General features: G+C 41.6%; 1 protein-coding gene across 4 annotated transcripts; it reads left to right on the top strand.

The window, feature by feature from the left end:
* The first annotated feature begins 51,619 nt into the window (after positions 1–51,619).
* On the top strand, positions 51,620–133,418 carry KLHL14 (kelch like family member 14). Of its 4 annotated transcripts, none has more exons than XR_005593398.1 (9): positions 51,620–51,800; positions 52,729–53,700; positions 69,008–69,129; positions 107,049–107,138; positions 111,247–111,325; positions 119,407–119,597; positions 119,708–119,866; positions 120,597–120,667; positions 129,758–129,865. XR_005593398.1 is itself a non-coding variant. In XM_039521923.1 (9 exons), exons 2-9 carry the CDS (start codon positions 52,772–52,774, stop codon positions 132,098–132,100), a joined length of 1,869 nt encoding a protein of 622 aa, XP_039377857.1. In that variant the 5' UTR covers positions 51,620–51,800; positions 52,729–52,771; the 3' UTR covers positions 132,101–133,418. The 4 variants fall into 4 exon arrangements, 3 of the variants coding, with proteins under 3 accessions (XP_039377857.1, XP_039377860.1, XP_039377859.1); XM_039521923.1 differs by lacking the exon at positions 120,597–120,667 and adding an exon at positions 131,960–133,418 and having other exon boundaries at positions 129,758–129,915; XM_039521926.1 differs by lacking the exon at positions 129,758–129,865 and having other exon boundaries at positions 120,597–121,252.
* Positions 133,419–144,179: the final 10,761 nt, after the last annotated feature.

Here is a 144,179-nt window from a genome sequence, read left to right as displayed (position 1 = left end):
TTTAAACCTCTGTACCTAGGGTATCTGCAACTTTTCCCTTTCCTCTCAGCCCTAGTAAAATATCCTTTGTCTTAGCCATGCATTTGAGTGATTATTGGGACCCACCATGGATACTGGGGCCTTCAAGGTCTAGCTGCTGAAGCATCTGGAGTGCTTGCCTCCAAGTCATGGTGCACCTGGCACACCACTGACAACTTAGTGTTAGGACTGCTCTGGCCCAGCGCAACTAGAATAATTACAATATAGTGACAAAGTTGTTTCATCCACATCTCAAGGGCAATGTTAAAGATCATCAGCTGGAGATGCTGCCTCTTCTGCCACTGCCTCATGCTTCCTTGTGTACAGATCCCAGAAAGCCAAGTACATCATCTGATGCAAAGTGCACATTTTGTTTATAAATTCCTGGATCCTGCTATCACCACAAGCAGAGTAAGAGAAGTGTGTTTGTACCAGTGCTGAGAGTGAGAGAACATGTGACCAGCTTGGGCCTTTTGTCACTTAGCAGCTCGGAATGGGGCAGCATTCTGAAGAACAGTCACTCGGCATCTCTTCTCCTACCAAGCAAACTGTCATCAAGGAAGCTAGGAAACTGTCTATGTCAAGATCTGGCAGAAATTGCTGTTACCCTCCTAATGTGATGCTCCTGGTGGCAGTATGACAGAAAGAAGATCTTTGCTTAGCGGACCCTGTGCTGATCGCCTGGCTTTCCTGGCAATTAATCTGGAACTTTTCCTATGTTATACATCTGCACATCTAATTAACACGTTGCAAGATAAAGCTAAGAGGAGATTGAATGAATACTGGATCACTCTTTCTCTCCCGCTCTTGCCTTCTCTTGCTCCTAAAACAGCTATGGGAGTTTCCTCTCCTGTGCCCCAAAAATGTTTTGCTGCTGGCAGGCAAATACGTCTGTACCAAATATACATATCTGTCCTCATTGTTCATTCACCTGTAGAATGTGCCACCTAATCTTTGCTTTTCCTGTCATAGCATGCACAGCAGCAAGTACTCTAGTTAAAGTGCCATACGGATTTCACTCACAGCCTTCTCCAGTGTTCCCTTGGGTTGCAATTCCTCCGCTTTAGCCTCAGTCCAAATGGAATTATCTTGGAATGTTTCAACAAAAGCCATTTACTCTTTTTTAAGACATAAAGGGGAAAATACCCTCTGGTATTCCATAGGGGATGGCAGAATGCACATTCTCCCTGCCTGGCTTGCCCTGCCCTGCCCAAGGGGCCCAGCAGAGGAGATTGCCACAAGCTGGGACAGTTTCCAGGAGTAAGATTTTGAATGCTTCATTGAGACGTACAGCAAAATCCTTTAGCCCCGTGAGAGAGACTTTGAACTCTGAATGAAAATTCATTCCAGTTGATGGAGTTTTCCCCTGGCCAGTCAGTGTGACCAGGTACCTCATAAAGGGTGATGGTACCACTCAAGAGCCTTCCCTCTGTCTTTGCCTCCTAAGTGAGGCTATAGTAGCACTATAGCCCCATAGCCGCTGGCTGCCCATCTTCATTCAACTCCCTGCTAAAGACCCACTCCTTCTGTGAGGCCCATTGACTCTGACTCTAGGCAGTCAAATGCTTTCTCCGCCTTAACTTCCTGTAAAAAAGTGCGAGGGGCAGGCAGACAGCACTAGATAAAACACAACTATTTCTAGGCCAGCACGTCCTTTGTGTGGCCAGTGCCTTGCTTTATCCCTGTCTAGCTTTTCCATGGCAAGCTCCGCCCAGGCAGGGGCTGCTGACTGCACTGTGAACATGGAACCAAAGTGAACTGTGATGATAATGCCCAGTGTAGCAGTTCCTCCTGGAACTGCCCACTAATGAGATGTTCAGCAGGGAGCAGACATGGCCATGACTCCCAGCTGATAAGTGATCAGGAAAGGCCAAGGCTCCTGCAGACTCACCTTGGAAAGGGGAGAAGGCTGAGGAGAGTGTGTCAGGGCAATGATGGCCCTGACATGTTAAGAGTTGGTGCAAAAGGAGGACAGGAGGTCTGGGTGAAGGACAGAGGAGGGGCAGATGTAACAGGTGGCCAGATCAGCAAATGCCAGCGGGGCGCCAGCTAATGTAAATGGGGTTGGGTGTGGTGGTCGCACTCAAAGAGCACTACAACCCTTTCATTAAATCAAGGCCTAGCTGAACAACTCTCCAGTTGCTTTGAGTGAGGCCTCGCCTCCTTTCCACCTTACTGGCCTACTCGGTTATTTTATTGGCCAGCCCCACACTCTCCACCCTCCCACTTCTCAGACAGCATTCTGCCCCCACCTCATGCTCTCCAGTCTGCTTCCACCCCACTGCTTTTGGTTTCCAGATATAGGCGTCTTCTACTTCCCACATTCCAGGGTAGCCTCCCTAAGCAACATGCCCTATTATTGTCCACCCTCACAAGTCACTCTAATTTTTAAACTGCCTGTGAGGCGCAGGCAGGGAGTCAAACGAGAGAAGAGGGGATTAAATGAGGGTAGAGTGTTGAGGTTTCCTTTAAAAAAAATCCAAGGGATTTAAATACAAAAACTGTTTTAATGCAACATTAATGTTATGAATATAAACACAAGAGCCAGATAATACAGAAGTTAAGATCTCATGGAAACGTTACATCAAGTTAATTGCATCTATATAATATATTTGGTTACTACTTAGGCTATTAGATCTGCTGGCTCTCCTATGTGACTTGTATTTCTGGACTTTTTAAATTAAAATGTGTAACTTTAATGTTAGCAGAATTACTGAGTCAGGAAAAATATCTATTAGAACTTTCACCACGTGGCTAAGGAACTTTTCTTCTTCTTCCCCTGGTTACCTGCTTTTTTACTCAATGATAGTGGCCCTGAATGGTGGTGATACAATACAAGGTTCAACTACAGGCAGTCTATCATATTTGGATACTTGAATTGGTTAATGAACACCCAAGGTTTTCAGATAATTGGCAGAATATTATGTGCCTGCCCCTAGGCATATACAGTAAGAGGGTATTTTGACATCAGTCCAGCTTTGGTTAAAATGATATTTAATTAAAAGAACAAAGTGTTAGTAATACAGTAGATACCATATTAATTTCAAACAGTGTAATTACTAAACATGTTCTAATTAAAATAATTATAAATTATACTCATAATTATGGCTTAAGAAATTGCTTTGGCCTTAAAATAGTAATTACATAGCAGCTATATATTTTGTTTTATTACAAACATAGTATATGTATGCTACAGTGGTGTCATCATTCACCAACAGTGATCCCATTATGGTGTGTGAGACACAGTATTTCCCTTTACAGTGGTTGCCATTTAACTCTTTACAAGAATTAATGTTGCCAAGATACTCAGTGTTCCTTATACTGTGTGTCAGTCTGTAGGTCCGAAACACTGTAGGTCCGAAACACCCCAGTTTTTCCCAGAAATACTAAGTGTAGGGAGTACTGTGAACAGAAACATTGTCTACTGGCAAAGGCAAAATTGTGAAGGTGTTAATGGAACCCACTGAACTCTGAAGAATAAGAAACAACAATGGTATCAAAGATAATGTGGGGTAATAATGATGCCCTTATGGAAAAATCCTATAAGGTTTAAAGGAGAATTATATCTTTTCCGTAGAATTTTTACACCATCCTATGGAATTTTATAGGTGTGCAATATAAATCTCTATTCAGTTCAATGGATTGGTTTTAAAATTATATAATTTCTTATTGAATTCCATAAATTGCATAAAATAATTTCTATAGAACCCTGTTGGTTTCGCCCTTATTATGTTTTGTAAGTTCCACGGTTTATAATGAGTCAACATGATCTAGAAGACTGAGTGCTGAGAGCCAGAAACTTTAAATACATTTCCAGTAGACCTATTCAGAACCAGGGTGTCCTGTCCAAATGCTGAGTTAGATAATTACATTGTGCTTACTTAAATTTCCCCTGCAGTTCCAGTTAGATACAGTATTCTTCTTTATTTGTTGCCATGACCTGTTCTGTATTGTTGCTATGCACTGTTAAATAGTTCCCCCACACACACATACACACGCACGTGGCTGCATTTCAGTGGCAAGTGAAGTGATCTCTGCTTATGTTTGCAAAGTGCTTCGGAATCCTTCTACATAAAAGGTGCTGTATAAATGTAATTTATATTTTATTATGAGCATCATCACTAGCAGGGGAAGCTAAATATATTTCACTCTCATTATGGTCTATCAAATGAATGTAATGATAAATATTTAAGATTTTTATAAACGGGTACAGAGATGCTAATATTTTTTTCAAAATCACATTCAATGGAACTAAGCCCCTGCGCAGAGAGACCACACAAGACCCCCGCCTATGTACCACTCAAGTCCTGCATCAGGTCTCTGCAGAGAGATCTATCTGGCTGAGCAACATGCAAAGTGCCCGTATATGCTCTTCAACCCAGTGCAGTCTAGAGTGGAGGCTGGCATGGGTGGTGGTGAGAGAAGATGAGATCTGGTGACCCTAACATCCAGTGTAAGTGTCACAGAGGACCTGCAGTTGCTATTCTAGCCCAAGGGTTGGAGTAGCAGATGTGAGGGTCTGTGATGCAGCCCCACCCACAGCCTGACTTCAGGTTGAAGAGGCCTGTCTACTCTATTCATCTTCTGAGCACTTCTGTCAATGGAAGGGAGGGAGTCTGGTCCAGCAGACAGAGAGTTGAGAGATCTAAGATCTGTCCCCAGATCTGCCACTGGCTTCCTGTGTGACCTCGGACAAGTCACTGAACCTCTCTGTGTGTCAGTAGCCCTTTCTGTAACAGGTCAGTAGTGTTTACCCTCTCCTTTGTCAGGCACTTTGAGATCTGCTGATGAGGGCAATTCAAAACAGGACTCACAATGCTAATCCACATCACAGAGGTATTGTGCTTATTGCTCAGTGTGCATGAATTCAGGGTTGAGTTTGGAGTTGGAATTGTTAATGGAGCTGTAGCTTGTGATTTCCTTTGTTTGGTGCTGTGCTGTGTAATGTAGGACTTCCTTTGAATTGCACTTAATTCAATTTACAATTAATTTACAATTATCCAAGTTTTTCTGTGGGGGATTTCCTACTTTTTAATGAAAGTATAAAGAGACAGGCCCTGATTCTAGGCTCTTCTCTACTTACATACAGCAGCCATATAGCTGTCTGAACCAGGCACCGAGGAATTCCCCTGACACAAAGAGACTCCTCAAGTGGTGAAGAGACAACAGAACAATTCCCCACACACACACACACACACACACACACACACACAACCTCCAGCATAGGGGCATGTTAGATGTGTGGCCAGAGTGTTTCTGTGCTCCAACTTTTCCTGCATTCCACAACAGCCCCTTGGGAGCCACTGAAGACATAAACAATTTGGAGCAGCTCTCAGACTGTTCTAGCTTAAGCCAGAGCACAGATCAATCTGTGACTGGCCTCAGAATCAGGGGATATGCAAAGCTGGTATACTGCCACCTTGTTCCCTTCCCCGTGCTCTGTAGCAAGTTCAGCTTGGTAAGGTTCAGAAGGGGGGCCCACAATCTTTAAATGTTTACAAATGGACTTGGTGCAAGAGAAGGGATGGATGGATGGAAAGCATTGAGCTGTTGGGCAGGAGACCAGAAGGCTCACAGAATGAGTGTGGCCAAGGGGACACGGAGAGGGACAAGGGAGAGCATGAGGAGTTGACATGGTCTAAATTTATATGCACAATATATTATGCAGTGGGGTAGAGGGAGGGTTTTGGAGATAGGCGGAGACACCGAGAGACTCAGAATAGTGGTTAGCCTCATCGGGGTATCGGGGCTCAAAGAGGACAAGGGGTGTTGTTGGCAAGACAGATTAGAGAAAAGATAAACTTCTGGCAAGGTCTGAGGAAGAGGTGGTTGGTTGCCTTACAGTATGCTGCCACCTCTGGCTCAGCCCAGCAGCCGCAGTGCAGTCTGGTGCCAGCTGTAGGTCACTTAGATGTTACTTATATTTAAAATGTTTTGTATGCACATGACAGCAATGTACTTTCCTCCACCCTTCCTCACATCCCCCACTAAAGGACACTTCTCCTTGACAAGGGCAATAAAATAAATCTGGAACACATAGGCCAGGCCTCTGCGGCAATAGAAGGTGCCACATTAGAAAATGTTTTTTAAAAGCAAAGGACGGAGCCATTTAGGAACAGTACATCCTTAAAACTCCTTTTCCAAAGTTCCTAGAAAAATTCTACCCTGGGATGGGATGGGTCATGTTAGATTTCTGGGGGATTCGTTTATCTGAGAGGCAGGAGGCCATTTAGAACGTCAGGGTCATAGCAAGAATCTAACTGGAGCCTTAGGTATGAGGAGACTAGCACTGTCTACAGTATCCAGGCAATGGGATAACATGGCACACTAACAACTTCAAAGATGGCTGTGACCCAACACCTCCCTTTTAATCCAATCACTTTCCAATCCACAGCTGGAATTTACACGTTTTATTGACTATGGAATCAGAAGGCATCAATTTGCTTCAGCCTCATAAAAATAAAATAAAAGAGTGCTACATAAGAGAAACTGCTGTGTCAGACACACTTCAGCTATTCCCAGCTATCCTCTACCCCTACCTCTTCCCTCTCATCATAAACATCACCATTCCGTCTGTCTTTCACCTCCCTCAACATTTAGAATGGGAAACAAAAACACAGCCAAGAAGCTGTTAATACAATAGCTTGGAACATGTAAAATAATTTGTGCCTGTTCTGAAATGAAAGATTCACTGGAAATAACTAGCAGAAAAAAAAATTCCAGCATTCAAAACAGGTGTGTGAGTTTAAGACAGGGCTGTATATTTAAAATGTAGCAGGAGTATTGTGTCAGACTGTGATTGCTGTGGTAATTACCCATTTTAACGCATATTAGTGTAAACAGCTGTGCAAAATCCATATAAATGGTAGAACATAAGTGATATGCTTTAATTAAAAAATATTACAAGGTTGTTTCTTGAAGGTGGCTAAATTTATTTTGCTTGTTTTAAGTGAATCTGTCCCTTATGAATTGTGCATCTTCTCCTGAGGACTAGAAGGGTTGCAGAGCTAACCCTTTGCATATCAATTACATTATGTACGTATTACAACTATTTTGTTTTGTTGCACTCAGTGGTTTGCTGTTGGACAGTACATTGTGTGTGTTCCTTTGGGCCCTGAGAATCACAGACCTTCTGCAATACATATGCTGTTTACTGTATTTTATGCGTGACCACCTGTCAAAGACAAAACACCTATCAAAATGAGACGCAATTGGGTTTGTGATCATTATATTGCTTCTTTTATTACCTTAAGAAACACCTGTTGTAAAATAGATTAGTAATGGGAGCTACAATATTCAGGTCAAAATTCTGGCCTTGGAACAGTATGTGAAGCTCCCATTGACTTTTATTTTTAAAGGGACAAAAACTGGAAAAGCATTTAGTCAGAAACAAAAAATTGAATCCTGCAGCTCTTGCGCATAACTCTCATTGTAATCAATAGGATCTTGTGCATGCTACTACTACTGACAGTACTTGCCCAAAGTTTGGAACTACGATTAATATCCTCACCCAAATTTGGGGGGTTGCAAGCTTTCACAGGACCTGCCAGGTCATCTAGTCCAGACATCCATGAGGGGAGAATAGTCCCCTTAAGTATATGCCCCGATACATCAAGCTACATGCCAACTTTATGATGTGATAAAGTTTGTCTCTGAGATATCTTACTCATTGTCCTTTAGATTGAAGAAAATAAATAAAGTTACTAATTAAATAGTCACTGTCATATGCGTATCTTATCTAACCTGGAAATTCAGAAATGTCCCCATTTCCCCACCCCCACCTGTTCACAGGCTGCATTTCAAGAACTCTGTCCAAGAATATCACTGTATGGAAAAAAAGAACATCATTTCAAAATTATTAAAATCTCAGTGGGAATTCATGATTAATTTTAAGGCCTGGCAGATTAAAATACATTATTATGTACACTCTAGTGCATCCTTTCAGATATTTTCAGAATCTGATTTTGCTCTCTTGATACACACCAATGATTCTACATGTATCTAGTAGATTGCAAGGAATAGATTAGCATTAAAGAGGCAGTATTGTGTTGTTAGGCTGTTATGTGTAACTTGTGCTCATACATCAAGAAAAATGTACCTGGCATTCCTTTAGACATGACCAGACCCCTTAAAAAAGAGAGAATTGTTAATAGTTGGTTGTAATGCATTTGTAGCAGCAGTTTTGAAATTCTGACCTTTAGTACATTAACTGGCTGTTGTTATCCAGTTCCCAGGCAGAGTAAAATCCACGATAGCCTGTTTAAGGAAATGAAAATAATGGGTTTATTAATAGGACTGGTTAAACTTTCAATTCTGAAAAGAATGTCCAATTTGCTTTTACCAACTGACCTGGTATTGCAATGTAAACTGTAAAACTCCAGATAAAAACTGCAAAATCCACTCTTTTCAGTACCAGGAAGAAAAATGAACCAGTTTTATTTGGGACAGATTGACCAAATCCATCCTTAGTTTTAAGCAGTTAAGAATCCTGGGTTCTGTTCCCAGTTGTGCTATTGACTCACTGGGCCATACACTCCACTGACTTATAGCTTACAGGTTTATGATATTACCAATTCAGAGTGGTAGTCCTCTTACACACACACCCCTTCTGCCATTTTGCACAACAGGTGTAAGTGACAACACAAGGTGCATGGCATTAGAACATAAGAACAGCCATACTGGGTCAGACTAAAGGTCCATCTGGCCCGGTATCCTGTCTTCCAACAGCGGCCAGTGCCAGATGCCCCAGAGGGAATGAAAGAACAAGTAATCATCAAGTGATCCATCCCCTGTTGCCCATTTCCAGCTTCTGGCAAACAGAGGCTAGGGACACCATCCCTGCCCCTAATAGCCATTGATGGACCTATCCTTCATGAACGTATCTAGTTCTTTTTTTAATCCAGTTATAGTCTTGGCCTTCACAAAATCCTCTGGCAAAGAGTTCCATAGGTTGACTGTGCGTTCTGTGAAAAAATACTTCCTTTTGTTTGTTTTAAACCTGCTGCCTATTAAGGCAATGGAGGAGCAGGGCCACTGAGTGATCTTGGGTAAATCAAATGCAGTTAAACTTTCAAAAGTGGCTTCATTTTTCAGAGGTGTTAAACCCTCACAACTGCAACTAAGGATAACAGGAGCAGCAGGTGCTTAGCATCTCTGAAATTCATGCTCTAGATGTCAGTTTAGGAACTCAAAAATAGTGTCTGTTTTTGAAAACTTGGCTGCTAGCCTCCCTGTGCATCAGTTTATCTACCTATAAGGTTGGGATAACAATAAAAGAGACTAATATTTGGTGGTGGGAGATTTACATAATTTTAAGCACTTTGAGATCCTCAGGAGATGAGTGCTATGTGAATGCTTTCACTGGGCCTGCTTCCACAAGCTGCCTAGGGCCTTCTGCAAAGTGTGCAGCATCTTCAGTTCTCATTGAGGTCAGTCACAGCATTCACTGTGCAGAAACTGGCCCATTACTACTAGTGAAACTCTTTTTGCTTTCAGATACTTTAGGGCTACATTATGCCCTGGTCTGACCTGGCCATGCAGGAGAAGAATGCTTCCTCTGCCATCCTTCTATTTGGCCTACCTGGATTTTGGATTCACATGTGGTGCACAGGACAGCCTCTGTTTTTCTAGATCGTCCCCATGGCAAGCAAGTACATGGGGATGGGACAGAGTGCAGTCAGAACCTTGTATCTTCTCATCCTACTGGGTGACCAGAGTGGCTGGCCAGGGACAAGGGGGAATAAACTGCACCCTTGCAGGAGCTTTTGTAACTAAAAAGCTAGCGGCAATCTTATAAATCACTAAAGGAAATTATTTCTTTAGCAAACACCACCCCAAAAAGGATTAGTCTCTTGTTCTGACAGAAGGGTAAAAGGAACAAGTGGACATTGCGGTGATCCCTTTTATGGCAACTTGTAATCCTGTCTATGGCACAGGACAGCATTCCCCATCTTCTAAGGTCTGAACTACATTTACCTCATTATCATCAGTTATAGACTCATGAGCAAGAGAGAACTAGCAATCACGTGGTCTTGTCATGCAGCTCAAGATTTTAAAGCACATTAACTGTAATTTTTAGATAGTCAGAATTTAGTGAACTATTAAAAGTGACCCAGGTCACTGATCCAAATTGAACTGAACACCCTCACTATGCTTGAGTGACTCTCTGAACAATACAAAGTCTTCTTTCAAAATCCCCTCCACTGAGCTTCTTATCTCATCCATCCAGCATCTGGTGGGTGCTCTGGTTATTCTTCTGTTCATCTTTGCTATATTGTGTGACAAGATAGAGGGCAATCTCCCCTACCAGGATTTTCTTTCTTTCTTTCTTTCTTTCTTTCTTTCTTTCTTTCTTTCTTTCAGTATTGTTGCTTTGTTTCTGATTTTGACTCTTAGTATGTTTATTTTTTAATAGAAGTTGGGCCCCCATATTCCATCTCCTTCAATCCTATGGCTGTTTTCCATCATTATTATGACTTCCTTATCCTAGATCCTCACAAGAAAATCTTCACTCCAGGAAATATTTTCTGAGCCTCCCATCTTCATGCCCCCTCTCTCAGTAAGGACACATACATGGCACCACTAACTTTGGGTGAGACAGCTTCTAGAGCATTTACCTCTCTTTCTCTAAACACAACAATCAATATGGTGACTAATCTTTCCAATAATTGATACTGCAACCTCTCTAAGTATCCCTACCATTAGAGTATAGAGAACTAAGACAAAGGTTTAAAAAAAATACACCTGGTCCATTATTATTCCCTTCCTTTTTTCTGCAGAAGTGCCTGAGATAACATCTAAATAATCATCAGAAGCAAATTGGATCCCAACATAATGCACCAGCATTTAGATGGTAAACAGAAGGACTAATTCAGAAAATGTTCTCTATTGCCCACTATGCATCCTGTGTAATTATTTATACTTGTGCAAAGAGGGTATAAATAGCTATCAAATCAAATGCAAGGCAGTGGAGAATTATGCCTTAGAAGCTTACAGAAGAAGCTATAGAAAAGGTTAAAAGAGTGATATGATAAGAGTAAAACCTGAGGAAACTGACAAATACCTAATGGGGCCTTCAACTAGAAAAAAATTGAAGCTCTTGTCCTTCTGCATTAATTTGCCTCATACAGCACTAGAAAAATAGTGATAGCCTTAAGGCTAACTTCTAGGACCTTATGCAATGGCAGTTTCTAGCCATGAAATAAAAACCAAACATCCTCATCATCTTTCTCTGGACTTGAGTGCTACAGCCTCAAATAAATACAAACTCTGCTGCCAAAGTCATCTTTCTCAATTGTTGACTTAACTGTGTCATCCGGAGGCCATCTAGGGGAACTTGCTCAGCACTGACTTGCTCCTGTGTTCGACTAGGCCTTTTGACTCATCATGCCCACCATGCTATCTTGAGGTATAGGACTGCTCCTAAAGCTTTCTCTGCTAGCAGATTGTTATGGTGCTGATGTGAGAGAAGAGGTAAGATGGTGATGGGGAAAGCAGTGATAAACATGGTGTGGAGCTCTTTGTCAGGAAGAAGATGTCATCACTTCCCATGGGACGAGAGTGCTGCAAAATGATGGATGGAAGGCTTTCGGTAGGCTATCAATTGCTAAATGCATTGCTGAAAATGATAGACGGAGGCATCCTCTTAGAGAGTGTGCAGCTGTGTTATTGCAGCCTCTGCTAATAACAGCCCATATAGTGCTCTGGTGCTCATGGACTGAAGATCAGAAGTGACTATAGGTCAGGCTGGCTATAGGCTAGTTGCTGGGAGGCAAGTGAGCAGTGGAAGACTGTGGGGCTCCAATTCTTCCCACAAGCATCCTATAATATGAAGCTTACAAAATTCACAAGCTTTAAATATCATGATCCACTTCAAGTTCACTGTGAGATACCATACTACAGCATATGACTGACCTAGGTGAAATGGGTTGGCGGTCTTCATCCATTTCTGTTCATAAGATATCCACAGCACAAAGCTAAACACTAGAATTAGCACTAACTGATATTTTTCCTAGCAGAGAGACCAAGGAGTAAATGGGTATGGAAGGGGAAATACACTTTCTCCTCCAGATAAGACACACCAAAAGGGCCATATGGGGAAGATTAGATTGTTGCTGCCTTTGCTCTAACTCTTCTCTAGATAGAAGGTTGTCACCCAAACACTGTTCACCAGCACCAAATTCCCTATCACTAATTTTTGAAAGAAGTGCACCTGCTGGCTGACTCATAGAATAAACACTGTATAAGAGCTTGATTTATGGATAAATCTGCCCTTATTTTGGATTGGCCAACACTTCTGCTGTTGTATTTCTTGGCTGAACTAGAAGATGATATTAAATGCCATGACCTTACTGACCAACAACACAGTGACTCATTGGAGAGGAATTTTCCACTGGTACTTATCAAAGCTGACTATGAAATGCTGAAGGGTATCTCTAAAGGCAGGCAAGGAAACATTATTTATTTACGCTATTAGTAGACCTCTGCTCTTATACAGTACCTCCTGTCTGAAGATCTCAAGGATTAACAAGCAATAAGTAAGCTTCAAAACACCATTGTGGCAGATAAATATTATATCTATTGACCACCACAACCAGAACTGATTCGGTACCATACCCAGGCTTGAAATTAGACTGCCTGGCAATAAATTCTGCGGACACCAGATGCTGATGAAGTTGTCTTAACATAAACTTCTTGACCACATTTTTGTCCCATTTGAAATGGGATATTAGAAACTGGTTAGTAATTGGCTAAACTAGATGCTTTGAGCAATGATTTTTTTGAAGAGACCTAAGAAGTGTATCCTTGAAGGAAGCTGGCACCTTGCGCTCTCAAAGAGAGGCATCATCAACTCTCCAAGAGTAGACCCAACCCAGCATATTACTCACTGGCCTTCACCAACAATTCCAACTCACTGGTTGTAGCCTGGCATTTCCCTAGAAACTCCATGTCCTCCCCTGGCTGAAACTCAAACAGAGAAGGGATTGTATGTGGCCCCTCCGGAGGTTGCTTTGCTAATAGGGAGGCAGATAGCTCAGAGCCAGATGGAGCTATATTATCACCAAAGCAACGTGGCGGTCCTTCCAAGTGAGGGAAACCCAACTTTGTCTCTGAGTAGAGTCATCCTGGTTTAATCAAATGATCCACTACTCAGAACACTTCCACTGCTGGAGACTCTGCAGATGCTGTTCTAGAGGCAAATAATCCTTACTTTGCTTCCAGCCACATCAGGATACATTTAACTGATAAAGAGACAGAAAAAGCAAGCAGCTCATGTGATCCAGAGAAAAGCTGGACAGGGAAAAACTATCCCCAGTACATTAATGCCTGTCATAAGCTTAGTAGATGTTCTAAATGGATGGCATTAGTTAGTACTGGAAAAGACTGTCACATCTTATATGAAGCCTTCTTGTAAAAGGTATGAGCAAAATGCTCTTTTTTAAAAATGCAATGTATATTCTTCTTTTACTAGTAGGGATTTTTAATCAGATGAATGAACTTGTATGTACTAGTTAACTTTGCTGGAGTTTAGTAGTTGTATTTAAAGCAGATTTTATCCTAGAATGATATTAATTTGATAGGATCCCTGATCTGTAAACCATTGGTTATCTTGGTCTCTCCTGATAAGAAAAAAAAAGTGCTGAGAGTTTCCAGTTGATGAGCACATTTGGGCAGAATCTTTCACACGTCACAAATTGCAGATGGGAGGCAGTGATCTCGAACATGCAGTCACATTGCGTGACCATCTGACACCTTCCATTTAGAAAAATAATACTTTCCTCACAGCATACGCTCCCTGCTGCAACCAGCACCAAAAATTATGCCTGGGAGAGCTGTTCCTCCTAGACTAGGGTCTTAAATATTTCTTAGGCTGCTTTTAAAAGATTCATACTGCAGCAGCACCTAGATCACATCCTGCTAACCCAGGGAAAATACTGAAATCTACCCAAGACAGTGTTAATCACAGAATAGCTGAAAAGAACAAAAAGGGTGGGAAAAGACAGCAGGAAAATTGTACATTCATACTTGTGAGATGAACAATGTAAGATTCTTGTTCTATGTGTAATTCAAACATATTCATGTTAAATTCAGTGGAGTCGTTTCATTTTGCTACCAGTTTCACAATTTCATCTTGCAATTCCAGAAACATTCAGTTACAAGCCCCTGGTTTGTATATCATCCCCTATGACAATATTATGTACTAATACACATTCACTTAAGGTAATTATGACCATTTCAGTATGTCTTTTGCTGTATATTTAACTGTTGCTATTAATAAAAAAATATCTAATGCTTACGGACAAAACCATGTGAATTGATAACCAGTGTCTTATACCAGCCTATCATATCCCATTTGTTACTATCTCCCAGTGAATGCCAAGCCAAATTTCTACTACCAAATGCATTGTAGATTCATAGATTCCTAAAGGCAGAAGGGATCATTGTGATCATCTAGTCTGACTTCCTATATAACAGGCCATAGAAATTGCCCATAATAATTCTTAGAGCATATTTTTTAGAAAAATGTCCAGTCTTGATTTAAAGATTGTCAGCGATGGAGAATCCACTATGACCTTTGGTAAATTGTGCCACTGTTTAATTACTCTCACCATTAAAAATTTAGGCCTTATTTCCAGTCTGAATTTGTCTAGCTTCAACTTCCAGCCACTGGATCATGTCATACCTTTCTCTGCTAGACTGAAGAACCCATTATTAAATATTTGTTCCCATGGAGATACTTATAAACTGGAGTCAAGTCACCCCTTAACCTTCTCTTTGCTGAGCTAAATAGACTGAGCTGTTTGAGTCTATCATTGTAAGGCACGTTTTCTAATCCCTTTAATCATTCTTGTGGCTCTTCTCTGAACCCTCTCCGATTTATCAGCATCCTTCTTGAATTGTGGGTGCCAGAACTGGATACAGCATTCCAGCAGCAGTCACATCAGTGTCCAATACAGAGGTAAAATAACTTCTCTACGCCTACATGAGATTCCCCTGTTTACGCATCCCAGGATTGCATTAGTTCTTTTGGCCACTGGGAGCTCTTGTTCAGCTGATTATCCACCATGACCCCAAATCTTTTTCAGAGTTCTGTAAGTACAGCCTATGTTCTTTGTTCCTAGATGCATACATTTACATTTAGCTATAATCATACACATATTATTTACTTGTGCCCACTTTACCAAGCGATCCAAATTGCTCTGAATCAGTGACCTGTCCTCTTCATTATTTACCACTCCCCCAGTTTTTGCGTCATCTGCAAACTTTATCAGTATGTTTTTATGCTTTATGTTTCCTTCCAGGTCACAGATAAAAATGTTAACTAGCATACGGACAAGAACCAATCCCTGTGGGACCCCACTGGAAACAGACTTGCTCAATGACTTATGTCATGTTTATGAGACAGTGGCTTTGAACCCATCTTAAAAACAAGGTACATTGTTATTAATAGGGCAGTTTGGACTGAAACAGGAGACAGCTTCTGCTGCCCTGTGTGACCTTACCAAGGGTGGCTACCTGAAAGGCTGGGATATGTTTTTACAGTCATCTGATGTGACCCAGCAGCCAGTTCAGCCAACCACTTCATTTCAATAGAGGGCTTTTCGTGCAGTGTCATGAAGACACTATTTCATGGGTGCAATTGTCTGGGGGCTTTACCAAAAATGGCAGGTGCAATATACCAGGGCTGAAAACACAGCTTCCATTTGAAGCTGAATATGTTCTGCTGTTTAAATTCAGAGGAAAGTGGTACAGGTTTGATAGAGCTTTTAGTTAGTGCTTTTAGTTTATTAAGCATCTATGGGCTATTGCTTGGCGTCAGTTCCTCCAGGCCTTAGGATTAGCTGACTTTTTATTTTTGGTGAATGTCATGATGGTGAAATGTGCCAAGCTGACATTCCTGTGGGGAAAGCCTTTTATCCACCGAACAGGTACATGCCACAGCCTGTGCTATGCGGTACTGCATGAGTAATGGCAATGCAAGCTTCTCCACATTGCCTTGCAAGTGTCTCAGACCCTGAAAAGAGTGAGAACAGGTTAGGTTCCCATGACCATCCTCCTAGTCTCACGGAGGAGATGTTGCATCAGCTTGCTAGTTTTATTGCATTCTGGACATTCGTCTACCTGGATCTGTACCAGGACCACCACCAGTTCATGTTATATGTGCTCGACAAGCAGTAGTCACTTTTAGTTACTGTCCTGCCCCAATCTTGGTCTGGATTTGAATCTGGGGTGAAAGGTTTTTATTTTCTTTCTCTGTATTAGCCTCTCAGTCTGCAAAGACTGGCTGTCTTGATTTATTTGTGAGTGGAACTTAGCTCTGCAGTCAGGGAGTTCTCCATCTCACATTTTCCAACCCTTGACTTCCTTGCAAGCCTCATTTACACCTCATCCCAGAAGGTGTCATAGTGAGGTCTTACATGCTTTATGTATGTCATGCTGGGGAATGAGTGATACCAAACCTAGAAGTCTTCATGCTCTTTCACAACCTGTAGACAGTACTACAGAGCCCACGAGTGAATTTGCCTTGCTCAGGACTTACATGCATTACTTACTTGTTCTGTAGCTTATAGACGTTACACTTTTCTAAACAGGGGTTCAGCCTCAACGCTAGTATGGCCTGGAGCACATTAATTTGGCATTAATTTGGTTTAGTCCATTCTGTTTCATAGCATAGTGTAATTTGTTGAAAATGTCCCTGGACTGAATGTCATTTTACAGTAATCACACAGAAAGAGTTACCAGCAACAGCAGCTGTGAATCACAGATTATATTGTATTGTTTTAGCTACTAGTGTTTGCTTTAAATTTATGTTGACTATAATCTGCTTTAAATTCTGGTCATTAAAGTTATTGATCCAGATTTTGCCCTCATTTACAGCCCTTCTCTCCATCAGGTCAGCCTCTGAAGGAGCTACACTACAATTGTCTGAGTTTCTCTGCATTTGCTCCATAGAAGGCACAGAGAGGACCCGGGGGGGAGATAAAACAGCTTGGACCTGTATGACCTCGGGCCAATATTTCCACCTTGAAATCGGGGTGTAGACCTGGGTTAGTGCTGTAGAGAGCTGCAACTCTCCTGGTCCACCCAGCCCCTCGGTCAGACTCCATCAAGTCTCTTCCATACAGAAAAAATAAGGTGGGGTGTCCGTATGGGTCTGGGTGGAGTGATGCAAGGAGGAATGGTGATGAAGAATCAGAACACTCCTCCTTTGCCTTGGCAATAGGGTGGTCTGTGCTTATATCTCCAGGAGATGTTCCAGGTCAAAGTTAGGAAATCCATTGTCCCAGGGTATAATAATGAATTCATTTTCTTTTTTTAAGAATGTCTGGAGACCTTTATGTGTAAGCTCTTAATCTTTGAAAACAGGATTTGTAACAGAAAAAGCTGGTACAATCTAATGCATAGAGGGACCAAAGACACTTCTTCAGTGCTGCTTAAACATACAGTTATTTGTCCACCATTCTCTTTATAACAGCACTTAACGTATTTGAAAACCCTGTTATCAGGTCTCCCCTCAGTCTTCTTTTCTCAAGACTAAACATTTCCAGAGTTTTTTTTAACCTTTCCTCATATGTCAGGTTTTCTAAACCATTTATCATTTTTGTTGTTCTCCTCTGGACACTTTCCAATTTGTCCACATCTTTCTTCAGGTGTGGTTCCCAAAACTGGACACAGTATTCTTACTGAGGTCTCACCAATGCCGAGTAGAGTGGGACAATTACCTCTTTACATATGACACTCCGGTTAATACAACCCAGAATGATATAAGCCTTTTTTCAGCTGAATCACCTTGCTGACTGTTATTCAATTTGTGATCCACTATAATCCCAGAGCCCTTTCTGCAATACTACTTCCTAGCGAGTTAGTCCCCATTTTGTTGTGATGGATTTCATTTTTTCTTCTTAAGTACATTTGTCAAGTACTTTGTACATGTGTTGTTGTAGCCCTATCGGTCCCCGGATATTTGAGAGACACAAGGTGGGTGAGGTAATATCTTTTATTGGACCAACTTCTGTTGGTGAGAGAGACAAGCTTTTAAGCTTACACAGAGCTCTTCTTCAAGTCTGGGAAATGTTCTTTCTGGGAAACATTTTAGTTTTAGCGAAGACACTACTATCTCGATGGAGGAGCTTCTCCCCCCAGCGCAATTAATCCACCTTCCCTAGAGGTGGTAGCTATATTGACAGAAGAAGCTCTTCCACTGACATAGTGCTGGTTACATGGAGGGTGAGGTCAGTATACCTATGTCATTCATGGGTGTTGATTTTTCACACCCCTGAGTGATATAGTAATACTGATATACGTCTGTGGTGTAGACCTGACGAGAGTGTTTCCTTTGAGGATGAGGTGGCTCAGTCAGATATAGAGTGATCGCTTTGTGAAAAGTGTTCACTCACAGGTGATAGGGTGTTTTGTCTTTTATCATTTTCTTGTGAAAGTTTTCCAGAAATCATCAGTGGAAGTTGCATCAAGAGTCACAGTTTTGTCACTCAGTCAAATTCTTAACACTATCTGTGTGACTGCAAAAGCTCACAGTAACCATAGAAAGATTTTGGCAGGATGAGAGGTCTCATTGACATCAGAGGAAAATGCTAAATACACCTGTAGCGGGGCGGTCACTGGCTCTGGCTCGGAAAAGGTTAAAAGTGGCCCTTGGAGAGGGCTGGGGCTGAAAGCAGCCAAGGGAGGCTGATTGGGTAGGCAGCCGCAGGTGTGGCCCAGGGCCGCCGGGGGGGGGGGAAGAGGGGCAATTTGCCCCAGGCCCCGGGCCCCAGAGGGGCCCCCACGAGAGTTTGTCGGGGCCCCTGGAGCGGGGTCTTTCACTCGCTCCGGGGGGGGCGGCGGAAAAATCTTGCAGGGCCGGGCCCAGGAGCTTCTTCCGCTCCCGGTCTTTGCTGGCGGGGGGTCCTTCCGCTCCGGGGCGGAAGGACCCCTGCCGGCGAATTGCCGCCGAAGTTCAGCTCAGTCTTCGGCGGTAATTCGGTGGCGGGGGGCCCTTCCATTCTGGGACCCGCCACCAAAGTGCCCTGAAGACCCGTGGTGGGGGCCCCCTGCCGCCAAATTACCGCGGAAGACCGGGCTGCACTTCGGCAGCGGGTCCCGCTTCGGCGGTAATTCGGCGGCGGGGGGGCCCCTGCCGCGGGTCTTTGGGGCACTTCGGCAGCGGGTCCCAGAACGGAAGGGCCCCCCGCTGCCGAAGACCCCAGGCCCCCGGAATCCTCTGGGCGGCCCTGGTGTGGCCACACCCAATCATGGTCCAGCTGGCCCTGATAAAAGGGCTAGGAACTAAGCAGGGAGAGTCTCACTCCAGTGGTGGAGTGGGAAGGACCTGACTGCTGGCTAGAGAAGGGTATCTCAAACAGAGCAGTGCTGGGGAAGGACAGGCAGAACTGGAGAGCTCTGGCCAGGCGAGTCCCCAGGCTGAGGCAGGGCTAAAAGAGCCTGTGGTGGAACTGAAGCTGCAGCGGTGCAGCCAGGCCAGGAAAAGGCAGCAGGTCCAACCCCCTTGCCCATGATGAGTGGCCACTTCAAACTGCAGTTTGCCCCTGAGGGACGGGGCTAGATGAAGACTGGCAGTCGGTCACTGAGACAAGCTGGGCTTTGGGGAACTGGAGCAATGTATTTATAATACAGATGTAGCACACAGTAGAGCTGAGTGGGAAATGGTTTTCCCATCCTGTAAAAACTTTTGATATATTGAAATATGTTCCCATCCCCAACTGAGATTAAAAAATCAATCTCAAACATTTTCATGAATTAAAAATCTGAAAAATAAATCAATTTGGATAAATCAAAATGTTTTGTTTTGATCATATCATTTCAATTTTGACCTTTTTTTAAAAAAAACAAAACACTTTTCTTTTGTGAACATTTTCTAAAATTTCAAAACAAAAAATCATTTCAACTCAAATCCCACTCCCAAATATTTTGGTTTTAAAAATGATAAGAGCTATCATGGGAGTGACTTCTCCAGCTGGAACTCACGCCCCCAGCTCAAAGAGTAAACAAACACTAAAAGGAAAAAGAACAAGAGATGAGCACAGATGTGATATCAGCAGCATCATTTTGCTTTCTCACCTTTGTCACTCTTTGGGGAATCCATCTTTGTTAGCCTAGTCTGAGTAGACTGCACTAACTCCTGCTGTGAACAGTGTTACAAAGACAATGGAGGTGATCGAAAGGAGCAGTAGTCTGGTCAAAGTGAATTGGACTGCGGCCAAAATGGAAGCCTGGGGCCTAGCCACAAATTTCAGCTCCAGACTTCGAATGCTTGATGTACTAGGCTTGCTTTCCAAAAACAAACTACTTTATACTCAGGAAACTAGATCACAACATTATGTCATGGCCTATCAAAAATATTCAACAAACCCAACCAGCTAGTAGTTCACTATGTTGCATGAATGTCAAGGGCAAAAATAGAAACAGATGTTTTGTTTCCATAAGGAAAGTCCCTTTTACAAGTAATTTGCTTGTATGTCTCCCACTGCACAATTCATTCTTTAATTAGATTTGTCTTTTTCTATGATTCTATCTGTAAGAGCCTACTTAAAAACACGAAATGCTAATCAGAGCTGCTGTTAATTCCCATAACAACAAAAGTAAGGGTCAAATGAAGAGGAAAATATTGCAGTCCTGTTTTTAGTTGCTGTTACTTACTTCAAGGCAGGCCTAAAAGGTTCAGTGTTCTTGTGGGTTGAGTACACGAATAACAGTCAGTCACTATGAACTACATACACTTATCCTGATGAAATCACATTCTGAGGACTATGAGGGCCAGTATTTGCTTAAAGAGAATCTGTTCAGAATCTGCCATACAATCCCAGGAATCCTGAACCTCAGTCTTGAATGATGCAGGATACCAGACACCCTGACTGTAACTTACCTTTCATAGAATTCTTCAGAATTCCATGGGGTTTGTACTGAAATAACAATGATACTATTCCTCAGGTTTCATAGCCTCAGTACAGTGATATTTCATAAGACTAAATTGAGCAAAGGTCAGAGAGTGTCTCTGCCCGTGCTCTTCTGCAGCATTAGGTGAACTTGTATTCCTCATTTGAGCTGGTGCAGGGAGGAATTTTTTAGCATCCGCAGAGCTCAGATGGGGTGACAGACAGTAATGGAATGGCTATTATGGTCAGCTTCTTGCTTACACTCCTGTCTTTGCCCAAGAAACCAAGGACAATTAAATTACCACAATGCAATGCAATGACATTGGAAGAGTCCCCATCTTTACAGTAGTGGCCAAACTTTCCATCATTTACTTAATAAAAGTCAAGGGGAGAAAACAACACCGTTACTATGCTTTTTAAAAAAAAAAATCTTGCACCTTTAATCTAAAAGGATCCTACAGTACTTTATAAGCTGTACATGAGACTCGCCTCATCCGCCACAACAATGCATCTATTTCTGGTATAGAGCACTGTAGCTATGTAACAACACATGCTATACCACATAGAAGTTTAGGAGAGGAAATGTTGAGCATCTTATCCAATACCCCAAGCCTAGTAAATATCTGCTATGCAAACCCTTTTTGTTTCATAGTAGCCAAAAGGAGGCTTGGGAGTGTATGTTTCTGGGGCAGGCTGATATTTAAAAAGAGTGTTTAAAGTTTCCTGCCTATGCCTCTGTGTGTACAGTACTTTTATACAGAGGAATCAAAAATATTTTTGAAAACATTTATACTGTTATTTAGGTCATCATAGCATTAGTGAAACATTAAAAGGGATCCAGCTCACTGGACTGAATCAGTTTGAAAGGGTGGAATTCAACCCTGTGTATGCTTGAACAACCTGTACAATGCCACGCTTTCTTTGAGCTGCCTATGTCTCTAGGTTAAAAGAAAACTGTAGCCATATTTGTGAGACAAGGAGCAAAAAAATACAGGGCAAGAAGAACTTGTCACCATGATTCAACAGTGAAATGTATTTTTTTTAAAGTTGCCAATTCCATTTGGCTTTGCTGAACCTAGTGCTGGAAACAGCTATATTGCTAGAAAATGATATAATTCGTGACACTGGCAGTGCTAGTAGTCAATAGAATACAAACCTGCCTCTAGCCTGCTTTAATAATGATTTAACAACCATGAAAATAATCAATATTTAGGGCTAAAGTTTTAGCTGGGCCTCTCGCCCCAGCTTGTGTATACATGAAACTGTGCACACTTGTACATGCCCCTGCAAATACCTGTGCGTGCACTTTAAATATTCTAACTGCTTGTCCACGTCTGTTAGACATTACATCCATAACAGCTATTTGTCCCCAGGGGAATTTGTGTTTGACCCTGAAAATAAGAGGCCTGATAGTCCCTTACCAATTCCCTGATTATCCAGTCACCATGTCCTGGTATTTATATCTGATGAATCACAATATAGATTGGATTATATCTTTTTGCTTTTGCATATATTTGTATAAACACCTAATTTTTAGAGGTGATGTTATAGAAAAACAAACAAACCCATAAGATCTTACAATTGGATTTCAGGTCTTTGTCACTGGTGGGATTATGACACTAAAATGACTTAGCAAATCAGTGTACAACTGATTTTTTTAATTGTATAATCCAGTCTTATTGGTTAAGAATGTCACAAGCTCAGTTTTCTTCCAGCTTTAAAACCGACTCATTTCATGGCTATGACAGCAAAATACCAGCCTTTCAAAAGTATCATTTCTGGAGATTGATATTGGCACTTTAGCTATGTAGCAGTATTAATCATAGAATCATAGGACTCGAGAGGTCATCTAGTCCAGTCCTCTGCACTCATGGCAGGACTAAGTATTACCTAGACCATCCCTGACAGGTGTTTGTCTAACCTGCCCTTAAAAATCTCTAATGATGGAGTTTTTCCTGATGTCCAACCTAAACTTCCCTTGCTGCAATTTCAGCCCATTGCTTCTTGTCCTATCCTCAGCCATTAAGAACAATTTTTCTCACTCCTCCTTGTAACAACCTTTTAGGTACCCAGTCTTCTATATTAGGCTGTCTAACCATATTGAGGGGTTCTGGAAACATCATACACAAGTGTGGAAATTAAGTAATTTCTCCTCAAAATCCTAGGCCAAGATTTTCAAAATTAACTAGTGATTTTGAGTACCTCAAATTTTTTGATGCCCATCTTCAGACACCTTAAAGGGGCCTGATTTCCAGAGGCTGAATGCTCAGCACTTTCAATAATTGAGGCACTCAGAATCACGAGTAACTTATGAAAATCTTGGTCCTGATGTGGAATTATATCCACATATTACATTACTTAATAGTCTTTAAGGGTTTGTGATAGGGAGAATGATTCTGTTTTACTCTCCAAAATACTCTCATTAATATTGATAAGGCACATCAATACTAACATGTTTATATGAAATCATTCTAGTTTATGTTGTTTTTATGGGCATTCCACACAGGCTATACTGTATTATATACCAATATATCCTAAGGGCTAAATCCTTGCTCGGTTTTCACTTAGGCTTTTTTAGCTTGCAGGGCTTGTGTGTGTAGACGTGTCAGCTGAGAGAAGATTCAGCGATGAGAGTGATTGTGAGCTGTGGGGATGTTAGGGAGGAGGAGGGATTCTCCACCTGGAGCCTAGGTCTGAGGTGAGGATGTGTTTCTTAGCAAGTGGAGGTTGTTGGCTAGAGGAAACTGAGAGGGCTTGGGGAGATTCCAAGCTAGGAGGTGAGGATGGGTTGCATTGGATCGAGTACAGGGGGAAATGGAGTCAGACTGTGAAGGAGATTGTGGGTGAATTGATTAGATGTGTCTGAGGGTGATGCTATGGTAAAAACTAGATTAGATGGAGAGAGTCTGAGACTAGGAGAGAATGGCAGGAGGGTCAGGGAAGGATAAACACTGTTTTTCCCACTTTGTCATTTACTGTAAAGTGTCCTGGATTTCTATTTTGAGAAGGGAGTGAGAGTGCCTTTTTTTCTTCCCTCTTCTTCATCAATTTCATTACTCATCAGAGAAGCACCCTGTCCATTAGCCTATTGTACAGACCCTTCAAAAGTACAAATCTCCACCCTAATCTCAGTACTCTGTTCTCAGAGTTGGATAAGAAGGTTTCTTATCCAACCAACCCATGTTGGTTTGTTTCCTCAAAGCACAGGAGAAACTGCAGCAAGTGAAAAATCTTCAGGTGCCCAATCCAGGACATCAGTCTGTTACTACAGGCCTTCCGGTCTATATTTGTGTATTTCTTGACCTCTAAGGTAACTTCCTAGTGGTTATTGCATCAGCTTAGGGCTTTCAAGCTGGGAGTTTAGTGAATAAAGCTCCAGTATTGTGTATTTATCGAGGATGAAGTGACAACGTTAAAAGAATTCATGACCAAGTATTTAGCTTTTCACAGATCCCAAAATATTGCCCAAAGCCCAAGCACCAGAAAGAAAAAAAAAGATCACACCAAAGACTTAAGGCAGGGCAATCAAAATACACTTGCAAAGAATGGAACAGGTTAGAAAATGGAAAGCTCTCCTTGTGAACTAGTGCATGTGGGGTCAGCAAGCCTATACAGTAATCATCTTGACCTGAATATGTAACTATATCAATGAAGAATACAAAGCAAAGGACTGCTTTGACTGAAGTGATGAGGGCAGTTCTCTAAATCAGCTGTGATTCTGCAGTCAGAAAAAGTACACACTTTGGCAGCAGAGGTATGTAAGTTGGCTACTCAGTCTAACATACTTTATGAAGCAGTAGAAGCTTGATCTTCAGATGTCCACTGGTGTGGATTTTGGCAAATGTGGCCTCCCTATCTGTGATACTTCTGTAGCTCACACTAACTATTGTTTTAGATTTTTTTTACTTCAAAATCTCTATTACTCCTTTCTTTCCACCCTCTTTATTTTTCGTACAGCAGATCTGTTCCCAATGATAAGGGAGCAGAGGACATGCCCAGTAGAGGGAGAAAAAAATGTTGACTTAGTCATTTTTTCTTGTCTGAGAATAAGCATATTTGCTCACACAAACTTCCTGGTTCTGCTAGAATAGGGGTCTGGCATCAATATCAACGTTTGTTTGTTTGTTTGTTTGTTTGTTTGTTTGTTTAAGTTGCAGAATCCAATTGTGTAAGAGCTACGTCTAAGTATCAGAAATATATTAACCCAGCTGAATGTCAATCCAGGGTTAACTCACCACTCATAAACTGTTCTGATAATATTCCATGTTTGCAGGCGGTTTAATCATCAGTATTTTTGGAAGAATGTTAGAGAATAGATGGATTGGGGTCCCGCCCTCCACAGCTCACCTAGATCCACAACTCTAGCTGCCTCTATGCAATCAGCAGTGGGGACCTGACCCACTTGTAAAGAACAAGCAGCCATGCCCCTTCTTTGAGAAGAGCAATTGAATGAGAAGGTAAGATTTGTCTCTTTGCTTCTTCCCTGTATAAACTATTTGGCTCCATGTTTCAAATTAATGATTTTGGAGGGTGATGCTCAGCTTTAGTCACAAACAAAAGGGTCTTTTGGACCCATTCTTGTCTGCTTTTGTCCATGTTTGCATAGAACTGGAATAACAGGAGTCTGTGAATCAACAGAGGTACACTGGCAAAAAAGCTAGTACAAAGTCATTGTTTGCGATATGCATTGCTAATAAGTCCCGGCTAGCATAATTCTTCAGTTTCATAAGCATCAAATTCACATCAGATTTAAGGGTGAAAAAAGTAAGCAGCGCCTCATTTTGTTTTGTGTGTGTGTGTGTGTGTGTGTGTGTGTGTGTGTGTGTGTGTGTGTAGGGTGGGAGATAATGGGCCAGATCATCAGCTGGTGTATATCAGCATGGCTCCACTGACTTTAATGGAAGCATGCCATTTTACCCCAGCTCACAATCTGACATGTTTTGCAAGTTCTGGTATTTCAGTTAAAATTTAACTATAAAAGTTCAAATTCTGATCTGTTACACTGGTGTAAATTGGGAGTAATTTTACTGAAGTCTGTGGAGTCATGCTGGATTTATGTTAGTCTAAGAGCAGAATTTAGCTGAAAGACAATAATATTTTAGCCAGCATTACATTTATGTTTTTTCTTTTATTTTTATCTTAAATATCAAGTACTCTTAGAAATTCTTGACTAAATATTTTTCCTCCATTCTCATTGCCACGTTCTGTGTAACTAGTTCCTTTGATATAACACCCCCCGACAAAAGGTTGCCTCCATTCTGCTCTATCTATCATGACTGGTAGCAAAAAGAGAGAGCAAAAAATCACACAGCTGGTAGTACAGTGAACCCAAAAACATACAAAGATGTACCAGAGGGAATAGTCATCAACATAAAGTGAACAAGCACCCAGACTATTGATTACATGCTGCTCACAGAACACTAGGCATTTCTGCCAACTTCTTTCCACTCATACCCTGAGCTGCAGACAGCATGTTGTACTTTGCATCATCAGTTTTGATGAATAATGCACTGATAAACACTGCAGCCAATATTCTAGAGGAGCTGAGAAGCCAGATGTCATCTGGACCTCCAATAGTTTAAACCCTGGGTCTCTCACAGACACTGAAATAAACACTAGACATGCACTGCAGAACGGGCGATGTCTAAACTGCAAGGTTACGTACAATATTATATTTTACTGGAAAACATATGGAAAATGAATGGGTGTCGTAATTCTTTCACAAATAACTTCAAGTGATGCTGAGGCATTAAGAAAATACAGTGGCATTAGCTATTTACTGGAAATATCTGCCAGGTACATTTTACTTCATGGAGTACTAGGAAAAATTCTGAAACAAAAGAAACATTTCACCAGCTGTAAGGGCTCAGTCTTGTAGTAATGGGCATCCTCATTTCCAGTTAAGTGAATGGAAGATAGATGTTCAGCACCTCATAGAATCAAAAGGCTACTCCATTTGGAAGACTAAACAAGTTCTTCCTGTATCAACATTTTTATTGGTTGTTATCATGGCAAATCTGCCTGTTATCTTGGCCATACAAAAGGTCATTTTTGTTCACTACCACGGTGCATGCTAGTGTTTCTACATGGCCTTGAACATAGTTTTTGGATTTACAATATATAAATCCTAACACTAAGGCTAAAAGGCCCGATCTGCAAGCTACTTGTGTGTGTGCTTCCCAGGCCCATCTGTTGAAGCAGTCTGAGCTCAAGGGATCTCAAGGACTGTGACCGTACAGGTTTCGAAATGAGTATGGGAGGCATACATCTTATATGCCCAGTTCTGCCTTCTTATCCATATATACAGCTCCATCTGAAGTCTCTCAAGAGTGCAAAATAGCATCAGCACCAGAAGGTGTGGAGACTAAATCTCTATGGGATTGAGTAGTCGCAGAATTCAGAGCTTCAACACACATTTACTGTGACATTCCAACCACTCATCGCCCAATAAGCCAAGCACTCAATATGCATCACAAATTAGTGAATAGTACTTTGAATCCAGACAAGGAGTGCAGTGCTAATTCATTTATTAACTGAAATTAAGGGCCCATGTTTGCCCTCCAATACATGGGTTAAACTGTCTCTGAATGTAATGAGAGTTGCCTCTCTGTGTATGAGTTTGGAATTTGCACTTGTTACTCGCTATTTGGTTTAAATGCCTTGGTTGAAATTCCATGTGTCTAAATCTTTTAGGCTGCTTTGAAAATCTACCTTGGATAGTACAGTAACTGATGCCTTGGCAACTGCTTGTACAGAGTGCTGTACCCTTCCTAACATGTGATTCATAAGAACCTTTTGGACTTTTTCAGTGGGAAACGGGTGGTTAAGCTGCCACAAACCACTTGTATGGATACTTTCAGTTCTGTAACTTCTGTCCCCGAAAGAAGTAATCACCACAGCTGCTGATGCTGATGCACATTTTTAAGACAAGGGGCAAAGATATGTTTTGGATCTTCAAATAAAGGCCAAATAATCTGTCCAACTGTCTCAACCCTTGCTCTAAAGAAGGGCTTCTTAACTGGCACACAAGAACAGGTGTCAGGAGCTTGTGACCATTCTGTCTTTCCCAAATTGCTCAAGAAGAGGCAAGTCCCAGTTGGGTCCTAGTATGGTAAAAGGTGAGAGTCGCTGCTCTCGAACACTAAAATCTTGACAGGACGTTTTTTAAAATGAATGCAAAAAAACCCTACAACCATACCCAGAGTTACAATACAAGGAGGAGAATCTAACTCAAAGTTTTATTTAAGGAAAAACTGCTTAGGTTAAAAATGACACACTGGCTTCTTAAAGCCTGTTTATGCCTAATAAATTGGAGAAATTGTTCAAGATCAGTTATGCTATGTGAAAATATGACTCTGTAATGCTCCCAGAGTCAGTAAGACTCCTGGTGCCTTCCTCAGCAAATGCAGGTTGTGTGATTTAAAGCAACCCAAGTTGCAACTTTAATCTACCCACCTAATTTTCTAAGAAAACTGTGTAGAAAAGAGACCACATATGACTTGTATATTTGGAACAGCTTCCCTCCCTTTGCCCCCCCTCCTTTTTTTTCTCCATTTTCTTTTAGACATGAGCAACCACTCATTGTATACTTGGCAAGTGTCCTAAGATGAGCACTTACTCTAATCCTAACTGCGGGGAAAACATCAGATAATATGAGCCTCATAATGCTATTTTTTCATTTAACTTACCAAAAATCTGAGAGAGGAAGAGCATAAATAAGGACATTTTAACATGGTATAAAACAATCACAGAGAAACTGAGCTGGACCCAGAATGTAGTAAAAACAAAATAGTTGATTAGGAAATGCTTATATAGATAAGGAGTAAGCTGTAAACAGACAGAGGCAGTGACTATAGTGGAATTTCAATTACCCTGACACTGATGGGTATAGCAGTAGTGAAGTCATTAAGGATGGATGCATATTTCTAAGTGTGGTGTACAGAACTGCATCTTCAGTTTGAGGAGTAAACAACAAGACCAGGGGCTATTCTGGACTTAGTCCAAGGAAATGAAACTAGGTGAAATGAATAACATGGAAGCTAATAAGCCCTTAGGGCTAAGTTATCATAATATTACCAGATTGGAAACACTTCTGGGAATATTTGTGAATGGTTATAGATGCACACCAATATTGTGCGTGGAATGAATTGAAGAAAGTTGATTGGTATCAACTGTTTGTGGACAATAATGACAAAGTATGAGGTATTTAAGAAATGGAGAGTCTGACGTTATTCATTTTGCCTTAATCAAAGTCAAAATGATAACAGCAACAAGCCAATGAGGTCCAAAAAAGATACAATAAAAGTATCAGAAGGCTTCCCTTATTTAAAAGGCCAGGCATCCTTGAAAAATGGGAAGGTTTGGCAGATTTAAAATGAATGAAAACAACATCATGAGAATATCAACAACGAATAATATTCATTAAATATTTCAATCAAGACTGAAGCCAAGTTTCTGAAGTATATGCATGCAATGTAAATGGTGAAAGGAAAAAAAGAAAGGAAGATGATAATGAATCAGAGAACACTCTTTCCTGTCTGTGTCTACAAATGAAGGGACCAATCCTTGAACCATTGTTACTTTCACATGAGTAGGGTTACAGGACTGGGCACTTAATGAGACAAGCATCTGCCAGTATCCAGGGCAACAACACCTTTGCTGTTGGAAGCTAACCACCAACTCGTGGAGGAAGTATTTAGCATGTTTAGAAATGGCCGGATAAGAGCGTATGAGACTCAGTGGTAGACTGTGGCCATTTCTGTTCATTGTAGCAATCTGGAAGTCCCCTAGGTGAGAAGCATGTCTTGCTGCATATAAACTATTCAGACTTTTAATTGCAAGTGTCATTTCTGGGCTGACTGTTGGTGCAAGCCATCTTTCTCCAAAATAACACAATTTGTGATACCAGAAAGACACTTGGGAGCCCAATTTCCATTCTGCTTTACTACTGGTTTGACAGCCAGAAGAACTGTAGGGCTAAATCCTACCCTGGTCAGTGAAAGGAAGGAGACCAAAGTACTGCCAAATGAATCGTTTGCAAAGGATGAGACTTCTGTCAGCAAAGGCAAGACATCTTATGGTGGGCAAGGAAAATGTGCTGAGGAGAGTATTTTGCTGCTTTTTTGAGAAGCAGTGTGCCCTTGGTTAGAGCTTGCTGCTGACTGCAGCACACGCTCTAGCCAAATGGGGGAAGGGCTAAGCACGCCTGACTAACTAGCAGCTCCTGCCCCCTTAGGAACGTGCTGTCTTGTTGGCAGTCTCTGCTAATGCCCCAAACTATATGAGAAAGATTCTGTCTTGCTGCTTGTGTGGGGGAAAGAGGTTCCCCACCCCTCCTTACCTACCCCCAAACCTACCTCCTTCAGCGTTACCCTGGGGCAGCATGTGGCAGCATTTAGCCTTGGGCAATGAAGCTTGGGTCCAAACTTCCCCGAAGTTCAGAGGTGTTTACATTTGGGGGTCCAGTTCAGTCCATTATAGAAATGGGCCAGAGTTGCAAATTTCAGATTCAGACTGCCCCACAGTCCTGAGGAGTTTGTATCCCAAATTTCAGTTTGAGCCTACTGCTACCATTTATGTAAAATTCTTCTCCTGATTTTCAACCAGTATTAAAGCTGGAGAGAAACTGGGCTTGATTTTCGTACACTGGATTCCTGTACTAGTGGTTCACAGACAGCATAACAGAAGACTTGAAATTATCCATTATAATTAAAAACCTTTCTTTACAACTACAGTTACCAGTTTATAAATGTTGATTCTTACCATGCACTTTCAGAATGCCACCAAGCTGATGAAAATGGCTAGCGTGATTTTTGAAAATGTAGCAGTCTCTGTAACTAAAGAACACATGCCTGAAATGCTGAAACGATGTGGAGATGGACACCGAAGGTTAGTTTACATTTTCACAATTTAATGGGCTTTGGGAGAGATCTCTAATGGGTGAGTAATATTTTAAATGCAAAGGAACAGATTCAAAATGCCGGATTCTGATCTCACTTGCACTGGTGTGAATTGGGAATAACACTGAAGTCAGCTGAATTGCACCCACGTAAACCTGGTAAAGGTGAGAGAAGACTCAGACCGCTAACCTATCGATCCTCAGAAGCATAATTAGCTAGGGTGTATGGTTCTGAGGAGAAAGGTGAAAAGCTGTTGTTCTTCAAACTGTGTGCTGTGAAAATGAATCTGGGCAAAAATTATGTTTACTACTGTCCTCAGAAGGAGACCTGAGAACCTTTTCAGTGGGGAGGGATAGCTCAGTGGTTTGAGCATAGACCTGCTAAACCCAGGGTTGTGAATTCAATCCTTGAGGGGCCCATTTAGGGATCTGGGACAAAAATATGTCTGGGGATTGGTCCTGCTTTGAGCAGGGGGTTGGACTAGATGATCTACTGAGGTCCCTTCCAACCCTGATATTCTATGATTCTAGTCTGGGCTCTGGAAGGCAGCACACATCCTGAGGAGGAGTAATCTTCTTCTCATGTGGCCATGTATCAGCCACCCAGTCTCTCCTCGGGGCAGAATCCATCATTCCAGCTAGCCTGGCCACTTTACATATGGCAGTCAAGCCCCTTAAGATGACCTCAGGGGAAGCATAGAGCTCATCAAGCTGAAAATCCACCTCTGACCCTGAGGAATGGAAATGGGAGAAGACAACCTCCCGCAACCACAGCACTCCAGTAAAGGTACATGTCTGAGGGGGAAAGGATGCTATGTCTTTCCCTTGTGAGTCACCTGTCAAGCTGTAACTGCAGCCCTAGTCCTGGAGTAACCCCTGCGATCCAGGCTGGATTGTGGGGAGAGGGCTGCTTCTGGGGGAATAGGAGCAGGGGCGGCTCTACAAAGTAGGCTGCCCCAAGCAGCGCGCTGCGCTCGCGCGCCCCAGTCCAGTCCCGCGGTCCCCCTCCCCCCTCCGCCGGCATCCTGGGGGGGCGGGAGGCGGCAGGAGGCCCGCGCCGCCGCGCCATGCCTGCAGCAGGGGCGGGGCGGGGGACCGGCGGGATGTGCCCTGCGGGGGCTGCTCAGCCGGGGCGGGGGGGGGCGCGCGGCGGCGGCCGACCGCGGCCGGGCGGCCGTCCAGGCGCGCGTCCCCGGCTCCGCGGACAGCATGCAGGGCGGCCAGGCCAGGAGGCCAGGCCCCCCACCCTGCCCTCCCCCCGCCGCGCCCGCTGGTGCCCGCCTGCGCCCCCCCCTCTGAATAGGAGCATATTGCATGATTTCTCTGTCCCCTGAGCAACTCTGCACCTCCCAGCTACAGAGTGGGTACAGATTCTCTCCTCTACACCAGGCTGATTGTCCTTAGGACTGCTGCATAACTGATTTACATGGCCTGCTGAAGCTTAGAGGCACCCTACTGGCCTTTACTGTAAACTGGCCTGAGGAGATGGCTCATACTCTGTTCATAAAATCACGAACTCTGTGGAAATTTCAGCCCTGCGATAAAGATCCAAATTTCCATGAAGATTAACTCGTAAACAGCTCTTAAAAAATGGGGGGTGAGCAAGGTCACGCATACCTGTGCAGCATTATTTGTCTATTAGGCAGGGTAGCAGGAAAGAGAATGGAAAGAAGAGAGCACAAGATCTCAAACACAGCAACTGTACCTAAGCACAAACCCCTGTAGAATTTCATAACTGCAGGGGCACAAATGACTGCCGTCACGGGGGCAAGAAAAAAACTGAGGGAGAGACTGGCGGCTGAGGTATATATTTAGCGCATAGCGCGCGCGCCACAGCAGGGGCCCAGCTCGGCGGGGGTTGCTAGGGTAAAAAGTTCGGAGAAGCGCGCGCGCACACACGCAGCACTGGAAATGCATTGGAGAGCAATGAGAAAGAAGAATATCTGTTCCCAAGGACAATGCTTTGTTTTGTTTTTAAGTGAAATCTGGAGAAAATGGGATTGATGGTAAGGCAAAAAGCTCTGGCAAGCTGAAATCAGGGTGCCCACCCTCTTTTCCAGCCATCACATTATGTGAGAAACAAAGAGAAAAAGCAAAACTAAATTAAGGTACATTTTTTTTAAATCATACAGTACAGCCTGGCTTACTAGAGGAGAGAGCCACAGCCTTTGTGACTATAGAGCCCACCACATATTTGCACTGGTAACGAGCTCAGAGGAGATTTAAAAGAAGACTTTGTATTGTTCATGGAGTCTCTCAAGCATACTGAGGGTGGAATTCCATCTGTTCACTTCAGTTCGGTTCAATGAACTAGTTCACTTTTAATGGTTCACTAGGCTGTGACACTTAGTAGAAATTATGCTAAATGTTTTTTAAAACCTTTACATTATCATTTAAGAAGCTGCAGGACAAGATCACTTGAAAGCAAACCCTTTGATCTCTGTCTCCTGAGTTTTTTTCATCTGATAATGGAGAGCTACGTAGCATATGCCATTAAGGATGGAGACTGTGGTGATGTGCTGCATGTTCATTTTGCATGCTGCCTTAATTTAATTCTATATAATTTTCCAGACAGTCCCAAAAAATGCACAAAACATGCAGATCATTGTACTGAGAGTCTGCAGTCACCTCCGTCATTCCTGTGTAGCTCTTAACACAACCTGAGAGCTTTAGCTGCAAAATGTCTCTTGCACCAGCTCATATACGAAGTACCCTGTGCTACTGACCAGGTGGAATTGCTTGAATGACTCTTCAAACAATGTAAATCATTAAGTCTTTGCTGTGGTGCAGAAGGGTGATGGGGGGAAGGGAGCTCTCCATATCTGATACCTGCTCAATGGAATCTTAGAGAAAGTCTGTTTATTTTCCATAAACATTTTGGAGAAGACCAACTAGTGAGCAACAATTTGAGTTTGTTTGGAAAAATGTTAATGGTGAATCAGAGTAAATTTTGATTAAGTCATTAATTTAATTAACATTTGTGACAGATCCTGGGGTTTTTTTCTCCCTACCTTTTCTAGTATACATGTTCAGTACTGATTCCTGGGCCTCCCTTTCTTTGGGTAAACCCATCTTCACTGTGGGATGTCTACATTGCCTTGCAGGGACTGGCTTGGTTGTCTTCATTCTCACAGGGGAGACCTGTGGGGATCAGCAGAATGTCTTCACCTCCTTACATGGGGGAAAGAAAACACAGGCAAATGGGCACAGACGCTCCAATGGGTCTACAAAGCTTGCCAAAGCAGCAAAGAGTCCTGTGGCACCTTATAGACTAACAGACGTATTGGAGCATGAGCTTTCGTGCATCCGATGAAGTGGGTATTCACCCACGAAAGCTCATGCTCCAATACGTCTGTTAGTCTATAAGGTGCCACAGGACTCTTTGCTGCTTTTACAGATCCAGACTAACACAGCTACCCCTCTGATACTTGAAAGCTTGCCAATATCTTCGCTGTGTTCAAGAGGACAAAGTACAGCCTTTCCAAGGAGCCGGCTAGCATCTCCACTGCATTGCAAAGGTGAGGTACCCTGAACACAGCCAGTCTGACCAAATTAATTCAGACCTTGAGCTGTAAAATTTGGTTCTGGATCTTAACTTCTCCAGTGTTTGGATCCAGTATTTACTGTCAGCCTATTATTGTGCTAGGGGCCAGGCACATCATTCATACTCAGCTCTGATTTTCCCTATAACTGTGAGCTGTTTGGATCTAGGGTTTTGGTTCAGACCCATCTTTATATAAATGTGTCTTGTGAGAAATAAAAACCTCAAAATCACAGGTTCTGTCACTGAGATAATTGCCATGATATTGTCCTAATTATGATAGCATCACTTTCATTTGCCTAGAGAAGAAAAAATATAGGGTACAGCATGAACTGACTGATGATGTTGCAGTGCATTTTACAAGCAGCACTTTAGCCATCAGGAAAGAGAACTCTTGAATAAAGTTCAAGTAAATCACTGAAAGATGTTCTTATTACAATTTCAGATCTCCATCTGAAAGACACAATGCCCACTCTTCTCTTTGAAGCATAATACCTGCTGGTGCCCCCACGAGGTGTAGATGGGGGACTCTACATTGCCCCCTACAGGTGCCAATGCTGCAAGAGCACAATTTGGCCAAGAGTATTTATCTGCCAAAACAAAAAATAACTATTCAAAACCTAAATAAAGAAAAAATCAGCTAAATGCTGAACACTGTAAATGGGCTCCCAGTGTGCCCTGAGGCTTACCAGACTCAAATTCTTGACAGTACTATAAGAGGGGTATTTTGTGTGTGGACTTTGACTGGTATCAAACTGGCTCAGTTATTGCCAGGACATTTACTCAGAGATTTCTGTTCTGCAGTAGAGCTGCTAATTCCCCTTGAGCACTATTACTGTCGCTGCTTTTTATGCCTCTCTCCATGATACTACTCAATGCAAGTTACAATTAACTCAAAGGAAGTAGGAAGAGATGGATTCTGTCTATATGGAATGAGATGGGTGCAGAGTGAGAAAAGATGCTGATTTTCCGTAATCTGCCCTTGATTATTTCTTTTGTCCTTCAAATATTTGGACTTTGATTATTTTTACACCTTGTCTTGTTACAGAGGGCCAGTACAAGGCCTATGGGCCACTTGAACCCTACTTAAGCCCTCAAAATAGGGCTATTTTGGCTTTTTTGAGAGGTTAAGTGGGACTTAAATGGTACAGAGATTTTATGTTGGCCCTCTGCACAGGGCTGAGTTTTACCCATGGAATCACTGCAAGTTCAGTCCTTTTGTTTGTGAGAACTGTGTCAAAGAGGAAAACATTTCCCTTCTGCTGAACAATTAGAAGAATAACTTAGCTGTTTAAATATTAAAGGCCAAAATGTCAAGCCTGGGAGCAACCAGTACTCCCACGGAATCCCACATTTCTGCAAGCAAATTTTGTACATACAAATTGGCAAGTTGTTATTTGCTGATTTAGGGGTGCAAATGCAGGTGCAGGGAGTGGGGCCCATCATTTTTAAAGGTGCACTCACCAGTCCACACCTAAAAATTTGTCCCTAATCATTTTCCTTTCATTTTCTGCAGTAAAATACTGCATTACAAAACAAAATAAAAAATATCATATTGCATGTGGTTTTGGTAGAAATATTATTTTCCTGATAATAAATAGTATAGTCTAAGTGTTGATAAAGTGCTTGGTACTGTACAAGAAAAATTAGTCCCTGGACTGAGATGCTAACAAGCTAAGCACTGCAAGCGCTTATGCCTGTAAGTTACTTTACACATCTGAGTAGTCTCACTGAGTTCAACAGTACTACTCAAATATGTAAGTTACTCACATGGGCCTTAATAAATAGGAGCTCACAATCAAAACAGTTCATATTTGTGAACTATTCAATAAGTGCATTTTTGGCCCAAGAGACCATTGCAATTTAAAGACCTATTTTGATCTGCATTCTAATTTTGAAAACTCATTATTATTTACATGATAGACTTAAATGGCACGTTTGGATTTGTCATCATGTAGATCCAGATTTAAGCAATGTGAAAAAGAGGATTTTTAATTCAATAAATCATATTAGCTTAGAAGCAGCTATTTCTGTTGATCAAATCAATTTTGTTGCCGCTCAATGCACATCAAGCCCATGTGAAATAATTTGGTCATTTTTAATTTCTTTATATTTTGCCTAAAATACTCTAAGCTGTGTTGCATTCTCAAAGGAGGTGGCATTATTACTGTATGTGACACCACTTAGATCTTGGCTAGAATACAAGTGATGTGCTGCCACAATTTTAACAAGAGGATGCCACAAAATTTTCTGCCTCACTCAGTGATACACATGATGTTACCTGAACAAAATTCTCTCCTCCTTTTTCTCCACACTCTAAAAATGTATCAAATCCATACTCTTTTCCCTCAAATAAACATCAATTTCACACTCTTCCCCTAACCCACCTGTGATCCACCTCTCTGATCCATTGTGCTTTCCCATCCCCAGTAACTCACTCAGGCTCCCAGGTATCTGGCTGATGGGTCTTGTCCACATGCTCAGGGTCTAACTGATTGCCACATTTGGGGTTGGGAAGGATTTCCCCCCCGGATCAGATTGTCAAAGACCCTGGGGATGTTTTTCCTTCCTCTGCAGCATGGGGCACGGGTCACTTCCAGGTTTAACCTCGTGTAAATGATGGATTCTCTGAAGTCTTTAAATCATGATTTGAGGACTTCAGTAATTCAGCCAAAGTCAGTCAGTCTATTATAGGAGTGAGTGGGTGAGATTCTCTGGCCTTCAATGTGCAGGACATCAGAATAGATGATCATGATGGTCCCTCCTGGCTTTAAAATGTATGAGTCTGTGAACTGACTTCCCTTCTAGGCAGCTGTTCTTCAGAGCTGCCTGAGCAGAATTGGCATGCAAGTGTCTTGTGACTTTTGCAATAAGCAGTGGTGGCAGGCTAGTCATGCTGAAGACTCTGGCTGTGTGATGGTCAAGTGGAGAGTGAGAACAGGTCACCTTGGTTTCAAGAGTTTGGCAGTTTTCACTTGAGTGCTGAAGCTTTCTCCAACTGATGTCAAAAGTGAGGACTGGGTATTCTCAGGATCATGCTAGGGGATCTCTCCTGAGTGGTGCATAGGAGGACAGGCTTTTCTTTCTGCAGACTGGGGCTGAGCAGACAAATTCTGGTGGAAGTACAGATGGGCTACCATGGCTACAGGATTCCCAATGACTGCAGCAACAACTTGGCCCCATTTCTTCTCCAGCTGCTCCTTGTGTGCTGCTGGAGTGGGAAGGCTGCGGAGGAGGTGTTGAGAGGACTAGCAAGGTTCCAACGTGTCTTTACTCCACTCACCTAAGCAGTGCCTCACCGTCTGCAGTGCTGTTTGTACCCATGCTAGGGGAGTGTGCAATGTATATATGCTACACACCACCATAAGTGCAGACATAGCCTATGAGGTGTCTCTCCCACATGCATACCTGGAGATAGTAGCGGGAGAGGCAAGAAGAGAGTTCCCCATCCAGCAGCTTGCACAGTTTTATCAATAATGCACATTCAGAGAGGGGCTGAACATTTTAACAAGTAGGGTTGGCCTCAGCACTTTGGGGTGAGTTGTAAAACAGTTTTTCGCTGTCTCACTCCCAAATGTAACCAATTTCTGTCTGTCCTGATTATCACACCACTGTACACCGGGCATAAGGCTTTAAGTGAAGATTAGTGTGCTGATTTTTTAGGATAGCCCAGAAACTTAGCTGGCTCATACCTAAAATGTGCATGAGAGAGAGAGATTTAGTGCCCACAGCCTCCTGCTATAGAAGTGGAGTACAGCAGCATGTTCCTTCCGCTCTCTGCAGTCGGTTTGCATCTTAAAGGCTAAATTTGCAAAGGAAAGAGCTAGAGGCTTCCTTTATTATTAAAACTGAGACTATCCTTTACAGAGCCCTAGAGTTGGCTCTGTTAACAAGGGGCTTGTGTGAGCCTCCACAAATCCCCTCAGTGAGGACAGTTGAATTCTGGTCACACCTGTGACAACATATATGTATGTTTTATTAATCTTTCTTGGTGACTTATTCAGCAATTTTAAACAAGGAAATAAGGGAGAGAGGAATAATGTTGTGAGGATAAACACAAAACAAATGAAATTGCTGAATAAGGGTAGCCTAGATGCCCCTAACAGATATTCTGTATTCCGATAATCCCCTTATCTTTGTTTGTTTGAACCACTACACATACTTCAAGAAACCAAACAAATGCAAAATTTACAAGAAGATATTAGGAGAGAATTTCAAGGCACAGTAAGCCATCCGCATGTCTTCTGGCATTGTGATTTTTGGTCCAAGATTAGAAATCTGTTGTAGGAATTGTTCCCAGATCATATCCCATCAGCCCTGATTACCTTGATATTGGGAAAATGTCCTGGGGGACTTATATTGACTAGAATTGTTTGCAACAGCTGCCAATAACTGCAATTCTTTAGTATTACAAAAGCAATCTCCCTTCCCAGGAATATGATTTACAAAAATAAAAGAACGGACAAAGACAGGAAGAATGACATTAAACTAGGGGCACGTCTTTACTACGGAGCTAAATTGGCACTGCTCCCATCAATTTCTGTACTCCACCTCCCCGAGAAGAGTAAGGTAAGTTGGTGGGAGAGCACCTCCCATCGACACAGCGCGGTGTAAACACCGCGGTAAGTGGATCTAGCTACATCAACTTCAGGTACATTATTCATGTAGCTGAAGTAGCATAACTTAGATTGATTTACCGCAGTAGTGTAAGACTGGTCTAAGACTCATCTCCAAACTAAGGATCCAGTCTTGCAAACTTTTTCTCACGGGGTAATCCCATTGAAGTCAAATGGGAATACTTGCAGGAGCAAAAGTTGTAAGATCGTACAACTTAAATTTAAATTATATCACTGCACTGAATTTGGGCCCAGTTCAGTACTTCTTTCCCAAGAAAATCTCCCATTGAAGTCAATCGATATTTTTTGAGCAAGGAATATTGAATTGTGCCCATTACTTTTGTCATGGATATCTACCATTTTGTGCATTCCATATTACACTGAAACCTTCTCTTTCTTGCTTGTGAACAAACATTTTATGTTTTCAATTATCAGAATTACATTTAATGAAAAGTTAGGTCCTGATCTAGCAAACCTTATTCATAGGAATAATTACTACTCACATGATTTCAATTGAATTACTTTCTTGAGTAAGAATATGTTGTTTGAATGAGGGTTTGCAGGACCAGATCCTTCATAGCTTAAACATATTCTCATTGACATCCATTTCTGAAAATGATGTTGAGGAATAAACCTTACTTTAAAGCTTTAATGCAATTAATGTTTTTGTAACAACTGATATAATTCTGTTTTCAGTGATAACTTGTTGTAGTTGACTATGATGTAAAGCTCCCTGCAAGCTGCCTTCAAAAATCCTCTATTAGGCACAGTGAGAGAAGCTGTATTAACTAGCATAAAGCATCTCTCACAAATAGTGTGAAAATATGAGAAAAAAAGACACATTAGTTGCGTCTTAATTTTAAGACCTAACTAATTCGGCTACAAGATATTGTGCTCAAAAAAATTTAAAATTCCTACCTGGTATCATGAAAGAAACAAACTGATTCATTTCAATAATTTTGCATCAGAAAAAGAGTCAGATACAGTAGTCAGTCTAATAAGTGATTAATAGCTAAAGTGAGCTGCTGGCACTCTATTTCCTATCTCCTGCTCTGTCTCCTCTTTAACACTCAGGTAACTGTCAAAAATGGACCTAGCTATTATAGATGACATGGGGTAAATGCCTTCATGTTGTCCTCCAAAGGTTAAGGTTTACCAACCTCAGTTGGAAGCCACAATCTCCAATAACCATTAATCCACTAAACTCCAGTACGAGTGAACATATTTATGGCTGCAGTCACTAAAGGGTGAAATAAAGATTAGTTTTTAGTTAGGAACGCAAAGCTTTTTAGATCAATACAGACCCACTGCTGAAATCAATCTAAAGTTTGGAATTTTTAAGTAAAGATTTACTGGGCTTCCTTGTACAGTTAATTTTCCAAAGGGGGAATAGTCTCAGCAGTGCTACATAGTAATCAAATTGAGTAAACACTTGTCAGTTCGTAAACTGACCTCAGTTATGCACATAGCAAATGAGTGTACAGTAATAAAAACACCCCATAATGTGTATAGTAAATTTGCCAATAAACAGGTAAAGCCAAAATGAACATATAGACTAACATGATAAAATATTAGTAGCTACATTTGCCTATTTGAAAACATAAATAATCAATAGACATTAATAATGAAGTTGTTCATGCGTTTCTTTATTACTGTGCATATTAAGTGTTTCAATTATTTCTACTTAGTTTAATAGATAAATGTATATGCACATTTTATGCATGGCTTTGAAAAGAATGTGGGTTTGCTCTTCAAAACAAAAGCTACTGTTTAGATGAAAGAACAAGTGGACTGGAAATACACAGCTTGTTATACCCCTCTGCTGTTCATGTTTGATGCATGTATACAATTTATTATGCAATTTCTTGAGATTTGACAAAGTAATTGTCTGGCAAACCATAGCTTTAATGATTTTTTTTTCTGCTTCATACCAAAGGTCTGAAGGTATTGTACAAAAATGACTTAATAGATCAGTGTCTATAAATGCTGTTAATGCATATTATATGTGCAGTGGTGATCCAAGTTATTTTCTGAGTTACCGCACAATATGTTGTGAGATTCCATGTGGTAAATTCATTTTAGTCCACGGAGCTACTGCATGAAATCTTATGATATGTTGAACTGTAACTTCCAACTTGGGTCACTGCTGTATCTTTAGCCTATAACTGTCACTAGGAGATCTGTGAGTAGACCTAGGGCAGTATAGAGCCATAAGTGTTATAGCAGCACCACTTAAGTTGAAAACATGCCAGAATTTCCATTATTAATTCCATTTTCAAGGGTTTGTCTCTCAGCAGTTAAAATCCATTCAGGTCTGAGACCAAAGTCTGAAACCAGCTGCAATATATATATTTGCTTTTAATCATATTCACTGTAAATCCTTGTAGCTGTTCTTAAGATAAAGGAGGACAGATATTCTTATGTTTTATCATTTTAAACACTTTTACAGGTGCCTATAACTAAAATATATCTAATTTAGAAAATGAAATTCCCTAGCAAAGGGCTGTTCTTCATTCTTCTTATCTCTCCATTATACTGTCAATAAAACATGATTGGCTAGATTCATAGCTGCTGGGAGTGGGCACAATTCCATGTAAGTCAATAGGGTTGTAACCAGTACACTAACAGTGAACTTAGACATTGTCTCTCAGTTAGCCGTACGGGGCTGAAGTTACAAGTCAATTCATTTTGTCCAGTGTCAGTTCTCAGCCCTAAGGCATTTGGAAGTTTTACTTACTGTTATATGTAAATAAATACATGCCATCGGGGAAGGTCTTGTGGATCAAGAATATTGTCTCATAGGTGGAGTGGATCAGAAAACCTTCACCAAGTGCACTTGAGTGGTTCTGGCAGCCAAATAAAAAATGAGATGACACTCTGGTACTATTAGCGAGAGCCCTGACAGCATGTATGATTTTATTATACATCATCTATGTTTTTCAGCATTTACATTCTAAAATATTTACATTTTTGTTTGCTTTTGTTCTCATTTTTAGATGAATGCATTGCTTAAGAATGATGCCAGATTGCTGGCAATGCTGAAGACTAAAGTGTATCCAGCGGTATAACACAAGCAGAGCCATATAAAATATTCTCCATTCCCCACTGAATCCTGTGAGGAACCATTGGAAAGATCTGGCAGGACACCTTCTAAAGATGAGAGGGTAGGAGAATCTCCATGCCAAATCAGATCTTGGGCTCCCTATTTATACTCCAGCAGGATGTCAATTAGTGCCAAATGTGATCATGTTTTCTGTTACGTGAACTAGAAACTGGACTTAGACAACCAATTCATCTCACATAGGCCCCGGTCAGCTATCAGACTGTAATTGCTTTTAGTCTCTACTGACTTGGGCCAGATTTGAACCAGCCACCTAGCTTGAAAGGCTCTGTATCCACCATCAATCACGTAAAACATCCAGTCCCCCATGCAATTTTGTTTCTCTATCTAATTCTTTTTTTAAGACAGAACATTCTACCTAAAGTGGAATGCTCAACCAGGACAAAAAAAAGCTAATTTCCTTGTTAATCCCCCACATTTCTGAGAGCGGCACAAAAACCTTAACAAACTAGCGACTTATTTTCCTCCTCCCACTCATATTCTCCCCTCATTCAGTGCGCCACTGACTAAGACTAAGGTGCATTTTTAAGTGAAATAGCTAACTCGAGTTACCAATCTCACTGTAAAATCCTAGTGGAGACAAGGCCCAGGTAATTTTTACCTCACTATAGCTAGTCAAGGTGAACTCCAGGTGAGGTTATAGTGTTGACCTCAACAAGCATTGGCAATAAAGACATAGTCTAACAGTGCTTCAAGACTGCTGGGAAAGTAATGATATATAATCTCAGTCAACAGAGCTCCTCCCTCTGCCAATGGAAAGAGGTTGTGCTATTTAAACACAGCCCTGCATTTTCTTTATTTTGTTTTTTATGCTTATGTTTAACTTATGCCCCCATCACTGTGTTAATGAATAAATATCTTAGTGGTCAAAGTTACCGCTACATTTTATTTTATATCATGATATCCTCAAAAGTCAATCAGCAGTCAACCAATTCTCTGTGCTAGATCTCAGAGGAGGGGCCAGGCAATTCAAATGAGGCACTGAGGGAAGTGGTACAATTGTTTATGTGGTGTTCCTGCCATCTGACTCTGAAAATCATTGTGAGTTTGGGAGATAAGGAATGGAAACAGATTTGCAATCCCCTCACAAATAACTATTAGCATTCCCTTGGGGGTTGTGATCAATAGACTGAGAATAAATCTAAGAAATAAATACTATCCGAGTAGGAAGACTCACTCCAAGTACAACTACTGCAATCCAGCTGTTTTCACAACTTCTAGAGCCTACCCTTGGTCTACAAGCACCTCCTTCATCATGCATCATAAGCATTGTCCTACCATGAAGATGCATCAGGAAATGAAGCAATTGAGAAAGAACATTGTAATATTCTGGGGATCTGTCCTGGATTCCTGGCAGGACTTTGGGACAACCAATTAAGAGACTGTCTGCCACATATCACTAAAGAATCCCTTCCCCAGTTTCACAATGAGCCCAGTGCAAGTTTTAATCAGTCCTGGGTAAATGCACATACAGGCTCCAGTTCACGAAAGTAGCCTTATTCAGAAAAGCACTTAAGAATGTGCTTAAAGTTAGGCATGTACTTAAATGTTTTTCAGAATAGAAAGAGACTTAAGCACAGTCATGTTTCCCTGAAATGGGGCCATAGTGCAGACACAATTACTAAAACTTATATTATGTATCTGAGTGTATGAGCTCCCAGTCATCTGATACACAACATGTAAAGGAGCAATGGTTAGAGGGCTTTTATTTACAGCATGACTCTGTGCAAAAGGACTTGCTTAACCTACCTTGCCTTTTGACTGTAATTTCCCCAAGCTTAGCTACTTCCTTTAACAGTTCTGAGTTCTGCCCCCAAAACTATTTGTGACAACTCTTTTAGATGCAATACATCTAAATTGTTTTTCAAAAACTATTGGTTTTCTAAACACATTATTCACTTAAAACACTTTATTTGCTCCATCTTGATTGCACATCAGTGTAATCTCACATGAGTGACTAATTTTTGTCTGACTTGCTCTAAAGGTTAGTGGGGGGAAATTTGTGGTTGACCTTTGCACAATTTATTGCTTTTAGGGTCAAAACCGGTCCTTCTGGTGCACCCACAGCTCCCCTAGACTTCAATTCAAGCTTTGGAGACACAGAAATACAAGACTGAGTACTAGATGATATCATGATTCTTTGTAATATGGTATCAATAAATTTCTGCTCTGTTTATATTCAGTTATAGTAACAATACTTTTCTACTTAAATATGTATTTATAATATTCAGCACCTTTTCCTGGAGGATCTCAAAGCACTTGACAAACATTAATTAACTAAGCCTTATAATACCCCTGTAAAATGCTGTAGAGTATTATTATACCCATTTTAAACACAAGTAAACTGAGCACAAAGCTGCTAAAAATTAAATGATTCACCTTTGGTCAGGCAATGAGTCAGTGTCAAGAATAGAATCCAGATATCCTAACTGACAGTCCTCTGTTCTAACCACTTCTTCCTTCCATACATTTTTAAGATGCCGTTATTTGAAAATGGATTAACAAGGTTTGTCTGTGTATAGACATATACAAATATGTCTATACAGAGAGACAGGTGAGGAGTGTCATACCAGATATATTTTCACAGTCACAATTTAACTCACATGTAAAAATGCACAAAGTGGTATATTATATAAAGTTATCTGGACTAAGTGGTAATATTACCAAGAATATGTCTTCCATGCTGTAGTGCTAGGTGCTGTCCAAACATGAGATATGACACTATCCCTGCCCTGAAGAACTGATATATCTTGTCTGTTTATTTAAGATTGGAGAGAGTGAATTTTAGTTTCCTATAATGAGAAATCACATCTACATGGGGTTGATACTACCAACTAGTCATGTCTGTCCTGCCATTTTCAAAGCAATAGTGGCAGAGATGCAAGTTGCTGATTGTGCTCAGCAGCCCGAGTCAATCACACAAAGGCAAGTTCTGTACATTGTAGCCTATAGGATTAACCTGCTTGCTTGCATATATATATCTTTTCTTATAGTTTAAGTATCTGGTTTATTGTAATAGGTTTATAGATTTATATTAAAGTAAGTTTGGCTGTAATGCAAGAGACCTACAGGTCAAATCCTGTATGTTAAGCTAAGGCAAAGTTAGCATATCTATATTAAGACCTTTTACCCAGAAAAGTAAAGTTGACCTATCGCTTGTTACCTAAATAGATAAGTATCCACACATATGTCAAGGATCTTTTATCTAGACCAATAGACAATGAAGAATGGCATGGGGGGGGTTCAGTTTGTACCCACAGACTTAACAGACACACCATAAGGAAACTTATGTCATCAATACGCACATATATACTAGCCTGGAGTAAGCATACCCTAACATTTTGGGGGTGAGGAATGAAATTTGGGCATAGGAGGAAGGATTTCCAGCACTTGTACCCTATAAAAGAGGTGACCCACCTCGCTAGAGTATTCTTACTTATTCTCACTTACTTCCTCCACTCTCCCTATTATATCTATCTACGATGACTGCTATTATTAGTAGGCTGTATTGTTCTTCTTAAACTTTACGTTTCAAGGGAACTAGGCTAAGCTTGGGTTCCCTACGTTTTATTCTTAGTTTATTAGATTTTGATTTTAAGTTTAAGTTAGTCAAGTAAACCCTAAATTAGATGTGATAGTTCTTAGCATTAGATTCTTTAAGCACTGCATCCCTCACTCAAGAATTGAGTAACCTGAACTGCAAGGCTGGTCCTGTGTCTCTTACCACCAGGTTATCGAGGAAGGGTGTGAGTATATTAACCAAAGCTTTGTAGCATATAATACTATATTATCATATGCATCTTTTGAATGGCAGCAATGCAATTGTAACTTTGTAACTCTAGTTATTTTACCATTGTTGGGATTTTGTGGTTCCCAGTGAGTCTGATGCTGGGTAGAATCAAGGGACTTCGATTCGATGCCATTCAATTCAATTCAACAAGGCTTTATTCAATACGTGCACAAGGAGAGCCCCCAGTACAAAAATCAGGCAGAGTCCCTCCAGCAAGGAGCCCCTCCTCTTGCTATTTTATAGCACATGGCACTTACATAACAAGTTACATAACATGAACCTCTAACCAATCAGAGTTAACCTTTCCATATTTGGGTTTGTTTATCACATGCTCATAGTTCTCCATTCCACATGCTGAGCTCAACCCCCTCCCCCTGGCCTTCTCTAGAATGTTCCCAGGGTGGTGAGCCACAGCATGCTTCCCTATGCATAAGCATCCTGCAAACCACATTTTATCCAAAATGAACACAAGCATACCCTTCACCATTTACTTACTATTTCATTGATTTTAATAAAAAAAGTCTTTATGACTATATCTGTCTCAGTGTGAGCTTCCTGTCATAACCCTGAGAGTCCTTTGTAAATTCTGTGGAGCCTGATTCGGGACAAGAACTTTTATCTGCTGATCAAACAGATTGGTGAACCTAAGACCCATACTATTAATATTAATAATTAATTACTATTAGTAGTATTAATTAAATAAATAAAATAAAAATTAAATTGAGAAATTAAATTAATATTATTAACACACCTTAAATCAGGCTACAAACTCGAACAATGAAGTAAGCTAAAATTCAGTTACCACCACCAGCTTTTACAACAAAAAGATAGGTGTTTCAGATTGATACTCACCTTTGTTCTTTATTAAGATCCTGTGCAAAGAACACCTGCTGATTTTTGATCTGTATGATGGTGTCTATCGCGGCATGAGTCTACTACAGCAATAAAATATGTAAAAATTAAAGAAAACTGAGCACAAATTGAATATAGAGCTACGATTCAGTTTACACACATGCATGTTACAGGGAATTTTAAAAACCATAATCCTTTTTAAATGAATTTGTATTGAAAATATTTACCTTGGTCAGTTACTGAGTTTATTGTTAATTGGGAGTTTAAAGACAGGGCCCTATTTTGTCATGTTAATGCTCATGAAGATCATCTATCTCCTCCTTCCTATACAGCTTGTGGGAAGTGGCGGTGGTGGTGGTGGTGGCGGTGATGTGGGGTTCAGCTGCATCTGCTGCACAATGTTCCCTTTCACAAGACTGTCAGAGAACCCTCCATTGGTTTAGTAACCCACATGTGAGGAATGAGGTGAAATGGAGGAACAGAGGTTGGTGGACAACATGTATTAACCTCCCTTCAGCAGCCAGCAGCAAATCTGCTGAGAAGTTAACAGCCTGAGGCAGAGCCCTCCATTCTGTGCAACTCTCATGTGGGGCCGGGGCGCTGCCCAGTTGTTGGCAAGAAGGCTCAGGAGCTAGTGTGGAAGCTCAGAGCCAGCAAGTAGATGAGTCTGATCTTCAGTAAATTCGCTGAAATCTGTGATGTTCTCAGGAGATCTGTAAGTTCTGGATGGCCACTCCCCTGCTCATTCCAGTGGGTAAGGAGAACACCCCCTCCTCCTTTTTTGGAACAAGTCAGCAGTTTGGCTCCTTTTCCATGGGAGGAGGCAGTTTTGCCCAAAGAGACAAACAATAACTTTATATTTCATAGACATGAGGGGTAAAACTTTAAAAACTCCTGCACCATTTAGGAGCCTAAATCCCCTGGACTTTTGAAAATGTTACCCAATTTGGTTTAACTCGTTTTTTTCTCTTGCAAAGACTCTGATAGCTGAAGGTATGACACTGGCAGACCAGATGCCAGTTGATGCCATGGCTTCACTGAACACTGACAAATGCATAGCTGGAAATCAGTCTGGCTTTTCTGTGAGCTAGTATAGTTAAAAATAGATATTCATGTTCTAAGAATATGTTCAGTGTTTAGATTTTATGGAATGCTAGTAGGATGCTTCATGTATTAATTCTACTTACAATAGCTGCATTGCATGGTATAACAGCAAAGAGTCCTGTGGCACCTTATAGACTAACAGACGTATTGGAGCATTCACCCATGAAAGCTCATGCTCCAATACGTCTGTTAGTCTATAAGGTGCCACAGGACTCTTTGCTGCTTTTACAGATCCAGACTAACACGGCTATCCCTCTGATGCTTGCATGGTATAGTTATTTTGAGTATTTGCATTGTAAACTTCTTTAATTGTGTAACTCACCAAACAGGAAAAGAAGCATTAATTAAGGGAAAGTGCTTGTCCTGCATACAAGATGGTCCACTGAAGGCAAATGAGGCATTGTATAGCATCAAAAGATAGAGGCCTTGTTGACTGCATTCCTCACTCTCTCCAGGAAGAAGAGGCCTGCGCATGAACTCATCCCATCAGTTTGGATTCTGAGGTGAAGGAAATAAAAATTCTTGACACAGAGAAACTGGGGCAAAGATTCCTAAACATAAGCAAGAGATCCCCATGCTTTGTATCCTAAAGGATATATAGAGCTGCTTATTACAGATGCTTATATTACCTTTTTAAATCTAAGATGTAACTCATTTGTATGTATATGTTTCCTGTTTTAACCTTGCAAAAAACTCTCATTTTTTTCCCCTACTTAATCAATCTTTAGTTAGTTTATTACAGGAATGGCTACAGGCATTGTCTTTGGTTTGAAATCTGAGTACAAATGGCCTCAGGTAAGTGACCGGTCCTTTGGGACTGGAAGTAACCTGAATATTGTTGTTATTTTCGGTGTAAAGTGACCATCTGTCACATAGCCCATCTTGCCTGGGTAGCAAGATAGACAGGAATGCCCAAGGGGACTATCTGTGATTCCATACTGTTATAGTGGGGTTTAAGACTGTTACAGTGGTTTAAGAGTTCACATTTGTTACTGGGTTGGTGAAATCTAATTACGGAACATTCAACCAGTTTGTGAGCCACTTCAGACAGCATGAGAGAAGGTTACACATTTATAATGCGTAAGTGGCCAAAGCTCATTTATGGAAATAAGATTAAGCTTCGTTTTGATATTGGTTTGGGTAGCAAAGTGAAAAACAAAACAACAAACCATGGTGTTTTCCACTGAGCAAAGCATTTCAATGTGTTAGTGCTAGAAATCTGCAAGATGTTGGCTGGGTCAGTCAAAACCTTCAAAGACATCTTTTTGCAACATATAGCGTGTCAGAGTATGTAACACATCATTTAATGAAGAACTATACAAAAAACTACTGGGATTATTTACAGCCATTACAGCAGTAATATAGTAAAGTTTAACAGCATAAAGATGATATAAAAATTGTTCTTCTCATCTACCACAATTTAGTGACACTTCACATCCAGGGAAGGCAGCACTGTACAGAGTAGGAAAGAGATTCTTGCTCTAAAAGGAGGGAGCTTTTTGATGAGAAAAAAAAAGAAAAGATATAGCAAAGTAGATTTTTCTTTTGTATCGCCAAAAAAGCAAGTTAAAGTGAGAACTGTCCTGAGAGTTACAGTCCAGCTTCTTTCAGTATCAGCATTTCAAGATCTTGGTATCTTTTTGCAAGTTAAGGAGAAAGACAATGAGGGCTGCCTTTCAAGAAAACAACCTTAGTGTTTATTTTAATGATAAGAATCCTGTTACTAGCTGGAAAGAGTGGTGCTTATGGATTTCACACCAGCTAAAACTTTCTGTAAGTGCTCTTCAGTCTCCTTTCATGTACATTTCATTCAAGGACATACCTTGCTGCACACCCCCCTTGAATAGAGACTTGACAACAGAAGAACAGAGCTATAAATGTGAGGGTGCAGTATATCATGAGATAAAGTGTGAAGAACATGTCCTCTACCAAAATGCCCCTTGGTGTAAGAAAAAAGCCAAAATGCTAAAAGAGAACTCCCTCCAATTGGTAATTCTACAAAGGAGTCAAAAAACCATGAGCTGTGCACGTTCCTAAGGCATCAGATCTGGCAGAAAGTTGAAAGGTTATGTTTGTGAAATAGCAGCTGCTTTCCTGCCATTTGATTCAGGTTTCTGCATTGCAAAGTCTCCAAACCGAAAGACAAATCTGACAATATGCTAATCTTCCAATAAAAAAAAATGTGACTTCTGAACCCTTATCTGTTGAAGAGCTGACAGTGAAGTTCAGAGACGGTTGTCTAACCACACAAAACGATAGAGAAAATATGCCTTCAAACAAGATCATAAATCTTGAATAGTGCAGGGGAACAAATGTAAAGGGAACGATTTACCACTAATACCATTTACTAGCCTCACTTTCCTCGTCTCCTGTCTACCTCACCCCCAGCCCCATCACACATGCAAGGACAGAAGATGTAACCTGTCAAGCCAATAACATAAATGCAACGTTGGGGGAGAAAAAAAGTGACAATATATTATTGTGTATTAAGATCAGACGTTATTTCCTTCCCATCCAGGGGCAAAATACAACTATAGTGCAACCTGAATAGAACGGTATATACACAGACACACACAAAAAGTTTGCATATTGCACAAGGCGCTTGAAGATCATAAATCTATGCATGAGAAAGATGTAGTGGAAATTTTGGGGGGGATTAGAGTTTATTTTTGTCATCTCTGTGAGACAGCTACTCATTCATCCAGATCACAGCTAAGAAAAAAGCTGGTCACAGAAATTAGCAGTTTCAGCTCAGCAGCAAAGTCGCCAGCCTGTGAAGGCAGAGAGAAATTGACTAATTAGCAATGCGCACTAAAACTTGACGGTTCTTTATAGAGAGAGAGGGAGAGAGGGAGGGAGGCAGAGAGGAGGGGGGGTAGCTTTTTCCCCTTCTTTCTTCCAAAGATGTTTGAAATCGCAGTCATTTACGCTCGACAATTTTTACAATAGCCTTGAGCCATAATTTTGCGAGTCTCTCCAGCATCCATCCCCCTGTATGGTCTCTCTCCACTGGCCATGCACGACCGTTTCTCTCCCCAACCGTGGATTTCCTATTACTCTCGTTACGACTCACTGAGCCCCAGGCCCAAGGATAATGATGTGTTGTTTCTTGGTAGCATAATTTGTCACACGTACATTTTTTCTTCTTCTTCTCTTGCAGAAAGCTCTGCGCTCTCTCTTTCTCTCTCTCTCTCTCCTTCTCCCTCTCCTACATTTTCTTGCTGTTGCTAATTCATGGTGATCAAATGATGTACGACAAAATAAATTGTAAAGAGTGACTGCTCCGAGTTGGGAACCAGAAGGTTGGGGTTTTTTTGGAAGGAGCGATCAAACCTTTAAAAAGGAAGGACAATTGATTTTTTTGGGGGGGAGCTTAAGTGAACCTTTACTTTGGCCGCTGGTTGTGGAGCAGGTAAGTTTCTGGCCTTGTGTCTAGCCGTCTGTGTGTATTTTCTTGTGTCTTCTGGTTTGTTTGTTGTTGGGGAGGAGCGGGGTGTATTTGTGTGTGTGCTGGCGGGGAGGGGGGGAGTTGTGTAACAAACGCCTTTGGAGAATAAACTCCAATTGCAAGAAATGGGCAAACGAGGAAGAAAGAAGGGGAGGGAGAAGGAGGAGGTGGAGTGTGTGTGTGTGTGTGTGTGGTGGGGGGGGGGGCGGGAGAGAATTGACCGGGTCCACTTAAAGGGAGAGGCTCGTGGAGATTTCTTAAACCCCTGCTGGAAAGGCGAAGTGGGGGTGGGGGGTTCAGCCGGAGGTGGGCAGGGAAAGTGGCTCGGGGGACACCCCCCAGTAAATAAGGAAAATATAAGGAAAGCAAGTGCTAGTGAGGAGTGAGCGGCCGCGCGGCAATGGAAGGAGCCGGGCCCGGGAGGGTCCCGCCGAGGAGGGAGAAGAGCAGTGGCGGGCTCAGCTCTCTCGGAGGCGGGATGTGGCCAGCCCCGGCCCCCTTCTCTCCAGCCCGCGAAGGTGCCGTACAGGGTCCCACGCGGCGCCCTCAGCCCCGGCCCCAGGCGGCTCCTCCCGGCGCAGCGCGGGGTCTCCGGGAGTGGCGGGGGGCAGGTGCCAGCGGCGCCCCCCGGGCTCCCCCCGACTCGAACTTCCCACAGTTCGCGGAGTTAAAAAGCGGCGGCGCCTCCTGCCCAGAGGCGAAGAAACCAGAGGGCAGGACAAGCCCAACCCCCCTCCCCCTCCGCCCCCAATCCCGGGGGCTTCCTCCTCCGCCTGCCCAGCGCCAGGCTGCCAACTCCTGCCGAGCCGCGCAAGTGGCGCGGCGGGAGCGCGGGGCAGCGCGAGGCTCCCCCCCCCCCCGGGGCCACACAAACGCGCGCGGGCTGCAGCGGGGCTAAGCGGAGCCCGGCGCTGTAGAGCCGCGAGCAGCAGAAGGGAGGGAGAGCAACAGGCTGGGCGGGGGCCGCCGAGGCTGTATCACCGCGCTGGGCTGACGGGGGAGGGGGTTGTGGTTTTTCTCAGGGCATCGCTAGTTTCTCAGGGCATCGCAGAGTTTTCACATTTGGAAACAGCCCCCAACTCCTCGCTCCTCCCCTAGAAACAAGCACGATTTTCAAATGGGGGGGGGGTTCCAAGCCGCGCGCCTCCCTGCCCCTCTGCTTCCTTCTGCTCCCTCGTTACACAAGTCCTGTGCATGGAGGACAAAGCCCCCGCGCCAGGCACCGGCCCCAGGAGCGTGTGCAGCCTCCAGCCCCCAGGTGCACCCGGCGCCAGCTTGCTGCTGCTGCTGTGCATGGCTTTAAGGCCGTTGCTCTGGGGAGGGGGCGGCTGAGTGGAGAGTCTTTCGCTGCAAACATGCACATCTAGCAATGATGAGTGCTCCAGGCCTGCTGTAAAGCTCTGTGTTTATTGTTGTCCCCGTCCCTCCCCTGCCCCCTTTGCCCAGGTTGGAGGAGGGTTTAAAGGCAGGTGCGTTGAGGCTGCTCGCCATGTCCAGATCCGGGGACAGGACCTCCACCTTCGACCCCAGCCACAGCGACAACCTGCTGCATGGCCTCAACCTGCTGTGGAGGAAGCAGCTCTTCTGCGACGTGACTCTGACGGCCCAGGGCCAGCAGTTCCACTGCCACAAGGCCGTGCTGGCCTCCTGCTCCCAGTACTTCCGATCCCTCTTCTCCAGCAGCGGCGGTGGCGGGCACCCCCAACCCCTGGCGCTGGGGCCGGGCGCTCAGGACGGGCTGGGCCTGGGGGGACCCCCCAAGGAGCAGCAGCAGGAGGAGCCAGGCACCCCTTCTTCCTCCCCAGAGGACAAGCTGCTGGCCAGCCCCAGAGCCATCAACAACCTGGTGTTGCAAGGCTGCTCGTCCATCGGGCTGCGCCTGGTGCTTGAGTACCTGTACACGGCCAACGTGACCCTGTCCCTGGACACGGTGGAGGAGGTGCTGTCGGTCAGCAAGATCCTGCACATCCCGCAGGTCACCAAGCTGTGCGTGCAGTTCCTCAACGACCAGATCTCGGTGCAGAACTACAAGCAGGTGTGCAAGATCGCCGCCCTGCACGGCCTGGAGGAGACCAAGAAGCTGGCCAACAAGTACCTGGTGGAGGACGTGCTGCTGCTCAACTTCGAGGAGATGCGCGCCCTGCTCGACTCGCTGCCTCCCCCTGTGGAATCGGAGCTGGCGCTCTTCCAAATGTCCGTGCTCTGGCTGGAGCACGACCGGGAGACCCGCATGCAATACGCCCCGGACCTCATGAAGCGCCTCCGCTTCGCCCTCATTCCGGCCCCGGAGCTGGTGGAGCGGGTCCAGTCGGTGGATTTCATGCGCACCGACCCTGTCTGCCAGAAGCTGCTGCTGGACGCCATGAACTACCACCTGATGCCCTTCAGGCAGCACTGCAGGCAGAGCTTGGCCAGCAGGTAAGGGGGGAGCTGAATGGAGGACAGTGGCTGGCAAGTGGGAGGGGGTGGGGGTGATTCAGCCGCAAACTTTAGTGATTTTCAATAAATGCCTGTAGGGGTAAAAGTTGAGTTCAACCTGAAAAGATCCAACAAAGGACGAGAGCTGGGGCGAGGAGCATGCAGAGGGGAGGAGGGAGCTCCCTCTCGCACACCCACTCACTGAGCTGCGGGTGGGGTGCAGACACAGCCACAGGTATCAGATATAAAACCCACAATCGCATCAGAGAAATACCAAGTGTATTACACCCCAAAGGAGCAAAAACGTGGGTAGTGTTGTTGATCCATTAGTTATGGTCTGCGCGGTCAGTTTGATATGGAGTGATTGTGCTGTGCAGCTAACGTTTCTGGACGGTTTTGCTGTAGCCCGAGCTAGCTGTACCTCTTTGTAATATTTTAACCTACCTTCGTCTCCGGTAAAGGACTTTGGATAATGAAGTGTCATATCTCTTCAGTGTCATCTTGTTCAGTACAAATCAGACAAAGATGGAAAGGAAGGATTGCAGTGCTACCCTTTACCCCAGCCCTGCCAAACAAACTTTTCTTGTTCCCTCCCCTTTTCTCAGTGATCAGAGAAGCTGCTGATGCCGAAGCTGATGCTGATCTAATATCTGAGAGAATAACGCTTCTGTCTTTTCAAATCTCCCCATTAATTTATGAAGCTAGGACACGTTTAACGGGAAACTGACTACGGTAAAGAGAGGGAGGGGTAATTTCCCACTGCACACCACTGTCAGTGCTGGGTGGCTGGAAATACAGCAAAGTGGGAAAGATACTACGCTGTTTTCCAGACACTACAACGCCGTATAGTTTGGTATATGTGTAGCTATCCATTTACAAAACTGTTTTTAGAGGTGTGTATTGCAAACAGGATTACGATTTAGTAGCTGCCTCTTAAAATATAATGTGGGAAGAAGACTGTATGGGAAACAGGCATGGTTTACTAGCGTCAGTTTTAAATCCTATTATGAGCTCCCTGGGCTGTTTGCATTAGGAGTTAGTATCTTGTGAGCTTCCCATCTTTCTGTTGTGGTAATCATCACAACTCCATAAGATATCACACCTAATCCATAGCATTAAAGTGTAAGTGTTAGATTTGACCGTGCATGTAAAGATTCATGACTTGAGAAGTTCTTGTAATTATTATAGATCATTTCCCCCCAATTTTCTCTCTTTAAAAAAGGGGATGCATCTTCAATACAATACATTTTAAACTATAATACATATACTTAAATCCCATTAATTGATTTTTGTAAGAATTGCAGTCATACTTGTTCTGATATTATTGATGTTCAGATAAATTACATATTATGCATCAAAACTTGTGACTTCATAATGTTTATATCTATGACATCTCAGTTATTTTCGTGTTAATGAGGTAATGAATCGTGATGTAGAAGATTGACAATGTGAGGTTCGTGTCAGGAGGTGAAAGCATACCATATAGTTTAATGAGTAGTTAGTAAATGGAAACTAAATTAAAAGGATATTTGAAGGGTTTAATTTTTCTTCTCTTACAATAGGCATGTACTTCATTTTGTTCAAAAAATGAAATGATATAAAGCAAATGTGGAGACACAGTATTACAAAAATCAATGCATGTTTAGAAGATTTTGCTCTGCATTATAACTATTATTAATATTAAGTGGGCTATTATTAATACCTGGTATTAATAGGAAAGAGTGGTATAATATTAAGATTTTAAATGACATGATATTTTACTGTTAATGCAGAATATTTTTTGAAAATCTAATTTTAATATGTACCCAGATGATTTAGCTTTAGAAATACTATAAGTGCCTTCCTTTATTATCTCTGTTTTAGGGTTTTGTTTGCACCCATCACCAAAGTATCTAAATGATTCCTATTGCTAGATACTGGAATAAAAAATGAATACAAACATTTGCAGCAAAAAGTATTTCTGGTAAATATCCTTAGATTTCAACATTCAGAACAGTTGACAAAATGCAAAATCCACTACCTGTTTCAGTCCAGATTCTGCACACCACCCTGGGGCATGCTGGGGCTCATGTCCTGGTGGATTGCTGAGATACCAGGCTGTTTGGTTCAGTGAAGATACCTTCCAGCTTCACTGGTCCATATCATTTGAAGGATATGTAGTGGTGTTCTGACCACTGAATGCTTACAAGTGTCATGGATGCTGTAAGAATCTGATACTCCTGCTGCTGGAAGCAGTCTTTTCCTTTAAGCAGGAAAGTACATAAAGGATTGTACTTAATAGACTTAAATTGGCTCCTAAATGGCAGTTGTTTAATTGGCTAAGAGAGACTAAGAAAATCATATTTTAATTTCAAATAGGTCTGGGTATTGTTGAAAATATTCCAGACATCCCTTTATTAACTTTAAAAGGTGAATAACACACTGTCACCTTCTCAACTTTAACATACGTGTAGAAACAGTGTTGTAACTAGCTTCTGTTTTGTTTTGAGCATCACAAGTGGTAGGTCAAAAACATTTTAAATCTAATTTTACAAACATACATACAATCTTCCATGAAGTGTTAAATATTAAAGTACCAAAACAAACTAGGATACAGAATGCATTTTGTGTATTTTCATATTTGGGTCTGGATTGCAGAGCACAGAATTGATAATACTCATTCAAGATCCATTGTTGTGTCTTGATGATCTTAAGGTCACCTCATTGTTCCATCAGATTGTACTAATCCGCACATGCCTTTAAAAATCCAGATCCCTCTCTCTTAGCTATACTGGCTCTGAAGTTCTGACAAGAGTGAAAACTTATCTACTTTACTGACTAAATATGACTCAGAATACATACAAAGCATTGGTCTATTGAGTAAGAAGTACTGTTTTACCTAGTGAAATGAAATAAATAAATAAAGGCAAACTTATACACCTATCCAGACAAGCTTTTGCTGTCTGCTATGTATATATTTGCTAAAACTATGATCTCTGATAGGCTTAACATTCAGTAAAAATGTTATTTTTAAGAAAAAAGATATGGCAACATTTTCTGGAATTATGAATTTGAAAAATAATATCTAAAAATTACTGAACAGTAAAATAAATGGATGAAAAGAAATATTTGTAGGATTGTCAAAGTTCACTATTGGTTTCCTGGGAGCAATAAAAACCTTAATAGATTAGAACTTCAAAAAAATAATAAAAGATTGTTCAAAAAGGATTCATGGGTCTTTAAGAGATAAGCTACTCCCTGTGTACACTAAAGTTTTTAATCACTGAGAAGTAAACAGCACAGTGACATAGACATCTGCTTGGTAAGCATAGAAGAAATTGGGAAGATCACACACAAACTAAAAATTCACCTGATAACTTTCTTCCTTACTTAAAACAATACCTTTGTCTCTAATGTACTACTTGAAAATTATAGCACACAACTACTTTGGGATTTGACCTACTCACATTTCTTAAATTCTCACCAAGTAGGAAGAGTAAATATCAGAAAGCTTAACATATGGTTGTTTTGCCTTCAAAAGTAACTACATAAAAATGGTACCATCTTACTTAGTAGAGATGTCCCTTGAATGTGTTCTGAGACATATCTATTTACTTTACTGCCTAAAATAAGTTTTCACTCTTTTCAGCACTGCAGAGCCAATATAGCTATGGGAAAGGGAACTGGATTTTATTCTGGCTCATGCAGAAGGAACAGAATTATTTACTGAGTTCCAAATGCAAAATCTGTATTGTTGCTGATGCGTGAGCTAGAAAGAGTCCAGTTTGACTTTCATGTTGGATTTTCAGGAGTCTCAGTTAGTAAAAGAAAACAGATTTCCACGTATAAACCAAGCAGATTCTTTCTGGAAGCCACAGAGACAATAAAGATGGAACCCCATCATGACTTTTTTTTGTAAAGTTACCTTTCAGACTACAACTAAACTGTAATTTTTAAGAAAGTTTAAGAGTAATTTTCCCATTAAACACAGTGATATGCTAGCGGCTTGATCCTTCACGGTGCTGAATAATTGGGCTCTGATTCAGCAGAGCACTTAAGCACATACTTAACTTTATTCTGATATCCCTTTTACTAATTTTGCACTGGTCACTTCTTTGATTTCTTTGCTCCTGATATAGACCCTGGTTCAGGTAGGTACTTAACTATATGCCCAGTGGGATCACTCACATGCTTAAAGTTAGTCACATAGGAGAAATTTTGGATCCACCGAAGTCAATGGGAATTTCACCATTGGCTTTTCTTACTGAATCAGGGCCTTACTCTGGCATAAGTGAGAGCAAAATCAAGCCAACTCTTTTTTCTGGAACTATGTGTATATGTGTGTTTGTACCATATGATAAAGAGGATAGTACATAGGTTGCTGTAATAATCTCTATACAAATATCCAGAGGTCTGGTAATACAGGGCCCAGTTTTCTGCCACTGAAATCAGTGGAAAGACTCACATTGATTTTAGTGGAATTGGATCATGGCTTTCCATTGACTTCAGTAGGCTTTGGATCAGGCCTTACGTGCCTGAATTAATATCTGTAAATTGTACCTGCAACAGGACTCTCTCAACTGAGCTGCCGAATAGAGACTGACATTGGAGGCTGCAGGGAAATGAACCAAAGAACTGTAGTCAGTTTAATCCTAATTAGTTTCAGTTGCCTTATGTGCATCCATTTGTGCATCCAAAGTGTAAGCATAGGTATGTTAATATATCCAAGACAGAGAGGAAAGATTAAATATCTGACCATTGTGGAAGGGGATACTGAGACTCCAGCAGGACTGCTACTTAAACAGTAGGTCAGGACAATTCTTCAGGGGGATCGTTATTAGACAGATGAGATGATGAAATGCTTCACAACTACAGTGGGGTTAAGTGCTATCCAGTTTCTAGGCCCAACTGTACTGTGAGCAAGGAGAAACACATCATCTCCTACAGCATTCCAAGGACTGTTTTGATGGTCTCCAGTGTGTGGACCATCAACGAAGTATAGGCTATTTATTTTTAAAAAGCCCTTTTCTGAATCTCTGATCAAGTCCTCTGCTAAAGAGAGTTTTTAACCAGATCCTCTGATCCCATTATTTTAGCAGAAAAATAAAATATCTCCCTGGGAAGGCGCTAATGAGAGTGGAAATCTCTTAACAGGGTTACTTCTCAGTCATTCAGTCTGGAAGAGGCTGGATGTGCCTTTACCCTCTACCACATGAAACCTGCTGTGGGGCCCGCTCACAAACTTTGAGGATTCTTAGGAGGTCCACCTGAGTCATTCAGTGAGGCCTTCTCCCCATAGTGACCCATTCCTTGAGAACACTGCTCTAATTACAGTTGCCCCCAGAAATTCACCTAAAGGAGGAGCCCCATCAGTGAGGAGGCTTCGTGGAACAAGCAGAGGCAGGCTGTATTATCTTTTACATGTTAGTACTATGGAGCCAGAGGGAGGAGGATGTGCATGTTCCCCAGCCGTACTGGTGTTCTGAGTGGGATTGCCCACCCCCAATCCATTCTTCTGCTGCCCTTTCCCCAACATGCATCCCGATCCCCTGGAGGGCAGAGGTAAGGATGGCTGAATGAGGATAGCCTCATGCACATGTTTACTTCTGCCCATGGATCTTGAAGGCAGAGAAGTTTCTCAATGGAGGAAGGAGAACGCTGAAATTCTGAATCTGTAATTACTGGCTATTGTAAATGAAAGGTCTGCCTCAGTAGAATCATTCAATTCTGTATTCAAAAGAGTGATAACCAACCTGGATATTTCTGAGGAAAAGCTGAAGATAGAAAATAAAATCAACAGCTAATGTTTGTCCCCAAGAAAGAGATCTGAGTTCTGTTAAACACACATTGAGGGAAAATCCCAATAAAAATAAGATCACTATTTGATAGTTCAGGTAAGTCTTAGAAAATGCAGCGAAGTCCCTCTCTATCCCAAAAAGTGAATGCAGCTTCATCTCTGACAAAGGCCATGTTTATTATTGTACAACAAGATGTCTTCTCAAAAGAAGAAACATATGGGAAGTTAGTGGGGCCCCTTAGGAGAAATTTTGAGCTGGAGTCCACTGTAGAAGTGGTTGGGAATTTTTCAGCAAAATGGTTTTTTCTCTGGAAAATGCTAATTTGTTGAAACCAAAACTTTTTGCAGGAATGGGTTAGTTTCAATTAATTCCTCTACTCAGAAATCCACTCCACTCCACTTAAAATCAAAATAAAATGTTTTGATAGTCTCTAAACAAAGATTTCAAAATGATCAAAATGACTTTTTGTCCATATTCAGGGTGGGAACAATTTTGAAATCTGTCTGATAAACCATTTCCCTTCTAGCTCTACTCATCACTGGCTTTGCCATCCAGCTCCTACTTAGTGTAACAAAATAAAATATATAGAAGTTTCAAAGGACAGGAAGTTAAAATCTATCATCCAAAATACTTTTTGGCATCATTTTTCATAGCTGAGATAATCACTGGCTCCTGAAACTTCCCTTAAGGACCATGGCACCCAGTATTGTTGTTCGTAGATATCTCTTGCTGTGTCCTTGGAAGGCAGACAGCCAACTTTGAAGAACTATTATCACCTGCCAAGTTTGAAAGAAGCAGACTGTTCAGGGAGAAGCTGGGAAAAGTAGAAGCTGATGCAGCAGACAAAAAAAATATAAATAAATAAAAATGTCTTTTCTTCAGAAACCCAAGAGGAAAAGAAGATAACCAATCTTAAAGGAACAGACGGCCCCTTTAGAGCTCCTGTCGGACTCAGGGAGAAATTTTAGAAAGAATTCAGGATACAAAAGAAACATGTTTAGGAACAGAGGCAATGGAGGGGACAAATCAAGCCAAGATCACGTCTACTGAGATAACAGCAGCAATTCTCATTTTCTAAGCCCAGCTTCCTAATGAAAGGAAGCACAGATAGCAGGAAAGAATAAATTGAGGTAGAGTACGCCATACAGCCACATACTGTTACGGACCAGGCTGTAGTCAGTCTTACCTAATGATCAGGGCAGGAGGGTGGCCTAATGGGGCAGAGGTGACCAGGCCTAGTGGCAAATCAGGAGCTGAGATACCAAGTCCAGGTAGTGAACCATTGTCAAGAGCCAGGAATCAGAAGTCAAGCGTCAGAACCAGATTATTAGCTGGAGCAGAAATCTGGAACTCTGAGCCAGGGGGAGAAAACCAGGGGTGAATCTAGGAACACAGCGCAAGAGGCAGGAGCAGGGAAGGAGCTGACAGTAGGGAGCAGGACCAGAAACATAGCTGCAGGCATGGAACACTATTAAGCAGCCAGGGACTCTCCCCTGCTGCAGGGTTTAAGGATGTGTCTGAAGGCAATGCTCTGGGTCTGGGTTCAGCTGTGGGGACCCTGACACATACTTCCAACATTGAAATCAAGCAAAGGCCCATATCATCAAGAAACTTAATAACATTCATAGATCTTTCAAAGGTCTACATGCCAATAAAACTGGCATGGAAGCTTTCTATTACTCACTTATCAAGCTAAACATTGTGAGTATAAGTTCATTCAATTGAGATCACATTGAGTGCCTCAGGGATTCATTGAGTTATTAGTAGACATGGTTGCAAAGCTCAGGTCTCAGTGAATTTACAAATACCTGTGCTTGGATGACTTTCTAGTGTGGATATAATCATAGGAGTATAGGAGCAAGTATAGGAAGCAACTAACTGCAGCAACAGAAATACAGAAACATGGATTCATAATAAATTTCCACAAAAAAAAGCTTGTTTCAACGTAGTGACACAAGATGAGAGATGCCTTTGACAGAGGAAAGATTCAAGAAGATAAGTTTGGCTGGCTATTCACAATGGAAAACAGGCAAAGAAAGCACATATTAGTGTCTCACTCAAGCTACAAGGAACAGTGGTTTCATGTATTGACATAACAAGCTTGGCAGGATTCCATATGTGATAGCTGCAGAGATTCTTTATGAAGAACTGGTACCAATCTCTAGTCAACATGAATAATAAGCTAGCAATGTAAGGAGACAGTGATGAAAAGGATATTATTGGATGTTCCTCCAAGAGAAACAGTAATAATGGAGGACAACCTTCAAGGATAGCAGCCCATACTTAGTCCATATAACAACACAGGGGATCTAACCACCAAATAAGAAGGTATTCAATCTGAGTGTCCTGGAACTAAGAACAGAGAAGCCTGCTATCTTAACTTTTCAGAATAAACTCAGAAACCATCACATGTTAGTAACAACATGAAACCAAGTAAAAAAGTCTGAAAGGTACTCTGGGTCACCTCAGGAATCATTAGTCTTAATAGCGTGGGTGGAAATTCCCTTGACAATCATATAGGCAATGTACATAAAAGGAAACAAACATAAAAAAGCATAGTGGTTAGCAGGCAACCTCATCAACAGTCACCATAGTGCTTTAATCATGAAAGCTTCAATCATATTTCTCATTGATACAGTCAGCCTCAAGCTAGACATCTGCTTCCAAGGTCAATCACAAGACAGAGATTAAAAAAATGTTCTAGGAATGAGTATCTTATTTATTTATGAAGTACTTATCCAGTGCTCTGTGTGCTGGACAAAAATTACAACATTTCAATAGATCAAGAGGATCACAAACAGACATCAGTCCCCACAACAGGTCACTCCCCCAACTTGTTAACTTCCCCCAACCTCTACCTAACGTCATACACCATTTCCTGTCCCAGATCCCCAACCCCTCAAATAGTCTGCATGTTAATCCCCAATCATCCCTTCCTCTCCTTAGAAAATGAATGGGGAAAAAAGTTATTTCCTGGAGTCACCAAATGAAGGCTTAGACAGATGTAGCTATTAATTCTACTACAATATATACATTGTCTCTGGGTACTGTGCTAAGCAGACCTATACAGAGAATAAAAACAGAAAGAGTATATGCCATCTGCATGGCATCAAACTGAATGAGAAGACTCATTCAGTTCCTCATAGGTGCCGCCTCCTAAGGAAAGGAATATGTTGGGAAAAAAGTTGCTCTAACCAAATCATTTCTAGGATATTGTTATGCAGGGAACCTATAGAGCACACTCCAGGATTTGGCTAAAATTCATATATTGGCATTGAGACAAGAACTGTGACCCTAAGAAAAAAATATTCCCCATATCCCAGGCTTCCTACAGAAGGGTGTGTCCTTAGGGCATACTTTGAGTACTCTAAAAGTTTAGACCCTTGTTCTGCTAGTTGAAGAAGAGCTCTGTGTAGCTACAAAGCTTGTCTATCTTACCAACAGAAGTTAGTCCAATAAAAGATATTACGTCGCCCACCTTGTGTCTCAGTTATATTAGGGTCAGATAAAAGATCCCAGATACATATACTTCCCCAACTGGTGTCTGAATCTAATAAAGGCTATCCAGAAATTTGTGTCCAAACCAAAACTTAAATTTGGTGTTCCAAACTGTCAGTAAGCCCACATTTGCACCTCTGTATCCTGGTATCTTCTGTCTGTTAAATGAATGTTTCTAGTCATGGTTACCTGTGAAATGAGAGGGTCTTAGAAGCCCTTATATTGCACTCCCACAGCATTAAGGTAGTTCTTAAAACATCCCTGCCACTTACGTCCAACGTCAGTTTACCAGCCACAAGAGACTATCTTCCCAAATTTCAGCCCTAAACCAGAGCATGAAAAAGGAAAGCTGTGATGTAAACGTGCTGTGAAAAAAGTTCTCAAAGTGCCCATAAAGAGTAAAAAGAGATTGATGAAGCCTCAGAACTTATTTTGTCTTTCCATCTAAACTGCAGAAAACAAAAAGCATCAAAATAAACAATCTTCAGGTGGCTCATATTTTGCATTAAAATAGGCTATATAGAACTTTGCAAGGTGGTTCTTTATGGATTTATTGCAAATTCTGCAAGACCAATACCCTCAACCTGGGCCAAGAGGATGGCCACAGCAGCAGAAGAGATTTGCAGTGCAGCAATCTGATTCTCTGTTCGGCCCTTGGTTAGGCATTATGAACTGGCCACTGTTCCATTCAGATGCATCTTTTGGGGAAAAAAGTTTTCCAAGAACTGTCATGGACACTGTGGGCCAAACTAATCCCTGGGCGACTTCATTTAAACTAATGGAGTAATACCAGGGCTGAATGAGGCTGTATATTTAAATGTATTTTTAACTTTTAGGTCAAATCTAAGCCTTAAAATAATTGTTTATACTGGTTCATTCTGCCAGTATCATTTTCTTAGGACTCTTATTATTTTGAACAGTGCTAGGTTGGCCTATATAGGTCCCATTCAGCAAAGTACTTAATTTACTTCATTGGGATTTAAACATGTTCATAAAGATCATGGCTTACTGAACTGGGGTCACATTTTTATCTACTAATTTCTGTTCTTTGATTAACATAAGCACCAATCTGGATCCCCCCTAAAATGCAGTTTTCTTCATTACTTTTAATAGCATACGCAATGTGTGTAAAGAGTTAATAGATTGATATTTCTGTATTTTATTCCAATCTATTCTTTAAACATTAATTAATATGATGTTTTCTTACTCAGTTTGAAATCTTTCAGACCTGGAATAGGTGGGGTTTTCCTTCCTTCCCCAACAGAGAGAATTCTGAACTGCTATCAGTAGCTACAGAGATGAGGAAAGCCCAACAGAGGGTGGTTAATCAGAAAAAATAAATCAGCAAGGAAGATATTTTCCCTGGTATTGTTTTACTTTAACATGGAGAGGCAGGACTGAATAATTGCTTTAGATGGGGACTGGGTGTCAGGACTTCGGAGTTCTGTGCCTGTCTCTACCACTGACTCACTGCATAACCATGAGCAAGTCACTTAGACTATATTTATTTTACACATGACTGGCAGGGCAGCCTGTAGGATATGTGTAACTTCATGCCGTTGTGAAAAGCAAGACGTGTCCACAGTGCGGTGGATAGCTACACGCGTCAGTGAAATACTTAGGCATCAGGGAAAGGCTTCAGTAGCTCCCTGCTGCCAACATCTTTCATTGCAGCAAGGAAAGGGTCTGGCACGGGGGGTACTGGGGAAACCCCCCTGCCAAAGCGTTTCACTGCTGCCAGAGTCTTTACTTGCATCAGGGAAAGGCTCAATAGCAGGGAGCAGCTGCCTGAGTCTTTCTCCCTGTCTTCCTCCTGCCACAGCCTTTCCCTATTGGTGAAGTCTGTTCCTGCAGACCGAAAAGGTTCCAGCAGCAAGGAGGCAGCAGGACACTACAATGCTATTTTTAGCAGTGGAGATGAGGAAGTATGGCTTAGTTGAGCCATGCAGGGTATGTACTCATGTACATACCCACACCCATCAGGCGTGTCTTCATTGTACTCGCCTAAGCTGTGCGTCACCGGCTCCACTGCAGTTATACCTGTGCTAGGGTGGCTATACTTGTGTACAGAACACACCGCCAAAAGAAGAATGCCATGTAGGCATGCCTTTGGGCTAAAATTTTCAATCTGTGAACGTAAAGTTAGCATAGACTTCTAAATAAGTGGCCGGGTTTTCAGAGATGCTGAGCACTTGCAGCTTCCTTTGAAGTCAGTAGGAGTTGTGGGAATTCAGCATCTTTGAAAATCATGCCACGCATATAGGTGTTTAAATATATAGGTTTTTGTGCCTGACTTGAGACATCCAAGTTTTACAATTTTGGCCTTAAAAATACCTTTGCTTCACTTTACATACCCTGAAATAGGTAAAATAAATTCCACGTGGCTTGGGGTTCTCTGAGGCTTAATTAAAGTTTATTAAGTGTTTTGAGATTTTCATATCAAAGCAGCTATCATGAAAAATAATAATAATAATTAACAGGAGTATGTGGCTGCATCAGGGAGAATAGACCCCTTGGAGCTTGGGTATCAAAAACCGTTTATAGGAAAAGATACTTAGAGTAGCATAGATCAGCTTTTAATACTACACAAGTATGTCTGCTACAGTCAACAACATTTCAACCTCCCCAGGTTCGGATCTACTAGTATTAACTGAGTATCAGGGAATATAAATAGCCATATTAGTGTGAATGTGAATCATGATCCTATTAATATGTCATGTGACATACAATGCTATGAAATATAGAATATAAAAAGAAAGGGTTTCAGTTGTAATCTGAAGTGTTTCAGATGATAATTGCATATTACCAAAATAACAAATAAGTAGCAATGTAATAGGGAAAATATCTCTCCTAGGGTTCTGCTAGCAAATCACATGAGCTTTAGACTATGCTTTTATCATACTGTTTTTATTTCATTTACATTCATGTTTGAAAATAGATTACTGCCTATGAACTGTGAGATTTTTCACGTGTCATGTTTTAATATGTGCGTATAGGTTAACATTCTGCTGTAATACTATTACTGGATATAATATCAAACATGGATATAGTATGATCTAGTAAATAAAAATACGTATTTCAAAACCTAGAATAGATGCATTTACTCCAAAGATCAGAAAAGCACCTTTGAATCTAGTCTACCAACCCAATAAAACATGCTTTATAAAGAAATATAGACACTTGTATTTACCCAATACATTGGAATGTTTCTGAACATAAATCAATTAAATAGTGCATATTTTAGATAAAAAACATATAGTAATTATCTGGAAGATCCAGATGCTTTTCCTCAAAATGATCCTGGCTATTGAATTCATATGAACTTTTATAAAACTATTCTTATTTACCTCATCGACTAAAACATTTAAAAAATAAATATTTCTTTTATAGATGTGTCACTCCCTCTTCAGGATACTGTAAATATACAAATTGGGTTTCGTTTAAATAAAATTGAGGGTGGATTGCATGCTGCCAAAGTCTTGAAATTCAAAGTTAAGTCTGACATTCCATTTTGCACCTTAGCCATTAAGCCTTATTTGTTCATTGGTTTTTCACTATGCTGTGAGGAGAAACGGGTTTATTAGATGAAAGCTGAAAACTGAAATATGCTTCTTTATCAACTAGATCTTAGAAGAGCATTCAAATTAATACAAGTAGAATTGATTGTGATATAACTATAACATATAACACAAGAGGGTTGGAATAAACAATTTATTCTCTATCATTAGGGATGATCATGCGTAACTAACATGTCTCCAGTTTGCTGTGCCTCTAGTTACATATGCAGTCACAAAAAAAGAGTTTTGCATTCACTTATGTTGCATATTTTCTATCTACCATGCTTTCATTAAAAGTCTTTATTTGGAAGAACTGAACATCTCAGGGAATTGGTAACATATATGGAAGCTTTGACAGCTAAGTCATAGTTTGAATCTGGTCCCTTCTGGCAATAACTGTGAGCCAATTTCTGATCTCACTTACATGTGGAGTCTAGTAGACTGGTAACAACCATCATTTGACAATAAATAGAAGTTTTGGTGCATAGGCCAAAGACTGAATTGTCCATAAATGACTCCCTCCAAATCAGGGTTCAAGCACATTGGTATGAAAGTGGAGAATCTTGCTCTGTCACTGTCCATGCTGTATAAATTCTGTGGGTTTCCATTTCCTGTGCTGTCAATTTGACAACTTACAAAAGCCTTAAATTAATTTCAGAATAAATAAAGCTATCTGTTATAGCATCCCCTATCTGTCTTTCTGAAATGTTGTCGTATTTCCCAAATATCTAGAACTATAATTGTACTCTGTGTAGCAACATCTCACAGTACCATCCAAAAGGATTGCTTCCTAAGCTTAATGTAGATGGAATCTCCCATTGTACATTCTCCCTCTGATTAAAATCAGATGGGATAGCACATATCTAAAGGCAACCAATATTGAAAGAAAATCAAAACTTGCTAGAGTTTATTTTGCACAGTTTTTTAATGGGATACAGTATGAACATAAATGTAAATTAGTCTGTCAGACAGTCACAGTCTTGCCAAATAATAATGTAAACTGTATTTTAAAAAAACAGTCTATGGACATCAGTGATAAGGCTCCCTCTACTGGAGTGTATTACTAATAATGAAGTTTCTATGCACAGAGTTCCCCCTGTTGATGTGAGTACACAATTTAGTGATAATGGAGCTTGATTAATGGAGTTCTCTGGCTTTCCTTGCAAGAAATGTTCATTAAAAATATCTTAATTAGTGCCAATAACATCATTCTGCTCAACAAAGCAGTGGTGTATAGCACGGGTGTATTATGGCAAACATGCTGTCCCTTATGGACAATAAATAGTATGGATGTATTTTAAAATGCTGTATCACCATCATATATAGAATGAATTGTTTTATCAGGGTTCTTTATCATTTTCAGTCTTAGGGTGACTGATAGAAATTCAATTATATGTTAAGTGACTATTAAAGCATCAGGACTCATCTGGGGGTCTAGGACTTCCTTCCTCTCTTCATGTACAATTGTGCTAAATCCATTAATGTTGCAAAGAAATGTACGTTCATCAGGTATAGTGGTGGAGGCCAGGGTGCATATAACCGCTTTTACTGCATATGAGACATTGCAGTCCTATTCTTGAGAACTGCCAAGCAGATTGGGAATCACGGTCACGGTTAATAGCAGCGAATTGCCAGCTCTTGATGGGTGGGTAGTCACTCCTTTCAGTGGTTGCCCCCTGGGGGAGAAGGTAGAAAAACAGAGAGAGGGAATTAGAGTGACTTTGCACAGTCGAGCAGGTTCATGCCGCTGGATCAGTAGCAAGCATTGGCAGGGCTCCACTCTGGGGAGGCTCACAACAACATCACAGTCTCATTTTTACCAATTGGTGTTGCTATAGCCAGTGGTGCACAGGGGGAGAGCAAAGAAAATGGGGGGGGGGGTGCAGGGGAATGGAAAAGCAGGAGTCTGGGCTAATTTAAACAAACAAAAAAGTACTTGTAAGTTAGCGTTTAACCCATAACTGTTTGCCTGGTGCTACTAATTGTACTAAACTATAGTACTGGAAGTTCAGTGTGTGATTAAAGAGTTGGCTCACAAACTCTCTGCATAACCTTAATTTTTTCAAGGTTCTTTGAGTGTAGAATGGCTTATAATAACGATTTTGACTAATACGATTTTTGACATGCAACTTTAATGCTTAACCTTAGTACAACTCCAGAGCATTTCATGTGTATTCAGCTGTAAAGAGTGATGATTTAAAGGGATAATATAAGAAAAAGGTCGTTCTAGAATGAACCTCTAACAAATTGCATAAAGGAAGCTTATTATTCCATGAGTAGAGGGATATGCAGCTTTTCTGATCATTTTTCTGCTTGGTTCAAAAAATTGTTGAGACATGACTGGGGAAAGAAACACAAAAAATGAAATAGAAAACTGCAAGCAGTGAATATTCTTTTGATGGTTATGATTTTGTAGCCACTAAAAATACTCTACAATAATGTAATTATTCATCTTTTCTCTTGTTTTGGGTGAAGAATTCGCTCCAATAAGAAAATGCTGTTACTGGTCGGAGGATTGCCTCCCGGACCTGACCGGCTACCCAGCAATTTGGTTCAGTATTATGATGATGAAAAGAAGACATGGAAAATACTGACAAGTAAGTGGTTTATTTTTTGTAGAGTTGTCTTGATGAATCTAAAACCATGGTTAATTAAATTAGACATTTTATTGATTTGTTTCCCTTCAGAGATTTGTTTATGTATCACAAGAGGTTTCACAATGGAGCAATAAATTGAGATTGCAGAAGATGCTAATTTTGTAATGGAATAGGCCTAAATTAAAACTGGCTTAAAATCATTCCAGTAAGTTTTAAAAGTAAACTTGCAAAGCTTTCATACCGCAACACATATAAGCTAGTATTTTTTTAAAATAATGTGAAGTTGGAGGCAATTTCTCAGATTCAACTCTCTGGCTAACCATGCCTTTTAGAACACACTTTCTGTTGTGTTTTGCACTTTTGTTTCCTTCTTCAGCCTTTGTGTCTTGTCCATAGTCATTAAAGGTAGTTTCCCCCATTGTCCTCTACAGCCGTTGCTCACAGCATATTAGTGGTATGTATCAGTTACAGTAAATAGTGCTTAGAGGCTTTATGTATAGAATTTTTCACCCCATTCCTTTCTTAAAGGGTGATTGTGTTTTACAGCAAGTGTTTTGCCTCAAGCATTGAGATTTGGAACTTATTGTTATATTGGTTACAATTCCCACTCTAACTTGGTCATGGAATCAAATCCGTTTCTTGAAAGCAGCAGGCTGTGTGTGTATTTGCCCCCTTGTGGTTAGACTGGCTGCAGTGGTCAATAAAACTAAATTTTAACCAAGGCAGTATAGATAAAATAATAAATGAACAACTTTGAGCCATAAATCAAAGCCATACTTCTTAAACTGGACAGCTAGTAAAACTTGGATTTCCTAATGGATTTCCAGTTTTCACAGTGAAACATCTTTTACGAAATTCGATACTTTTATACAAAATCTTTTAATAGGATGAAGCCAAAAGAGTATTTTGTTCATAAGACAAAGCAAAAGTAAAGATAGATGAGATGCAGTGCTTGAAATGATGCTTCTTCAAGCTGGTTTACACAGTGAAACTAAACTGGCATAATCTACGAACTACAACAAGAAGACTCCCTAGGTACCAATACTCTGAATTAGTAGTAGATGATGTTGTGTAAGAAAAGCAATATTAAAGAGAAGATATGAACTATAGTCTAGAAAAGTCTGCATTTATCACTCCGTTCTGGTAGACATGTCAGTAATGACATTTCAGCCATCAAAACTATGATGATATTGCCTTTTATCATGACAGTTTACTTTTAAGAAAAATCTGTAGGATAATAATAGTCAGTACAAACAATGTGTTTTGTAAGACAGAAGTAATCTATTTTTCTGATGTTTTGTAAAATACAGTACTTCACAGTGAGGCACAAGTGAACTAGAGCTCTCTGTAGAGTAGGAGATTCCTGACTCAAGTTCTTGGCCTACAACTGAATGACTAATATTATTTCATTGCATACTCACTGTCTAGGACAGAGGTGGGCAAATTACTGCCCGCAGGACTGTCCTGCCTGGCCCCTGAGCTCCCAGATGGGGAGGCTAGCCCCCAGCCCCTCCCCCACTGTCCCCCTTACCCCCACAGAGCCATGCCGCCACATGGGCAGCGCTCTGGGCGGTGGAGCTGCATGCTCCTGCCGAGCAGCATGTCTGGCTCTGGCCGGCGCAGCAACCAGACATGCTGCTCTGCATGCTCTGTTCAGTGTGGTAAGTGGGCCAGGGCCGGAGGGTTGTATAAGGGGCGGGGGGGCCCCGGGGCAGTCAGGGGACAGGGAACAGGGGGCGGTTGAATGGGGTGGAGGTTCTGCGGGGGGCAGTCAGGGAACAAGGAACGGAGGGGTTGGACAGGCGGTGGGGTTCCAGGGGGCCTGTCAGGGGGCGGGGGTGTGGATGGGGTCAGGGCAGTCAGGGGACTGGAAGCAGGGGGGTTGGATAGGGGGTGAGGTTTCAGGGGGTGGTTGGGGCAGGGGGTCCCGGGAGGGGGCAGTTAGGGGACATGGAGCGGGGGGGTTGGATGGGTCAGGGGTTCTGAGGGGGTCAGTCCGGGGGCAGGAAGTGGGAGGGGGCAATAGGGGGCGGGGCCAGGCTGTTTGGGGAGGCACAGCCTTCCCTACCCGGCCCTCCATCCAGTTTTGCAACCCCAATGTGGCCCTTGAGCCAAAAAGTTTACCCACCCCTGATCTAGGACCTAGTCGGTGTCCTGAATCTACTTATATTTGCAAATACACTTTTATAGGAATGAAATCTGACAGCTGATTATTTAAATGGATACCATTAGTTTGGGGAAAAATTGAACCATGCTAATATTATATGTATGTTCCGGTAAAGAAAATTGTTCAGATTCTAAATTAATTGGCCCCAGTTCACACACAATCTAATTAAAATGACTGAATTTGAGTTATGCAAAGGATGAATTTGGACTAGTGTCCATTTTTTTAAAAAGTATCATTCTGAACTTCAAGAAGTTTTTAAAGAGTATTTTTGTGCAGCTTACCAAAATAAAGCATATTCTTTCTGTTGCCCTCTAGCAAGCAGTTATCTGAGGGCTTGTCTGCATGGGGCTGCAGTGCGCACTAATGTGATGCACAATAACTGGTCTGTGTAGACCCTGCTGGTGTGAAATGAGAGTTCCCTAGTGCACGCTAGCATAGTACTTTTTGAAACCTAGCTTGAGTGAGAGTGACCAGACTGTAAAATAAACTGGAGTTACACAGAGTGATTTGGTTAGCAGCACAGAGTGATCGGATTAGCAGAGTGATTGGATTACTATTGATGAGTTGTAACTCAGCTATTGCATCCCCACTGCATTGCTAGCTCAAGCATCAGCCCCCCACACCCGTCAGCAAGTGATCTACCTTGAGCTTTAAAGCACCACTTAACTTGAGGTAGAGATTTGTGTGTGTGAACACGAGTCAAGTTAGGGGTAACACTCAATTTATAATTCAAGCTAACTCTGCGTATTGTTCAGGATCCCGTTTGTTAACATTCATATTTTTATTTTCTTGATTTCTATTTAGGTCAGGTCTGAAATGTTATCAAATATACAAGGTCCTTTGTTATTTATTTTCATTTTGTTTTAAAATTTCCTGGGAACTTATCAGTGTTTATTACAAACATTAAAAAAACAGGTGAAAATCAATGCCAGAAATTAATGTCACAGTTTTCTAGGTAAATATCAGCATTAATATTGGGAGACCAGAGGACAGAAAAAAAGCAACAAATAGGGAAAAGTAAAAGTATTTAAAGTAAAAGCAATTTAATGCTGTGGTTTATTTCATGAACTGTACATTAACATTATGTACACAAATGCACATGCATTGGTGTGTGTGTGTGTATTCCACTACATTGTCCTACTTAAACAGACAGCCTCACATTTGCACTTAGATTAATTTATTATTAGCATAAACACATCTGTGAAGACACACCTTATGTCGTATTGGGAACACACACAAAAATCAATATTTGCACAGTAGAAAAGGTCAAATGTAACAGGGACATCTTCTTAAAACATATTACAGATACCCCCTAAATAATGAAAGGTAACAATTTAAAACCCTTATGAAAGATTGAAATAGCCATTAAGCTGTTTAAAATTCTATAACCCACCACCACCACCATTACCTAGTTCACCATGGAGAAATGCAGGAACCAAGGGAAACAAGGAAAGGTGAGTAGAATTTTCTTCCGAATCTTTCCATAAAACATAAACTAACACTACAGAACAGTGGTACATGAACTTGAAGAGCAGGAGAGGAATATCATAAATTAATGGATTTGGAGAGAACCAGAAAGTAATCACAGCACAACACCCTGACATTGCATTGCAGTCATGGCATTGCATCAGCGTGTGTAGTGGTGTTTAGTTATCACAAGACAGTGCCAATCTATATTTGTTGCAGAACATAAAACAAATATTGCAGTGCAGTTCCAGTACACTGTGCCATCTTTATTTTCTGTTGTAATATCTCTTTTATTCGTATCCCACAATCTTGGTTCTTAGAAAAGGAATATTTCTCTGGTTCTCTCCCACCCTGTCCTAGTGCCTGAAAAAAAGAGTAGTTTTCCTATTTTTACCCCAATTCCTGACTGCTAGGGAGGGAGGAAAGGGTCCTCGTCTGTATCTGTCTTACCAGCAGGACTGGTTCAGACAATGCTGCCCATCCCAGAGCCACAGGGCACCCCCAAGTCATGACGACACCATCAGCTGAAGTGAAAAATTTACTACTCATTCTGCAGTGAACCATAGGGTGGAGCATGAGCTGCATCATGCTGACAGAGTGCTGTGATGATAAGCCCCATGGAGATTCAGGATTTCTCCCTCTTTATTTCATCAATGGCTGATGTTCTTCCTTAACAGAAAACCTCCATCAGCTGTTTTCCTAACATCCCTCATCCACTCCCGAGAGGCCAAAGTCCATGCTCATTTACACCAGTGTAAATCTTAACAAATGCCACTGACTTCTTAGAGTCACTTAGGATTTACACTGGTATAAATATGCACAGAATTTGGACCCTGGTTTGTCCATATTACCTATTCTCCCCTCTTCTCCCTTCATTCCTACAAGTGGTGTGTCATCGAAGCATGGGGCAAGTGAGGGTGGGAAGAGAAGATAGCAAATGAAATCCTGCAACTGGGAGACTGTATCAAATGGCTCAGGAAGGAGTCCCAGATATTCTTGAACTGGGCCTGTTAACCTGTTAGGGACTGGTGGTTACCCTCACCTCTCAGAGACGGAGTGGCTTTTGCACCAGTCCATTTGCTCAGTGTTCCATGAGATGCCTTATGTGAGATAGAAGCAGAGCAAGAATATCATCCATTGGAAACCACAGACTCAAAAAAAACCATGATACTCAGGGGTATGAAAAGAGTTGCAGGTTGAGCACCACAGCTGTTCAGTATGAGAGCTTTGCAAAATAAAAATTTTGCTTTGTTCACGCTAGATGACTAGATCCGTTGGCAAGGGATACTGCCCTCTTCTCTGTTCCTGGCTTCGCAAAGCAACTAATGCATCAGGACTAATGGGAGTAATTCTGAAGGTATCAGGAAAATAACTCACCTTTTTCATAGGACCAGAGAAGGAGGGGAGACGTGCACCCATTTCCGATTTTAATGTCATCCTCTGTAAGCAAGACTGTTATGGCTTATGGGCTCATTAGATTTTTTACAATCCAGTACTGTTGTGTATTTTCCCCTTTTCCCTGCTAGTACTTCTCTCAGAGTGGCTGTTTCTTAGGCTGGGAACAAAGGAGAGAGAGGGAAGTGTGGTGTTTTAAAATAATATATTGGCATCTAATTTTACCTTCAATGGGCTCAATGCTAATTTGAGATAAATGGATGCACAATGCTATACATCTTGAAATATTTGTTATTGCACATTAGAAGATTTTACAAGCTACATGGTAATGTGTAGTGAACACATTTAATACAGTAAACTGTTCTTTGCTGAGTCACCCAGATTCTCACGTGTGTGCATGCACTCACACACACACTTTAAAGTAATCGGGTGTTATCTGTGTCTTATAGCAGCAATAGGCTACTACTGCTATCAGTAGCACTAGTTAATCTTGAACTGACAGGTGTTCGGTGGCCCCAATTAGCAGCAGAAGCATTGCCCTGCCGCTGGGTGCTTCATCATTTAATACCCTCTCAATACTCCTTTAAACTGAGTAAACTACCTGGTGGGCATTGAAGATGATTCTTTCAGTATCACATCCCCATGCCTGCTGTTGCTGCTGCTTATATTTTAATTATCAGCCATAAAACCTACCAGGAATCCCCTTGTTTTAGCCTACCACCTTACTTTTTCTTTGTAACTGTAACATTTAAGATTGATTGAATTTTTAAAAATACCCAATGTTTCATTTGTTAAAATTAAACTATAATAATTGTAAGTTTCAAAAGCCATAACCTATAAAGATTTTTTTGTGTTCAGACTTGCATAGCACTTCCAAAAAACCCTACTGCTAAGGCAATGATGTATTACTTTCACTTTCATTATATGTTTTTAATCAGAGCGTGACTTCACACTAGACAAAGCGATGCTTTATGCATGGTCTCACTTGTTTTTGCTAAAATCTTTTGACATGATTAATTTTACTTTAATGCTTTTGTCTTGTTGTAATGGTAAGGATGATGGGTGTAAACCAGGGCAAAAATACATGCTTTTTTATTGTAATACCTCTTAGCATTTAAAATAAATCTTAGATGAAAGAAAGAAAAGATCACAAGAGTCTGGTCCAGCTGGAATTATATTTCTTGCTACCTGAACATAGACTACACAAGATTAAAAAATGATGCAGTCATTGTTTTTTATTTTTACTTTTGCTATTTCTTGAATTGTAATATATTCATCTGCATGATGAGAAGTGATGAGAAGATGGTATCTTACAGATTTCTGGGTATACAGTGAATCCTCCCTTTCAATGCAGGATTTTCTTCTTTAAAACATGAATGGATAAAATATTAGGAAATGTTTCTGAAAGCTTAGAGGGCATATTCCATTCGGTATTAAACTGCAGCTGGTCTTTCTTTCACATCAGTACTTCTTTCTTCAATAACATGCTAACTGGAACTTTCATCAAGCTCTCAAAATAGGAACACATCATACAGTTAAAACCACAAAGAGGATTTGATGAGCACTGAAAGTAGTGGCAAATACATCTGTGGGCAGTAAAACATTTGTGCTCAATAAGTATGCCAGTTTGGGTTTTAAAACAATTTAAAAACCAACATCCTTTGTCCAACCAAAGAGTAGTAACGTAGGTGATGTATGAGAAAGGATGACAGTGAAGCATTCAGAAAGACATTGGATTGGAGAGTTTTATTTCTCTCTCTCTTTCAAAAGGACCAGTCCTTTCTTTCTTATTACCTCATCCTTATTTTAATTACCTTTCTGTTTTCTGCCCGACCATTTGATAGACTTACTTGTTTAGGGTTGCAGTGTTTGGACCATTATACACAGAAAAGTGATGGACTGGGAACTTTTGAATATCCTGCTTTGTCCTGACTGAACCTACTCTCCCTTATGCCAGCAGCCAATCACACAACATCTAGAGGGTGTTGTACATTTGTTCTCCTCTGTGTCTATGACTCACTGATAACGATACACAACTAATCACTTAGTTCAGTCTGTGTACTCATGTAAAAGTAGCGTTTCGTCTCCATCTTTCACCAGATCAATTCCATTCTGGTGTTTTCAGTTCCACTCCAGGTTATGTCATCAGTGAGGTAACCCATGCTTCGAGTAATATGGTATGTGTTTTTACCATATTTTGATATAGCAGGCTCTCCTTGGCCATTTGCCTCCACAGTCCAGCCCCTTTTTGCATCTGCCACTCTGGCTCATTCAGAATATAATTTAAATATGTCTCCTTTACTATAAACATCCTTGGATCTTAAATAATAATACTTTGTAATTATATAGCAACTTTTAGTCCATATCAGTAGTTCTAAAAGCACTTTTTAAAGCTGCACAAGCATTATTACTTCTACATTTGACGAAGAGGGAAACTGAGGCAAAGGGCAGTTAAATGACTTGCCCAAGTTCACACAGCAAAAGTCAGCATTCGAGAACCCAGGTTTCCTCCCTCCCCAACCTGTGCCATGTCCATTGGACCATGCTGCTTTCTCTTCCCTTCTATATTCCATGGCAGCTCACAGATAATTCATTGCATCAACTTTTCCCACTCATGACAATAGTTTTTCCTTCCTGGACTCACTAAGCACAGCATTCTCCAGCCTTCTACTCTTTTGGAGTGGATTTGAAGTGCTGATTCCCATGGCAAGCCTTCTATTTGAGGGGTCACTAAAAGAGTTTCTTGGCCCTTGACATATTTGTAAATATTTGGCCACCTTTTCCTATCCATTCCTGAAAACTCCTCTTCAGTTTTTCCTTGCCCATGTTGATCACTTCTATAACATCAGTTGTGGCTTTTGTCTCTCCATTTAAGATTCTTGGGACACATTTTTAATTGTGTCTAAATGCCATTTCTGCCTTTAAAACTTTCCCCCTAAATGAATTCATCCACTATAGAGGTTTTGCTTTTTTAAAAATAAGGTTAGAGCAGTTTTGAGGATTTCTTTCTGCTAGAGGCCCCCCCCCCACACACACACACGATTTATAATTGAAAAATAACCATAAAAGGTGGTGGTAAAGTGGGGAGCAGGGCTGAACTAAACCTCTTGACATGTCCTCAAGTTTGTATTTATCATTTACATGCGTAAATCATACACGTGTACATCACAAATTTAGCTTGCTGAGCAATTCTTGGCAGCCCTGATAAATTTCAAATACCTTACTCCATTCATTCCGTAGTCTCAAGTACCAGGGCTTCTGCTTCAGTGCTGTGTCGAGGTTGGTTTCAGCACTGCATTGAAAAGCTTGAACAAGCATTGGCACATTACAAAGGCAGAAGCCTTGACACTCCCTGCTAGATGGATTTAATAAATGTTTTGGAGATCTATAGACATAGTGACCATACCCTCCCAAACACAAACACACTGTCTCTCCTCAATAAATAAATGTCATAAATATATTAAATGTAACTGTTTTAGTATAAATTCCTTCTATTTGTTCCATCCATATATTTAGTTCATTTTTAAAGGTGCAAAACAGCAGAGCATGAACATGAAAGAAGTGACACAAATACGTAGAAAAGCTCATACGAGGGGAACAAATATATAGTAGTATGTCTGAACTTGGGATCTTATTTGATGTGACCAAGCAAATTTCCAAAAGGCCAGAGGTTTACACCACATGGGCAAGTGACAATATAGCTGTGAGAAGCATGAAGTCAGTAAGGAGTAATTTTTGTGTGTGAGAGGTTAGCCGCACAACTCTCATTCTGAGCATGATGCATGGGAATTCAACCATGTAACTCCCATTAATGATGAACGCCTGCATATCTAAGAGCAATATGGAGCTCTGAAAATGAGTGAAAATACAGCGAGTTGTCAAAATGCATGCTCTATTTGTGTTTTAAATATTATTCTCTCCTGCAATACCATTTGAAATAATTTCCAAGAAATGTCAGCACTCTTCCTTAAGCCTAGGTATTTGTCTTTTTTATTACAGTATCCTTAGCTACCACTTTTACACTGATAGTATTCAACTGTTCTTATCTTTTGATAACTTTAATGACTCTGTGCCTGGCTTGACCAAGTAACCTTGTGACTTCATTTCATCTTCTGTCAGCTAAAAACCTCAAAGACAAAAATGCTTCTCTTAGACAAACAAAGTATCCTCCAATTACTCAGTTTCCTCTATTTATCTTCTTGACTCAGACCTTCTGTTTGCCTCCCCTATTCATAATCTTGGCACCTTGACTCTGGACTTTCCATCTCTTCCCATATTCCATGTGGCATCGTATCTTGCGTCATCACCTCTACAACATTGCCTATACATACCATTGCCGTAACTCCATCTCTATCCGTGGTTTCATTTCCTCTTGATTACTATATCCTCCTTCTCTATGGCCTTCTGAACTCCTAGCCCTCCAGAATCCAGCATATATGGAATGCTGCTGCTTTTCCTTCTCAGATGTACAAAGAAGTGTGAACCACCTCCATACTCAGAAATTCCACTGCCATCTCATCATTTCAAGATATAATTCAAAATTCTGATTCACTGCCTATACTCAGCCATGAATTGTCAAGTCCTGAGTGGTGGAAAGTCAATCTGGAGCAAAGCTAAGGACACAACTGCTTGCAACCTTTCCTTAATCTGTAGAGAGAAGGAACTCAGAGATGACTGGTACAGCCCATAAAGTGAGGTGATCCAGCTGGTAGGAGGATGGGTCTTAGACAATCAGGAGGTATGCTTATTTAGCATGTTTCCACAGTAGGCTCTGTTGGCAGGCTTCTATGGAGCCTTGTTCAAAATTTAAAGCTGCTGACTCCTGGAGGTACTGCTACCTGCTTGGAAGTAAATCAAGACCCTTGTCATAAAATCCTTCTTGAACTATCTCCAGCCTCACAGACCTGATATGCTTCCAACTCCATTTACTCATCTAGCACTCGGTTCTCTTTAACAGTCCGGACGCTGCTCGTGGGAGAATCTTCTCTGCAGTTCCAGCTATCTGGAACAGCCTTCTTGCAAAATTGTGTTGTATGTGTTGTGTTGAATGAATAGCATCCTCACTGCAAACATGGTTTTTGGTTTCTTGCATGACTTCAGGTAAAATTAATGTTTTTATTCTCATCTAGTTGGACTGGAATTCACGTAGCATTAATGGGAGTGAGGCGTGTATTGAGATGAAAATGAACTCTAGTGTGTTTCTGGTTGTTTGTTTCAAAAAGTATTCCTTTTGTTTCTGTATATATTGTGATATTTTTGATTTTGTAAAAATGGATTACAGAGAGGATGGTGAAGTTCCTGTAGCTGAGCAAAAATATTTTCATCGCAAGAAACTCTCACCAAAATAATCACATTTTTGCAAGGAAGTGAAACACTATTCAGACTTTTTTCAACATTTTTTTTCATAAAACAAAAGACAGCTGCCTTTTGAAAGCTGGGAAACTGTAATTTTAATACACAACATTTGCAAAGTGGATTTTGATAACTTGTCTTAGCTGTTTTTAGTTTCACATATAGCATTAATGGTGAAAGGTGAAAATATTAAATTCCTAGCCATTCTTGTCTTCATTGTTTCAGTTCCTTGTTTGACTCTGCTGGGTCATCATTTGTGGAATGTAGCTCTCTTCTTTATCTTGTTCAGGATCCCGTTTGTTAACATTCATATTTTTATTTTCTTGATTTCTATTTAGGTCAGGTCTGAAATGTTATCAAATATACAAGGCCCTTTGTTTTTTATTTTCATTTTGTTTTAAAATTTCCTGGGAACTTATCAGTGTTTATTACAAACATTAAAAAACAGGTGAAAATCAATGCCAGAAATTAACGTCACAGTTTTCTGGGTAAATATCAGCATTAATATTGGGAGACCAGAGGACAGAAAAAAAGCAACAAATAGGGAAAAGTAAAAGTATTTAAAGTAAAAGCAATTTAATGCTGTGGTTTATTTCATGAACTGTACATTAACATTATGTACACAAATGCACATGCATTGGTGTGTGTGTGTGTATTCCACTACATTGTCCTACTTACACAGACAGCCTCACATTTGCACTTAGATTAATTTATTATTAGCATAAACACATCTGTCTATTAATATATTGGATTTTCTTAACATAATCAGTATTTTCACGTATTTGAGTGGTCCAAAATTCAGGTGAAAATCAGTATAAAATTAATAATAGCCTTTGTAAAACCCCAGAATGTTTTTGTAAAAATCAGTAAAAACTTAAAACAAAGCCTTAAAAATACACGCGAGGGTTTATTTCTATAAGAATGACTTCATAAGCATACTGTGTTGTACCAAATGTTATATCGATTATTACTTTCTTTTATCTGAATACCAATGTAAATATCTGCATAAAAGAGTTAATGTGTTTTTCACAGGGCAGCTTTATTTTTGTGTGCTCATCCTTCTTCCGACTCCACTTCCATTTGGGATTGTGCACTTGTGGGGTGTGTAACTGAGAGGTGTCTACTCTCACTGAGAAAAAAGTGTAAATGAATTGAATAATAATGTATGAACCTTAAAAAGGCATTTTGCCCTAGTGCACAGAAACCCTGTGTAACTAGAGCATATAATTTTAAACGAACCAGGCCATAAGAATGCCGCAATGGATGTGATGTCAACAGGAGCTCATAATTCATGCATATGAATTACATCTGAATATCCGGAAATCTCTCTGACACTGAGATCTATTAGATTGTGGTATGGTTTCCCTTGGGAAATAATAGAAGTCCCATGACTATAGTTGTTTAAAACCAGACAGATCACTAAAAAAAGGTTCAGCTCTTTGCCTGACCACAATCTTTTTTAAAAATGAATTAATTGCTTTGGAAATGAGACTGAAGTCCTCATGTCATTCACAGAACAGAAATAGCAAAGGTGGTTGTAGTGCAAGCTTCCTACGCTGTCCCTGTAATCTAACTCACCTTCTTGGTGAATATGGCCAGGTTTACAATAGAAGTGCTTTGCTGTTATAGCTATACTGGTAAAGTGTTCCTATTGTGGATGCAACTTATATGGGCAAAGCTATGCTTTTGCCAGTATAGTTTATTCCAGCTCCTCCCAAGTCATGCATGCTATGCTCGCCAAAGTGCCCACTGAAGTCATTTGGGAATCTTTTCATTGACATCAGCAGCCTTTGGATTAGGCAAGGGGTAGTCAACAGGCAGATCATGGGACAAATGCAGACCACCAGATGCTTTTGAATGAACCACGAAATCTTTTTATTTACTTATTATTACATTATTGTTATTGTGGTGTGAAAAAGGTTTCTTTGGAGTCTGGACCTTGACTGTACCTTGACTAAGAAATTTGGACCTTTACAAAAAAATAATTGATTACCTCTGGCTAGGCCATCAGTCCTTGGGTTTTGTCTGAGTCTGTCAACAAGAATGCCAATTAAGGATAATTGTGGTATTTTGCGGGTGGGGAAGACAAGAGGGGAGAGGGTTATGTGAACTCCTGACCACTAGGAGTTAGCCTGAGAATACCAACATGTTTCACTTAGCCCACCAAACAGCCATAAACTACTAATGACTTTCTGTGTGGCTTCAGCTTTCAGTAGCCATTTATCTATGAATGCAGCGTTCTAAAATTTCCCTTTTTATAACAAATAAAGTATGTAATTCACATGCTTTGGCTTTCATTAAAGAAGTAAACATGAGATGGGTAAGGATAAAGCACTATTAAATAAATCAAGTTTATAGTACTGTAAGGGAAAAAAGTGAATATTTTAAGTAAAAATACTGAGGTGGCTGCAGCTTCCAATAGCTTCTCATCTACACCTAAGCTTTTATTTTGAATGTTCAAATGGTTTTTCTTCAAAAAAATTAACTGGAAGAATAGCAAATGCCCTGATTTGGGTCAAGCAAAGAAGGACGATGTTGGAAAAGCACTGTTTCTGGATCAGCATGTTCAGAGGATGATGTCCAGGAATATTTTGTTAAAATATATTTGGATGGTATTATTTAAAATGTGCTTTTCATTTCCCATTGAAATAACACAAAAGGCATTTTAAGTGACTTCAGACCTTTGCCAGATCCAAAAAGATTGGCTTTCTGGTTGAATAGCAAAGGACTATTGGAAAAAATATCCAAAGGCCATGGAACCTCAGGTATACCTGTGCAACCTCACTGAAGTCAATGGCATTGTGTGCATATAACTGATGGCAGAATTTGACTCATGAGCTTGTCCTATGGTTGAGGTAAAATTGAAAGGGTATCTTTATTACTAAAACATAAAACCATATATAGCCAAAAGGTGTGATAGCAGAAAAATGTTTGTACATGATGGCCCCAGTTCAGCAATATATGTAAGCATGTGCCTAAGTCCACAGCTATTCAGCAAAGAACTTAAGTTAAACATAGCTTAAGTACGGTACTTCGCTGAATAGAGGTCTATAAATGTATGTATGCCATTGTACATTTAGATAGGACAGCGTTTATCTGCATTACCCCCAGATGACTGAAATTGTTGTTTTTTTTTAAAACATGGTAGCCAATACTACAGCACTGACTTGTCTGTGGCATCCGAACCTCAGTTTTCAGACTGGTACACAAGCAGTCCTTGTCTCCCAGCTATATTACCCCTAATGTATGCACAAGCTCATTTAAACTTCATTTTATTAAGTAGAATTATAATTGTTGGAATAAATAGTGCTGTGACTGGCTCCCATCAATCTCTGCCTAAGCAGAGAACTACACCCCCGTGTAAAAGGCCCATACAAGGCCCTGTGCAGCACTTAAGCCTTTAGTGTTTTGTGGGCCTTTTTCGGGGAGGCAGGTTCATTGACTGAGAACAGATAGAACAGTGTCTCTCAACCTTTCCAGACTACTATACCCCTTTCAGGAGTCTGATTTGTCTTGCATATCCCCAGCTTCACCTCACTTAAAAACTACTTGCTTACAAAATCAAACATAAAAATCCAAAAGTATCACAGCACACTATTACTGAAAAATTGCTTACTTACTCATTTTTACCATATAATTATAAATCAATTGGAATATAAATATTGTACTTACATTTCAGTGTATAGTATATAGAGCAGTATAAACAACTTATTGTCTGTATGACCTTTTTGTTTGTACTGACTTCACTAGTGATTTTTATGTAGACTCTTTTAAAACTAGGGAAATATATAGATGAGTTGATGTACCCCCTGGAAGATCTCTGCATACCCCCTAAGGGTACGTGTACCCCTGTTTGAAAACCACCACAATCGAAGCAGCAGCAATCATTCTCCCCTCTGTTCACAGAATGTTTCTAGCCAAGCAACAGAAATGCAAAGAATGAACATTTAAATGTTCTGAAATTTGATTTTTCTTAACTCAAAGATTTATAATGGCAATAAAGCCCTTCCTTAGTGTCCCCTTGTCTGGGGGAGTTGTTTGGCTTCACCCCAGCTGCTTCATTTCCACAGCCAGGCCTTCGCTCACAGAGAAAGGACTGCTATGGTAGGCTTTTTTCCTATAATACAATGCAACAGCCTGCTTGAAATGAATGCAGCTGTTTAAGAGCTCTCACTTGAGATTTTTAATATAAGAAACACAGTGATAATCTATAATCTCTTATGGGAAAGTCCTGCAGAATTACATAGGCATGAAACCAATAATGTTCTATAGAAATTAGAATAGTTCTTTTAAAAAACTGAATTAATTAGATAATGCTAATCTTTCCACTGATTTTTAATCATCCTATAGAATTTAATAGAGAACAATTTTCTATAGAAAAATCCTCATCTTCTAGTAATTTCTATAGAAATTTTCCCTAAGGGTTGATCACTTAATCATATAGCACTGAGAGTATTTGCCTGTGTTTGTCAGGCAAAGTTATCAGTTAACCTTTCTCATATACAGAATGCTTTAGCCATATAAAAGACTGGATTGCATGGGAGGGGGAGGATCATTGCAGAGCTCCCCTATCATTACATAAGAGTTGTGAGGTGCAGTTCCTATGGGATCAGTGGGATGCTGGAGCTGTCCATGCAGGGCCCTATGCCATTGGTGGCTCTGACTCCAATACCTGTGGATCTGAGGGCAGGGGGAACATGATCTCTCCCACTATGGCCAAGGTACCTGTATTGTGTAAGCAAAGCTGTAATACCACACCAACATAGTAAAGGGTCTAAATATGACTCAGAATTACACAGGGCTCTTTGGACAGTTATATTAAACTAATGTCTTGTTTTTGAATGTCTAAGGGAGATATGAAAAACTGAAAGAAGTGAAAGTTATCCCTTTCTTTGCAAGGCGACAACTAGAATTAATTCTGAGTAGGCAGGAAATGCTGATCCAGAATATGAGTGTCACGGTAGAAAATATTAGCTAACGAATTCTGCATTAGAGCAAGACTCTCGATTACTTCAGTCGGAGTAAAACAAAGCCCTTAGTGGGAAAGGGAGGGGAAACATTTGACCGTATGTAACTTAGCAGTGATTTATGATGATTCATGGGAGTTTCACCAAGGATAAGCTGGAGGCCTGGAAAGAGCCACTTTGACTAACAGTTTTGGAGGTGGTTTTGTAAAGCCTTCAGGGCAGGGACTGTCTCTTGCTGTGTGTTTATACAGCACCTAGCATCGTTGAGTCCTGGTCTTGATCACAGTCATTATAATAAAAGAGAGTTATTCTTTGCGAGTACATAGTTTAAACCCAGAAAGGCTGTATTCTTCACCAGTTGGGAAGGCTGATGTGCTGAAAATAGCCTTCATTTACTGATAAGCAGTAAAAGCATGAGCGGCGGGTATAATAGGCCAGGGAAGGCTAAACTGCCACTGATTCACAACCGGACACCTCTTCCCCTCTCTGCTCCACCCCTCCCGCAAGACCCCCACCACCTGCTGCTGCTGCCTGCCTGGTAAGTCTTCCTCCTCTCCTCTCCTCCACTCCATCCCCTTCTCTCCAGAGGTCCTAGCCGCTCGTAGCATCCCTCCTCACTCCCCTTCCTTGTGGGGGCGGGAGACTGAAGAGGCCAGTGGCGGCCGGGGGGGGTGAGGAGGCAAGAGCGTGTGTCTTGCTGTGGGTGGAGGGATGAGGAGGGGAGCGGCGGGCAGGCAGGGGAGTGAGGAGGGGAGTGATGGGCAGGTGCGGGAGTGAGGAGGGGAGCAATGGGCAGGCAGGGGGGTGAAGAGGTGAGTGGTGGGTGGGCAGGGGTTGAGGAGGCAAGTGGTAGTCTGGCAGGTTTCTCGCTGCAGGCAGGGGGCTCTGTTGGGAGAGTGAGGAAGTAAACAGCAGGTGGGCGGGGGATGAGGGGGTGAGGAGGTGGGTGGAGGTGTCGCAGCTGGTGGAGGAGTGAAGAGGGACACAGTGAGCCAGCGGCAGGCGAGGGGATCTTGTGGTGTGGGGGGTATCTGTCAGGGGAGTGAGGAGGGACGTGGAAAATGGCAGGAAGGGGGGGTCTCATGGCATGGGAGCACGAGGAGGGATGAGGCAGGGGAGTCTCGCTGCGGGTGGGGGTGTGAGGAGGGACTTGGTGGCGGGGGGGCTGAGCGGGGAGGGAGCCGAGCGGAAGGAGGGTGGGGGTGGAGTCTGGGCAGTGCCAAGGGTGGAGGAGGCAGGACAGGGAGCTAGCCTCCCTCAGAGGAAGCTTCACCCGCCACCTGTGCCTGAAAGGGTCAATGGAACTATGTTCAGTTTAATGAGACACAGTTATCCCTGGTGTCACTGCATTTAAATCAATGTGCAAAGGGCAACTTGAGTCTACTAGAAACCTGAATGGTTCCTATTCAACACTACTTTGCATTAGTGGCATTCTTGAAGTCCTGAAGCTGATGATCCAGTACTTTGCCTTCCTCTCCATAGACCATGGACATTCATATCAATCTTCTGGAAGTCTTGGGTCTGTTTTTGTGTAGTATAGATGAACCAATTTTTGTAACAAAGAAGTCTCTTCAGTTTCTTCACAGTTCACTTTGGGTATTAAACTCTGCTGCACCAGGGACGTCTACTGGGTTAATAATCAAAGATAGTAGATACTAATTTACTTCCAGAAAACTTTTTCAAACCTCCCTGTAAATGTACCATCTCCCTGTTATGAAGTAGCCACTAGCGAAGAGAAGGAAGTTCAGTTTGATAGGCTGAAGTTAGTGCATTGAAGTGAGTCTGGTGTTAGTATATTAAGTTAGATTGTATGCAGCCCTGCATTCTGTCTCAGAAAGTGCCTTTCTAAATTACTTCCCCTTTATCTACATGGAAGCTCCCCATCTCTTTCTGTCTCTCAAGAGCTCTGGGTAAGCTCGAAAGCTTGTCTCTCTCACCAACAGAAGTTGGTCCAATAAAAGATATTACCTCACCCACCTTGTTTCTCTCTCACTCACACACACACAAGCCAGCCGGTGACTGGAAGGAGGGGAGAGGGGTGCATTCCCTGCTAGCCAGCATAAAGAGAGAGAATCTGACTTCATTGTCTCACTGAAAATGACAAAGGAAATGTCCAGTATTGAAAGCATGCTTGCACCTTGTGTCTTTGTTCTAACTTTCCCCAGACTGGTTTGTTTGGACTATTTCTTCCCAACATCATTTCTTTGTCATTTTCAGTGAGACTTGACCTTAGTCCTTCTGTTGTAGGGAAAACTCCCCTACTAGCTCCCTTTCTCTGGCCCTGGAAAGAGAGAGTAAGAGAGAGTGTGTTTATGCAAGTGAAAGGGACGCCGTTCGGAGCAGTACTCTCCCTTTGTTTATATTTTGTCTGTAAGGATTTTGCTACAGAACCATCCCTCAGTGCCCAGCTGCATAGGGACCTGCTCCTTATGGGGGCCTCTGGGCTCTACTGCAGTTGAACTCACTATACAAGTAATTCCCATTGGAATTAATGAGATTTACTCTTATTTTATGAGAATAGCGCTCCAGGATTGTATGAGAGACTTAATTAAGGTAAGATTGTGCCTCACTTGCTGGCATCACATGACACTGTCATGGGGAGAGCCTCCTCTTCAGTGAGGAGTGGACACGCGGGGCAGAGAATGGCCTCAACTCTACCCTTCCAACATGCTGGTAATCACAGCTGAGCCAGTGTGGCCCAAGAAGTAATCAGTTACTCTGGTAGACCAGCAGCAGATTGCTTTTCCTCTGGAGGAAAGGGGAAGCCAGGGATGGAATTGTGTCTCTCAGAGTCATAGTTTCATCCCCGGTCTGCTCAAAGTCCTGGGGCAGTGTAGCTACAAGCTTCCCCTTGCCATGGGTCTGGGAGTAAACTCACAATTTAGCCCTTAATTAGAGCCGGATTTTGATTGCTGTTGTGATTTTATCTCACCTCTCACAACATTTGACCTTTTACCTAAAGCTCCCACTCCTGCGCTCAAGTAATTACTTTCATTTGTAAAAAATAAGTTTCTAGCCCTCGTTGAGGGAAAAACTTGTTGAAATTGTTACCCACGTGTACATTTAGAGGCTCAAAAGCTAGAAGGCAAATACAAGAACCCCAGGCTACTTTTTTTTTTTAATATCTTTTTTTTTAAGCCAATCGGATGATCTTTTGGAGTCTGACTCATGAATGTTTGAGGCTGGCAGTAGTGCACGGTGAGTGAATTATTAGGCCCCCAGTGTCTGTAATGAGGCCCTTAATTTAGATGAAAACTGCTATACAAATGGTTAGTATATATATTTATGAAAATTATACCTATTTTCAGCATACTTATATGATGTGAATGGATATATGTTTGAAACCTGGAGGTGATACTGACCTCAACAATTGTTCTAAACAGATTTTTGTGATCAGTTACATATTCTAGCTATTGTGAGGAATGCTTTAACACTAAAAACTACTTCTAAATGTCAGAAAACATTAAATCAGAAGAGATATTATTTGAAATTGACTCCAGGTCTCTCATATAGTGCAGCTACCTGTCCAGACTAGGTATCTAAGAGTGTAGCTACAAGGAGTTTGAATAATAGACTATCAGGGTTGGAAGGGACCTCAGGAGGTCATCTAGTCCAACCCCCGGCTCAAAGCAGGACCAACACCAACTAAATCATCCCAGCCAGGGCTTTGTCAAGCCTGATCTTAAAAACCTCTAAGGAAGGAGATTCCACCACTTCCCTAGGTAACCCGTTCCAGTGCTTCACCACCCTACTAGTGAAAAAGTTTTTCCTAATATCCAACCTAAACCTCTCCCACTGCAACTTGAGACCATACTCCTTGTTCTGTCATCTGGTACCACTGAGAACAGTCTAGATCCATCTTCTTTGGAACCCCCTTTCAGGTAGTTGAAAGCAGCTATCAAATCCCCCCTCATTCTTCTCTTCTGCAGACTAAACAATCTCAGTGCCCTCAGCCTCTCCTCAGAAGTCATGTGCTCCAGCCCCCTAATAATTTTTGTTGCCCTTTGCTGGACTCTTTCCAATGTTTCCACATCCTTCTTGTAGTGTGGCGCCCAAAACTGGACACAGTACAATGTCGAATGGAGGGGAATGATCATGTCCCTCCATCTGCTGGCAATGCCCCTACTTATACAGTTTGTTCTTTTAATGAAGCATTTCTTTACTGGACAGAACAGACTGCAGTTGTTAGGCTATGCACAGCAAGTGCAAAATACTCACTGTAGCTGTGTTGAACATGCAAAGTACAGTCATATGAGGAGTGATCTAACCTTGTGGTTTGATTTTGCAAATATCTCAAACTACTGCATTTTTGGCATTTGCAGAATTTGTTAGAATTTTGAGATTTTATTTACCTATAATTTAAACTTAAATTGTTTTTAATGGCAGTTTAATTTTTTTAAACATTTTTCTTCTATCTGCATGCAGAGCTTTGCTATGTGTTAGAATAAATCTGTGCTGACCAAGTACCCTGGATTAGAGATCTGCATACTGTGTTTATTTTTTCCATTTGCAAGACTGTAAATTCTTCAGGGAGGGAGTTTGTATTTTGTGTTTTGTAGGGCACTGAGAAAATTGTCTGTGCTTTACATATAATAAAGAAAATAATTTTCTCTAGCGCTGTGCAGCTTTTATCACACTCTCTGTATTTGTTTTTCTCTATTCCATTTCTCACCCTCTTTTTACTAGATTTTTTTTCTCTTTCCCTTTCTGCCCTTTTTTATTCTCTTCTAACTAGAATTCAAACTCAGTAACAAGGAAGCTTCTATTAAATTTTCAAATACAGGCTGTGTGGGAGTGTTTGTTATTAAGCAATCCTACTTTGTTCATTCCTAGAGCCGACTCCATTGTTATGGTTTTGTCCTCCCTGACACAGCTGCTGATGGTGGTGCAGTATTCCACGGGAATGTCTAACAGTGTTGCTGTAGCTGTGCTAGGACTACAACACAGATACTAGTGCGTGCATGGGTACATACAAGGGGTAGGGCCATTTCTGACAGGCTGTGGAACCATGGTGGCAGGAGACCCTGTGCTGGGAGAGGAGTTGTGTGTACGCTTAGTCCACTCCTTACTCCTCCTTTGCACACCACATTAGGCATCAGCATAAGTGGAGCATCCATCTCTGTCTCATGGACAGGGCTGCTGCTCAGGGAGGATAGGTGGAAACAAAGCCAGGAGCTTGCTGACTGAGCTGCCTGAGCAGCTGTTTAAAACTGTTCCTGGTTTCCACACAGCAGCAGCAGGGGGCACCTGGAATTCCCACCCTATGTTGTTCCCCCTTGCCACCCAGCATTATAGCAGTTGGGAGGGGGAAGCCTGGGTCTCAGGCTGAGAGAGAGAAAGACCCAGGCTGCATCCACGCTGAGTGCTCCCTTTCTGGCACCTGCTGAACCTCCAAATCCGCCTCTTCGGGGGACAGAAAAGGCAGGAGGACAGTGCTTCCTCCCCACTGCCAGCCAAGAGGAAAGGAAGCAGCCCTGCTCTTGAAAAGGGGACTAAAGGAAAAGATCCCCTGCTGCCGTGCTCTCCTTCTCTCCCTTGGCCAGTTGAGAGAGGAAGAGAATCCCCCAGTGTCTGCAGAGAGAGCAATCTGGACTAGTGGATGTGGGTCTCAGGTGAGATATGTGTGTAACAGGGAGCCTGGGTAAGACCACATTTTGAGTGAGGGTACAAAATTGTTGTTTTATGTATCTACATGTATCTATCTATCTATACACTATCCGTAGCACTAGGGCAGGTGGGTCTAGACCCACCCATAACTACAAGCCTGTGCCCTCAGTTAAGGGGGAAGAACCACTAGCCCAGGCTACAATTGATTTCTGTGGACAACAATTGAAAAAAGGAGCAGGAGTGAGGTCAAAGGTAAAAAAAATCAGGAAACCAGAAGGGCACACTGAGCAGAGAAACCCCGACAGCACCCACACTCCTCAAAGGTGTCTAGGCAGTCAGTGGGGACTGCACAGAGGAACTTTGCCTGGAGACATGACTGAACAAGAGAATGGACATAAACCCAACAGTCGCAGAGCACCCCCCGATCCAGCTTCCTCCTCCTGGAATGATGGATGGCCATCTTGGCCAGCGCCAGGAGGAGGCTGACAAGGAGGTCCTGTGGCTTTGTGTGGCCACAGATGGGTGTGCATAAATGAGAATGTGTGTGAAGAAGTGCAGCCAGAACTCAGTAAGAGGTTCTGGAGGATCCGGAAGAGGGGTTGCAATGTGATGCACCCTACATAGATGTACGCCAGCTTCTCCTTCTCACCACAAAAGGAACAGGTGTAAATGGAGTTTCTGAGCCACGCCAGGTATATTCCCGTGCTCATAGCTCCATGGAGGAGTGGCCAGCTAATATTCCTGGTGGGCTGTGGAGCCAGAGTAGAATACAGGCTGGCCCATCAGGGTTCCTCACCTTCCTGGGGTGGCAGCAGGTCCTGCCACTTAGTGTCAGGGTGGGACACAAAAGCGAGGAAATAGATGGTCTGAACCATGATAATGTACAGATGTTCTCTGGGCCCGGTTTGGAGGCAGACCAGCTGGATATTGTGCAGCCAGCTCAGGTGGCATGTTAGGAGCAGCTGAGGAGAGAAGCGGGAGGCAAGGCTGCCCTCGCCTCCTGGAGCACACAACAGGGCAGAGCACTGTGGCGTCCACCCAGTACCTCTGATCATAGTCCAGGGGGTCTCTGAGTCTGGTAGTACCAGCCAGGATCAACCTCTGGAGCAACAAAGGAGACACCACCACCTGCACATGTAGAGGTTCTACAAGGAGGTTCATGTAGTCAGCGGCTGCTATGGACCTGGTCACTGAAACTACCTTCCAGGTTCTGAAGAGGTCCTGGTAAAAGAACAGCAGCTCAGAGGGGTTTGGGGAAGACCTCTTGGGTGAAGATAAAAGAGTTTCTGGTTTGTATTGTAGGCAGCGGAGGAAGGCATGTGCTAGCATGCTGCATGCCGGACTATCTGCACTGTAAAGGAGTCTCTGCAGTGCATGAAGGTGGAAGGCATGAACCGGTCCCTGTCCCGCCTCCCATGGGGGCGGCTCAGGACATCCTCAGAGACAAGTGCAATCCAGACCAGAAAAATTCCAGGATCTTCTTCGGGAGGCTGTCCAGGGTCCACGGGAGAGGCTCAGGGTGTTGAACAGTGCCACAGTATGGACAGGACCAGCTGGTTGACACGAATGTCCTGCCCCAAAAGTAAGGGTACCGGAGCAGCCCCATCCACTTCCACAACCACTCAGACACCCTGGCCTCTAGATTGATGCAATTCTCCAGAGATCAGTGGCAGAAAGGTACATGCCCAGATAAAGCAGTAGACCTGCACTCCACTGGATTGCACGGATTGCAGGTGGGAGGGAGTCTGCCTGCCAGCTGACCTCACATCAGGCAAGAGCTCTTGACTCAGTTGACTGCAGTGGAGGAGGCCATCAAATAGAGGGCTTGGCAAGCCTCCGCCTGCACCAGGCCTCTCAGGTCCTGGGCCACGAGGAACATGTCATCAGCATACACCAGCAGAACCATCCACAAGTCCAGTTCCTGAAGCACCAGCCCTCCTCTTGTGGAGGAGACAAAAGAAGGGCTCGATAGTGATGATATAGGTCTGTCCAGACAATGGGAAGCCCTAATGAACCCCTTGACTGAAGGTGATAGGTTTGGTCAAGGCCCAGGTGAGCTTGACCACTCCACAGAGGCGTACAGCACCTGGAGAAACCCTGAAGCCAAAAGCCCACAGGGTGCCCATGAGATACCTGTAATCCATCCAGTCAAACACCTTCTCCTGCTGCAGGGACAGGAGGATGAATGACAGACCATCCCTACGTGCTAGATGGACCAGATAGAGGTTATCGAAGATGGTCTGGCCCTGGGTGGTGTGGTCTCATCGGGATGGATCACATCCACCAGCACAGGCTGCAGTGAGATGGCTTTTGCTACAACTTTGTTGTCCATACTGAAGGGCAAAACAGGGCACCAATTCTTTAGGTCGCAGAGGTCCCCGTTTTTAGGCAGCAGGGCAAGCATTGCCCACCTGAATGAGAGGGGGAGAACCCTGCTCCCCACGGACTCGGCTCCAAGTGGCAGGGTCTGGGCTAAGGACAGAATGCAGAGTCAAACTCCATGATCAACCCTTTGATGCCCCGAGATTTGTTGGTGGGCATCAGACAGAGGGCTTCCAAGAACTCAGCCAGAGTGAGGGGTTGCTCTAACCTTTCCTGGTTGCCCTCGCTGACTATAATGAGTTCATCCCACATGACCCCACAGGAATCATTGTCAGTCGGATCCAGGGAGAAGAGGCTGGCATAGAAGGCCCTGGCCCTTCCCCGCATCTCCACCAGATCTATGAGAGGGGTGCTGTCCTCCACTAGGAGACAGGTAATACACTTTTTGGCACTCCTATTTTTCTCTGGGTGTAGAAGAATGAGGGGCCGCAATCGATCTCCCAAAGGAGCTGGGTGCGGGATCGAACGAAGGTTCCCTGGGCCTGATGGTGATAGAGAACCCAGAGCATGTTCCGCTTCTCCTGACACTCTCTGCAGAGGGATGGATCCCCAGGGCAAGATGCCAGTCACCTTTCCAGCTCCAAAATCTCCTGCTCCAACTGGTCTAACATTGCATCTTTCCTCCGGCTGTGACCCTGGGACCAAAGTGGTGGGAAAAGGGAAAAGGTTTCAGAATGGAGAAGTAAGCAATAGTAAATCTCTTGTATATTTCTGAAAGCCTGGGCATGTTTCCAAGACTCTACTGCCTTAACCATGATGGCTTTGTTCAGGGAAAGAGAAAGAAGACAGCTGTAATATGTCTGACCTTATTCTATCCAGCAACTTCACTAGCGTTGAGTAAAGTACAGTGCTTCCTTTGAAAAGAAGTGGGTGTTTTAGAATGATTTTTTCTGGAAGTCTCTGTTTTGTACCACAGTTCCCTCAGATCCTCCCTACCCATCCTGATTCCCATAATGAGGAACTACTCTCCTTGACAAAGACACGCACATTGTTTTTATCCAGGTTCCTCAATATTATTATAAGAGAGAGCTTTTGCCATGTATTGGTAAGGAAGGGAACTGTGCCTGATATATTTCACTGGGACTGAAGTGTGGAGTAGAAAAGCAGATGTGTGTGGACTGCCAGAGGAATCACTGACTGATTCTTGTGCAGTTTGGGTTCGGGGAACTGAGACCAGATAAGACAAAGCAGGTATAACTGATACTGTGCCAAATCCTGAGGATTGCTGAGCACTTGCAACTCCCATTGCAGTTAGTGGGCAGTCTCTCAAAGGAAATTATAGGGGCTTTGTACCTCTCAGGATTTGTGCCTAGTGCTTTTGTTTTTTGTGCACTACGTTTGATTTCTCTCCTTTCAAACTGAACATGAGGAACAAACAGAAGTAAACTGCTTGGGAAGAAACTGGCTATGTCTTTTTTGTGTTGCATTTCACCTTTTTGTTTTTGCTTGGCTGCAAAAGGAAAAGCTTAAGTATAATTTAAATGATTTTCTGAGAAGGGGGTGGGAGGGAGCTGAGAACAATGTGCACCATCTAGTGGCTTAGTATGGAACTTCAATTGACGAAGAATGGTAAGAAAGGAATGCGACAACAGGCTACTGCAACTATCGCAATTAACTTGACAGACTTTGGAGTTTGTACAGCATTTATGTGGCTGATCAAGAAATGCCAAAATAGATGCAGTATGTGACCACAAACATGGATATGGAGATCACTAGCTATCTATCAAAATTAAAGACAAATGAAATTAATTCCATTATTAGTAAAACTTATTCTGTAGTTAAGGTAGTAAACACACTTCCATTCTCAACTCATACTTTCATTCATTGACAGTTGGGGTTGCATAAATTTGTGACCTTTTTTGTGAAATTTTCCAGATTTGTTTTATTCACTTACATGCCCTGAAATTTTAAGTTTTCATGAAATTTCTCAAAAATGTTAATTGGCTTTGAAACGATGTCAGATTATTTCAGTGTTGCATGTTGCTATAATGAAAACAGATTTGCTCAGATGTAGGTATGCTTTGGTATCAACAGTTTACTAAAACAGGACTCAGTTTTGAACTTGAATTCACAATGAATTGTGAAAGTGTTCATATTTTGCATATGTTGAATTTCTTTGAAAACAATTCACACAACTATACTCAGAACTGTCTCAAAGGAAAAAGTTGTTTTTCATTTTGTGGGACTAAATTTGTTGAGTAGTTTTTCAGTTACAGTAAATATGTTAAAGTGCTAGCTGTTGAAGTTACCAGTTTGTGCATAAATATAACAGATAACTTTACGTTACTAATTTTGGGAGATACTGCTCATGCTGAACAATTGGGTGAACCACGATGGACATTGATTTCCATAAATTTAGCTCTTTATTCTGCATGTGAGTTATCTATGAACAGACATTAATGTTTATGAATGTGTTCATTATTTAAAATTATTCATGAATGATTTTATATGGATGTATGTCAGCCTGTGTATTGCTGAGAAACTGTTTGCCACCACTCTTTCTTCAAGTAATAACTATATGTAGTTTGATACTTACACTGTGTGATTGCTCACTTAAGAAACGTGACATTGTTTGTTTCCTGGCTGGATGAGTCCCAAACCCGCAAAGAGTTTTCAAGATGGTAGTGCAAAACTTCTGGCATGAATGCTCATGTGAATACATATTTGCCTGAGTGTTTGTGACACTTTCTCATACCATTATTCATAAAAAGCAAATAAAAGGGGATGCAAATATTGTCAAAACAGATTTGTGTTGTTTATTCAAACAAATGTCCCCAAATTACCCCTATGTGTAGATCAACTCAGTAAGTAATTCAGGCAGGTTTTGCATAACTCAGTATTGTGCTGAACATGTCAAATTTCTTTCCCCAAAGCTTGAGGAAGCGCCTATGGGACAGTCCATTTCCCTGTCCAGTGAGCGCCTTTCTAGGATGGGTACTAAGAGAACTGCCACCTGTCCCACTTCCTCCCTCTGGTGTTTTCTTTCTGGGAAACTTAATTTTGCCTTCTCTAGCTTATGTGTGAGTAAGGGCAGGTCTGCACTACAGACCCATGTCAGTATAACTGCGTTGCTCAGGGGTGTGAAAAATCCACACCCCTGAATGATGTCGTTTTACCAACCTTAACCCACCGTGTAGGTAGCGCTATGTCCGCAGGAGCTTCTCCCATCCACATAGCTACCATCTCTTGCAGAGATGATTTAACTACACAGATGAGAGAGTTCTCTCCCATTGGCATAGGAGCATCTTTACTTAAGCACTAGAGCAGCACAGCTGCATCAATGCAGCTGTGCCGACACAGCATTTTTAGTGTAGACCTGCCCTAAAGTCTCACTCTGAACACTGCATTCCATAAGAGTTTGCACTGTAGCTAGCACATTTTCAAAATTCGCTTTTATTGTCCATTTTGTGTGGGAACAAACTGTTGGGTCAGATTCACTCAGCCAGGCACAGAGAGATGCCATGTACAAGAGCCCTGGAAGCTGTTATTTGCAGCGCTACCACTCTAAGGAATTCCAGGGGAGGAAGTTTCAAGCTCTGTGAAAGGTGCTGGCTTGTGCCTAGTCCACAAAGGACCCACTGCCACATCCAGAGTCTCTTTCCAGGCACAGTTTTATTTTCCAAACATAGCTCATCCTGCTCTACAGCTCCAAGGAGATTTTCCCCTTTGCCTTCCTCAGTCCCTCCTGCTTCAGGGCCTACTGCAGGATTCTTCTTGGCTCTTCTAACCAGCCATCACCTCCCAGGGCTCTTGAAGGCACTTTTCCCCTTCAGGTTCCCACTGCCTCTTCTCCCAGGGGACTCTGGCAGCCTCTCCCAGGCAACTTACTGCTACTACTGCTCCTGGCCCTCTTCCTTACTGATAGCCTGGCTTTTTATAGGAAACATCTGTCCTCTCCTCAGATGTGCCAGATGAATGAATAGGTCTGGCTCGCCCCAGGCCTGTGGTCTTTAACAGGGCAGACCATCCTGTTACATGCCATGGTATCTCTAGGAGCCCCACCTGTAAAGGCTGCAGTAGAGATGTGATAAACCAGTGAATCACCTGGATGCCCTGACCACAGCATCTTCTCAGCTAGCACCACTCCCTTTGGGGACTGTGTTGACTGCATGTGGGCTGCCCACAAGAGAAACTTGTGGCCATCGTGTGCCACTGAAATTTGCCTTGATGGACTTTCCACTGTCAGGGACCCTCAGCAACTCAGAGCCATTATAGGCACATCAGAGTAACTATGCCAGTAAATGCACATCCATGGGCCCACTCGGTGTTCTTGATCACACTGGGAGTTTTGGACACTCAGAAATTGCATCAGGCTTCCTTCCATGGTGTACCTTTACTGAGGAAGAAAGTAAGCCATTACTGAGCTTCTTCCTTTCCCCTCTGCTGTGTTTCTGCTGCTGGTGGAGTAGAGCCCTGCTGGAAGATTCCCTTTTATTAAAAATACTACAGTATTCAGCAATAATAGTCCAAAACTTCATAGCAACACAATTATAAAAGTTGTATTTTGGAACATAACTGAAGAATATTGTAATATATAATGTAATATATCTTTTTAAGGACCACTCTCAAAATATGCTTTCACTATATGACGGAGTTCTGGCACCTGCCATCCCCATGAAGATCCTGCGTAGTGCAAAAGTCCCATTTTTGGCCTCTCCTAGAAAGATTTCAGTGCTGATGGGAGAAATAGCAGCACTGGGGTCCTCTGGAGAAAACTTGTTACTAGGAGCCAGGAGGTAAGTTGAGACCAGGGTTTGAAGCTACAGGATTGAAAGTTAAGCGAATGAAAGACCAAGCCTTGCGGGAAACGGGGACTCAATGAAAGAAGACTGTTAGGTTAGCCTTTGGGTGGAAACTTTTTAATCACTATGGGGCTGGGAGAGGATCTGATAGGTATCTGAGATTGCTGGGAAGCCACAAGATAGAGTTTGTGGTTGGTTTGGGTCGGAAAGGTGTGCTTCAGGGAACAGCATGGTGACCATTGAAGTCAGTGAATCTTATTCGCAGGCAGAGATGGAGCCAAGAACAGACACAGAAAAGAGATCAATTGCTTGTCATGGGCGGGGGGTCTGCTTTTGATTCAGTGCCACTAGTAGAGGGAATGTTTGTCCTCAAACAGCTATCTTGAAGGATCCAGCAGCCTCTCATGAGATGGCACGGTATTTCTTTCTGGAGCTCTGGTGGTTTTGCTGTGGCTTCATCTCGTCAAGGTTCATTCATCATTTCTTCCATGATGAGATTTTATTGTGCAAAATGTCGTGCATGAGTGTTTCATCATAAGACTGTTAGTTGTGACGAGATGTCATCCCTAGTAATATATGTTGGGCTCTAATTTAGAGATCATAAATCCAGGCCTGAGTGTGTATACAATATATGCTATTGGGGACAAAACATCACTGATGTAATATTGCATAGTTCACTGTTGTGGACAAAATGTTGCCTGATGAACTGTCGGCCTCTAGATGGTGTGGACTCAGTAAAGAGTTTTTGGCAGTGATGGCAGGTGGCATGTGTAAGTAGAGAAAAACAACACAAGAGCAAATATTCATGGGTCCCAAAAGAGTCACTATTAACATTCCCATAATAATGTACATTAAATCTCACTACTGTACTTCATAACAATAAGATTGGCACATTTCTGTAGACTTCACATCTCAGAAAATGTAGTGGCAGTTTGGCTGCACTGAACAAAATCTCTTTAAGGAGTGCAGAGAAGTCCAAGGGTGCTTTCTGAGCAGTACATGACTACAATAACGTCAGCATGTAGATGCACAGGAGCCAGTAAGTACTAGAATGTAAACTCAGCATCCTCCTGCTATATCTGGGCACTGCAGATGTAAGTCCAGGTGGATAACTCTATTTTATTATTGATGTAGGGCCCAAAAGTATGCTAGGAACTTTACAAATATATGGGTAAAACAGACAGCACAAGGCTTAACACCGCTTAAGTTTCCATTAATGCTTTCTGCACGGGGTAAATTTCACTCATGTAAGAAGACAGGTCTCTGCCCTTAGTAACTCACATTCAAAGCACTTTAAAGTACTTGATTTCGGTGGGAGCTATAGGTGCTTGATACCTTTGAAAATCAAAGAGCCTGTCTTGGTGCTTACATTGGATTTAGGTGTTTATTTTAGGCATACACTTTTGAAAAATTTAACCAGTAGAGATTTTTTTAAACTGAGAACCATGCTGGACAAATCTTGCTAGTATTATTCCAAAAGAGAAACAAAATAATTAACAACCGTTAGTAACTTACTTTTAAATACTGACTATTGTTTATATTTTCATTAAAATTGAGTATGTTACTAAATAGAAAACATATATAATATGCGTTGGGTGACTCCTATGACTTTTATTTGCCCAGATGCCGCCTACTTGATACTCAGTGTAGATTGAATTGAGGGGACCAAAGCAGACTGTGAAGAACTTCAAAAAGAGCTCACAAAACTAAGTGATTGGGCAACAAAATGGCAAATTAAATTTAATGTGGATAAATGTAAAGTAATGCACATTGGAAAAAATAACCCCAACTATACATACAATCTGATGGGGTCTAATTTAGCTACAACAAATCAGGAAAAAGATCTTGGAGTCATCATGGATAGTTCTCTGAAGATGTCCACACAGTGTGCAGAGGCAGTCAAAAAAGCAAACAGGATGTTAGGAATCATTAAAAAGGGGATAGAGAATAAGAAGGAGACTACATTATTGCCCTTATGTAAATCGATGGTACGCCCACATCTTGAATACTGCGTACAGATGTGGTCTCCTCATCTCAAAAAAGATATACTGGAACTAGAAAAGGTTCAGAGATGGGTAACTAAAATGATTAGGGGTTTGGAACGGGTCCCATATGAGGAGAGATTAAAGAGGCTAGGACTTTTCAGCTTGGAAAAGAGGAGACTAAGGGGGGATATGATAGAGGTATATAAAATCATGAGTGATGTGGAGAAAGTAGATAAGGAAAAGTTATTTACGTATTCCCATAATACAAGAACTAGGGGTCACCAAATGAAATTAATAGGTAGCAGGTTTAAAACAAATAAAAGGAAGTTCTTCTTCACACAGTGCACAGTCAACTTGTGGAACTCCTTACCTGAGGAGGTTGTGAAGGCTAGGACTATAACAGTGTTTAAAAGAGAACTGGATAAATTCATGGAGGTTAAGTCCACTAATGGCTGTTAGCCAGGATGGGTAAGGAATTTGTCAGAGGGTGGAGATGGATGGCAGGAGAGAGATCACTTGATCATTACCTGTTAGGTTTACTCCCTCTGGGGCACCTGGCATTGGCCACTGTCGGCAGACAGGATACTGAGCTAGATGGACCTTTGGTCTGACCCAGTACGGCCGTTCTGATGTTCTTATGTTATGTTCTTATGGACGTGTTGAGAGGTGAAGTTATGCTGGTTACTTCCAACCTCAACTGAATGAGGACCTCTACCCCAATGTAGATTTAATAGCGTGTGTCCATCTTGTGTGTGAGTGTTATAATGGAATTAAGACAGGGCTGGTGATGATGTAGAGGTCACCAAGTAGCAGAGGGACACCTGAGTCATTAGCTGAGCTGATAGAGTTACTCTCTGCTATGTTGCTGGAGTCTCTGAGACTTCCTCTAGTGGGTGACTTCAACATCTATGGAAATAGGGACTTGTCTTGATCAATTTAGGACCTGGTGCGATTAGTATTGGACAGTCCCAAGTAGTTTCTGGCTCAGCTCATCCACACTCTATATTGGAGCTGCTCTAATACTGGAAAAACACAAATATGTGCTCAAATTTGAAATAGCTGATCAATTCGACCACACCTATATGAGAACAAAGGTCTTTGTTATTCACTGTTTGTCATTCATTATTCTCCTGGTTGAAGTTTCATTCATCTGATGATGATCAGAAAATACAAAGGGGTGAAATCCTTGCTCCATTGAAGTCAATGGAAAAACCCTCATTGACTTCAGACTTCATTGGGGCTAGAATTTCATACCAGGTGGTTTACATGATCAGTCATGCACCACAAATAATAAATAGTTAACATTCAAAGTTAACAGTTCACAAAAAACTCCTAGGTTGGCATTTATTTGTATAAACTGTTTGTTGAATAAAAACAAATCGCAAATAAATTAGTAAAAATGGTCCTTATGTAAATGATTTGTGAACAGAAGAAAAGGTTAACCATATCTGGTAATTTATTCACAACAAATAATTCAACCAGCTGTACTCTGGATCTTGTTTTGAGGGTAGGTTTGGAGGTCAGGGGGATGAATATTATACCTTTGCGATGAGATAACCACAGTCCCCTGCGTTTTTGAGTTTGCAGGTACCTGATCTGTTGGACTAAAGCACTTACTTTATTGGTCTGCTTCCCCAAGGCTAATGGAACTATCTGGATTCAGGTTACGCAAGAAATGAATATTATCCAGCCCAGAGACCACAATATTGATGTCCTGAAAGGCACTATGCTCTCCTATTGACATAGGCCTGGTCTACACTATGACTTTAGGTCGAATTTAGCAGCGTTACCTCGATTTAACCCTGGACCCGTCGACACAACAAAGCCCTTTTTCCGACTTAAAGGACTCTTTAAATTGATTTCTTTACTCCACCTCTGACGAGAGAATTAGCACTGAAATTGGCCTTGCCGGGTCGAATTTGGGATAGCAGTTCGACGGTATTCGCCTCCAGGAGCTATCCCAGAGTGCTCCATTGTGACCACTCTGGACAGCGCTTTCAACTCAGATGCACTGGCCAAGTAGACAGGAAAAGGCCCGCGAACTTTGGAATTTAATTTCCTGTTTGGCCAGCGTGTTTGCAGAGCTCATCAGCATGATGTGCACATTGCCGGGGCACATTTCCCGGCCTGTACTTTGTGAGAAGTCTATGACCATGTCCCTCTCGTCACCACACAGCCGTTGCCTCCTCGCCTGGTTTTGCACAAAACATTTGTCTGCCGTTGCTCTGATGGAGGGAGGGATGACTGACGACATGGATTACAGGGAATTGAAATCAACAAAAGGGTTGGCTTTGCATCAAGGAGAAACACAAACAACTGTCACACAGAAATGCCCCCTCAAGGATTGAACTCAAAACCCTGGGTTTAGCAGGCCATTGATTTAACAAAACAAATCGGATCAATTTCTTGTTTTGATCCATTTATCTTTTACATCTTAGGCTGGCAGCAGATGGTGCAGTAGGACTGCTAGCCATCGTCATCTTCTGGGTGCTCGGCAGAAGATGAGAATGACTTGGCTGAGTCACTCCCATGTCTGCCCAGGTGCCCTTGACCAATCTCACCAAGATTGGCAAAAAGAGCACCCAGGAATATGATGACGACAGCTACCAATCGTAATGCACCGTCTGCTGCCAAAAGGCAATGAGCTGCTGCTGTGTAGCAATGCAGTCCCACGTCTGCCGGCACCCAAGAGACGTACGGTGACGGTGAGCTGAATGGGCTCCATGCTTGCCGTGGTATGGCGTCTGCTCAGGTAACCCAGGAAAAAAGGCGCGAAACGACATGTACCCCGAACCACCGCGACACTGTTTTTGCCCCATCAGGCATTGGGATCTCAACCCAGAATCCCAATGGGCAGCAGAGACTGCGGGAACTGTGGGATAGCTACTCACAGCTACCCACAGTGCAATGTTCCGGAAGTTGACGCTAGCCTCGGTACTGTGAACGCAGTCTGCCAACTTAATGCACTTAGAGCATTTTGTATGGGGACACACACAATCGACTGTATAAAAACAATTTCTAAAAACCCAACTCCTATAAATTCGACCTAATTTCGTAGTGTAGACATACCCATAGTGACCATTAAAACACTGTCTTGCCCTACTTCATTTTCACAGGTCATGATGGTATACTGATGACCTACAACAGATGGCAAGCATGACTGGGGCATACAGAGTTTTGAAATGCTATGCTGTGACTGTGCTGTAGGTGAAGAAAGCTTTCTTTACCTCCCTCAAAGCACCTGAAAAATCCCAATCAGATAAACTGTTCTAGGCAGTGAAAAATCTACTTATCTAATTTGTTTACATCAAAGACCAGAGTCAGGTATAGTTTTTGAGGGAATTTTGGCAGATAAGATTGCTCAGATTCAGGCTGTGTTGTGTGAGCTCTTGGTAGCTGAGGGGTAAAAGCAAGGGAAGCATGTGCATGTGTGTGTGTGTGTGTGTGTCTGTCACAGCTCTCATCCTTTGGTGGAAGCAGGAAGAAAGATCCACATTGTAGTCCCCCCCCCCCCCGATGTGGGGCGTGCCACTCCTGTTCTTTCGACCTGCTCATTGGTTGGTGCTGAAATGAGGACAAGCCAGACGGGAATCTGGAGTGGGAGGAGCAAGAGGAGTTTTTGCATAGCTGAATAGTTTCTAGGGCCCATCAGATATTGTGCCTGGGATGAGAGAGAATTGGCTGAGATTTAATCTGACAAAACTGAATTGGGGGAGCAGTGCAAAGCATGGCCAGATGTGTACCAGGGGAGTATGCCCGCTGTGACACAGGTTCGGAGACTGCATGTGCTGTTGGATCCCCACTGCTTCTGGATAGCCATGTAGCAGCATTGGCCAAGAAGTGCTTTTTATTTCTATTAGTCCTTAGCTATAAGGTTGTAGCATTTGTTTTTGGATGTAGGCATCGCTATAGTTATCTATGCCTTTTGTCATCTCAAATATGGCCTACTCTAATGAGTTCTGCAGGGGACACATAACTACATGTGTATATTACTGGAATGTCTTCTACATGGGACTATAGCAGAAGAGCATTCAGGAGCATCAGCTCAAGCAGAATGCAGCAGATCATTTGTTTAGTGGGGTGTTTCAGAGGCAGCTCATTCCACAATTATCTCCACTGATTTCTGGGTCATTTTCTGTTATAATTCAAGGTATTGGTTTTGACCTAAAAAGCTCTAAAAAGTTTGGTACCTAACTACCTGAGAAGTTGCCATTCACCCTTCAGGCCGTCTGGGTCTCCTGGGTTCCATTTTTGGTCCATTGGAGCCTGAGTTGATAGATCTTAGACTCCAAGAGCTTTGAAAAGAGGGAGGATTGAAAAAGGTGATGTCTGCTTATTTTATCTAATCTGTATCTGTCTGTCTAGGGTATTTCCGAATCTAAGGCATTTATCACCTTGGGATCTAAGCACATTCCTCAAATAACCAAGGCCCTTCCTCTTTTTTTACTTAGTGGTCTTTTCCCCTTTCTTTTAACTCTACTAGTTCATTTAATAAAGTTGAGAATTCTTGCACAGGGCTTTATAAACATGTATTATTAGATTTTAAATCTGTTTTGAAAGTGCCTCTATCCTACTCCTTCCTAGTAAAGTGACCTTTTTAAATGGAGGGAAGTGGGTTTAGATGACAGTCATGATAAATGCGGTCATGTTCACTCAATAAAATAAGGCCCAGTGCATTTGAGGATAAATCAGTGAAATGTACAGCCCCACCTGTCTGTCTCCATCATTCATTTCCACTGTCACTTTCACAGTGGCTGATGGATCACAGTTGCTGTAAAATTAGACAGCCTTTAATCTCATTTCATCCTGATTAGCTTCTCTTTACCCTTTCCCTCTAACTCACTGACTGACACGCTAAAAACTCACACTGGGCTGTGTTTGAGCATGGCATACAAACTTCTCTTCAAATACCTTTTTCGTGGGGCAGGCAGGTGTTCACCTGAGTTGAAATCTAAAAATGAGAGGCTGAGATTCATGTTATTAAAATAAATCAGCAGCCAAAGGGACAGATAGAAAATTAATGAGAGTGTTAGTCTATATGGTCAGACCATGTGGTCAGCCAAATTCTGCGCCAGTTACACCCTTGTAACATGAATGACATCAATAGATTCCACCAATGCTATTGGAGCCTGAATTTATCTTTTGGTTTGTCCCACCCATATGTTTTGATTATGCAGTATGAAAAGTTAGACTGTGTGCAAAACTAAGACACCTGTTTTTTAAAAGTTACATTTTAGAACTAGAGGTTTTTTTCTCTTTTAAAGGGCATTTTTAGAGCTATAAAATTTGCACATTCTCATAGTTTTCATTCATAACTAATTCAGAATTATGAAGGACACTGAGAATGCTTAGGTGTTAAAAATGTAGCTGTGGGGATATTGCAATTTCAGGGCAAGAAGTTCCTCTCAGATACTAACTGATATTCTGCCTCCTTCAGAGCTTGCAGAGCACAGTATCACAGTCAAAATTCATGTAGCGCTGAGCACAAAATATTGCCTATAATGTTACAGGAAACTAAGCAAAGCTAGTGTAGACTCATGTCATAGTCACCTCTTCTCTTAAGGCCCAGTCCTGCAGCCCTTACTTAGGTAAACTTCCCATTAACTTTATTAGGAGTTCTACCTGAGCAACAACTAAAGGTTTGGGCCATTAAAGTCCAATCCTGCACCAATTAAGTCAGTGAGAATTTTGCCATTTAGTTCAGTGGGAGCAGGATTAAGCCCTTAAGTTTTCCAGGTTTAGTTGTCCTCATAAGCATGGGACTCTTGGATGCATGATCATTTATGTGCATGTCAGTTGCTGAAAAACTTAAAATATAATTTCTTCCTCTATTGACCCTCTCTGTTTGTACCAATGTGGGGGAGTAAACAAAGTAATGCAAACACAAAGGGTAACAAATATTTGCGGGTGATGTACTGTGTGCATTTTGTTTTTTGGTAAATGCAAGATCTTTCAGGAATTGACTAAAGGAGAACAAGAGAGAACTTGGTTATGGATATAAGTCATTGGCTTGATCCTAATTTTACAAAATAACAGAGTAGCTGTGTAGGTATTAGTTGGTGGCTCTGCTTGCTGGGGCTGGAGAGTCCCTTTTCGGCATGTAGAGAAAGAAACACTATTGTCCTATGGAATACAATCTCATCTTGCAACCCGAACTACATGAAAAATGGCTAAGGTCCAGTTTATAAGATAAGGTTTACAAAATGGGGAAAGTGACTGAAATTTAAAGAATGCGGAAAATATTTTGCATTTGGGAGAAACACTGTGCATTGACTAATAAGATATCAAAACCTCTGGTGTTTAAATTCGTTCAGCATGCTAGCAACCTGTATATGGTAAAAATCCCTATAGAGTGTCTAGTCCCAGTTACTTCATGGTTGTATAAAATTTACCAGTAGCAAATAACCTTCATTAATGCATTTCCACTAAACCAGGCTGCGTAATTTAAGAATTGCTTCACTTATATGGCTTGTAAGAGCACAGACTATGAAAATAATATTCGACCTTTACTAAAAACTAAAAATGCACCTTGCTTATTCATCATTGCCTTGCAAAAACTTCAGTAAGAAGCTTAAATGAGTCCACTTGATCTTTAAGAAAATGTGTCCTAAATAACAAAGCTATGCATATTTCTTATTATTATTATTTGCATATGCTATACTGCACAACTGCATTCTGAGAAAAATAAAAGATAATAAAACAAATGAAATGAGAGATATATCACCCAAAATAATCCAAGTGTGAGATAAGCTGCTTTTTTTTTGGCATTGGCAAAAGAGCACAAAGTAAGAGCTGGCCCTGAGTCATATTGATTTCCCACTGCAGTGGTTTCCTAAGTGCTCTGTTGATCCGTGTCAAGCAATAAGTTCCCTGCCTGTACATGCACATCACCTCCCCATTTGTCCTCACCTAGATTTAAGGTGCCCATATGATGAGCTGAACAAGGACATCATTTTTCCTACTGGTATCACTGGGCCAAAACTACTGCATGTGGAATGATAACTAATACTATGTTAGTTTACATTTACCTTATGATATTACAATAGTGCTGTATAACACAGATCAGTACACATTACGGTATATAAGCAGTCTGTTTTTGTACCTTAGCTCTTGCTGTGGAAAATGGAAATGAAAAGAAAAATAGAGTATAATGGTTTTAGCCAGGGCCTATAATAACAATCCTAAAAACACCTCCCAAAAAGGGATATTGCAGACCTAATATCACAGTTTTGATCTTTGTTAATGAAGGGCTTCCTGATTAGATGAATAGAAAATGTGTGGTTGTGCTGCTAATGACATTGAACAGGAAATTAAGCGTATACATTTGGAGAAAGCATTAAATCAGCAGGACCTTAATTTAAAAACTTAAAACTGTATGGAAATGCAGCTTGTTCATTGCTGTGTAATAGAAAGCTACTGAACACACTGACTCTTGCTGTGGAAGCATTGCCAACAGAACAAAGCTGGGATGAGGTTTTTTTAATGTGTCCTAGCATTTTCTGTCTTATTTTCAGAGAAATACCAGACTTCTTGGTCCATTTTCATGTGTCTCTTATTTTTAGAATGCCCGTAGATGTCAGTCAGACAGGTGTGGGTAGTCTTAGTAACCATAATTCATGTAACATGGTTATTCTTCAGTAATTTGCAGGATACCCTTATGTGAGATTATTGTTAATTGATCAGATTTTGGCTGCTGCAGATTCACTGCACATACATATTTAGAGCTATGCATTACCTACGTATCCAGTTCCAGATTTTGCAAAGTCATGTTTTGTACCTTTGCTAAAGTACATATTTTTAAATAAACAGAGTGCTAAGATAGAGAATGATAAAGCATATTTTGTTTTATTTGCAGTTATGCCATATAATAGTGCCCATCACTGTGTTGTGGAAGTAGAAAACTTCTTGTTCGTTTTGGGAGGAGAAGACCAGTGGAACCCGAATGGTATGTACACAACATTAAAAGAGAGCATGCGCAGATTTTAATATATCACATCAAGTGATGCAGTAGGCAGTGAATGATCCTGATTGAGTTATTGAACTGGTTAAGATCACTTATGTCCCAGCCAATGATATAATAAATATCTGGAGCTTTAGTTTCTCCACTGTTCCTCAGGTCCCATCCCTTGGGAAATGCCACAGGCATCAGAACAGACTCCTTCAAGTGAAGGCATCAGGCAGCAGCTGTTAAGAATTTTAACCCTCATTTCCAGTTTCCTTCCAGTCATAATATAATAATGCTATTGCAGTAAATGAATGCTCTCTTTCCACTGTCTAACCAGACACTTGCAGCTAAAGTTGTTAATGTGTTAATTATCTAGAGTCTCAAGACTCTCAAACTGGTCCTTTTTCTAGTCTTGTACAAGAGCTTTCCATATAGATTATCTGCTACTACCTTCTTTTGATTTGATTACTTCATAAATTTACTGCAAAGAGAAATTAAACTATTTAACAGGCTTGTGAGCAAAGCAAAAGGAGAACACTGTGCCTTGCAAAATTCACAAAATTGTCCAGACATTGTTAGAAAGCTTGCACATGAAGAACAAGTTGTAGTTGTAGCAGTCTGTGTAACAGAGATAATTATGACTGAGAAACCATAAAACAGCTTGCAGGTACACATTTTTACTTTAAACCACCAGAAGATCCAGCTGAAATTACACATACTGCATATATTTTATTGTGAATGCCCCATTTCAGCATCTGCACTAAGCCAAATTATAGAAAATTGTTACATCTGTTCACTTCCTAAAATCTGAGACAAACAATTCAGTCCACTCTATAAGCATACTTCCGGTGCAGTTAAAAACATCACTAAATGTCTTGAGAGAAAAACCCTTCATCTCTGTTGTTGAATCTCCTGTATTCTAAGTAGGAGCTTGTTGTACATGTTGTTTCATTATAATTATTATTAGTATTGCGGTAGTTCCCAGGCTCCCCAGCTGTTGTTTGGGGTGCTCCATTGTGTACATACACATAGTAAGAAACAGACCCTACACCAAAGTGTTTACAGTTAAGTAGTCAAGGCAGACTAAAGGTTTGAGAAAGGAAGTATAAGTATTCACATTTAACAGATGAAGAAACTGGGATTAAGTGATTTGAGCAAGGTCCTACAGGAAGTCTGTGTCAGTGGCAGGAATTGAACCCAGCTTTGCTGATCAGATGGTCCACCAGTCCATCCTTCTTAATATCTTAAGTGCAAAGGCATCTAAATCAACTACTAGAGTCTGAAGTTCATTCTGTGAGACACTCTCCCTAGGAGTAAAACAACTTCCATGTAAGAAATTGGTTCACAGGATCAAGTTTTTCAAACTCTGTAAATACCAGATAAACGTAATGTGTGAACAGAGTGGATCTGGGACAGGAGCACTACTGATATTGGTAATCACTGTACACATATACCCCAATAAAGATGGATCTGATACATTACAAAAAATTGGACATGAATATAATACACTATACATTGTCCACTTATTCTGGACTACTTCTATACTCTGTTTAGACTAAATAAAGTATGTCATCACTACACACACTAGGCCCAATATCATTTACATTAAGGGCCTTTTATACAACTCTGGCAGTGTAAAGGGGCAGGAGGGGGTGTTAAAATGACTGTGAATGTAACTGACCTGTCAGAGCAGTGTAAATGGTGTGTAGTGTAAATGAGAATTCATTGTTCGTTTCTTTGTTTGTTTATGTGAATCAAAATTGGGCTTTCATTGCTGCTTCTATGTTCATTGGATGGAGATTCCCATTGGGATGGGAGAAACTAGGGGTAGGGGCAGTGAGTATGAGCCACCAAACTGGCAGACACTTGAGGAGCTCTGCTCCCAACCCCATACAACTTGGAACCTCCAGAGAGAGCAGCTGGACCCTCCAGGACATATTTTGGACTCCTTCTTCACCCTGGCAGCCTGAGAGCCATTTTGTCATTTGCAGCCTCCTCTCATGGCTATGCAGTACCAGCCACAAATGGGACCCTGTGGGGGTGAATGCTGCCAAGAGCAGCATTGAATATCTGTGGGATCTGTAAGAGAGTACATTGAAGAATGCAGCTACTCCCTGGCAACACTCCTAGCACTGCCTTGCAGAGCTCTGACTCTGCAGAATTGAGGCAGAAGATTTTCTTGCAGGATTTGGGGGAGAGGGAACAAGCTACTGCTCCCATTCACCTTGCACAGATTTGCCTAATCTGACTCCCCCTGAGCTCACTTCACTGGACAGAAACAGCAGCCCCTTTATTTTCAAATGCAGTTCACAGTTTCTACATAGTGAGAAGTACTTCCTAACATGCACTTACAGGCTGACGTGCAAAGCAAACTGGTGCATGCAATTTTCTTTCAAACTGAATTCCAAGAATAGATTGGAGGATCCACATTAAAGCATGTTGTGCTGGGCAGTTTGGAAACTCCTGTGCTAGCACCAATGCGTAATGTGTTATGAAGTGTAGGACCACAAAATCAGAGGTGTGTAGAGTAACAACTGTTAAAAAGCTGTTATACCGCCAAGGAGTTCTGAGGGCACAATAAACTCTGAGATCTTGGTCTGTAGTATCAATAGCAGCATTAGAACCATCCCAGAATTCAAGCTTGTATTCAGTACTTGCAAAGATAAAGTGAGATGAAAACTTACAGAGGGTGGGGGTCTCTATCTATACACTATAACAGCTACTGTTTTGGCTTACTTAGAGATAATTAATGTTTAACAAGTTTTATACAAAGTATTTCTTTGAGCTTAACAAGTTTTATACCAAGTATCTCTTTGAGCAGGCTTTACACAGACACAGCTGGTGGCTTGCAGGTTAGAAGCTAAATGTTGGGAATCACAAATTTACTTCTAACATAAACCTTAAGTTATAAAGTATTAATTAACAATAAATCAATAAATCATTTCTCATATAAACCAGGTTTAATCTACACTCTCACAGAGTACAGAGGATAAATTTACCTCCAGAAGTAGAAGACAACATGTGCCTTTCTCTAAATCCTTGTAGAACACGTTCTTAGATTATTAGAGTTAAAAACTGTGGCTGGATCATTGTTCTTATCTATGAGTTTGATGTTTATAAATGTATCGTGGGGTTTGTGTACAAAAGAAGAAGCAAAGGAGACCAATCCTTTAGATGATTTGACAATGTCAAATATTCACCTTGCAGAATACCCTCTGATCGTTTATTTAACTGTGACGTATACGGTTGGGTTATCCTACTGTCTTTTGGAGCCTCTAATTCAATTTTTTAGTCACACATACATAAACAAAGGTTTCTTTTTCAGAGACCCTCATGTGTTGAAGTCTCAGGTGTTACACAGAAATTGCAATACACTCTTTTGCTTCAGTCTTCTTGTTTTGATGTCAATCTGTATGTAAAATAAGGTGCAATCTTAATATCATGAAGGCATGCATACAATTCTGGGATTTGACAGCAGGGATAAGCTAGTTAACTGGCTTATGTTGCTCATGTTTCCCATTTTAGCTAACACACTTGGAATAAGACTCTAAGAGTATATTCTCCCCCCAATGCACATGTATAACTCCTGCTAACTTACACCGAAGGTAGGTAGTAGAATAAAAACAAAATAGTGTAGCGGTCACACAACACATGTTAATGATCTGTGTAGCTCCTGGTTATTTAAACAATCTTTTTCACCTTGCTCCAAATAGAAATGAAGTGGGAAGGAAGGAAAGTACATGTTATTCCTGTGGTTTTTCAAACTGCCACAAAGTCCTCTAGTCATAAAAATGCCATGAAGAAGCCCCACTCTTGAGCAATAACTTTCTGTTGTGTCATGAGAATTTTATTTATGGTGGATTTGAAAATACCAGCGCTTCTGTTTTCAAATACAAATTTCCAAGTTCTTATTACAGAATGAAAGAATATTCTTTACATTTTTATTTATACCATTGATATTTGCTAACATGTGCTGAGTTCATACATTGTTATAAAAAGGAGACCCTTTATAAAAACTGCCAACATGTGAAATATATTTAATATATTAAATGGTGATGTTAAGTACATGAAATAAACAGTTGAGTGTCAAAATAATCTATCTTTACAGGGAAACACAGTACAAACTTTGTCAGTCGATATGATCCCAGGTTTAACAGCTGGATACAACTTCCACCCATGCAAGAGAGGTAAAAACCTGCTCCAAATTTTTCACTATTTCTTTTGTTGTCTTAAGAGGAGCTGAGGGTTGGCTTAGTTCTGGAAACAGGGAATGCTGTAGAATTAGTAAAGATGTTGAAGATAAAATCTCAGTGTATTGTTGTTTCTCTTTGTGCTTCTAATTTTATTGAAACTTTCCAAATTCAAAAGTCAAGGGACCAAATCCTACAGTGCTAACTCCTGCAAAATTCCCATTGACTTCATGGGGGAGAGTTGCCTAAGTACGGACTGCAGGATTGCGTCCTTTTCTGAAGTCTCCAAAATGTGCTGCAGAGTTTGTCATTTTCGTTTTCTTAATGTTTGGTTGTCACATCCGAGTTATGTTACATGTGCCGAACGTCACAAAGAGTGTGCAGTAGATACAGGACAGTACAGTGTCAGTTATAGACAACAGAAACATTGAGACCCCAAACTTCCTGTGTGAGGATATTTTTTTTGCCATTGCAGCAGTTCAAAGAGATCCTAAACTTGACTTAGCTGGCAGGAGCAGCCCTACTCCTCTGTGATCTTGGTCTGCCAGCAGGAGTTGCTGGCAGCCTGCACAAATTAGAGCAGCATTTGTGCTACTCTTCTTTTGTACTGGAGAGTGGCCTGGCACTAGAACAGCACCAGGATCAGAGGAATGTAAAGGTTCCTTAAACCTACCTCTGCACCATACCCCTGCATCCTATCACGAGGTGGGGAAATCCTCAGTGGAATGTTGTAGGTTTTAAAATAAATATTTGAAAGCCAGGAAATCCAAGTTTTGACTTATGTTTTATGAAAAAAATTCAAAAGAGTATCCTCCAGTTCACCAAAATCTCTCCTCTTACACTTTGTACAAAGACGTGACCAGCTCCCATCCCACCTTCCTAAGATAATTCCCTAGCTCCAGGTGCTGGAAATGTTACAACTCTGTTTACTCTTAACTATCTCCTGCAGTCAAGCTCCCTGCCTCTATGGACACCTTAAACTCAGCTAGGCAGTGTATACCACTATGGACATTGTTTAAGATGGCCACAGGAGAAATGTCAAATGATACAGGATTTAAGAGAGCTCCAGTTGTAAGGGCTTTTAACTAATTTGCTAGTAGCGATTCTTAGAGCTGTGTGAATAATGGATTGTTTGGTTTGCTGGAAATTCCAAAAAAAAAATAAAAAAAAAATTAGTGTTGTTTTTTTGGGTCCACCTGAAACAAAAAAATTTTAAAAATATTTCAGCAAAGTGAAAATTCAGATGGAGGGAATCATTTCAGATCGAACAAAACATTTTACGCTTATTTCCAGCAATTGTATGTTTTTAATTTTTTTAAAAATAAAATAAAAGGAAATTTCAAAATGAAAACTCATCTCTAATTGAAAAACCAAAAGGTTTTGTTTTGAAAAGGCTGAAATGAAACATTTCAGTATTTTTGGAAATTTTGTTTGTTTTCAATTAAAACAATCAAGTTAAATCAACATGAATCTGCATTTTTTGACGAAAAACGTTTTGGTCAAAAAATTTCACCCAAATACACTGTAGTTTGTCAGGATGTAAGGACAGAACTTGGACTGTTTTGGAGTACCTTAACACTGCATTTACATGCTTACAAATATCTGGGATTCTTTTTTCTGCCTTTAAGATAATTAGAACAGCAGTGTTCTATTAAGGGCTTTCCTCTTAAGCTATTTTTACACATACTGTATTTTCAACCTTAACTCTACTTTAATAAGGGTTTTGTTTCTGGGAATTGTATGAGATCTGATACAAAAAACTAACAGTTATGTGATGGGGTGTATAAACACTTTAAAGGATCAGCAAGGATACTTTTTTTGACAGAAACTCCTCAGACACTGGGGCTAACTCCATAATAGTCATGTAAGAAGTGCTTGGGTGTATGTAAATCAGCCAGTGAACTTAGAAATTGGCTACTATTCTTAGGGAATTTGAAGTAACTCTGATCTAAATCCTCACTAGATCTTATGGGAGCAAAAGTCCTGCGAAGAGAATGGGCAGGATGTCCTCTCTTACATGCTCATCCAGACTTAAGGAATGGCAGCAAGCGAGGCTTATTTGGATTAGAAAAGAGACTCCTCACAACTCAGAAAGGAGAAGAGGGGAAGGGAGACAATATTAAGACATGTGATGGCCAGCTTAGTAGCACTAGAAACAGTGGAGAAAGTTTAAATTTGTGTATGCATTAGTGTGACCTTAACTTTGTGTGTCGTGTCAAACAATATGCCTGGTGGGTCTGTGCTATACTCACTTTATTTGTGATATAGAAGAGAATGAAATAAACTACAGATGATCAGAGGAGGTGATGTTTGGATCTCGATTAGGTATGGGTTTCAGATTTGAAGCAGAATCTGAGCTTGAGCTAAGATTTGTGTTTGGAGTCAGTAGTGATGAAATATCATGAGTTGTTCCTGTGGAAATTTCGCTCAGAAATGGTGGAAATCTTGTGGGGTTTTAGCTACATCTGAACCAGAACCAGGAGGCCCCTGCCTGTTGTGAGTGTGACCACAGAACCAAAGTCATAGAAGTTTGAACCATCTGAAAACTTGAAGCTGTCCCTGGGCCTCAAGATTCTGGATTTGACCCATCTCTTGAACAAACCTGGATAGTATTTTCTTTGCTAGTTACCCCAGTGGTAGAGTGTAGCAAATCCATAGGCGCCGTCAAAGTAGTTACTGACATACTGCTTTAGGCCTGAGGGCACACACACATACACATCATTTGGACTGCATTTAGCTCAAATGGCATTGGATCAAAAAAAAAAAAAAAAGTGTCAGTCAGTTTCAGGTTTTTTTTTTCCAGAACTAGAAAAACCTATCCTCTAGGCATTTCCCCATTACTCTTCTTGGTGATAAATCACTGTTCAAAACGGGTAGTAACTTAAAATGTTACAAAATTTTGTTTAAATGTAATGTTCTAATCATAATAGTCCCTTTTGCTGGGGGCTTTAGAGTGAGACAATTAACCTTCTCCCCCCTCCTTCCATATATAATACAGTCAGGTCAGTTACCAGTACTGGACACACTCTCTCTCTCAGGAGGATGGAGATGAAAAAAAAAAAAAGAAATTTTAAAAATGTATTGTGTGTTGTTTGCTTGCCCTGTATAAACTTCTCTCTCAGAGGTGTTAGCCTTTGCGTCAGGTAACAAACACATTTTTTTTTATATATATATATATCTGATAGAACTGCAAAAGCATCCCACACTTACTTTTTCAAAAAAAAAATGCCTGGTAAAAAATAATAGAGGTAGAGTGGGTGAGGTACCCTTTAACCAACTTCTGAGCTTTGCTCTGCTTGAGCACACAGAGCTCTTCTTCAAAGTCAATAAGCTTTTTTTTCCAAGTAAGGAGTGCAGGATTAAGCCCTATGTTTGTTGGCACAATTCAGGCAGCGTTGACAATACAGTCTGTTTAATGGGTCCTTTTGACTCAATATGGTCCACATAGGGATTTTAGTCTGAGAATAATCAACCAGATAAACTATAATGGCTCCTTTAAAATGCCTGTCTGGTAAATGTGGGTCTTGTGCACATGCAGTAAATTCTTAAGTTAAAAATCAGTGTAAAATCTGTGATGGATAAATGATGACGAATTTTTATCTCATATGCTGAAATCCATATTAGACTGATCTCATTTTTTAGTTATAAAAAAATATTCAAACATCTAATCCCTGTTATGGACTCAGTGCCACAGCAGCATGTTTTGCCTTTTCTTTAAAGCCAATTATTTTGTGCTGTTTGCTTGAGTTAATACTTAATATTTACTGGTGTTTAACACTTTATGTGAATATTAAATAACTTGTTAGATATTACATTAAGAAAGGCATAGTAAAAATTGATCAGTCCTGCCGTCTTACTCCATCAATAATCGTAGATGGACCAATATTCTGATCCAAGCACAATGGGATACTTTTTGAAGAGCAGTGCATTTAAACTATTAAGTCCAATAAAAGGAAATGTTGTTATAGCAGTGATATTGCCCAACCTATGAATTCACTGCTGCTAAATGTCAGACTCAAATGATATTTCTGGATCTGAAGAGAAACCATCAGGTAGTTTCAGCCCAGAATTGCAGGTTACAAATCTTAGTATCATTCAAAACATTTCCATGATATTTAATTTTTTCAGTTAAAAGTTTTTATTTAAAGTTTCCTCTGCATTGTTTATAACCTAAAAAATACAGCATTGTACCAGTGCATGAGAAGCAGAAAGTGAAGCTGTTTGGAAACTGCCAGCCTTGTTTCACTGTCCGAAGCCAAGTGAAATGAGAAAGTAAACAATACAATGGAGACAAATAAAGTAATTTACAATAATTTTAATTTATGGATTTATTAGTAAGTAAACTAAAAGTAAGTAAAAAAAACCTTTTCCTTAAAAAATAATCTGATCATATTCTTTTAAAAGATCCAGACTTTGTTATGACCACTAATAACATTAGTAGCTATTCAACCTAAGATTGGTAATCAAATTTAACATTTCAGGGCATAAATTCATTGCCTCTGAGGATCAGGAAGGAATTTTGTCCCCCTTTCCCATGTACAGCATTGTAAAATTTAGCTAAGTTCATTATGGGGTCTTTTTCACTATTTACTGAAGCATCAAGTATTGGCTACTGCTGGAGGCAAAATGCAGGACCAATATTCTGATCCACAATAACAGTCCAGTATAATTTTTCTTACTAGAGTGGACAGTCTCTTCCCAGTTTTGTTGGGGGGAAAATCCTAGGCTGAAACTTTTCATACTATATTGTAGTCTGGAGCACATTTTACAGCAATTAAAAGACTTTTAACTATGCACTGCTTTTACACAGTGCTCCTATAAAGTATTTCATGGAGAAAAAAGATGGGGGAAACTTGAAATCCTTGCTGTTGGAGTTTCTGCAGATATATATACACACACATTTAATCAGAAGACTGAAGCACGCTTTTTCATTTTTGCTCCTAACAGTGACACTCTGTGGATGAAACCAGGAGTACACATACAGGACAATATTAAATTTTTTTTTTTTGGTTAAAATAGTAAGATCTGTTGTAACTAGTGGTGTATATTGAGATTGAACAAAAGTTAAAGAGACTGCCAGTTATGTAGATGTTTATATTATTGATGTCAAGTTGTAATGTCTAAGCACGTGGTGCATTGCTGACACTATGTAAATAACTAATTCACATACGCAGTTTTGCACAAAGAAAGTTGTTCATTAAAATATACTTTACATTTTATTGAACAATCACATGTCTCCTAAATCTAGTAAATATTGTACAGGCCTCCAAAGCTATCATATAGAAGGAGGATGTACAATATTTTTGGCAACAAAACCACATAATTTATGAGTTGCCACATACTAAAATGGCCATGGTTATTAACAAAATATAAAAATATATATATCAAAAGGCAACATGGCACAGTAAATTTCCATAAACTCTAAAACTGGCAACAAACCCTCTATATCCCCAACCTCCACCATACAGTCCAACCATACTCAGAAAAAAAGTGACTTAGCTGAACGTAGCTATGCAGGAAAACAATAGGGGACATAGATTTTATTAAAATGTCCTGTAAATAGCCAGTACTAAGAAAAGATGGAAGAGTCAAGTTTATAAATGTTTAGTTAACCTGTCTGAGAATAAATTGATAGGGTACAAAATGTGTGTGATGTGCTACCTGATAATGCAGAGAATACATGGCAGCAACTTCTAGCTGACCACTGATTGATGGATGAAATGGTCATAATTTATTTTAACAGCTCTTGTTGAGGCCAGGAGCTATGTCCAGAGCCATTCCTCAGCCATCTTCTGCCGTGTTCTCTTTTGGTAGTAGGTGTGAGCCTTGTTCCCTCTGATAGCATTGCCATTCCTGTGGTATTTAGGTCTTGCGCCTAAGGGCTTGATCCTGTATGTTTGAGGTTGCCCATGTACCCAACATGGCTCTAGGCATTTTGCCGTCCCAAGCAAGGCAGGCAGGCTGCCTTCGGCGGCTTGCCTGCGGAGGGTCCGCTGGTCCCACGGCTTCGGCGCACCTCCCGCAGGCAGGGTGCCGAAGGCAGCCTGTCTGCCGCCCTCGCGGCAACCGGCAGAGCGCCCCCCATGGCTTTCTGGGGCCTGGAGCCGCCCCTGGTACCCACAGGTTAAAAATAAAAGGCAGCACAGAAAATTCAGAACAATCCAATTACTCATAAGCAAGAGCACTGCTTCATGGGCACCAAATCTCTCCTGCCTCATAGTAAGAATAAGGTCATAGTTGGGAGCAGCTAGACCACATCAGACTTGGCCATTCTACTCCCTTGACAGACTTTGCAAGGAAGTGGCAACACACAGGATTTGAAGTTTCAGTTTAGTGTGGAGGATTATGCCTACTGTTTAGCCTTACTAACACTTACACATAGCCTCAGCTCACCTTGTGCTCACTGCTTTGTTCCTTGCAAAGACTTGCAGGATTGAGGCCTAAGTAAAACTTGACAATCTGTGTGATGCCTTAAGGAACTTTATTTTGTGATTCAAAAGACTGGCTGTGTAGTGCTTAGATATCAATTTAGGTGTCTGAAATTAGCTATGCAAGTTTGAAAAACTTGTCCAATTGCTTTCTTTATATGCTACACTCGCAATTTATTAATTGGATATGGTGTTTCAGTTACACTGAGTAATTAGAACTGTACCTCGTAGTGTCTAAAACGCAAGTATCAGTCTGGGCTTTGACTCCCTTGGGAGTGTTGCAAAAGTAAGGACTGGAGGATTGGGCCCTCTAAGTCTTGTCAGCCTAAACTATATACTAGTCCTAGTGTACAGCACTGCTGTTTTCTTCCTCACAGGGCCGGCTCCAGACCCCAGCATGCCAAGCAGGCGCGTGGGGCGGCATTGTCCTGGTAGGGCGGCATTTGGCTCCGGCAGACCTTCCGCAGTCATGCCTGCGGGAGGTCCACCGGAGCCCCAGGACTAACGGACCTGCCGCAGGCAAGACTGCAGAGGGTCCCCTCTTCCCGCGGCTCCGCTTGAGCTCCCGCAGGCATGACTGCGGCGGGTGCGCTGGTCCCACGGCTAGGACGGAGCTCCCGCAGGCATGCCTGCGGATGCTCCACCGGCGCCGCGGGACCGTCCACAGCCACTTCTGCCCCGGCCGCGGGACCGGGGAACGGCGGCGCGGTGCGCTGCCCTGCTTGGGGCGGCGGAATTTCTAGAGCCGCCCCTGCTTCCGCATACTGATGCTTTTTACAACTAAAGGGCCTGATGCTGCCATTCTTACTCTAGGAAATCTCCCATTAACATCTGGGGAGTCTTCCATGAGTAAGGATTGGCCCAAACTAGGAAAGTCTTAAAACACCCCCAATACTCTATTTTTATTCCTGTAGTAAACACTTAACATTAATTTTGAAGGAGCCAGGAAAGCAAACTGTAGGAGAAGTTCTGTCAGCACATAGCCCTGACCAGAAACAGTAATTAGTTTCCTGTGTACCTGAGTTGTATGTGAAACCAGGCAGATGGCTAAAACTTTGATCAGAGTTAGTTAGATGGACCTTTGTGAGTTAGAGGGCAGAAATGTAATACTGTGCCTGGCTTAAGGAAAGTTGTTCTATTTGCAGTACTGCAGAAAGAAGAAAAAATGATAATTGAAGAAAAATTTTGATGATGTGGTTCTCTTAGTAAATTGGGAACAATGACCCTTGAAGGACCATAAAGAAAGTGAATGTCAAGATAATTTATTATTGTTACATTATCTACCTCATTTTTCACTTTGTCTTACTAAGTTGTTATATCCTTACAAAGTACCAAATGCCCCAAACATTAATAAGCACCTTTTTATCCTTCAGTGCTATTTAAAGCTTTGGGAAAAAAAGGTATTCATCGCTAGATGTATGTGTATTAATTGTTTTGACATGAAAAACAAAGTATTCATTTGATGCAGAGCACATATTTCATTAGCAAAACAGATCAAATTTTTAAATGGCCCTAAACGTTTGAAACCCACAGACACTCCTTTTTGAAGTAGAACTTAAAGTAACAGCTAATTTAGTTCAAAGAATAGAATGAAAGAATTGTCTTAGTAACTAATTGGATTATTTGTATTTATTTATTTATTTACTCTAGGAGAGCCAGCTTCTATGCATGTCGGCTTGATAAGAACTTGTATGTGATTGGTGGAAGAAATGAAACTGGCTACTTGTCCAGCGTGGAATGCTATAATTTAGAGACAAATGAATGGCGTTATGTATCTTCTTTACCGCAACCTCTAGCAGCGCATGCAGGAGCAGTGCACAATGGCAAGATATATATTTCGGGCAAGTCTCTTTTCGTATTACTGCTACATACAAAACTTCACAGGCAAATTCCTGTTGCAAGGCGACATCTTCATTTACATTTAATTAATGAAGGTATATTTCCTTTGTAGGGGGTGTTCATAATGGAGAATATGTCCCCTGGCTGTACTGCTACGATCCTGTAATGGACGTCTGGGCCCGAAAACAGGACATGAACACAAAGCGAGCTATCCACACTTTGGCTGTAATGAATGATCGACTGTATGCAATTGGAGGAAACCATTTGAAAGGTCACCTTTTTATAGCAAAACAACATTTCAATGGCCTGTCTCTGGACAGAGGATATTTCTGTTAGCTAGTCATTGTTAAACTAGGTTTAAAAACCCTGAAACACAATTTAACAGGATGCTTAAGCCAGCAGTTTTAAAAACATCTTATGCAAATTATTTCAAAATTATAACAGTACATTAAATATATGAGTAATGAATGCTTTGGATAATAAAAAAACAGGAGCTTCTATTACTCAAAAGCATAGACAATTTGTCATTACCGTGAATTCAGAGAAACAAACAGATTATTCTTTGACCCAAATGTAACAGCAATATTTTCCTCTAAATCATTTTCCAAGATGTGAAGTAAGAGTTTTATTCACAGCCTCACAGAGAAACAACCCCCTGATTTAATGAAAAAACATCCATTAAATATTAGGACTAGGGAATTAAAATCCCTTTTTAATATTAAATGTAGCCTGTGAATTTAAATTCTTTATTAATTCTGTTTAAAGGTCTCTTGTTTTCATCTTTTAAAAGCTTTTCTTTAATGACTAGTGTATAGGCATCCAGTGTTCTTCTTTGAATATGTACATGCCACTCCCATTGATGTTAAAAGGATGCTGTGTAATCTAGACAGTTTAAAAAATGAGTTTATAGAAGTTTCATGCACCTCTCCTGCCCCTGTGTCTCCCTGACAATGTCTGTCATTTTATAATCAAATTTGTTTGTTTTGTCTCCCCCGTTGCAGCATGAAAGGGCCACACAGACAAAAGGGGAAACTAACTGACAGTGCAGGAGAAGCAGTAAAAATGACTATGGGTAAAATTTTCAAAAGTGCCTAAATAACTTATGAGCCTAAGTCCCAATGAGACCTTAAGTCACTTTGGGGATGTCCACATTACAAGTGAAGGTATGAGTGTAGCATGCGTAGCTTTAATCAAGCTAATATGGGGAAAATAGGGCTACGTGTACACTATGAGCAAGGGGTGGGATTGTCCTGCTTGTTTACACATACTCAAGCTACCTCTCATTGAAATAACGTGAGTATAAAATAGCAATGTAGCCACAATAGCACAGGCTGCAGAAGCACAGCTGAGCCATGCCGAGTACATACCCACCAGTTTTAGTATGTATATACGAGCAGGGGAATTGCACCCCTAGCTTGTAGTGTAAATGTAGCGTAACAGTGTAGACATACAAAATTTCACAGGCAAATTGCTGTTGCAAGGTGACATCTTCATTTACATTTCATTAATGAAGGTATATTTCCTTTGTAAGGGGTGTTGATGATTGAGAATATGTCCCCTGGCTGTACTGCTATGACCCTGTTATGGACGACCCTGTTATGAAGACACAAGCTTCAGCATGTGCTAGCAACCAGAGTACAATCCCTGTAGGGAGCTTGGGTACGTGCTCTGGTTGTTAGCCTGTGCTAAAGCCTGTGCCACTACATTTACACTGCCATTGTTACCTGTACTAGCTAGATTAATGTCAACAAGATTATGACTACCTGTGATACAATCATATCTTTCTTTGTAAACATAGCCTCATGCACTTTGGAAAATTTTCCCCTATATGCATAGTTGGCTGAAGCACATATAGGGACCATAGGGAAGCATAAAGTCCCCTCAGTAAATAGCACTGTGGCAGATATGCCTTTATGCCAAGTGCAGAACTAGGTTAGCCAGTTCTGTGCAGCCTACAGGAGCATTCTAAGGTGGGATAGGCCAAAAGAAAGAAGGAGTAGAAGCTCTCTATGTACCACACACCTGAAAATCAGGCCACTTTTAGGTGCCAAGTTTGAAAATACTGGTCTTTGAGTACTTTGAAATGTTGATCTTTGAAACAGTTCTATACTAAAAAGTGAGGTTGACCCAGCTATGTTGCTCAGGGATGTGGAAAATCCACACCCCTGAGCGACATAGTTAAGCCAATCTAACCCCTAGTGTAGACAGTGCTAAATTGACGGATGAAGTTGTCTGTCAATCTAGCTACTGCCTGTCGGGGAAGTGGATTAACTACAGTGATGGGAGTGATTAACTACCTGTGCTGTCACTGTCATGTCTACACAAGCGCTGAAGCTGCACAGCTGTAGCATTTTAAGTGTTATTCTAGTCTTATTTCCACAGAGCTCCACCATTCATTTTTCTATTGGAATAACAAAATTAAGAGGTATGTAAAAACTGGAAATGTTCCCCTCTTCATTTCTTCTTTTAGGCTCTATTTTGTCCTTCCATGAAACAGAGGAAAGCAATAAGTAAAGGACAGAGTTGCAACACTATGTACATTTAACTAAAGAGAGTGCATTTCCATATTTTTAGTATTGCTCCCAGAAGGGTTTCAGCATTGGACTCTTAATGTTTTATAAATAGAGGGTCAGATCCTCAGTTTAATGAATAAAGAGCATCACTCCATTGGAATATCACTGATATATGCCAGCTGAGGATTCGGCCTTAAGATCTGGCCTACTCAACGTGGGGGTTGTAAACAAAGTGCTTTGTGTTCCTTGACTCATATGTTCCATAGAATAGCAAAATGTTGATTAAAGTATATTTGAATGTGTGTTGATTAAAATTAAATGGAACTGTAATACACACTTTAGTAAGGTCTCTTTACTCAGGAAGTTGTGACCACAGTTCTGATCTCCCTGGTGGCATCTCCCAATTTCATCAGACAAATAAAATGGAACATGTTACAATCGTATTTTCTGCTGTACCATGTTGTTGCCTTGTATGCTTCAGCCATGGCTGAGTTGCTCTTTGTTGTGGGATATTTGCCATCTTTGCTCCCAAAATGCAGTCTGTTGTTTTGAGAAAGAGTTCTTTGGAAAACATTTCTTCTTATTTGCCCAGTGATGAGAAGCTCAAAGAAGAACTGTAAGTGAAGGGAGAGTGGATTGTAGTGTTGATTCTGCAACAAATGCTGCATTGCCGGCAAGTTAAAGAAGTATGGGCTGGATGAATGGACTATAAAGTGGATAGAAAGCTGGCTAGATCGTCGGGCTCAACGGGTAGTGATCAATAGCTCCATGTCTAATTGGCAGACGGTTTCAAGTGGAGTGCCCCAAAGGTCAGTCCTGGGGCTGGGTTTGTTCAATATCTTCATTAATGATCTGGAGGACAGCGTGGACTGCACTCTCAGCAAGTTTGCAGATGACACTAAACTGGGAGGAGTGGTAGATACGCTGAAGGGTAGGGATAGGATACAGAGGGACCTAGATAAATTAGAACACTGGGCCAAAAGATACCTGATGAGGTTCAGTAAGGACAAGTGCAGAGTCCTGCACTTAGGACAGAATAATCCCATTCACTGTTACAGACTAGGGACCGAATGGCTAGGAAGCAGTTCTGCAGAAAAGGACCTGGGGTTACAGTGGACGAGAAGCTGGATATGAGTCAACAGTGTGTCCTTGTTGCCAAGAAGTCTAATGGCATTTTAGGCTGTATAAGTAGGGGTATTGCCAGCAGATCGAGGGACGGGATCATTCCCCTCTATTCGACATTGATGAGGCCTCATCTGGAGTACTGTGTCCAGTTTTGGGCCCCACACTACAAGAAGGCTGTGGAAAAATTGGAAAGAGTCCAGCGGAGGGCAACAAAAATGATTAGGGGGATGGAGCACATGACTTATGAGGAGAGGCTGAGGGAACTGGGATTGTTTAGTCTACAGAAGGGAAGAATGAGGGGGGATTTGATAGCTGCTTTCAACTACGTGAAAGGGGGTTCCAAAGAGGATGGATCTAGACTGTTCTCAGTGGTAGCAGATGACAGAACAAGGAGTAATGATCTCAAGTTGCAGTGGAGGAGGTTTAGGTTGGATATTAGGAAAAATGTTTTCACTAGTAGGGTGGTGAAGCACTGGAATGGGTTACCTAGGGAAGTGGTGGAATCTCCTTCCTTAGAGGTTTTTAAGGTCAGACTTGACAAAGCCCTGGCTTGGATGATTTAGTTGGGAATTGGTCCTGCTTTGAGCAGGGGGTTGAACTAGATGACCTCCTGAGGTCCCTTCCAGCCCTGATATTCTATGATTCTATGATTGACTTGGGGTAGTAAAGACGCTCTGATAGCTCAATGGCAAAGCAGTCATTTGTGAAGCTGGATCTCTACTAGTGTCAGTGTCTTTACCTCATCATAACTAATTGTGGGTATACTATAATGCTGAGGGGGGGTCTCTGACAGATTCTGGGCACACCAGTATCTTCATCGACTACTTAGATCATGGGTTCTTAAACTGGGGGTCGTGACCCCTCAGGGGGTCATGAGGTTATTATGTGGAGGGGTCGTGAGCTGTCAGCCTCTACCCCAAACCCCACTTTTCCCCCAGCATTTATAATGGCATTAAATATATTAAAAAGTGTTTTTAATTTATAAGGGTGGTCGCACTCAGAGACTTGCTGTGTGAAAGGGGTCACCAGTACAAAACTTTGAGAACCACTGACTTAGATATTGGCATAGAAAGTATGCTTATTAAGTTTGCAGATTATACCAAACTGGGAAGGATTGCAACTGTTTTGGAGGATAGGGTCATAATTCAAAATGATCTGGACAAATTGGAGAAATGGTCTGAGGTAAACAGGATGAAGTTTAACAAAGACAAATGCAAAGTGCTCCACTTAGGAAGGAACACTCAGTTTCACACATACAGAATGGGAAGAGACTGTCTAGGAAGGAGTACGGCAGAGAGGGATCTGGGGGTTATAGTGGACCACAGGCTAAATATGAGTCGACAGTGTGATGCTGTTGCAAAAAAAGCAAACATGATTCTGGGATGCATTAACAGGTGTGTTGTGAGCAAGACAGGAGAAGTCATTCTTCCGCTCTACCCTGCACTGGTTAGGCCTCAACTGGAGTATTGTGTCCAGTTCTGGGCACCGCATTTCAAGAAAGATGTGGAGAAATTGGAGAGGGTCCAGAGAAGAGCAACAAGAATGATTAAAGGTCTAGAGAACATGACCTATCAAGGAAGGCTGAAAGAATTGGGTTTGTTTAGTTTGGAAAAGAGAAGACTGAGAGGGGACATGATAGCAGTTTTCAGGTATCTAAAAGGGTGTCATAAGGAGGAGGGAGAAAACTTGTTCACCTTAGCCTCTAAGGATAGAACAAGAAGCAATGGGCTTAAACTGCAGCAAGGGAAGTTTACGTTGGACATTAGGAAAATGTTCCTAACTGCAGGGTGGTTAAACACTAGAATAAATTGCCTAGGGAGATTGTGGAATCTCCATCTCTGGAGATATTTAAGAGTAGGTTAGATAAATGTCTATCCAGGATGGTCTAGACAGTATTTGGTCCTGCCATGAGGACAGGGGACTGGACTCAATGACCTCTCGAGGTCCCTTCCAGTCCTAGCATCTATGAATCTATGAATCACACTGGGTTGGCCTCATTATGGTCCCTTGAAAATTCTGCTGTGATGCCAAATCATTTTGTCACACCTGTTCATTCCTGACATAAATTAATAATTTTGCAAGCGTCATTGTTATGGGCTACCTATATCAACAAATGCCCTTTCGCAGAAAGTCTTATATTCTCCTTCTCTTTTCTGTTTTCTGTTCCCTTTGATGAGAAAGAAGATAGAAATATAAAACAAATCATATTGGTGTATGACTAAGACTGTAATTTTATTGCAGTGTTCCTAAAATTGTTTGGGCTCTCTTGAGATTTAAGGTATTTGATAAGAGGAAATGTTGTCTAAAGAATAGAGCATGTAATGAGAGCATGTGCTCCTGTTATCTATTTCTAGCTGATCAACTCAATCCCTGTGTGAACTTGGGCAAATCATTTAATGTCTCTGGGCCTCAATTTACCCATCTGTAAAGTGACAGTAATACAATTTACCTCAGAGGGTCATTATAAGAATTATAGAACCAAAGTAGATTCCACAGTCTAGACTGTAAGATGGTGCCAATTCTAAACCACATTTTGACCCCTTCTAAAAGATTCACAGACTTGACCACTGAAAGAAGAGACGCTATTGTTGCCAATCTAACAAGCTGTTATCAAAAAAAGAGTGGATTTACACTTTGAAAAAATTATCCTAACTTCTTTTGTCCACTCTTAACTCAAAATGGCTTAACGTGAAGATCTCAGAATTGTGATGCATTGATCCCCAGTGAAAGCTGGAGCACAGATCTAGTTTTGCCTTTTTTGAGTACCTAATTCTTTGTTTACATATATATTGTCTGTAGGCTTCCACATTCAGATCTTGATTCTCCCATTTTGCTTGTATCTTGTGTAGCCATTTGCATTTGTGCAAAGTGGGCATAAGTTCTATTATTCCAATTTTATAGAGTTTTACAATATCTTTGCACCTACTTTGCACAATTGTAAATGACTCCACAAAGTACAAGGCAGTGGAGAATCAATCTCAGAGACCTAGATGCCTCAAAAGGAACAGGAGTACTTGTGGCACCTTAGAGACTAACACATTTATTTGAGCATAAGCTTTCGTGGGCTACAGCCCACTTCTTTGGATGCATGGAATGGAACATATATTGAGGAGATATATATACACATACAGAGAGCATGAAAAGGTGGGAGTTGTCTTACCAACTCTGAGAGGCCAATTAAGTAAGGAAAAAAAATTTTGAAGTGATAATCAAGATAGCCCAGTACAGACAGTTTGATAAGAAGTGTGAGAATACTTACAAGGGGAGATAGATTCAATGTTTGTAATGGCTCAGCCATTCCCAGTCCCTATTGAAACCTAAGGTAATTGTATCTAGTTTGCATATCAATTCCAGCTCAGCAGTTTCTCGTTGGAGTCTGTTTTTGAAGCTTTTCTGTTGCAAAATTGCCACCCACGGGTCTGTCACTGAATGACCAGACAGGTTAAAGTGTTCTCTACTGGTTTTTGAGTGTTATGATTCCTGATGTCAGACTTGTGTCCATTAATTCTTTTGCGTAGAGACTGTCCAGTTTGGCCAATGTACATGGCAGAGGGGCACTGCTGGCACATGATGGCATATATCACATTGGTAGATGTGCAGGTGAATGAGCCCCTGATGGTATGGCTGATGTGATTAGGTCCTATGATGATGTCACTTGAATAGATATGTGGACAGAGTTGGCATCGGACTTTGTTGCAAGGGTGGGTTCCTGGGGTAGTGTTTTTGTTCAGTGATGTGTGGTTGCTGGTGAGTATTTGCTTCAGGTTGGGGGGTTGTCTGTAAGCGAGGACAGGTCTGTCCCCCAAGATCTGTGAGAGTGAGGGATCATCTTTCAGAATACATCGTAGATCTTTGATGATGCGCTGGAGAGGTTTTAGTTGGGGGCTGAAGGCGACAGCTAGTGGTGTTCTGTTATTTTCTTTGTTGGGCCTGTCTTGTAGGAGGTGACTTCTGGGTACTCGTCTGGCTCTGTCAATCTTTTTTTCACTTCAGCAGGTGGGTATTGTAGTTTTAAGAATGCTTGATAGAGATCTTGTAGGTGCTTGTCTCTGTCTGAGGGATTGGAGCAAATGCGGTCGTATCTTAGAGCTTGGCTGTAGATGCCTCAGATCTCCTTGACAATCTGGATACAGACCTGCAAATGGCACAAGTACAACAGTGGTGGTGGCATTGGTAGGTGCTCTTCTCCTGACAAGAGTGGTATCATAAGGCTTCTCTTATGTGGCTTCTTCATTCTTTCCTGGCTGAGCATTCCCTGATGGTGGCTTCAAGTAATTACTTATCATCTCTAAGGGAGCTCATATGTGGTGTTCCACAGGGCTCCATCTTGTCTCCCTCCCTGTTTCCATCCTTGTGTATATGGGGCCAGTAGGAGCGTTAGTGGGGAGGCATGGGCCTCAGTATGTTCATTTTGTTGATACCCATCTCTCCTTCACTGTCTTGTCTGATCCAGTCAGTGCTATTGAATACTTTACTCAATGTCTGGGGGAGACTGGGGCATGGACGAGGTCTAGCTGGCTGAGATCAATGCCGATAATACTGGGGTGATACTGATTTGGTTGCAGGAAGCAACCAGAGAGAGAGCGTGTTATATCTACCTCTTGCTTGGAAGACTTGTACCCACCTTTTCACAATTTGAGGGCATCGTTGCACCCCAGCTTCTGTTTAATGATTACAAAGCAGCAGTGACCAGGAAGGCTTTTTTCCATCTCCGTCAGGAGAGAGTGACCATTCTTTTTGTGGATGTGGTCTTTGCCCTTCATGACTGCTGCAATGCACACTAATGAGGCTACACCTTAAATCAGCTGGAAACTGAAGCTTGTTCAGAATATGGCAGCCTGCTTATTAAGCAGAGTATCTTTCTGGAAGCATATGACACCAGTGCTTCTGCATTGCCTATCTGTGGTTTCTGGGTGAGGTTTAAGATGTTGATTTTAAATTATAGACTCCTAAATGGCTTGGAACCGGTCTACTTTAGGGACAGCTTCTCGCCATGCATTATTGCTGCAGAAGTCAGCATTGGTGCTCAAGCTGGAACCCCATCTGTATAAAATAGTAGCTACTAGCAAGATATTCTACTTGAGGCAACCTAAACTTTGAAACTTACTCCCCATCCCGTGTTTGTCCAGAATAGCTTGGATCTGTTGATCTCCAGGGAACACTGCCCCCACTTCTAGAGTGGGATAATTGGTTGGTGAGGAGGAATATTGTTTGGGGTCTGCTTTCATCATTTGTTAGTTATTTTCTAGTTTGGGATGAAGAGAAGCCTCTGGTTTGGTTAGGTTTGTTATGCAGTTGTATTTTTGATTCATTACAGGGACCCGGAGTCCTTGGGTTAGGTGCTTTTTAAAGAGTTAGTATAAATTGAAATAGTTAAAGAAATAAACATTAGAGGAGCTGGCTTACATATCTGTACATTGGATAAGATTTTTCATCATTCTTTTCTAAAATGACTTTCTTCTAAACTTACTAGTGCTGGGAGGAAATAGAATAATTTTATTTTTATTTTTTTGAATGATAGAGAAATTTCCTTAAAAAAGATTCATTGAGAAAGTGCTAAGGTTCTGTCTTAATATTTATTAATTTAAAACAACATTGTTGTAAATAAAATATTTGTAAAAAGCAAAACCCCAAACATTTGAAGTCAGGAAGTTCTAAGTTAAAGTTTAAAAAGTTAAAAAAATTTAGTTTTTCAAAACCTTAAACATTGGAAAGTCTCAAAATACTCAGAACATTTTCCATCACTAGCTTTATCTTTCTGTCCCTTTACCCTCACTTCTCCTCCAGTTACAGGTGGAAGACCCTCACTAGTGGCCGAATGTAATAAATGCCAGTTTTCCCTGAATAACTTAGATTTTTGCATTATGATAACATCTGCAGCTATCCTGCTGGCTTGTATCAAGTACAGGGATTTTTTAGGCCTTTAGTGTAAGGGCAGGCTATTTGGGAGTCTTTCATCATATGATCAGGGTGGATGTGGAAAAAATTGACCTCTGGTTTTGGTGGCATGGGACTTCTGAACTATATAAGTAAGGTTAATAGCATAAAATGGGGCTCCTTCCATAGTCATGTGTGGCCCATTTTTGGAAGTTAATATAAGACAATGTGGTCGCTGGCCTGTGGGAGATCTCTGTGATGGGGAGTGGATAGTTTTGTAGCTGATAGGCCAGTACGGTATCTTTATTCCTGGATAGTGACTGTGGAAGTTAAATGCAGGATAGTGGTTGGGGATTTGAAGTTGGTATTGGAACTGTTACTGTGTATTTTCACGTTGTTTAAATAGGTATGGGCCCAAACCAAAACACTGCATTCAAATTCGCCACAGAATTTCAGATCCAGACTTTGCAGCTCCTGACTTTTATATTTTTTAGAAAATTCCTATTCCTATTCCTATTACCATCACCATCCATCAGGAACTATTAGAGGTGGCCGCAGTTGTACTTTTGAAATAAATGTGGCTTTTAAAAAGGATCTAGAAACGTAAAGATGCCTGCTTTAAGTTATTTTCTAAATATTTTATTCAGGTTTTTCCCATCTTGATGTGATGCTTGTGGAATGCTATGATCCAAAAGGTGACCAGTGGAATATTCTTCAGACTCCTATTTTGGAAGGTCGCAGTGGCCCTGGATGCGCAGTTCTTGATGATAGTATTTACCTTGTCGGAGGCTACAGTTGGAGTATGGTGTGTACCTGTTTTCTGAAAATGGCTCCTCATGCAATTTTTAGTTACTGTCTGAAAAAAGTTGTGCCTGTTCTTTTTTTCCTTCTAAGAAATGCTGAAAATATAAATCAAGGACTGTCAAAATCTTGGATGCATTGAAAATGTTCTTGAGGCTGATTTACAGCTTGGTTTGTAAAGCTGACATTACTTATTGATTTTCTGATGGAAATAATCTTATTTCATTTCCAATTTTATTTTATTATGAAAATATAGATTAAGGGCTAAGTCCCAGATTTTTAAAGTTATGTAGGCATTGCTCCACTTAGCGTTGCACTGCCAAAGTGATTTAGGAGCCTAAATCTCATTTACAGAAGTGATATAGGCAATTAGGACATTAACTGACAGTGGGATTTAAAGTGCTTAACACACTTTTGAAAATGGGACTTAAGCTCCTAAATCAATTAGGCATTGCAATGCTGAAAGCAGCAATGCTTAAATAGCTTTAAAATTCTGGGCCTTCGCCTGCAAACGCTGTTGCTTAAGTTACATCCATAAAATACACACATACATGTAAAACAAGAAGCTCCACTGAACCCTGGGGATTGGGCATGCAAAACAATTGCTGTGAAATGTTGTAGTCTAAAGGATTTAGCACATAGTTGGGTATCAAAAGATCTGGGGTTATAATCCCAGCTCTTCCGCTGGCTCCCTGCATGGCCTGGCGCAAGTCACTTCACATTCTAAGTTCCCCAAAGGGAACTATTAGTACTTACCTACCTGTTTTATTCCGTTATTGTGAGGTTTAGTTGATGTTATCCAGTGCTTTGAAGTCAGGATTGATGTCAGTGGTACAGGATTGGGCCCATAAAGTACTACATACAATTAAGTATCAGAGGGGTAGCCGTGTTAGTCTGGTTCTGTAGAAGCAGCAAAGAATCCTGTGGCACCTTATAGACTAACAGATGTTTTGCAGCATGAGCTTTCGTGGGTGAATACCCACTTCTTCGGATGCAAGCAGTGGAAATTTCCAGGGGCAGGTGTGTATATATAAGCAAGCAAGAAGCAGGCTAGAGATAACGAGGTTAGATCAATCAGGGAGGATGGGGCCCTGTTCCAGCAGCTGAGGTGTGAAAACCAAGGGAGGAGAAAGTGTTATTGATTGAATTTTTTGTGTAAAGTGCCTATTTGCAAGTGTGTATCTGCCTGCACAATTGCCTTTTGGCACCTATGTATGTTTTTATAGGTTAGAATACATGCAATTTTTTGGAAAATGTAGCCCTACATGTACATTTTGATGTTATTAAACAAGTGTAATTTTAATGTATGTTTGAGATCTTGCTTCCCTTACTTACATGAATAGTCCCATTGACTTGGACTGAAATATTTTTACCAACACATTGAGCCGGGTTCTCCTCAAACTTACACTAGTTGTACAGCATGGTCGCTCTATTGACCTCTGATTTACTGCCGGATAAGAGAAAGATCAGCCCCTTTATAGTTGACTTTAGAAAAAAGAAGTAAAGCTTTGGTAATGTTATTTGCATGATGTACATGAGTATATGCACTAATGAAGTTGGGGAAGAGGACATGGATTGATTTAAGACAGCTTCAGGGTTTTTTTTAATCTGAGCATCAGTCACTTGTAGGGAACTTTTAGCATTTTTTCATTATTTCAATTTCTTTTTAAGATAAGATATTTTAGAATAAATTATTTTAATTTGTATGAGGTGCAGTGATACAAAAGAGGGGTGTAATTTGGCAAAATTGAGTAGTGATTTTGCGTCCCTCGATACTTGTATACCTCACTAAAGACATTTTTAGAGCAACAATGAGGAGTTCAGTGGCACCTTAAAGACTAACAGATTTATTAGGGCATAAGCAGAAAGCTTATGCCCAAATAAATCTGTTAGTCTTTAAGGTGCCACAGACTCCTCGTTTTTTTGTGGATACAGACTGACTTGATTTTGAGAGGGTGAGTGTTCAGCACTTTATGACAATTGAGCCTCTTTAATGTGTCTCAAGTTTTGCTCTCACAATGTTTCAATAAGATTTTGTTCTGTCATAGGGAGCCTACAAATCTTCTACTATTTGCTACAGTCCTGAGAAAGGAACCTGGACAGAACTAGAAGGAGATGTAGCTGAGCCACTTGCAGGTCCTGCATGTTCAACTGTCATACTGCCAGCCTGTGTACCATACAACAAATAATATTTGAGAAGCACTGAAATGAACAATATTACATTCTGGAAAGTAATAACGGGTGACGTAAATATTTTAATAGAACAGAATTCCTGGCAAAACAAAACTACCATAATTGACCCCTTATTTCAGATTTATGCTTTAAAAGCAAACTGGGAACAAAAAGTCTCATCTCAGATAGATGCCGGTGTCTTGTGAAGCAAGTAGCTAGAACACACCGAACATTACATGCTGACAGACTGCCATTTCAGACTGATTTTAACTTTTTTCCCGCTACAGAAATATTCTTCACATGGATTTTAACTTTTAAAAATGAAGGCTAAATGTCCAAATACAGCCTGAAAAGACAAGATCAGTTTTGTGCATTATATTCTACCTGCATGTGATCTATGTGAAGTCATGAGGATGTTGTGTTCATGAATGCTTCAAAACTCAGACACCGAAAAGCTCACTCTGCATTGCAGAACTGTCTCCCCCTCTGTAATCCTAACCTACAGCTACTTCATATGCTCTGCAAGCAACACAGCATCAAAAGATCATAAAAGGTAAAGAAATGTCATTCCATTTTTGCACAACTTGGCTTCTCATACACTCTGCCTTCAAAGTCCCCATGTGTAAGTGTAGTGAAGAGCACTTCTTGCAATAGTGATTTTAAGGATTAGGAACAAATTCTGCTCTTAGTTACACTGGTATAAATGCAGAACAACTCCACTAAAATCAATGGAATGAATGTTTTTATAGCTGGTGTGACTGAAATCTTGGCCTAAACCTCAAATTCTGGGTTTACAAAGTAAGTTTTTCTCATAAGCAGTTAAAAGACAACACAGTCCATTAATACAGTAAACATACAAGAATTTATCTTCATTTTCACTAACATTAGAAGTGAACACACTTGCTATTTGCTTTCAAAGACAAGAACACTGAATTTAAGCATAATGGTACCTCTTTAGACTTTTAAATTAGTATGCATAGAATTGAAGGGACTCTGGTAAGTGGCTGAAATCCTCATCTCTGATTTACCTTCAGATGTTCATAATTTGAAGGGTTTTCTCTGTTGATCCAGAAAAATACAGGGCTGGATTCTCCACTGCCTTATACCTTGTTTAGTTATTTACATCTGGTAAAGTGAGTCAAAATGCTACCAGATCAGAACAGTTGCATGTTAAACCCACTTTACACAGTTGTACTTGATTACATAGGGTGCAAGGCAGTGGCAAATCAGGCCCTATGTGTTTTTATGCTTATGTCTTCCTTTTGCAGCGGCAATTGACTTACAAACACTGTGCCTGGTTCTCCACTGCCTCTTGGCTTGCATAAGGATTTTGACCTGTACACAATGCACATAAAATACTTCTTCAAGTGCTTGTTCATGTCCATTCCATGTTAGGTGTGTGTGCTCACCACAAGCACCAGTGCCAGAAGTTTTTCCTTCAATGGGATCTGTAGGGGGCCGGCTCTGGCACCCTCTGGAGTGGCATGCATATGCGCCGGTATAAGGGGCAGCATCGGCCCCCTCAATTCCTTCTTACTGCCAGTGACGTACTGGAACATCTCCTTGCTTCGGCAAGTATTCTTACCCAGTGTTCTTCCTATTATTTATTGTGTAAATAGTTCTTAGATAAGTAGTTCTTTTGTTCTCTTAATAACTATAATACTATTAACTAACTAAGTTTGATAGTCCCCTAAGGGACTTAGCCCAGGGATGGGGCATGCCTCAGTCCCTGGGCCTCAAGCCTTGTGATCGCTGCAAAAAGCCTATGCCGATCAGCGACCCTCATCAAAGCTGCTTGAAATGTCTGGGGGAAACCCATGTTAGCGATAAGTGTCACATCTGCAAGAGCTTCAAGCCAAGAACTAAAAAGGAGTGGGACATAAGACTGAGACCGCTCCTCATGGAGTCGGCCCTCGTGCCGGTCTCCAAACCACTGAGATCAGACTCCACTCCGAGCGCAGTGGCATCAGCATGAAGTGTGCCAGTGGCACCGGCCTCCCAATGCTGGTCCCAGTCCCCAGTACCTGCTAAAATGCAAAGGAAGCACACTGGGAGAGGGCGTTCTGTGGCATCCCGTACTGAAAAGGAAAAGTCCGAAGAGGCCCATGTGGGACAGCATGTCTCCGGAGCCCAGCCAGGCACCTGCATCGCTGTCTAGGCAACCCAGCCCTCCTAGGGAACCACCAGCCACCCCGGGTATTGGCAGAGGTTCCCAGCACCTGTAGGTCCCAGCCATGCCGGAGGCCTTCCAGGCTACAAAAGACATCATGTCTTTGCTGGTGCTACCGACGCCCCATCAAGACATAGTTGTCCCTACAGTGAAGCCGGCAGTGGGGTCTGTGCAACAGTCTCTGTCTGTGCAGCATCGCTCCCTGGCACCGCAGCGGTTGATGTCGAAGCAGGATCCCCGGGAGGCGCTTCGGACTTGCCCATACAGACCGGAGTTCCTGGCACTGTTCGCTGGACTCTTGGCACCAGTCCCCTGAGGTGTGGCATTGCTTGCCCTATGGTCAATGCAGATCCGTAGCATGCCACTGGTACCTGGAATCATGGCACCGGTTGCCGGAGCGGAGGCATCGCTCCTTGGGACAACGAAGTCCACCAGGACCATGATGCCAATTGCTGGGACCACAAGCCAGTCCCTGCCATCAAGACACAGATCGCCGGACTCACAGCAACAATCTCTGGGGTGCCTGAGCTCTAGATGTCGATTGCCGGTGTACCGTGGCCAATCTGCCAACCTCCGCTGTCAGTCCCCGGACAGATGGCACCAGGATCTGGAACCCCAGGACCTGTCCCCCAGCCATAGTCACTAAGATAGCAGGCATGGAGGGGCCATGGATGCAGCATCGGCACTGCATTGTTCACCCCGGCAGAAACTTTTCTCCTCGGGCTTAGAGGCTTAGGAGATAGCAGGTCCCTCTGTCCAGCCACACACAACCAGATCTGGGGGGGGGGCTCCTCAGGGGCCACCAGACAGTGCATGGCCCCAGGGCCAGCAGCCAGCCCCATTGTACTTTGGGAACCCATGGGGGGTTTCCCCAGGTATCGGAGACTCAGATGCAGCACTCAGTGTCAGGGGCATCAGGGAGGAGGTCGGCAACAGTCTCCCACCCTCCTCTGGAATCAGAAGAGGGATCTGATCAAGGGGCCCAGAAGCACCCTCTGGCCTCGGTGGAGACCACCCATGCAAGGGACGCTGAGCCAGCCCCTCCCCCGCCTTCAGCTCCTCATCATCCTCACCCAACGAGGCAGTGACAGGACTGTCCAAGACAGTGCCACAGGACGATGCCAAGACACACCAGGAGCTGCTGAAGAGAGTGGTGGCAAACTTGGGATTGGAAGCAGAGGAGTTGGCGGAACCCTCTGACACTTTATTCGACATTCTGGCTGCGGTAGCTCCATCTAGGGTGGTGCTCCAGGTACATGAAGGGGTAGTAAAGCTGGTAAAAGCCTTATGGAAGACCCCATCTTCTCTCCTGCCCATTTCCTGCAAAAGGGTTTGAATATCTGTATTCTCACCCAGCCCCAAACTCTTTAGTGGTCTCTGCGGCCAACGAGAGAGACAGGCAAGGGCAACCCAGCCCAGTTCCCAAAAACAAGGATGGCAAGAGGTTGGACTTATTTGGCAGAAAAAAATTATTCATCTGCCAACCTCCAATTATGAATGGCAAACCATCAGGCCTTACTCGGGAGGTATGATTTCAATGTGTGGCAGTCTCTGGCCAAGTTTGCAGACTCGCTGCCGGAAGACAACAGTCAAGAGTTCCTGGCCATTTTGGATGAAGGGAGAAATGTGGCAAGGCCAGCCCTTCAGGCCACCTCCAACACAGTGGACTCAGCTGCCAGGTCCATCACAACAGCCGTGTCGATGAGACAAGCATCGTGGCTGATGTCTTCCGGTCTATCGACGGAGGCTCAGCAATCAATCCAGGACCTCCCCTTCGATGGCCTAGCCCTGTTTGCAGAACAAAGACACAAGATTACATGGGCTCAAGGACTCTGGGGCTACTTTACATTCCCTGGGTCTCTATACACCGACCCCCACTAGAGATTCAGACCATAGCAACCTCAAAGACCAACCAATCAGGCCCGTCCGGAGCCCTGCCACAGGAAGGGCAAGGGCTATAAGTGCAGACAAGGCCAACAACCAGCTCCTTCTTCCCACTCGGGCTCCTCCCGCTACCCGCCTAGTAACAAGCGGGTGTCTTGAGGATATGCCCAAGGGCCACCTCCCAGTCTGCAGCTAGAATCCTGCACCCCTCTTGTTTTCAAACCGCCTTTTTCCTTTCCTCCCCACTTGGGCCGCTATAACATTGGACTGGTGGGTCCTCAGCACTGTGGCAGTGGAGTATATCCTACAATTTATTTCTACTCCCCACTACCACCACCCTTCCCTATCCTTCTTCAGGGACCCTTCTCACGAGCAACTTCTCGCCCAAGAGGTGCAAGCCTTCCTGTGAGTTGGGGCCATAGAAGAAGTCCCCTTACACCTAAGAGGGAAAGGGTTTTATTCTTGGTATTTTCTCATTCCGAAGCCCAAAGGGGGTCTGTGCCTCATATTGGACTTGCGAGGCCTCAACAAGTATCTCAAGAAGTTGAAGTTCCGCTTGGTCTCCCTGGCCTCCATTATCCCCTCCCTGGATCCTGGAGACTGGTACGCTGCCCTCGACTTGAAGGACACGTATTACCATTTTCCAAGGACACAGAAGATTCCTGCGGTTTGAGTGAGTGTTTCCATTTGGCCTAGCTATAGCACCATGAGTGTTCACAAAATGCATGTCAGTGGTTGTAGCCTACCTCAGGCGCCAGGGCATTCAAATCTACCCATACCTTGATGATTGGCTTATCAAGGGTCATTCGCAGTTAAAGTCCATCACAGCATTCAGTGGGTGCAAGCCATGTGCCAAGCACTGGGTCTCTTGATAAATAAACAAAAATCCACATTGGTCCCAGTGCGAAGAATAGAGTTCGTCGGGGCAGTTCCGGGCTCTACCCGAGTCAGGGCCTTTCTCCCGGAACCCAGATTCAAGACAATGTCTGGTCTCATCGCTCAACTGACAAGCCACCCTATCACCACAGCCAGGGTATGCCTCAGACTGCTAGGGCACATGGCAATGTGCACTTATGTAGTTTGACAAGCGCAACTGAGGCTCAGACCCCATCAGATGTCGCTGGCATCAGTCTACACCCCAGCCAGGCACCACCTGGACAAAGTCCTTACAATTCTGCAGCGAGTACTTACTGCTCTGAAATGGTGGTCCAACCCAGTAAACATGTCTGAAGGAATACCTTTTGCAACCCCAAAAACCACACTGGTGCTGGTGTCGGACCTTGGCTGGGGAGCCCACCTCGGATTGCTAAAGACCCAAAAGTTGTCCCAGGAAAAATTGGCACTGCACATCAACATTAGGGAGCTCAGGGCCATCTGTTTGACGTGCGAAGTGTTCCTCCTGCAACTATCCCATCAAGGAGTTCAGGTGTTGATGGACAATACGGCCTCCATGTTCTATGTCATCAGGCAAGGAGGAGCATGGTCCTCAGCCCTCTGTTGGGAAGTCCTCCAACTGTGGGAATTCTGTACCCAGCATGTCATACACATCGAGGCTCTACATTTTCCTGGAGTCCGAAACACGCTGGCAGATCACCTCAGCAGGTCGTTCTGTTCTCATCATGAGTGGTCACTTGGAGATCGCCAGAATGATCTTCCAGAGGCAGTGAACTCCCCAAGTCGACCTGTTTGCCACCAGATGGAACAGGAAGTGCCACCGATTCTGCTTCCTCCAAGGGCTCGACAGCAGATCGCTCTCTGACACTTTTCTCCTGTCTTGGGGAGGTGATCTGATGTATGCCTTCCTGCCAATCCCACTTATAAGCAGGACCCTCCTAAACATCAAAAGGAACAAAGCCACAGTCATCATGATCACCCCAGCATGGCCGCACCAGCATTGGTTTGGCATGCTCAAGAACTTGGCAACAGCACCCTCATGGACACTTCCCAACCACCAAGATCTACTCTCTCAGGATCACGGGAGGTTGCTGTACCCGAACTGAACCTCTTTCCACCTCACAGCATGAATGCTGCATGTCTGAACCCAGAGGAACAGGCCTGCTTCAGTCAAGTCTAGTGCATTCTGTTGGAGAGTAGAAAACCCTCCACTAGAGCGACTTACATGGCAAAGTGGAAGGGCTTCTCCTGCTGGGCGTCAGAGCAGAGCCATCTCCCCAACTCAGTCGTCTCTGCAGTCCATTATGAACTACCTGCTTGATTTCAAACACCAGGGTCTAGCCTTCTCAATCAAAGTGCACCTGGCGGTCATCTCAGCCTTCCATCCCCACGTCCAGGACAGATCAGTATTCACGCATGAAATGACTATCTGGTTTCTTAAGGCCTTGAAAGGCTTTTTCCGCCGGTCTGGGGCCTGGTGCCCCTATGGGTCCTTAACCTAGTCCTCTCTAGGCTCACTGCCCTCCCTTTGAGCCTCTGGCCTCCTATTCTCTTTTGTATCTGTCTCTTTTGTATCTGTTCCTTGTGGATATTACTTCAGTGAGGCGAGTCACCGAGATTAAAGCCCTTATTTCGGAGCTCACGTATACAGTGTCCTACAAGGACAAGGTTCAGTTGCATCCCATCCTGCCTTCCTGCCAAAGGTGGTGTTAACCAGGACATTTTCCTCCCAGTGTTCTGCCTGAAGCCTCACGCGTCCAATGAGGAGAAGCGTTTGCACACCCTGGATGTCTGACAGGCTCTGGTGATCTACTAAGAGCATACCAAGCCCTTTCGCAGATCGACTCAACTCTTCGTCGCAGTAGCTGACAGGATGAATGGCCTCCCGGGGTCTTCTCAGAGGCTTTCATCTTGGATTACTACCTGCATCCGTACTTGCTATGAGTTGGCGCAGGTTGTACCTCCACCAATAGTGACGGTCCATTCAACTAAAGCTCAGGCATTGTCAGCAGCCTTCCTGGCATAAGTCCCTATCCAGGATATCTGCAGGGTCGCAACGTGGTCATCAGTGCACACCTTCACAACCCACTACGCCATCACCCAGCAGGCCAGAGATGATGCTGGCTTTGGCAGAACTGTGTTGCAATCAACACATCCATGAACTCCTACCCGCCTCTGGAGGTACTACTTGGGAGTCACCTAACATGGAACGGACATGAGCAAGCACTCAAAGAAGAAAAAACAGTTACTATCCTTTCGTAACTGTTCTTCGAGATGTGTTGCTCATGTCCATTCCATGACCAGTCCTCCTTCCTCTCTGTTGGAGTTCCAGCAAGAAGGAACTGAAGGGGGGAACCGGCGGTGCCCCTTATACTGGTGCATATGCGCGCCACTCCAGAGGCTGCCAGAGCGAGTCCCCTATGGGTACCACTGAGGGGGAAAACTTCCAGCACCAGTGCATGTGGCAAGCACACACACCTATAATGGAATGGACATGAGCAATGCATCTCCAAGAACAACAGGTATGGAAGGTTAGTAACCACTTTTTCCATTCTGAATCACTGGTGTTTTACATCCACTTTGCACTCAGGCCAGCTCCTCGGCCGATGTAAATTGGCATAGCTCCATGAAAATCAGTAAAGGCAACTCCAGTTTACACCAGCTAATGATCTGGCCCTTCATTTGTAAAGTTGTAAATGCTTACACTGTGAAAGGCAGTAGGGATCAGGCTGAGTATTTCCAAAGCTGTGAATATTTCTGTCCATATAAATTGATGATGATGATGATAATACATAAACAAGAAGCAAACAGCTACTGTACGTTAGCTTCTGCTGCAGTAGGAATAGACAGAGGGGGAAAATCATTGTGTTTTTTGTGTAGAAAAAGGACAAATTTGGTTGGAAATTAAACTATACATTCAGGCTTCCAAGAGAGTGACATAAACAATGGAGAATAAATATTGTGGGACTGTTTCTCCATGGCATCACTCCAGCTTTATGACAGTGTAGCTCTCTTGCATGCAGCAGAATTACACTGAAGTAAAACTGGAGTAATTCAGTAGAGACTGAGGCTGTACAAATGCAATAAAGCAATTGGTGAGGGAGCTGCCCAGGCAGAAAAAGTTGTTTAAACAAATTATTTTCCAAAGCCACAGATAGCATCACTAAGGAACTCATAAAGGTGGAGTGTATATCCTGAAATCTCAACCCATTTCTACTGTATAGTGCAATTTTAGTTGGTTTTGTATTTATTTGTATTGTTCATATCCAAGGGATCCCTTGTAAAATATATTTGGTGCAATCATGACTTTTTTCATTTCTGTTTAAAGTATATAAATATATATGAAAAGGAAACATGTTACAATATTAAATGAGGAAACCTAGAATGACATTTAAGATCAGGATAAGGTCTGCCATAAACCAGTGACTGTTACCTGTCTCTACTAAAATGTACTATTTTAAAAGGGTATTTGTTGTCCTTTTAAATGGTTCTTTTTTTACCAAGATAATTTAAAGATTTATGAGGCTTGTATGTAAATCTTTATGTTTCAGAAAGGCATGACCAAGGAAATTGCTAACTGAATGAGTCACAAAGAATGTAAATTTTGTACAGTATTAGAATGTGTAAATGAAGCTTGCTTGTAGGGCGAAAACTTTAAATAAAACTTTATGTACTAATTCAACTGTCTGCCATATTCCTACTTATAAAGTGTATGTATAAATAATATCTACATTAAATTCTTTGGAAGTTTTTTATCACATAGATGCGTAAACATTTTTATTTTGCGGATATGCATAACCGTTTTACTGTTCTCCAAGAGCGATATACTCTATGCTCTGAATGTAATTAATCAAATTCTTCCCTTGAATGCACATGCGTGGCCTATGTTTAAATCAGTGAAAGCCCCACATTCATTTCTGAGGGCAGAATTTGACCCCAGGAAAATACTAATTCCATTGCACACTTCTGAAATACACTTCTTCAGGTCTTTGTGTGTCACTTACTCTGCCTATTGGGAAAGGAAAATTAATTCTCATCCATTTCATAATAAATTAAATGAAAAGGATCCTCATTAAATTAAATCCAAACTCTCATTGGTACTCATGGGGATTTTTTTTGTCCCTCTTCAAAATTTCCCTAAAACTGTGATGAACACTTCTGATTATGTGTATTTCATTCATTAGCCTAGAAGCACTAATGCAGGTGAGAGGTTAAGGAGCTGGGACAGGTGGTAGCCTTGGGCTGGTAGGAGGAGGAACGGGATGGGTCTTTCCGGGTGTGGTGCTATTGGATCAGCAGCAATAGTGGTGTTGTTAGAGGGCTGAGGAGCACAGTCAGTTTTTTAAATCCCTGTTCTAAAGAGTACATGGAAGCCTGTAAAAATCTTCAGCACAGAAGTGAAGAGTGGTGACAGATAAGAAAATGGACTGAGACACACAATGGGGAGGATTTTTTTAAGTGTATATGTTGTGTTGAGTACAGAATGTGACAGGAGAAGGGAAGAAAAAGGAGAGTGAGGAGAGGATTTTATTCTTATATTTTATGTGGGAGAAAAAGCAAAACATAATGGAAACTGGAAACAAAGAGGAGAGATGGGACAGACACAGATAAGAAGGAACAGGGGCTAGGAGGAGCACATAGGAATGAAAGGAAGAAATAGGAGAAAGTCCTGAGAGAGGAGAAAGACACTAGTCCAGGGGACAGCAACCTTTCAGAAGTGGTGTGCCGAGTCTTCATTTATTCACTCTAATTTAAGGTTTCACATGCCAGTAATACATTTTAACATTTTTAAAAGGTCTCTTTCTATAAGTCTATAATATATAACTAAACTATTGTTGTATGTAAAGTAAATAAAGTTTTTTAAATGTTTAAGAAGCTTCATTTAAAATTAAATTAAAATGCAGAACCCCCCCGGACTGGTGGCCAGGACCCGGGCAGTGTGAGTGCCACTGAAAATCAGCTTGAGTGCCGCCTTTGGCACACATGCCATAGGTTGTCTACCCTTCCACTAGTCAGAGGAAAAGTAAGGGAGGTTTAGAAGGGGACAGGGTCTCCTGGATCAGGGTCAGAGGAGAAACTGATGAGATGGGATGACAAGAAAAGAAGGAGAGGTGGTTCCAAGATACAAACTGGAGGACAGGAGGAATGAAGAGCAGAGTGGAGGAGAAGCAAAGAGAAATATCAGAAGAGGAGAGAAATGAAGTAATGTGAGCAGATTTATGACAGCTGCCGTTCTGCTTTCCAAAGCCAATTCATTTAAAATGCTATAGCTATGAGTCACAAAAAGGACAAAATCATGTCTGCTGGTGTCACAGTGGGAAGAGAGAGGGGAGAAGGGAAGATGAGACATTTTCCCCTCTATATGCAAGCAGGGTAGTATGCCTCCATAGTGCTCAGGAAGCACAAGAAGAGAGAGAGGCTTGCTAACCTGTCAACCCACACACATACCCTGAAAGGGGACATGGTCTGCACTTTCGGGTAATGTCTTCCACCATCTAATTGCCATCCTGAAAGCACCCACAATTTCCACTGAAAAATGAAGCCTTGAAGTTTTGTGTAGGAAACCAAATGTAAGGCTATTATTAGCATTTATTTATTTTGTGTTTTCCTGCTATTAAAATGCAGGTGTGAATTGTCTACTTTTGCCTCTGAGGGCAACCTATGAGGAAAATTCATGCAATACCTCACAAAGGATTGAATCTGACTGACTCACCAATGTAGTACTGTAGTTATCTTTGTTGAAAGGCTCATCTCATTTTACAGATCCTCCTTAAACTGAGTATGCTGGGTGTATGTGAGTGGAGACAGAAACCCCAGACAAGTGGCAATACAAGAGCACTAGCCTTAAGTTATCAAAATATATTCTGCTGTACAATTGAAGATACAGATCCTGTTTTCTATTATATACCAGCAACAGAAGAGGAGATGTTTTGTCCTTTGGTATGTTTAGGCCTTTTACAGTCAGACCAAAGAAGTAGCAATGGCAGTGCTGGAGGTCAGGGTGGTTAGTGGTAAGGGAAACTACACTAATGAATTCTAGAGGGCTTGTAATGCCATAAAAGATTCAGTTAATCTGCAGCATAGATGTTTCTCAGTGGAACTGAACCTAACTTCCTGGACCTTGTCAGATGTATTCTGTGCATGTCGGCGTTCCACACCAATTACAGATTTTAGAAGATGCTCTCATGCAAAACTGTGTGCCCTAATATATAAGCCAGCTCAGATGTAGCTAAAATTAAAATCTGACTGTGGCAAATCTCTGTGATCCTGATATATGAAAATCCAAATAAATGATTTGTTCACAGAAATGAAAAATAACTTCAGCAGGAAATTTCAAAATTACTTATGCAGGATTAATCCAGTTCAATGAATGCATCTTCCGTTGATTAATAAAGCATCAATGAATTACAAAATAAAACTAGAGGAGACTTGTGGGGCTGTTATATTTGTATCCCTTACTGAAGCGAAAGACAAGTGTGTACACTTAGAGATGTGGTCAACTAATGTGTTATTTTAATTGTAAGCGACTGAATACAAATACTGATTTCCTAATTGTTTTGTTTTCCCCTTCAATTGCAATCTATTATTGTACCACTTTACTGCTTCTTTGAAGAACAAAGAAAGTCATCATCTTACCCACCAATATGGTGAGTAAGTACTGAGATACTGGCACGTTTCCCACAGTGACTCCACTCATCACCTGCATGGCATCACTGGTAACAAATGCAGGAGCCTAACCCTTAGCTAACCCAGCTCTCTTTGTTGTTAGTACATTCTGCCTCCCTGTGGACCCAAATTAGAATTCTTGTTCTAGTAGCACTGTCCACTTAGGATTCATTGCTCTTGTATTTAAATGGCCTTAGAAATAAAACCAAATGATGTGAGCAGATACAGGGGAAACTACTTAGTTGTTTAAAAATTTTGCTTTCTCTCAAATTAATGTTCTCCACCAACATTGAAAAAGTAATCAGTTGGATTTATGGAAAGTAGCATCATCAGACTTGGGATTCTGGTCTTCAGTTCAGAAAACTGCAATTAATCATCACAATGGTAACAGAAGAAATGTTTATTAATGGCTGAGGTGAATTAGCTACAAGTATCTTGCAAATTCCTCTATAACCCCTTCAATTTTGAGTTGCCTTCTTTTC

This window comes from Mauremys reevesii, linkage group 2, assembly GCF_016161935.1.
Source record: "Mauremys reevesii isolate NIE-2019 linkage group 2, ASM1616193v1, whole genome shotgun sequence".
In the NCBI taxonomy this organism is placed as follows: domain Eukaryota; kingdom Metazoa; phylum Chordata; order Testudines; family Geoemydidae; genus Mauremys; species Mauremys reevesii.
This window is presented reverse-complemented; position numbering and strand designations above follow the sequence as displayed.

Coding starts and splice junctions, on each gene's coding strand:
- KLHL14 (XM_039521923.1), top strand. CDS start 52,772: ATGTCCAGATCCGGGGACAGGACCTCCACCTTCGACCCCAGCCACAGC. Junction 119,867..129,757: donor TGGAGGAAACCATTTGAAAG/GTCACCTTTTTA, acceptor TATTTTATTCAG/GTTTTTCCCATCTTGATGTG. Junction 129,916..131,959: donor GAGGCTACAGTTGGAGTATG/GTGTGTACCTGT, acceptor GTTCTGTCATAG/GGAGCCTACAAATCTTCTAC.